This window comes from Perissodus microlepis, chromosome 23 (assembly GCF_051167445.1).
Source record: "Perissodus microlepis isolate ML-2025 ecotype Zambia chromosome 23, ASM5116744v1, whole genome shotgun sequence".
NCBI lineage: Eukaryota > Metazoa > Chordata > Actinopteri > Cichliformes > Cichlidae > Perissodus > Perissodus microlepis.
Window position 1 is genome coordinate 16,107,752 of NC_140482.1, and position 133,721 is coordinate 16,241,472.

At 39.9% G+C, this 133,721-nt stretch overlaps 8 protein-coding genes and 1 non-coding gene across 17 annotated transcripts; 4 read left to right on the plus strand and 5 right to left on the minus strand.

Annotated features, from left to right (window-relative positions):
- Positions 1-30,822: 30,822 nt before the first annotated feature.
- Positions 30,823-35,096, minus strand: ccdc122 (coiled-coil domain containing 122). Of its 2 annotated transcripts, XM_084922621.1 has the most exons (5): positions 34,918-35,096; positions 33,925-34,323; positions 33,729-33,845; positions 33,498-33,571; positions 30,823-33,373 (listed from the first exon to the last, which is right to left on the minus strand). In XM_084922621.1, exons 2-5 carry the CDS (start codon positions 34,273-34,275, stop codon positions 33,295-33,297), a joined length of 621 nt encoding a protein of 206 aa, XP_084778747.1. In that variant the 5' UTR covers positions 34,276-34,323; positions 34,918-35,096; the 3' UTR covers positions 30,823-33,294. The 2 variants fall into 2 exon arrangements, with proteins under 2 accessions (XP_084778747.1, XP_084778748.1); XM_084922622.1 differs by lacking the exon at positions 34,918-35,096 and having other exon boundaries at positions 33,925-34,612.
- Positions 35,097-35,569: 473 nt separating this feature from the next.
- mtrf1 (mitochondrial translational release factor 1) lies at positions 35,570-39,140 on the plus strand. Its single transcript, XM_084922617.1, has 9 exons — positions 35,570-36,247; positions 36,468-36,565; positions 36,650-36,731; positions 36,855-36,962; positions 37,172-37,344; positions 37,436-37,553; positions 38,430-38,566; positions 38,658-38,756; positions 38,837-39,140. Exons 1-9 carry the CDS (start codon positions 35,851-35,853, stop codon positions 38,972-38,974), a joined length of 1,350 nt encoding a protein of 449 aa, XP_084778743.1. The 5' UTR covers positions 35,570-35,850; the 3' UTR covers positions 38,975-39,140.
- A 4,344-nt stretch (positions 39,141-43,484) lies between these two features.
- wbp4 (WW domain binding protein 4) lies at positions 43,485-47,292 on the minus strand. The gene is made up of 10 exons (XM_084922620.1): positions 47,173-47,292; positions 47,003-47,075; positions 46,862-46,924; positions 45,522-45,648; positions 45,262-45,444; positions 45,084-45,154; positions 44,913-44,988; positions 44,606-44,826; positions 44,283-44,515; positions 43,485-44,181 (listed from the first exon to the last, which is right to left on the minus strand). Coding segments are annotated over exons 1-10 (1,251 nt in total). The 5' UTR covers positions 47,175-47,292; the 3' UTR covers positions 43,485-43,979.
- Positions 47,293-47,391: 99 nt separating this feature from the next.
- LOC146361094 (glycerol kinase-like) lies at positions 47,392-67,180 on the plus strand. Of its 6 annotated transcripts, none has more exons than XM_084922612.1 (21): positions 47,392-47,986; positions 49,786-49,859; positions 49,946-50,052; positions 50,142-50,219; positions 51,131-51,210; positions 51,381-51,518; positions 51,621-51,730; positions 51,859-51,925; positions 52,204-52,221; positions 54,385-54,420; positions 54,531-54,598; positions 54,685-54,727; positions 54,821-54,901; positions 55,921-55,999; positions 57,542-57,638; positions 57,716-57,800; positions 57,895-58,015; positions 59,288-59,431; positions 59,533-59,646; positions 60,824-60,910; positions 67,075-67,180. In XM_084922612.1, exons 1-21 carry the CDS (start codon positions 47,894-47,896, stop codon positions 67,077-67,079), a joined length of 1,725 nt encoding a protein of 574 aa, XP_084778738.1. In that variant the 5' UTR covers positions 47,392-47,893; the 3' UTR covers positions 67,080-67,180. The 6 variants fall into 6 exon arrangements, with proteins under 6 accessions (XP_084778738.1, XP_084778739.1, XP_084778737.1 ...); XM_084922611.1 differs by lacking the exon at positions 67,075-67,180 and adding an exon at positions 61,553-63,594 and having other exon boundaries at positions 47,721-47,986; XM_084922615.1 differs by having other exon boundaries at positions 47,745-47,986; positions 59,533-59,619.
- Positions 47,551-47,622, plus strand: trnae-uuc (transfer RNA glutamic acid (anticodon UUC)). The gene has a single exon. It is a non-coding gene; the product is annotated as a tRNA-Glu (tRNA).
- Positions 67,181-67,752: 572 nt separating the features above from the next.
- Positions 67,753-73,827, plus strand: nfkbiz (nuclear factor of kappa light polypeptide gene enhancer in B-cells inhibitor, zeta). 2 transcript variants are annotated; one of them, XM_084922618.1, is made up of 10 exons: positions 67,753-67,843; positions 67,921-68,084; positions 68,489-68,568; positions 68,869-69,215; positions 69,651-69,756; positions 69,837-69,983; positions 71,646-71,709; positions 71,800-71,969; positions 72,123-72,233; positions 72,390-72,614. In XM_084922618.1, exons 2-10 carry the CDS (start codon positions 68,009-68,011, stop codon positions 72,612-72,614), a joined length of 1,326 nt encoding a protein of 441 aa, XP_084778744.1. In that variant the 5' UTR covers positions 67,753-67,843; positions 67,921-68,008. The 2 variants fall into 2 exon arrangements, with proteins under 2 accessions (XP_084778744.1, XP_084778745.1); XM_084922619.1 differs by lacking the exon at positions 67,753-67,843 and adding an exon at positions 72,646-73,827 and having other exon boundaries at positions 67,938-68,084; positions 72,390-72,557.
- On the minus strand, positions 73,644-76,355 carry jagn1b (jagunal homolog 1b). 2 transcript variants are annotated; one of them, XM_084922623.1, is made up of 4 exons: positions 76,222-76,355; positions 75,585-75,682; positions 74,352-74,424; positions 73,644-74,308 (listed from the first exon to the last, which is right to left on the minus strand). In XM_084922623.1, the coding sequence occupies exons 2-4, from the start codon at positions 75,671-75,673 to the stop codon at positions 73,892-73,894; spliced, it is 579 nt and encodes a 192-aa protein (XP_084778749.1). In that variant the 5' UTR covers positions 75,674-75,682; positions 76,222-76,355; the 3' UTR covers positions 73,644-73,891. The 2 variants fall into 2 exon arrangements, with proteins under 2 accessions (XP_084778749.1, XP_084778750.1); XM_084922624.1 differs by having other exon boundaries at positions 73,644-74,281; positions 76,222-76,353.
- Positions 76,356-77,205: 850 nt separating this feature from the next.
- Positions 77,206-97,030, minus strand: LOC146361098 (uncharacterized). Its single transcript, XM_084922610.1, has 3 exons — positions 96,915-97,030; positions 83,524-83,782; positions 77,206-80,616 (listed from the first exon to the last, which is right to left on the minus strand). Exons 2-3 carry the CDS (start codon positions 83,777-83,779, stop codon positions 78,665-78,667), a joined length of 2,208 nt encoding a protein of 735 aa, XP_084778736.1. The 5' UTR covers positions 83,780-83,782; positions 96,915-97,030; the 3' UTR covers positions 77,206-78,664.
- Positions 97,031-123,196: 26,166 nt separating this feature from the next.
- LOC146361099 (uncharacterized) lies at positions 123,197-127,231 on the minus strand. Its single transcript, XM_084922154.1, has 8 exons — positions 126,946-127,231; positions 126,800-126,851; positions 126,490-126,614; positions 126,314-126,412; positions 125,527-125,711; positions 125,293-125,350; positions 123,991-124,053; positions 123,197-123,868 (listed from the first exon to the last, which is right to left on the minus strand). The coding sequence occupies exons 1-8, from the start codon at positions 127,096-127,098 to the stop codon at positions 123,344-123,346; spliced, it is 1,260 nt and encodes a 419-aa protein (XP_084778280.1). The 5' UTR covers positions 127,099-127,231; the 3' UTR covers positions 123,197-123,343.
- Positions 127,232-133,721: the final 6,490 nt, after the last annotated feature.

Here is a 133,721-nt window from a genome sequence, read left to right on the forward strand (position 1 = left end):
TGCCGCTAGTTTCATTTTGCAGGGAAAGTTGAGACTTAAAAAAATGCTTGAACAGTATGAATGTGTAGTTTTGCAGGTAAAGATTAGCTGCCACAGTGCGTGATATTTATTCAGAGCCAGAGATTTTAGAAGTAAGAAATCAGAAAAAGACGAACATAATTTCTCCTGTTCAATCAGGCCAAAGCCACACCCAGAATCATTAACGTGTACAGCTGTGCAGTAAAACTGGTCATTAATATTTATGACAGTGCTTGTCAATGAAAGTCAATAAAATCACCTGTATTATTTATTAAAATAGGAGCATGCTCTGTTGACTTTTACTAATGGTGAGCTGTTTATATGTTAAGGTAAAGGTTTGATGGAAGGACATTAAAGTATAGGAAGTGCAAAACATAAGGTTAAAAGGAGCATCACTGAGAATTATGCGTAACCAAATGTTGCTGTTTAAGTGGGCCTACACAGCATCTTTATTCCTTGTCCCCCTGTCCCACTTCTTGAGACAATGTCCCACATTTTGACTGGGGCTCTGCAGAACATGCACGTCTCTGCAGTCCATCTGTGGCCTTTTTCCTGAAAGGCTATAGATGGACTGTAGAGTGAAATGAAAATTATGCCTATCAATGAAAGTTACAAAGTGTGTGTCATAATTGGATAGAAATTGCTAAAAAATTAGTCAGATATGTCTCAAAAAAGCCAATCTATGGATCCATCCCAACTGAAACCCCAAAACTGTTACTAGACAGAAAAGCATCTGAAATAACAGATAATACAGTATATGAAGACTATTGCATGCTAGCGTAAGAAGAATTTCTTTTTCTTACTACCAAACCTTACTAGCTATGCATGGGATATATGGAACATAAAAACACATGTCTATACTATGATATTCAATTCTATACAATAGCATTCCATTTAGTGCTCATTTGAACCATCACATCTACAAATATATACAATTGTGGGATTTGCATGAAACATTTGTATATGCCATATAGATGCTGGCAATCACGGTGCCCTAGACAATGTTTATGCAAAGCTTCATCAAGATTGGAAAGAAAAGAAAAGTTGCATTTAAATATAAAACATCTGACTACCTCCCAGCATTGTTAACGTGTCACACTTTGTCCCACACAAACACTGTGTTTAGTTTGTTGGGTTCTGGTCACCCTAACGAGAGGTTTACTGGTTGAACTGTAATATTTTAGTTTTACCAGCACTTATATTTAAACTTTTTTAATTATTTGGTTCACTTCACAATCTAAGCAAACACCATCCGTTCATGAAGGACATGAGTTGTGGCAGAAAGCTCGAGAATACCGAGGCTTAACCACGTCGCAGTGACTGACGTTTAATTTCAAAGCCTCATTTGAATCTCACAGTGGAGCAGCTCACTGAGCCTGCACGATATTTTTAGTAGCTTTTTCTAGGCTTCACTCTGCCTCCTGTGCCGGAGCCGACTCAATTTCCTCTGACTGCAGGGAGTCTAAAAGTCAACTTTTAGGTTTTTTTCAGTTATGTAAGTTAAAAACAACCTGCCTTGTGTGATATTCAATCAAATTAAACTGTTGGAGCCCATAATTTTATGGCCTACGTATAAAAAAACCACCTGAGTACGACAAAGTACATCACTTTGGGGAGTCCTGGGTTAAAATGTAATCAGTAGTGGTCTTTGATCTAACATATACGTAACTAAAGGCTTCTGACCTGACCTCCTCTGATCTTAGATCCTGACCTCGTAATGACCATCTCTGGTGGATCAGACACAGAGTGGAGGCAGAGCTTCTGCTCCTGTGTCCAGATGGCACTTTCGCAAATCCCATTTCATTGACAAAAGGTGTTTTCTTCAAGCAGGCCAGACCCTGAGCACAGGATGTACAGCAAGCCTGAGGGATAACATGCAGATTAATCTCCTCATCTAGTCTCCCATCTATTTTTGGTGATGTTCAGAGGTAGATGTGGAGGGCACTTACTCACTTTTTTTGTGGTTGTTGTCATCTCTAGTCAGTGTTTACTGACAGGTACATATAAGCTAAAACTAATTCTCTCTGTATTCATGGCCTACTGTTTTCAGACATGCAAAGACCATTCTGCCCCACAAACGACCCCTGAAATCCTCTTTACACCCCCACGAGTGGACCTCCCTCTGTGTTGTTGATGTATTCCTTATTGCTGAGAAAGCAGGTGTCCTGCTGGTTAAACCCTCAATGTCCAGACTGGCAAGAAGTAGGGCTCCACCTCCTCTAGACTTACCATTAAGACTCTATGTAGGGATTAACTCATCCAGAGTCCAGAATCAGAAATACACCTTGTGTTTGTACACACACAGAGAGAAAACCTGTTAACATGGTGAATGTGAAATCCCAAATATATAAGTTTTAAACCAGATTTTAGCTGAGCTACGATAAAAAATCCAAAGTAAAACATCTAAAAGAGATTAAAACTTTATATTTGTAAAGGGTTTCAGGCAACTTTTAAAGTCATTTACTACAACGTCTTCAGGAATAGTTCTCCAGGCTTCTTGAAGGACATTCAAAGCTCTTCTTTGGATGTCTCTACCTTTTGTTCTGTTCTCTGTCAACATGATTCCACACTGCTTCAATAACGTTAAGGTCAGGCCAATACATGACTGATAGTGCCTCACTTTGTGTTTTTCTATCCAGGTATGATTTTACTCCATTGGCAGTGTATTTTTTTGTGTTCATAATTCATCAGTTTTGAAATGACTAGTTGAAATGTAACCTAAAACTATGACAGAGCCTCCACCATGTTTCACAGATGGCTGTAGACGCCCAATGTTGTACCTATCCTGACCTCTTATGTACATACCTACGATGATTCGAACCAAAAATCAGTCCATCAGACCTGTTACCACTGATTTTTAGTCCAGTTTTTGTGTAATTTTGTATACCTTACCCTTTTCTCACTGTTTCCTTTCCTTTAGTGTTGCTTCTTGATAGTCTCCCTTCCGCTGAGGCCATTTCTATTAAGGCTGTATTGCTATGAGGTTCAGCCTGTCTAAGAAGTTTGGCAAGTGAACTGCTAGAATTTTACTAGTCTGTTGTTTGACATTAATTAGAAGGTATGTGTCTGTCTATAGTGAAATTTACTAGTTTCAGTGGATAAATTAGCAGCCAGCTCTCTCAAAAAACACCAGCATGCCGATGACATTAAACCCCACGTCAAGACAGCAAAGCAGTGGGTGACGTCATGGTGGCAAACACAGACACAGCAGGACACATGTGCCCTCAATCAGCACTCATACTCAATCAGAGTCAGCTGCTGTCACAGGCGACCCATCAGGACATCCCTGCACAGATCTAAACATCAACTCACACAGAAAGTACACACAAAGGGCGAGCCGGTTGATGCACCATGTGATGCCAATAAGAGAAATGCTCCAAACTCGTCCGTAGACGTTCCTGTGGAATGACTGTGACTCTCGCCACAGTTAGTTAGCTGCTGCTGTATGTGGGTCATGTCACTGTGTTTGGGTAGCAGCTGAGGGGAGGTGTGAACACGCTGCTGCTGCTGTGCCTAAATAGAGCGTGACAGACGAGGAAAGAGTCAGCTAGAAGAGAGATTACAAATTATAGGGAGTGCACCTCTGATACCTACAGAATAAAGTATGTCAGATGATGATCAGTGCTCTGGAGGAGGTGTTCTGATTGGTGACAAATGCTGCAAAGGCATCAGTGTGGTTATCTCTGTGACCTCTGAAAAGCATTCCCATGCATGCCTTCATATGGTGATCACACGTGGGCGTCTATCACTTTTTATGTGAACAATCGCGTGCAAAAAACAGGCCTCGTTCCCACTTTTTAGCTTTGTTTACTGCATGGATGCTTTCCACATGCTGCTTATTGAATCAGTGGCTCATAAACAAGATACATCCACAAAAAGCACCGCTAGTAATACTTTGTGTGATTAAATCCAAATGAAAGATTCTGCAGCTATATGCTCTTCAATGTTTAGCAAAAAAGGAGAAGAAATAAATGGAGAGAAGCTACACAAGTTGGGTATTTTAAGCCTCGAGACGCAGTTGGGGATGAGCACATCATTCTGGTTTAAGAAAAGTTATGCCCTAATGTACTCAACATTGGACATTGCAGTAGATGTTCATGGTGGTCAGTATGTGTCCGTGTGTCCTCGTTTGTCCTCCATCCAAAGTCACATGTCTCAGAGGCACGTGCCCCCACCGCTGTGCCATGGGCCTTCTGAAATTTCAAAACAAACAGCAGACGGAAGCGTGGAGAGAGCGGCACGTAGCCTGCGCCCCCACTGGCGAGAGAAGGGTGGATTATGGGGGATTATGGCTCTATGTTATCCTCCACTTTTCCTCCCCTTAGCACCTTCACCGCTCCCCGGAAGATGTCAAAACAGGAAACGCCTCCATCTTAAAAGCGCCCAGTCGCCATAACTGGGCAATTTGGTCATCTTTTCCCTTTTTACTTTCTGCTAAATTTAAAATGATATTTTATTCACACAGTAGACACAGATAATGATTTTTGTCTGTTGTCTGTCTGAAGTTTCTCTCAGCTGTGCTGAACTGGTTTGACTGGTTCTCTGAGCATCTTTAATTTTTTCACCGTGTAACTGTGAAAAAGCATTTCTGGCTTGTGCAGCTGGAAGATTTGCAATGACAATAGAATGTCACAATAGAAACCACACAAGGGCAGGGCTGAGCTTTTAAAATTCATAAAATCTACACAGCCCTTGTGTTATTTAAATGAACACCTAAATTTATCCGCCTTTTTCCCACTAACTCTGGGAATCTTTGTTCGCCTGCTCATATTTTCTCAAGCAGACTGGATCTAAATCAGTGTCGCATGCTTTTCAAAACAAACTTTATTCTCCTGCCTATGTGCAGTAACTTCAAATGACACTTGGATTCTTCTTAAGTGCACTTCACTTTAATTATGTTTGCTTTGGCCGCTGTGCTTTTGCCTAGTGTGAGTGCGTGTGTTGTCTGTGCAACCAGACAGTCATTACACCACTGCTAACCTGACACAGCAGGACAGACAACAACAGGCCCAGCAGAGGTACGTTCACGTAAAGAGCTTTCCTCTTAATCAGGTTGTTTATGGCACAAACTGATCCAGTTTCTGAGAAGGATGCTTAAAAGACTTTCAGTTTATGAGCCATAAAGTGGAGTACAGAGCCGGTGTCTGGTAGGTTAGCCAAATAAAATTAATAAAATGAGAGTGGTTGAAAACTGTAACTAAATATAAGCTACCGTCACACAATAAAACACACGCGCAGACACAAAGAACAAGAGAAACAGAGGCCACATATTGGCGTCACACTTACAAACACAATTCAACAACAGTTTGACCAAAAGAGCCAAAATTTGTGTCAGTACTTTGTCTGACCTACTTAACTCCATAACTCACCAAACTAAATAAGCTATTGGCTGTCCACTCATACTAGTACCCTTCAATATGTCTGTAGATTCCTTTGATAATAGCAAGCACTGGTAACCCACAATCCAAACAAACACAGCTTAACAAGCAAAACTACTATCGAACTGCAAGCCATTAACAATTATTATAACTGTTAGGTACAATTATTATAATTAGCATTTAAAGTTTCTGAGAAGTAAACTTTTCTGAGAAGTATTCATGGATAATAAGATATATAGAATTTTTTTTATTTATTTATTCTTTTCAAAGTTTAAAAAGTGTAAAGTATTGATTAACTGGTGTTTATCTGCACTAATGGATGCTACACATATTAGCATATCCAGCTCACGTTACTCACAGTGCTACTCACAGTGGTATTAACACAACGTGACTTGTAATGAACACATTATTAATTAAATTAGCCTGGAGAATTACAGGTTATGTTAAAAAGCTGTGTTCATGACAAATATTAATACAGTATTACAGGTATTTACCAACGTCATCAAGTCTCTTTCCAATGTGAGAAGACGTTACTATAAAATATGCAGCAATAGTTTATTCTGCACAAGTCCTAAAAAACCTCTTTCCTCTATATTTTACCTCCAAGCAACCTGACTTTCTTGACATTTTTAAAGTGCTTTTGAGCAATATTCTTCAGCCTTTCTGAAGGTTTTTCAATGTTTTTCTTTAGACACTAGCTGCTTTTTCATTTATTTTCAGTCCAGTTTTGTTTTTGTGTTAAACCCCTTAACACTGACCGATAAATTAACAGAAAAAGGCACCTATCTCAAGGGATGAACCGGTGTTGTGCCCACATAACAGACAACTAGGCAAAGAACCGATTTTAAATGATAACTTTAGGCACTTTGTTACAAAAACATATAATTTGTTCCCATTTCTTTAGTTGAATCTATGAAAAAATGCCAACGATAACAAATTTTGACAGACATAAAATAGTTATTTTGCACCAACAAGGCTCTTTCCAAACAGCTATTAGCTGAAAACTTAAAATCTGCATGTGCAGTGTGCCCTTAAAAAATTTGAGGCAACTGGACAAGTGGGCGGCCAAAGAAGTGGCAGGCCTTAAAACTATCCTCACAGATGTGGCAGCCTTTTATCATTTACTTTAACTCAAACTTAAAACTATCTTCAAAGATAACATTTTTCTCAGCTTTAGTGAACTTTGTTCTTTGTATGATTTGCCCTCGTATCATTTGTTCCGCTACTTTCAAATAAGACACTGTGCATCTTCTATCTTGCCAGAGTTTCCAAGTCAGCCTCTCAAGCCTTGGTGGGAAGACTTATTCCAGTTGAAGCCTCACAGTAAGGCTCTAATATCACAAATCTATACTTTAATTATGGCATCGGGCAATTACTCAACCAAGAAAATTACCTCGAGCTGGGAACAGGAACTGGGTCTTCAGTTTGTTGAAGGTTACTGGGACAAAGTAATTGACAGAATTCATTCTTCAGCCTCATGTGCAAGACTCTCCCTTATTCAGTTTAAGACGGTATACAGATTACAGTTCTCAACATCTAGATTATCTAAAATATACCCCAGCATTCCTGACCTGTGAAACAGATGCAACACCTCCCCCTGTGATTTAACTCATATGTTTTTTGCCTGCCCGTCACTTCAATTATACTGGACTTTTTACTCTGAAGTGCTCTCTCATGTTTTGAGCGTTACTCTCAAACCATGTCCACTAGTTGCCATTTTTGGTGTTTCTGAGGACGCCACCCTGAACCTTAGTCGTAAGCAACTGGATATTATCGCTTTCACATCACTGCTGGCACGGCGTCGAATTTTGCTGTCTTGGAAAGCTCCTCACCCTCCAGCCCGATCACGTTGGCTGGAAGATGTTATGTTCTTTTTAAAAATGGAGAAAATAAAATTTAGACTCAGAGGAAATGTTAATAAGTTCTCACAGATGTGGCAGCCTTTTATCATTTACTTTAACTCATTGAAAACACTTACAATAGACTAAACTTTTGTACCACAGGGTTCCCTTTTGTTATGGTTTTGGGAGGGAGTTGATTTTTTAAATTATTTATTTATTTTTTGTTTGTTTGTTTGTTTTTTGTTGTTTTCTGTGCGTGGGTTGTTGTTTTCTTGTTTTTCTTCCTTTTTTTTCTTTTTTTTTTTTTTTTCTCTGTTTTATTGTTATCATCCGAATTTTAATGGCCTAATTTGTTTTGATATATGTCTTTATATCGGTTGGTACTTGCTGTATTGGGCCTGATATGTTAAATTACATGTGCAAAACTTTATAAATAAAGAGGGGAAAAAAAATAAAATAAAATAAAATAAAAACTATCCTTAAGAAAAAGAAAAGAATTCAGCATAGACCTGACACAGGACCTGACAGATGTATCTCGACATTTAGTTGATCAATTTATTGTTATTCCTGGAGAACTATTCCTGAAGACGTAAATTACAACAAAGCTTGTCTAAGAGAATTGAGACTGTTGAAGAATGCTGAAGAATAAAGACAGTCATAACAAATATTAACTTTCAAGCTTGTTGGAATTGTACAAACACATTTCTATAAATCACTGGTCTTATTTCCCATTTGCTAGGCAAAATATAAAGACACGAGGGGGTAGCTTAAGATATTTGCACAATAAAAGTGGGAAATCTACCACTATGAACACTAAACTGCTTAAATGCCATATAACAACAATGATTGTGCAGGTTAGCACAAACATACTTTCTTTGCACAGTAGCATCAATAGCAACTGATTTCCAGCTAAACTCTTTTGCACATTCAAAAGCAGACAGTTCTGAGATGTCTGGCCGACAATGTGCTGAGCAGCAAAAATCAGAGGGCACGCATGGCTGTCACAATGCCACTGTGAGCATTAAATGTGTCCTTCCTCTGCTGCCACACGGAAACTAAGCACTCAGACTTCAGACCACAGGAAACAGAAGTCTTGACCTTGTGTGACACACTAATGTGACCTAAAACCACAGCGATCTCATAAATAGCCATGACCCCCAGCCAGTGTCGCAAATGTTTCTCATTGGCACGGAGGACCAATGTGAATGTGACCTGATTGATATAATCCAGAGCTTTTGCATGTAAATTATTGTTGTTGAGTAAGTTAGACTCTTTCCTTTATGCAAATTCTCCACTGTTTGAGCAGATGTGCACCAAATGGTGGACAAAGCCTGAGGCCTCTCAAGAAAGATCCACTAAAAGCCATGCAAGCCTGACCCTAGATCAGCCCAGATACTGGAACCTTTTTGTAAATGGGTAAATAAGCAGCTGGTTGACATGTGCCTGTCTGGATCGTGCAAAGCTCCTTGCAGAAACTCACAAATCCTCCTTTTTGTTTGTGGAGACGCAGCCTGGGTGTGCACAGTGTGGAGATCATTTGAGAGAGCAAAGTCACTTCACCAGAAAGCATATTTGTTCTGAGTTCATCCTTCAAGCGAGCATTCCTCTGCAGCTCGTATTTCTGTCACAGGACTGCAGGGAGGCATTTTGCTTACGCTCCAAACAGACAGCAATTTAACTGAGATAGATCGAGCTGATGTGGGTCAGTCTAAATATCGTTCTTGGCCTCGCAAAAAGCATTCAACCACACACACATACACACACAGCCTCTATCATTGCAGTGTTTCCTGTTTTTTTCCTGTTCCCCAGACAGAGGAAGAGAAATCAGTGCTCTTCTTTTTTCTTCCTCACGCCGTACTTCGCGTTTCACCTCACACCATTTCCACATTCATCGTCTTTTTCCATCAGCAGCGGAAAGACACGCAAAACCTTATCACCAGATCTATAAAGTTCCTTTCAAGCTGTATTTTTCCTTCCTATGCTGGATTTTTCTCCGTCTATAATCTATCTGCATCTCTGATGATGGCAGCACTTTCTCTACAGTCCCGTTTATAAATAAGACTTGGTGACTTTGACAGTCCTTTTCCTTTTTAATCCTTAAAGTGTGAGAGTGCTTAAAGGCTTTCATGCAAATTTATAGAATAAACACTATATACATATTATATTTTCAAAAAGAAAGCTAAAAGATTTTATACACTTAATCTAAATAGACAATGTTATAGGTTTTTTTAAAAAAAAATTCTTCTCTCCTATGATGTGTGTGTCCTGCTCACGTTTTCAGTGTGGCTCCAGGCAGCAGCCAGTGACACATGGAGCCAGCATCAGCAGGAAGAACCTACAGACGGAGGCAAAACTGCTGACAGATATTACTGCTGTCAGGGTGAAACACATGCTTGATCATCTACATCAGAACTCTGTGTGAAGGTGAGACATGCAACGTCTTATTTTAACGTGAGTTAGAGTCATATACCAGGGGGTTAATCTGTGAAATCCTGCTAGAAAGCACTGATATGCAGGGCAGTGCTGAAAAAGCATTAGGTTTATTATATATGAAAAATCAACCATTTCTGAAAAAAGCTAGCACATGACCCCCTCACTCCCCTACTGATTATTTTTATTGTAAAATAACTTGAACATATTTAAAGAAGGAGTCCAAAATTTTACCTACGCAGTCAGACCGTCAGACCGTGTAATGTATAAAAACCCAAGTACTACATCTCAGACTCAACAGGCCTCAGTTAGCAGGTTAAATATTTAAGAGTACAATTAGAAAAAGACAGAACAGGTTTGGCTTGCTTGGATGGGTTGCCAGGAGAAAACCTCTTTTTTCTAAAAAGGTTTTGTCTCCACTTTGGTCTTCTTGTTCTAGAAGACCAAAGTGGAGATGTTTGACTATAAAACACAGCAGCACATAAGACCTTATACCAACTGTCAAGCACGGTGGTGGAGGAGTGATGGTTTGGGTTAGTTTTACAGCCACAGGACCTGGACACCTTGCAGTTATTGCGTTGACCATGAACTCCTTAAAAGCGAGGACATTTGACTGACAACAAAATTTTGGCCATAATTGTGTCAAGCCCAGCTGTAAATTTACAACAGAATGGCTGAAAAAGAAAAGAATCAAGGTGTTGCAATGGTCCAGTCAAAGTCCAGACCTCAGCCTGACTGAAATGATGTTGCAGGACCTTACGAGAGCTGTGCATGAATGCAAACTCAGTGAATTGAGGCAACACTAAGAAGAGCAGCCCTGAATTTCTCTAAAATTATGTCTGAGAGTCTGAGACTGTTGTTAGTTTTACATGGGACTGCATAGTCCTTCACATTACTGCATATTGTTCTGTTGCATTCTAAGATCCTTTTTAAATACTGAAGTTAACACAACTGGCCAAATGTTGCTATGCAAAAAATGGGGGTATTAATAACAGAAAAGGACAAAATATAAGACTGGGAATGCTGAACAAGTTAAATAATTCTGCTTTTAAAAAGAAATGAAAACATTCCTGCAGTTGCAGTTATTACTTAAAAATGTTTAAATAAGAAAAATAAATGATAAAGCACTAACAAGCTTCATAGTCTGTGGTTCCTCAACTGTTTTCATGAAAACCAAAAAAATTCGAAGAATCTTTTAAAAAATAAATAAATCAATCAATCACACCCACAATATACATAGTCCTGCTCTGTTCAGTCCTGTTCTTCTTTGGTATGATTTTATTGAGCTAATATGAACACAGCTATTATGCTCAAAGTAAACCAACCTTTGAGAGGAAGTGGGAGGAAGTGTTTTGTAGTTTGAATTTTGGCCGACCTCTGACCCACTACGTGGCGTCAGAGCAGCAAGCTACAGCAAAAGTGGATTCTTCTTGATATCTGGAAGATGCTTCTTGACATCTGGAAGAGGAGTAAACACTGTCAGGTGACTCTTAGAGATGCATTTTGGTTTAAATTAATCTGAGGGTAAAATTAACCAAGTCATCCACTGGGTTAGTTTATTTAAATATACAGACATGGAGGGACAAGCAAATCCTGCAGTTGGAAATGGAGGAAATGAGCTACATGTTTGGCAGCAGTCTTCGCAGAAACTTCACAAACTCAAACTTAATGATCTTTTTTTCTTATTAAGCCATTAAAAACTCAACTAAATGTTACACTTGGCACAATGCAGGCAGACAAGTACCGCTGTTCTGCCAACCCCTGAACCCTCACCAGTCCATTGGATTCCCAGACGGAAAAGTGTGACTCCAGAAAGCACTGCTGTCTCCACTGCTCTAGAGTCCAGTGATGGCGTGCTTTACACCTCTGCATCAAACACTTTGCATTGTGCTTGGTGAAGTAAGGCTTGGATACAGCAGCTCAGCCATGGAAACACTTTCCACGAAGCTCTCTATGCACTGTTCTTGAGTTAATCTGAAGGCCACATGGAGGTCTGTAGCAACTCTCTTCGCACTATGTTCCTCAGTATCCGATAACCCCACTCTGTGATTTTACATGACCTACCACTTCATGGGTGAGTTGCTGTCATTCCCTATTGCTTCCACTTTGTTATAACACCACTAACAGCTGACTGTGAAATATATAGTTGTGTGAAATTTCACAAATGGGCTTATTGCACAGGTGGCATCCGATCATGGTACTACACCGGAATTCACTGAGCTCCAGAAAGCAAGCCATTCTTTCACAAATGTTTGTAGAAGCAGTCTGCATGCCTGGCTGCTTAAGTTTCTACACCGGTGGCCATGGAAGTGAGTGAAACAAAAAAAGTTTTATTTCATGAGACCTTCCTGTATTCTCTCTTTCCTGTGCTCTTCTTTGTGCAGCTTACTTTTGACCAATCCCTCCCTTATTTTACATCACCTACATGCATGTATCCATGGAGAAAGAGGGGAACACACAAAAACTCAAGGCCAAGATGGAGAGACACTAATTGCCTTCTCGTGAAATAACACCAGAGATATAACAGATACACACACACGCGGAGGTAATATTTAGGTCAATCCCACTGTGGGCGACACACTGTATAACACCCCCACCCCCATCCACACCACCATCCCTCCTCCCTTAAGCTGAGGGGTTTTAGGCTTTCAGAAGTACAGAGTGTCCCAGCACATGAAGCATACAGTAGACTAGCACGTATTTGCACGCACACTCATAGAGAGTTTTCCCTCCCAGCTCATACGCACATGCAGACAAACTGACATTTGCGTTCTTTGCATTGTTTTAAATATTTCCATCAGCCACACAGAGCGGCACGTCGTCCGCTTACAGGGCAGGTGCAGGGCCACATTTAAATATGCAGCCATGCGAGGGACAAGCAAATCCTGCAGTTGGTTGGAAATTGAGTTTACGGGAATTCATCGTGTGTTAAATAGTAAAATAGGAGTTGAGTCTATGTTTCTGGGAAAAAAAATTAATAGATCTCAATTCAAAAATAACATTATTTAATTTACAAAATGACGTGTATTTTTTTTTAAACTTCATAATAAATTGCAGGACTTTTCCCGGAAAAATAACTGGCAAAATAGACAGTGAATTTGCTTATGGGTATAGATGGAATGTGTCTATTTGTTCTGTTATTATGCAGTACTTTCTGGGAAACTACCAGGGAAATGAGCTGGAAATGTCTTCAAAGTAAAGTGTACCACAGAAGTTTAAAAGGTCACTAATAACAACTGTTATGTCATTCCATGACCAGCACAGTAGGATTTTAAGAACTATAAAAGGTAATGATTTTATTTTCTATCAACTATAATCAAGTTTTCATTACCAACTATAGGCATTATTGAGAGTTTCTCCTAATTATATTCTCAAACAAACAAACAGGTCAGTCCTGAGCTGCATACGTGCACAAATAGTTTCCACCCATTAAGACATTCCTGAATCATCTGTCATGCAACGGTGTGCACTGACATTTGTGGGCATAAATTTTAATGTCTCTTAAAAATGAAGCACAACCTCATGGTTCTAGACTTCATCATGTCTCCTGCATCTTCAAAACATTCTCAGAAATGATTTTATTTCTCTCCCTCCTCCAACTCTCACACAAACGGCATGATTGTAACTTTAGAAATGTGGGAATCGGCACTTGGCACAAGTCACGCAAACTCAGACTGATACTTGTGCACAAAGAGAGAGAGAGAGAGAAAGATAAAGAGACAATAACTAAGCAGGGGTAGGGTCACTGTTCCAGCTGAAGTCACGATACAGCAGAGCGTGGGCAGGATGTGTGAAAAACTCTTGGATCTCGAGCGCTTTAAATAACAAACCCACCGCCTTTTCAGGGTTTTGCACGCCAACGTTTGTCTGTTTGCTTTTGGCAGCTGTGTCAAATTTGTCATTTTTACAATAAGAAGTGTCAAAGCAAACATGACATCAGACGTTGCCCAGGCTCACAAAGACATCCTGAATAACAGGACTTGACAGTTAGGCTTGTAACGGGACATGTTGTGATGGATTATTCCCAGAGAGAGACTCTCTGTACACAGTGGCTGATGTAATGCCACACATGTTACACCTTAGTAGATTGAACTCTCATACTGATACTCTCCTTATGTAACAAAATAACAGCAGGAAAAGGGCAAATATTAGTGTCTGAACACCCCCATACACCTGCTCTATGGTACTAGGCAGTAAACAAGAGATCCTCACAAGCAGCAGATAAAAGGGCTCCTGGGTTTGTTTGCATAATGTGTTTATCTCAGTCTGGAGCCTCTTTTTGAAATGCAAACAGGACAAGTCTGTCTACAGAAGTCTGTTTTGTAGCGAGTGACCCTCCTTTCGAATGTACTGAAAGAGATCCTGTGGATATTTCAGGTGTTTATCTGCCTTTTGTCAAGTATTTTAACATCAGGTACAGCTGATTTTCACTTCTAAATACTGAAGCAAGAAAACTCAGTGTTTATGTAGCATCATGTTTTGCAAATTTCTTCCTTGGTTAGCTTCATTCAGCCCTATAACAACCCCTCAGGTTACTGTTTGATATTTCTGACAGAAAAAAACTGCAAGGGTAAAGTCAGCAGTCTTGACCTCTATCTTAATTTGGCAGATTTGTTCTTTGTGATCACCTCCTTTTCATCCCAGGACCACTTCAAGTACTTTATACATAGGTGGAGATATTTACTAGCAATGAACAGTGAGCTACAAACTAATGGGCTACTTGTACATTATATCATTTGTAGTTTTAAGCTAGAGTACATGCCAGTGTTTTTTACATTGAAGTTTAACTTATATTTAAGTTTTAGTATACCAGTGTGCAAAGCTCAGGTGGGGCAGATGGGGATATCATTATTTCTTTGCAGAATGTGCCAAATATGCTGTGCATAAAATACTTAAAATGTATCCACAGAGGAATAACTTTCTGATAAATTTCATTGTAATCCATAGAAAATCATGTTTGAACAACAGGAAAAGTGCAGGATATAAAATCCCTCTGCTGGGGACATAGTAAGAGAAGTAAAGCCAACACGGAAGCACCTTAAACCCGGATTCTTTTGAATGGCCACCAGGTAGCTACCATTAAATCAACCACTGCCTGTAGTTGAAAAAAGTCTCACCCTTCAGTCACTCATTTTTGTTCAAATGAAGTCCATTTTGTAAGTCTTGGTCATAGTATGCTTCAAAAAGGATATTCTCAAGTATGCTGATTGGCTAACAATTTGTAAATGACACGTTATTAACCAATGAATGTGTAGTTTCATAGCGAGACCTGGCTCTCTTGTTACATCTTGTTTTATAACACCAAAAACACTAACTGATCAGGTCTTCAGAGACCCCAGCGGGTGACCTCTTGAAAGACATGTCAATGGTCAGTGGTCCCCATGTCCCTCAAAGCATCCACCATCATTCCTGTTCCCAAAAAAATCAGTGGTCTCCTGTCTGAATGACTACCGTCCTGTTGCACTGACATCCGTCATCATGAAGTGCCTGGAGCGGCTGGTCAAAGGTCACATCTGCTCCTCCCTCCCTGACACACTGGACCCTCTTCAGTTTGCCTATCGGACAAACAGAGCCACAGAGGATGCCATCGCCCTGGCAACGCACACCACCCTCACTCACCTGGAAAAAGGGAATACATATGCAAGGATGCTCTTCATCGACTACAGCTCGGCATTTAACACCATCATCCCCTCAAAACTTGCCATGAAGCTCGTCGACCTTGGGCTGGGAACACCAATCTGCAGATGGATTCTAAACTTCCTCACAAACAGGCCCCAGGTGGTGAGAGTTGGTAAAGACACCTCCTCACCACTCATCCTAAACACAGGTACGCCACAGGGTTGTGTGCTTAGCCCCCTCCTATATTCCCTGTTCACACACGACTGTGTTGCTAAACACGAGTCCAACATCATCATCAAGTTTGCGGATGACACAACCATCATAGGCCTCATCACAGACAATGATGAGACGGCCTATAGAGAGGAGGTGATGGTGCTGTACGAGTGGTGTCTGGAAAATAACCTGACTCTCAACATCAGCAAAACTAGAGAAATGATAGTGGACTACCGGAAACGACCAGTCAGGGAAAACCAGCCCATCCACATCAACGGTGTCAAGGTCGAAAGGGTCAGCAGCTTCAAATTCCTTGGAGTCAACATCACGAGGACTTCTCCTGGACCCTTCACACAGACACTGCTAACAGGAAAGCTCGCCAGCGGCTTTACTTACTGAGGAGGCTGAGGAAGTTTGGCATGAACGCCAACATCACCTCAAATTTCTACAGGTGTGCAATTGAGAGCTTGCTGACGAGCTGCATTACAGTTTGGTACGGAAGCTGTCCTGCCAGCAGCCGTAAATCACTATAGAGGGTGGTGAAGGCAGCAGAGCACATCACTGGCATGAGGCTTCCTGCCATTCAGGACATTTATCTTCAGCGATGCCTCCGTAAAGCACACAGCATCATCAAGGACCAGAGCCACCCAGCACATCAGCTCTTCTCCTTGTTACCATCTGGCAGACGTTACAGGAGTCTGTCTGCTCGGACTACAAGACTTAAACACAGTTTCTACCATCAAGCCATACAACACCTCAACCACAATTCTTAAACACACCCAGCACAGTCCACAGGACACACTCAGAAGCTACCCTGCAGCTTCACAAGTACTCTGTACAATCTGCACTGGTCACTCCACTTTATTGATATTTATATTTTAAAAAAGTGCAATACTGTAACAGCTGCCACAAAAAAAAAAACAAAAAAAAAACTTCTGTACTGTTCAGTTTGTACTGCTGCTCATTCCTGTGCAATATCCCATCTGCCACCACCCCCAGAAATTTATTTTTTATTATTATTATTTTTCTTCTACTGTATCATTCTGCTGAGTGACTGTCTTCTGCTCGTCAAATACATTTCATTGCGATGTTGACCCTGTGCTAACTTGCATATGACAAATAAAACTGAAAACTGAAAACTGATCTTTTATACATTTATACTGTAGCTCCACAAATGACCACTTGAGGCTGAATCCGCAGGCTCCTTCAACTCCATGGATTTAAATGTTAGGCTCTCTCACACAAGCCTAACATGGAAATCCATTTACGCTCCAAGCTGTTGTGAAGCTTGAACAAGTGAAACTGGGAACTGAAAGTGTTTCCTTCAAAATAAAAGCTGTCCCTTAAGTACTGCAACTAACACATTTCAAAAGGTGCAAGTTCCAGTTTAAAGGCAAATGTGTCATGTTTAACAAAAACTGGATCAAAACTGTGTCCATATGTCAGGTCGGGTATCAGACGCCACCTCTCTGGGGACATCTCGGGCCCTTCAAGGTATGGAGGCCTATCTCCCCCACCACTTCCCCTGCCAGTGGCAGACGCCCTCAGACATCAGTGCGTTGGTGGTTCTTTGTGTCCGGGGATGGGCGTCCAGGTACACACTGGCTCACTCCTTGGTGGCTGCTTGTCGGGGCCTGGAGCCTGGGGCTTGCTCGGGCCACTTCGGGGGTGGGGTGCCCTTGGCCTCTCGGCCTGGGGCTTGGTCACTCTGGCACAGCTGGCTGCCGGCAGAGCTCACGGGCACGTCACTGCAACCCCCCCTGGCTTCTGCTCCGCGGCTGCTGAGTGACCCCTCATCTGGGACTCTCCTCAGCTCTTTCTGGGATAGTGGCGCAGCTGCCCCTCTGTTGGTCTTCCTTGGTCTCTTGTGTTCTGAGGGCCTCTGAATGTCTGGAGTTTTGATCTCCTCCATACCTGCTTCATGCCCTGGAGGACAGAGCAGTGGCTCCCCACACCCTCTAGCAGATCATTACATGAAGGAACCTTTTAAAAACAAGCGCGTTCATGCTCACAGGTGTACACACGGGTGCTCACACACACAAACGACACCCTTTTTGGCTCCTACCTCAAAGCACGCTGTGCGCTGTCGATCTTGCATGCTGCAAAATAATGTTTAATATTTAGTATTTACTTTTTTCTTTCTCAACAGGTGATCCAGGTGATTGATATATGTATTTTTTTGTCTGCTTATTTTGTTGGTTTTTGTTTTTTTGCCCTTTATCCCCGTCCCTCTTCTCTGCTGTTTTTCCTTCCCGCTTTCTTTCTCCCTTTTCTTTTCCTCATTCAAGTCTGTCCCGTATCTAACAAGTGAAAATAAAAAATAAAATAAACAATAAAAGGTGAATCAAATAGATCATTACGGCAAGGCTGGGATGGTCCATTTGGTAAAGTAAATCCGTTGGGCATCTTTCTTCGCCTTTAGACAATAATTCTAATGGCAAAAGAACCAAACGGGACAGGCAAAAAAAAAAAAAAAAAAAAGGATCAAAACGCAAGGCTCAAAAACAACAATGAACAAGAGCAGGTTACTGAGTTGTGTGACTGAGGCTTTAGTTAATTAGTTAATTTAGTTTAGGTTAGTTAATTTCCAGTTGATGACAAGTTGGGCGACCGTGGTTCAGGGGGTTGGGAAGCTCATCTGCAACCGGAAGGTTGCCGGTTTGATCCCCCAGCTCTCTCTGTCCTGGTCGTTGTGTCCTTGGGCAAGACACTTCACCTACCGCCTACTGGTGTTGGCCAGAGGGGCCGATGGCGCGATATGGCAGCCTCGCTTCAGTCAGTCTGCCCCAGGGCAGCTGTGGCTACAACTGTGAGAGTGAATGAATTGTAAAGCGCTATATAAACGCAATCCATTATTAAGTTAGGGTTGCCAACTGTCCCGTTTTAGCTGGGACATGCTGTATAATGAGCAAAATTGGTTTGTCCCTTATTCTACCTTAAATATCCTGTATATTGACCATTACCTGCAATGTCACATAAAGTAAATAATTACATTATATGTCCAGCATGGCTTTGCATTGTGCTTCTAGTACCCCAGAGCGATAGTTAAAAAGTTGGCAACCCTATGACAAGTGCAGTGAGGCCAGTTTTAATAACTTACACACTCAAATTGTATTAAAGAATAAGTTATGCACAATTAAAGGAATAGGTACTTTGAGTATCAGGTAGGTGTCATTTCATCTTGTTTTTTATCCACTTGTCGCTTAGCAAAAGGCATTTTAAGAAGTTGGTTGTTAAGTTTTTTCCAGTATCTTGTTTCAGTCATCATACAGATGACGTGTTCCAAGCTTGGGAAGAGACAAACATGGTCATTTCACATTCACCAGAGACAATCATTCAGGGTAATTGAATGAAGTGAAACATCCAGTGTTATTGAATGTAGCGCAATATTTAGTCTTAAGTCTGTCTGATGTAAATGCTTTGCAAGTCATCCACTGTTCATTGAATCATTTCCATCTCAACCTTTCATCACATATGACGTTAACAATGAATAATTAAATTCGTCTCGCATAACAGTTCTTTGATGCAATAACGTAAGACCAGTATTACAAAATTTATCTCTTAATTCTTTCTTTCATAACGTCTGCCCTAATTTCAAAAGCTGGACAAACCTAAGTTATGAATGAGCCAGGCAAGGTTTGTTTGCTTTTTTTGTTGAGAACACAAAAAGCAGGTACGTTGGTGGGAATGCATTGTTCTTTTTTCTCATTGGCAACTTTCAATACCCTGAAAAAAACAAAAAATCAGTGCTGAGTGATAAAACTGCAGCTGTGGTTTGTGTGTGATGGGGGAAAAATCGGGAACAGTTTGTACAGGAAATGGCAGAGCTTTTCTATCTCTCTATGTGAGAGAAGAAAGGAAACAGCAGAGAAGAAAGACGCCAGAGTTTTAGTTCCTTCTCCTCCAATGCTCCCTTCTGGGTTTCATTCATAATTTACTGCCCCAATGTTCTGTCTGCAATTAGGATACAGAGAGGGAACGAGCACAGGCAAGCCTCTCTCTTCCTGCCAGGACACACACTTGTTCTTATGTGATGTGACTGATGGTCCAGGACTCCCTGTTGCCCTCCACCCCCACCCAACTGTCCTACTTTTTGACAGTGGAGGAATGAAATAAGCCTCCTCATCTCTTGTGCTGCAGTATCAAGAAAGGCCAGAGCTTTTACAGTCCTGGCTGTCTGTGTGGTATGTAAAGCATCCAGTACCCAACAGGACACTGTTTATTTACCACAGTATGAATAGTATGCCATAGGCATACTTCTAACTGGCAAGGACTATTTGAATTTACAAGCTGGTATCTAATTCCAAACACCAGGTTGATACCGTGTTCTCAAATTTTGCCCATTTAGAAAAGGTTGTGCTGTTACACATCAGCGTCAGCCTGTTTCTTTTAATCTGGGTCGCCATGTACTATTTATACAGCCACATCAGATTAAAGCACAAAGAAGATTAGCAGTGTAAAATGAGTTGCATTGTATGTATGTAAGAACAAAATGATAAGTTTTCTTTCATATATATATATATATATATGCGGGCGGTTTATCCTTCAAGCTCGGGTCCTCTACCAGAGGCCTGGGAGCTTGAGGGTCCTGCGCAGTATCTTAGCTGTTCCCAGGACTGCGCTCTTCTGGACAGAGATCTCCGATGTTGTTCCCGGGATCTGCTGGAGCCACTCGCCTAGCTTGGGAGTCACCGCACCTAGTGCTCCGATTACCACGGGGACCACCGTTACCTTCACCCTTCACAGCTCTTCTCTGAGCCCTTGGTATTTCTCCAGGTTCTCGTGTTCCTTCCTTCTGATGTTGCTGTCATTCGGAACCGCTACATTGATCACTATGGCCATCTTCTTCTATTTGTCTACCACCACTATGTCCGGTTGGTTAGCCACCACCATTTTGTCCGTCTGTATCTGGAAGTCCCACAGGATCTTAGCTCGGTCATTCTCCACCACCCTTGGGGGTGTCTCCCATTTTGACCTCGGAATTTCCAGGCCATATTCGGCACAGATGTTTCTGTATACTATGCCGGCCACTTGGTTATGGCGTTCCATGTATGCCCTGTCTGCTAGCATCTTGCACCCTGCTGCTATGTGCTGGATTGTCTCAGGGGCATCTTTACACAGCCTGCACCTGGGGTCTTGCCTGGTGTGATAGACCTCAGCCTCTATGGATCTTGTACTCAGAGCTTGTTCTTGTGCTGCCATGATTAGTGCCTCTGTGCTGTCTTTCAGTCCAGCTTTGTCCAGCCACTGGTAGAATTTCTGGATATCAGCCACCTGCTCTATCTGCCGGTGGTACATACCGTGCAGGGGCCTGTCCTTCCATGATGGTTCCTCGTCTCCCTCCTCTTTCTTGGGTTTCTGCTGCCTGAGGTATTCACTGAGCACTCGGTCAGTTGGGGCCATCTTCCCAATGTATTCTTGGATGTTCGTTGTCTCATCCTGGACTGTGGTGCTGACACTCACCAGTCCCCGGTCCCCTTCCTTCCGCTTAGCGTACAGACTCAGGGTGCTGGACTTTGGGGTGAAACCCTCCATGCATGGTAAGGAGCTTTCTTGTCTTTATGTCAGTGGCTTCTATCTCCTCCTTTGGCCAACTTATTATACCAGCTGGGTACCTGATCACGGGCAGGGCGTAGGTGTTGATAGCCCGGATCTTGTTCTTACCATTCAGCTGACTCCTCAGGACTTGCCTGACCCTCTGTAGGTACTTGGTGGTTGCAGCTTTCCTAGCTGCCTTTTCATGGTTCCCATTCACCTGCGGGATCCCCAGGTACTTGTAACTGTCCTCTATGTCTGCAATGTTGCCTTCTGGTTGCTCGATCCCCTCAGTTCTGACTACCTTCCCTCTCTTTGTTATCATCCGACTACACTTCTCCAGCCCGATGTCATTGCTGTATATCCTGGTAGTGTGGATCAGTGAATCGATGTCTCGTTCACTCTTGGCATGCAGCTTGATGTCATCCATGTACAGGAGGTGGCTGACAACTGCTCCGTTCCGTAGTCAGTATCCGTAGCCAGTCTTGTTAATGATCTCACTGAGGGGGTTCAGGCCTATGCAGAACAGCAGTGGGGACAGAGCATCTCCTTGGTAGATCCCGCACTTGATGGTGACTTGTGCTATGGGCTTGGAGTTGGCCTCTAGTGTTGTACGCCACATCCCCATTGAGCTCTTAGGGTCCTGTTGATCTTGTACAATTCTAGGCATTCCAGTATCCAGCTGTGGGGCATTGAGTCATAGGCCTTCTTGTAATCAATCCAGGCAGTGAACAGGTTGGTTAGCCTGGTCTTGCAGTCTCGGCTGACTGTTCTGTCTACCAGTAGCTGGTGTTTTGCACCTCTGGTATTCTTGCCAATCCCTTTCTGTGTCCCGCTCATGTATTGACCCATGTGCCTGTTCATCTTAGCTGATATGATGCCTGACAGGAGCTTCCATGTAGTACTGAGGCAGGTTATTGGTCGGTAGTTGGATGGGACCGGTCCCTTCTTGGGGTCCTTGGGGATCAGGACCATCTGACCTTCGGTTAGCCATTCCGGGTGTCTCTCGTCAACTAGCAGCTGGTTCATTTGTGCTGCCAGACACTTGTGGAGTGCAGTCAGCTTCTTCAGCCAGTAGGCGTGAACCATGTCGGGGCCTGGTGCTGTCCAACTCTTCATACTAGAGACCCTTGCTTGGATGTCTGCCACCGTGATGGTTACTGGACCCTGTTCAGGGAGGTTGCTATGGTCTGCCCTCAGATCCACTAGCCACTGAGCATTGCCGTTATGGGTTGCGTCCTTCTCCCATATGCTCTTCCAGTATTGCTCCGTCTCCAGCCTTGGTGGTGCTGTTCTCTTATTGTTCCCTTGCCACTGTGGAGAACAGCTCGTTTATTCTCCTGCCTTCTATCTCTCTGGTGTACCTCCTAAGTGGCAGTTTCCAAGGCCTCAGGTATGGACAGCTTGCTGTATTTTTTATGCACCTTCTTTGTCGCGCCTTTCTGCAACTCCGTTAGTTGGCTAACCTCCCTCCATGCTACTTTGATCTTGCCCTCTAGCCTCCTTCTCCATGGAGGGTACTGCTCCTTGTGGCTGTTCAACTTATAGCCAAGCATCTCACTGATCACTGCTGCCGTATTGTAGATCAGCTTGTTAGTCTCGGTAAGCGTGGCTGTAGGTATCATCCGTAGTGCTGCATTAACATCATCAAGCAGACCTTCTGAGGGTACTTCACGTAATCTTGGTAACCGGCTACGGGGGATCCAGGTTTCAAGCTTGGCCATGATCCTATCTTTCAGGTCAGTTCCTCTCGCATCCTTCTCCTATCGCACTTGGGGCTTTGTACCCAATCTCGGGTGGGGGTGATGATATCTCCCCCCTGACCTGGCGTCCTGGCTCCCCCTTGCCGTAGCATTTATGTTGTACCTCGTCAATCTCTAGCTGTGAGAGCAGTCCCTTCTTTCGAATGTTGGAACACTGAGCTACTAGTTGTTTCGCCGTCACTGTGGATGTTAGGTATCGAAGAATCCATAGGTCCCTCATCCTATTCATGTAACCCCTTCCGCCAGGGTTACTTGCGTAGTAGCATTCCAACAACGCCCTGTTTTCGTGTCTTGCCCACCGATGCCTTCTTGTTCCAGTAGCCCACTTCTCGTCAGGGTGCCCTGGTTCCTCAACACCTGACTCGGACCTTGTTGAACCGGGCGACGTCCGAGCCAGCATGCCTTCATATTTATCTGTCTCGCTCATGTCTGCGGTAGGCTCACTTAGCATAGGGGGTCTAGCCTTAGGACCCTTACTGGATACAGACGCCCCAGGCGGACATATGTATGTCCAAAATCCCTGTTTCAGCAGAAACAGTAGTGCTCTATAATTGATGTTATTACAAAACATACTGTGCAACACAATGCCAGTACATGTTAAAACATTTTTTACAGATATTCCCAATCAATTTATTTACTCATATACTGGTTTCTAAAGTCTGTAGAGAAGTGGTTTTTGACAAACTGTCATTTTAAAGTCTTTCTTTTGGGAGAGAACAACAACACTTGGAGACACTTGGGTTGGCAATGCTGTTCTGTTTGTATTTATCTATGGTCTTGTCCAGTGATAACTGTGGTTTCTTGTCTCTCTGTCTGAATTTGGTCATGTCCTTTTTTCTTTTGTAGCCTATTTCCTGTTTTATTGTGAAGGTTAGTTCCTGGTGTGATTTTTGTTTCCTTACTTGTGGCCCAGCTATCTGCTTGCTACACCAGTAGAACTTAAATATTGGTCTTTGGTTCAGAGGCTGAGGGTGGGTTTGTCTCAACAAAATCTACCAAAGTGTTTTCTTGATTTTTATTTTAATATTTTTTGATTGTTTTTATACATGGTATTTTTAATGAAATACAGTGAAGACCCACTGAGTGTCTTGTCCTGTCTTCCTTTGCACTTTTCTCTTTGCCCTCACCCCTCCAACTCACCTCTTCCTTCCCACTGTAACCAAGTGCTTGTTCACTAAACATTACTTGATATTTACAATTTTACTCTCTAATAATGTAGGGTCTTTCAAGACAAAACACCTTGAGGCAACTGATATTGTGAATTAGCACTACAGAAATAAAATTCATTTGAAATGAAGACCCTGTTATATTACCCAAGTGGTGAACTAATGGAAGCTGATTTATTGTGTGCATTGTGTTATTAATGTGGTAGGTTTAATAAATATAAATCATGCAAAATGTATCTTAAATCCACTTTTATAGATTTGCAGTCGAGACGATGAATAAAAATGTTTGCCCTTTGTCACCTACATCATTAAATAGCTGCTTTGATACATGTTTGATAATCCAGGTAAGGAAATCCCTGAAAGTCGATTCAGTTCGTAATGTTTTCACCGGGAGAAACGTTTCATGACTCATCCTTGTGACTTCTTCAGTCTCAGCTAACTTTTGGTTTCCCCAGCCTTATAGTTACATAACAAGTAAAACTAGCATCATTGCCTAACAATAAACTATGAGCTCAGTTTCATGATCGTTACTATGCAAACTGTCACATCTTTTGGTAAATAGCGATGAGGCAATAAACGCCTGTTTTCCTGTTAGCATATATTCAATGAATAACAAAGTATTACTGAGGGAGCTTGAGAATACTTTCATGCTATAACAACACACTTTTACTGAAGTAAGATTTTTAATGCCATAGTTTTATGACTAAAGAAGTTAAATTTGATGTTTACATCTTTTCTATGTTCGGACTGAAGGATTTCAGTTGGCTAAATGCTAAACAGGCTTTACAAAAATGACTCAGTGGTGGGCGGCTGTGTGGCACTGGCTGTACACATCCACATGTCATTTGGCAGCAACCCCAGCTGATACAAAAGGTAAACTGTATACATATACACGTTCATTGGACTCTTGACTCATCTGAGTATCTATTAATCATTCTATGTTACAATTCCTGTCACTAATGTGAGCGGAAATATGGTATGATGTAAGTTTGTTTTTGGACAATGACTGCGTCACGCTGTAGTTTATGAAATGTGCTGTTACCTGCCATGGACACAAGGATATCAAAGTGTGTGTATGAGCTTGTTTGTTTGCGTTGCTGTGGGACGTGGCAGGGTGGAGCTCTGTTAGAGGCTTGCTTGTGAGTTAAAGGTTTCTTTTATAATGTATTTTAAGCTCGGCTACTTCCTAGAGTTGAGTAAGACCTTTGAACCACACCACGCTCTTAAGTTCTCTCATCCCACATTCCTGAGAGTGTGGACCCTGTCGTGTCTGTGCAAATCAAAACATTACTCATGCTAATGCCGAGCCACACCTTGACACAGCATGAAACACCTTTACCTGGTTTCTGTGTGCACTATGATGCAAAAAAAAAAAAGGTAAAGCTCTTAACTTCTGGAAAAAATAAATCTCCAATAAAGCCTTGGTGACCCACCCAGAAGGCTTGTTTTAAGCTGAAAGAGAACATTTTAGTCATCAATGAATCAGCTGCTGACAATTATTACTGTATATGAGAACACAAAAGCAACAAGGATAGGCTGGATGTTTAAACTTGACTTAGAAGTCAGCAGTGTTGTCGGTAAACCGGGAAGCGGCGTCACGCTGTTTAGTCTAACTAGGACCACTGGGAGCAATTAGAGGCCAGCAAAGTCACAGCGGTTTCCCTGTTAGTCCAACACTGGTTTCTGAGGGATATCCCCTCCTCACTTCTTTTTAATTTGCTTATCCATGCACAAACTTTTTCCCAGCAGCATCATGAACAGCTCTGTTACTGTCTCAGCACAGCTCTGGATGGTTTATAGACGGTAAAGACTAGAACAAACAAAAGAAGGTTAAAAACAAAAAGCCTCAGTTCTCAGGAAATGCATCCATACTCAGGTTGACAATAAGCTGTTTCATGCAGGTCTTTGAAGTTGGAAAGCTCTTGAACCCACACTGAAACAATTACTGGCAGCAGGGTGATAGTTTTTTCTTTGAATTGATGCTTCTTAAACTGGAGCAGTTCAAAGCCAAACAATCCTGCAATTACTCTAAACTACTGTGTCACAGGTACGATGCTCATTTTGTGGAGCAATTCAGGTTTATTTCTTGTTCCCGGACACCTTATTCCACACTGACATAAAGTCAAACATACCTACCAGCTGCTGGCTGTATCAAATGTGTATGATTATTGAGTTTTAACAACAAAAAACAGCAGAAAAAGTATTTACAGAGTGAACAGTTAGAAAAATTCAACTTTATTTGGCACTAATGACCCAAACAGTGTCCGGTCTGATAGAACCTGATCTGGAAAAGTTAGTGAAGTATTAAAAAAGGTATTTACAACCCCTCAAATGGGATACAAGGCTTTAATTTTATTAAAGTGCCTGTGCTTTAAGTAGTTGAGCAAACATATTGCGCAGACTCTTAAGGAACTGCAGTCGGGACTGAATAAAAGATTAACAACTTTTGTGTGAAGGTATTTTTTTTAAAATTTCTTTTAAATTGATTTCACGATACTTTGTCTCTTATGGTGGCAACTTGGCATATTTTTATCATCATGAGAAGCCAGCTGAGAAGCCTGATTCCAGCTGATTATGAACACTGTATGAATTTTCTACCAGCTGACAAAGTGTTTGAGTATGCTGCAAAACTTATTGTTTAGATCTCAGCACCCACACTGCAGCCAAAAGCAGTCACAGCCAACTGCCATCTGTCTCTTTGTTTAAATTGTGCCAGACTTTGATGTTTAAGTCTTAAATGTTTAAGTCTGGCACAGGCAGAAATAAATACTAAAGAGAATATTCAACATTTTCAGAGACAGGCTGGTTTCTTGATAAGAGTAGAGTGATACTATTGTTACGTCTGTATTCAATTTGTGTTAACATGATGATAGCATAAAAATAACAATCAGGGTATCACAGCTGAGCTTGTATTGCCTTCAGTTAATAATAATGTTGTGGCTCAACATGGTTTCCAAGAAAGTAGGTGAAAAACAAGCTACTCTACATGCATTTTGGGGTTTATATCCGTCTGTCCAGCAAAATCCTCCGAAATCTTGTTACAGGAGCTTTTAAATAGATAATTATAAGACTTATAATATTTTCCTATTTTTATTTTATTTGTTTTATTTTATATTTTGTTTAAAATTGTTGTTTTCAGATAGTTCATTTTTCTTTTCTTAATTTTTAAAAAGCATTGGGTTTTAGGTCCTTTTTCATTAGTTTAAGTGTTAGTTTTAGATTTTGTTATTAAGATATGTTTGTACTGTTGAACTGTAAAATTGCTGAAATTCAGAACAGTCCAAAACAATGCAGTGACCTGACCAGTCCCGTGACTGATCTCAACCGAAAGGGTACCCCAGATCTGGCACCCCAGATCAGGCGGCATTCATGTAGGTGAAGGAGCCTAACCCTTCCATCCCTTACAGATTAAGGTCTCAAACAGAGAGCTGGAGGCAGTAGAGTAGAGAAAGAGTACCTGGCCATCCAGTGGGTCTTTGACTCTCTTTGTATTTACCTCCTGGGGTGCTCTTCCACCCTCTTCAGATCATGCCCCTAAGTTGGGTGGATGGGGTAATGTGGCGGGTAGTGGTTTGTAGCTCAGCTGTATGGGAGGTTTGGAGCAGTGGGCTCAGGGTGTGGTGTCAGGGTAGGGTGACTCATACAGCTGATCCATCTGATCATGTCTCCCCATTGTAACAATTCTGGGTTTTTTTTTGTTTTTTGAGAAATCCATGGATAGAATTTGTTGTTAAAAGGATGAGACAGCTTTACATTGCAAAAGATATAACAGTAGGTGATGAAAATTTGCAGCAATGACATCTGTCCACTTGATCAGTGAGGACACCTAAAGAAGGAGTAAAGTTTTCATAGGTGGATCAGACTTGTTTTAAAAATAAATTTTGCAGCAGCAGAATTCACGTGCAAACACACAAAACACTGACTGCACCAGTCACTAAATGTGACTCTTGCTAACTAAACAAGACCAGTTGCACATTAAGGAGAACAAACAAGATTTTCATGCATTCAGATTATCTGCACACCCACAAAGCCAACAAAGGATCAGCTGTTGTCTGTACTCTTCTAAACTGTGCAGTAAATACACTTCACCCTACAGTAGCAGAAGTCCAAGAATGTATTACACGCTGCTCAGCACTCGAGGCATGCACATAACTGTTTCTCTGTGTCCATATCAAACATGGGCAGCTGGCCAGACAACGTGCAAATAGCTATAAATGTGCCACTCAGACAGACTTAATCTCATGTGATATGGAGCAGGAGGAGTTTAGACTGTTTAAACAAACTGGAGTACAAAATTATAGGTTAGCTAAATTCTTGCCCCCTGAAGCTAAAAATGATATTAACTGTCAAAGAAACCTGCAGGTGTTTGCATCAGATTGTTATGTAACCCTTCAGTCAGTTAGAGCAAAGGAGAAAACATGCTGTCTAATTTTGTACAGTGGCAATTAGTCTATTTTCTCTTAGGAGAGGATATAATATCTGCTGTCAAGGCCAAAATAAATGTCGCCAATAAACAGTCCAAGGAGGGTAGATGCACTATATTGCCGAAAATATTTGGTACTTGCTTTCACATGAATACCTGAGTGAACTTGAGTGGCAACCCCTTCTTAGCCCATAGGGTTTAATATGAATTCGACCCACCCCTTGCAGCTATAACAGCCTCAACTTTTCTGAGAAGGCTTTCCAAAAGGTTTAGCATGAGAAGGCCTGGCTCGGAGTCTCCACTCCAATTCATCCCAAAGGCGTTCCATTGGGTTGAGGTCAGGACTCAGTGCAGGGGCAATCAAGTTCTTCCACATTAAACTTGCTCATCCATGTCTTTTATGGAACTTGCTTTGTGCACTGGTACGAAGTCATGTTGGAACAGGAAGGGTCCAACCCCCAACTGTTCTCACAAAGCTGGGAGCATGAAACTGTCAGAAATGTCTTGGTTTGCTGAAGCATTAAGAGTTCCTTTCACTGTAACTACGGGGCTGAGCCCAACTCCTGACAAAGAACCCTAAACCATAATCCCCCCTCCACTAAACTTTAGAGTTGGCACAGTGCAGTCAGGCAAGTCCTGTTCTCCTGGCAACCACCAAACCCAGACTCGTCCATCAGAATCCCAGACGGGGAAGTGTGAGAAGGGCTGTCAGTGGTTCCTGAAAGTTTTCTGGATAGGTACAAAAAAATTGTTGCACCACAAACCTCCCAGTGCTTGCTTGCAGATTGCCATGGCTGCCTTCAAACTTTAAAACACGCTAGCAAACTGGAAATGGAGAAGGTTCTCCTTTAAAGTAAAAGGTCTGTCACATGTTTCAAGATGTGCAACTTCTACTTTGAAGGTGAACCTTTTCCATTTCACAGTTTCACTACATCTCAAAGAGTAGTTGGAGAGCGTTTGTAGACAAGTCCGTCACTTTCAATCAAACTAGGACTGCAGAAATATGCTAGGGGTTGCCAGGTGTGTCACTCAATGGTCTGGTCTGCATGACCAGGACTTTAGCAATCATTTACCTTGTAAGTGTCATCAACCTCCAGTAACTACTCAACATATCACATGTCTGTGAAACCTCAATAATTAAGTCTAATATAGTGTAATATTAGCAATGATTGACTAAAATGGTCATTAATGGAAAGGTAGTGTGATGTTGTTTTCTATAAATGTAAATGATTTTGTCTCCTGCGAACAGTATAAATTCTAATATGGAGCATAATTTGATGAGAAGTGAACTCCATTAAACTGACCACAATCTACAAATGAACATCATGCTTTATTCTGCATCACCTGAAAGTAGCAAAATGAAAAAAGCAATCATCAGGAAAGTGTTTACGTTGGACACAGAGCAAAAGAGTCAAGAGCCAACATCTTATAGACTTCTATGAAACATTTTTCAACCAGAGGAGTCGCCCCCTTCTGGCCATTAAAATGAATGCAAGTTTAAGGTGCTTCACTTTTTAAACGCGAAAGGTAAAAGCTAAAACACTAAGGATGAAGCTTTAAAAACAAGACTTTGCAAATTTATTGTGGACTTCGGGTCGGCTACATCTATATGTTATATATTTTATATAGCTGTGGTGTTGCTGTTTTTTTTTAACTTGACACACACATGTAACCCTTTTCTGTGCAATACAATACCACTGTACTATTTTCTGTGTCTTTTACGTTTGTGTGAGCTGGGAACTCAACATAATAAATAAGACCATCTGAACTCATCATTTTTCATGGGCAAAATGCACAAACCCCAAAATATTAACTGGATAGTCAGTGATAATTTTCAAAAACAGTCTTAAATATATTTTGTTGATGCTTGTTAAAGTACTTCTATTGTACTAAATTCCACTTTGAACCAAAATTATTTTATAATAGCCGAACAGGATCTTTAAATCTTTGTTATTGTATTCACTAGATAGTTATTGCTTAATGTGTACCAGTTTCTGTAAGCAGTATCAGCACACAACAGCACACTGCATCCAGAGAAGATGAACGAGAAGAGAGAAACAAATAAGCTCAGTTGTATTGCAGAGATCCTCAGTCGATGTAAGGGGTTGCCAAGTGTGTTTTATTGGCATGCTCATCCATCAAAAGGCCAACACAGGCTGAATCTAAGGTCAAAGGGATGCTTCTTGGAAGGAGATAGACAGCTTTTAATGATTTAAACAAGAGACAGTAATTTTGTTAAACGTCAGCGACCGACAGATTCATGGATCTGTTTTTCTTCTGTCATTTCAAGATCATTTTTACAGGACAAGGATGGTGGAGTATTGTTATTAATGCTAAAATGTCCTTTAAAGGCAATAAAGAGCTGTGAGGAGTGACGTTTTGTGTGTTTAAAAGGGGGAGAAAACCCTCTAAGCTGACTTCTGTTGTTCCATTTTTAAGTCTCCACTGGCTGGTAGATGCCTACACTCCTCTTACATTCATCAGCCAAGAATATATTTGATATAATGGTTGGTGTCAAATTGGAGAAAAAAATGTGTCAAAGCCAAAATAGGTAAATAAATAAATAAAAACAGCATGCAGTAGAAGGCTGGTGTTAATTTCATTCCTTAATTATCCAGGCTTAATTAGCCTGGAGTGGGAGCATATGGCATTTATTTTAAGAGCTTCTGACCAAGTAATGCACCGCTCTTCATGGTGGAAAACCCTTCTTATGTAACAAGAATGTAAAGCATGCTTTGCGGTCGAAACAAACAGTGGAAACAGAGTTTAATTTGAACACTAATCCCACCATGATACACTGGACAATTATTTAAGTTGACATCGTGGGAATAAAGTTTATTTTTAGGTAATAAAATTTATAGAATGAAAACAAAAAAAAAAGAAATGTTTTGTGTATTTTATGTATTCAGGCATGTGCTTGTACTGTATGACGTGAACAAGGGATATAAATTTACTGCAGAAGGCTTCTAAATAAAATGGACTATACTTTCTAAGAGGTTTGAATAGGCTGAGGCTGAGTAGCACAAACAGAAAAAAGCAGAGGGCTGTCCTCTTCAGAATATACAATACTCTGTAAAAGTCTTGATTTACCCTTAGCAAAGAACCAATTATGAATGACACGGGACCTGAGAGATGTCATCTGGGCCTTCAGCTGATCCATCTATCAGTAGCAACAGGTCTTATGGAGTAAATACAAGTTTGAATTTTTGGCTCAAATCATCATCATTATGTACAGAGGATGTCAGGAGAGTGGTACCACAGTGAGTGTCTGCAGTAATGTGTAAAAGACAGTGGAGGCTCTGTCATGTTTGGCAATTTTGTCAAAATTGATGAATTATGAATACAGAAAAGTGCCATCAGATTTTGATCCACCATGCAGTACCATTTGGAAAACTGATCTGATTGGTAACCGCATCATTTTTCAGATTGACAACGACCCCAAACACACTGCTAATGTAGTAAAATCATACCTGGATAGAAAAACACACAGTGCAACACTATCAGTCATCGATTGGCCTCCCCAGAGCCCGGACCTCAACATTATTGAAGCAGTGTGGGATCATGTTGACAGAGAACAGAACAAAACATCCAAAGAAGAGCTTTGAATGTCCTTCAAGAAGCCTGGAGAAATATTCTTGAAGACTACTTAAAGACATGACAAGAAAGCTGTTCAGGCTGTGCTGAAGAATTAAGGTGGTCAAAGCAAATATTGACTTTCAAGCTCATTAGAAGTGTACAAACTCTGTTTTTGCCTTATATGCTGTATTTCTGATAGATTGCTGTGGTGGCTCAAAACTTTTTCTTTTTTTTTTTGCAGCATTGTAATTAACAAAGCCATTCAGATAGAGCAGTACTGCTGAATGAAACTCAGTATGTTGGATGAAACTCAACCTTTAGTTAACCAGACAATGTCCTTGACTTCACGCACACTGAACCAGACCCACACACTTACTTATTACAAGTTAAAGCTGTAGGTGAGACAACACATACCTACCTGCACAAATATTTCATGAAATTATTGTTCTTAAATGTTGCAAACATCTTTGTGGCTAAAACTTCATGGGTTTTTTTTTTAAACTCTGAACAGAATCTTCTATTTAAGCTTTGGGTCTTAATCAAATTTGCTGTAATCTAGTCTTTAGCTCATAAAAATCCACCTCTCAGCAACATCTCTGAGCTTTGTTGAACAGCTGTTCAAATAATGCAAAAGACCCACAAGGACACAACTCAGATGTGAAAAGTGTAGAGTTATAAAGTTATGGGGTTTCTCAGAGGCTGATTCAATTCATTCTGATGTGATTTCATCTTCTGAAAAGGCAGCTTCATTGTTTAATTAGTTTCGCGTTATGGTTGAAGTAGCACAGTCACGCCCTTGTTAACCCGACAGTGGGACTGTCGCCTCAGAACCGTCAAGTGGCCCAGTCAGGCAGAAGCTGGGACAGGGTGTACCAAAGCAGCACTGCCACACTGACAGTTACAGTGGACATTTGGCTTGTGTTTTGCTCGGGTTACTGTTGTGGATGAACTGATTCACTAACACCACCTGACCTAAAATCCCATCCCACGCCCCTGCTGATGCTGAGCCACAAGACACGGTCCTTTCATTTCCATATTTATGCTTTTCATCTGAGAAAAGGGAAAAAACAAGAAAAGAAAACTTGCACATGTCAAGGAACACATTCAGCAATAACTCTTGTATAAATATCTGGCATAAAGCAAGAAAGCCAAACAGATAAAGTCAGGCATTCAGTGGTTACGGCTGCCCCCTGTTGTTTAACTTCAGTAACAAGAATGCTCCTTCCTTGTTAAACTAACACACTCATAATAACAACTGGTGTACATTTATCCCAATAACAGAACAATTAACCCACATTAATCTGACACTACAGTTCGATGACCACTGACTGCTTATGGTTGTGATGACTGCTGCTGACTCCTGAGCTCGGCTAGCTGTCTCCTCATGTGGTAGATATCATCAGACATTTGCCTAAGGGCAAGTAGGCACAACTTAGTAGCCTTTAGTATTTAGAAGCGGGACATCAATCATCTCTTTTCTGGCATTTAGAGCTATTTGTAGCATGTCTACTGTCACATGTTTATAGTATTTCTACCTGTGGTTGGCTTGTGCCCTGCTCAGCTGGCAGCGTAGGCGCTTCATGATGGCTTCATAGCGCCTGTTCTGGATCTGAGGAAGGGGGAAAAGTGATGTTGTTGATGCTTTCTTTCAGACTGAAACATAACTCATGTCTTGATACAAATTCTATCTAGGTGATTTAGCTGTTTTATGAACAAATGTCAGCCTCATAAGATGTCCCTGGTTTCTGTTGGGTAAGTCTGCACACCTCTATGTCTTTCTTTATTTGGGCATGAATCTCAAACTCTTTTTGGAGCCGCTGTCTCTTCTCAGATATGGTCTTCATCTTCAGGGAGACCTCCTCTTTCAGAGCTTTAATCTCTCTCTACACACATGAGCATATAATAGTTATGGATACTGAAGATCTCTGAAAAAGAGCCCTATGATTAAAATGAAGAGACCACCTTTGCCATCTGCACTGTGTTTCCATTTGGATTGTTCAAATCTTCCTTCAGCTCCTCGTTTTGCTTTCTCAGCATCTGTACTAGTTCTTTCTTCTCCTTCAGCTCGTTATGGGCCTTTGTCTGGATCACTGCATGCAAAACAGCTGCCCTGTGGCCTTCTATCTTACTTCGGTAAGTGTTGAACCCTGCAAGCGCAACTTGTGCAACCTCCTCCTCCTCACCTATCAGAATCTGGAGTTCTGTGTTTTCCTTGCTGATGGATACACAGCGATCATGAAGGAGTTTGGTCTGCTGCTCCAGCTGCTCCATCTCACTTTCCAGCACTAGGATTTCTCTCACTTTCGATCTCATGTCCTTGTCTATGCCCTCGTTTTTCCTCTCAAGCTCTGACAGAGTTGCCTGGAAAATAAGGCAAACCAAAAAGTCCAATTAAGTCATACAGAAAGCCACAAACTATGCAAATAAATGTTTACTTCACTTTCTAGACAATTTTCTCCCGTTGTGTTTTTTTAATTATATTTTGTGACTCTTTTTGATCATTTGACACCTCTTTGTGGTGGATTTGAGGCACATTTTGGTTAATTAGGTCTCTTTATGTAACATTTTATGACTTAGTTACTCTGACGGTTATATTTGCATCATTATACATATAGTATAGTTCTGGGACACACAGAACTGTGCTCAGTAGGCTGAGTAATGTGTCCATGGTAAAAAAAAAAAAAAAAAATCTATCTAATATGCCATCATTTTGTATTATGATAGCCACTTTATAGGTTATACTATGTTATTACCATTGTACAAAGCAGGAATGGGCAATTAATTTTTCCGAAGGGCCACATAAGAAAGCGGGACTGTTGTGGAGGAGCAGATCAAAAAGCTTGTAAAAAAGATAAAATAAAAAATTGCTCATTTGGCCCCTTCAGAAAAATAATTGCCCAACATGTTTTGCATTTAGTTAATCAGTGTTGTAGGGGAATAGGGTTAGAGATGAACCTGCAGGGTACTGAGTGTCCTCTGTTTCTCTTTCAGGGCCTCTTTCTGGGTATAGCCATGTTGACTCACATCCTCCACTGCCTTGGTTAACGAAAACCCAGGCGGTCCTGGAAATCATGAGAATCACTTTGTGAAAGTCTATAAAATAACTACCTGGCCGCCAATTTAGCCAAATTTTCATTTTCATTGGCAAAGTTTAAGCCAAGGGGTTATTTATTTCTTTAAAATGGACGCCACTGATCACATAAAACAATAAAATATTAGGCCTTTAAAGGTAGCAAACACCAACTTCTTTACTTACTCTGAGCTAACATTAATTAGCTATGTAGCTTATGCTAGACTAACAAAGCTAACATCAGCTCTATTTATTTATTTATTTGTTACAGTTTAAGTTATGTACAGTTGCTTAAACAATTAAGCAGAGATATATTTACTTTCCTGTATTGCCAAAAACAAACAAAACATCTCACCATCTTCACTGACCCCAAAGTTTGGCATATTGACTTGCTAGCTTATAATTTTCTATACTGTTTATGTCTGATAGTTAGCAATGATAGCATGCCATTTTTATCCTTGGGTTTCAAGTAACCCTAGAAAAATGTGAAATCAACTAACTTAAAAAGATTAAACAAATAAAGCTAATATGGTGTTAAGTTAATATGTTCATTTACAATATAAACGAAAGTATTTATTTAGTTTACTTTTTATTAATTTATTTGCAAGGGAATCAATAAAAGTACAGTTAGAAAAATGAGCAGCGGGATGTAACCTAACCATTGATACAATACGACTACGATTCCCACAGTTCACTTTTTCTCCACGTCAAACTATATCCGGTCTCTCTTACAGCCAGCTGCAGTCTCGCATGTAAACACGAAAATAAAACTAGCGAGCATTATTTTACTTCACTTGTCACCGCCTAAATTTAGTCAAATGCTTGTCAGGCGTTGCCTCAGACTGTGCTCTTTGTGTACCCGTGTAGTTTACAGCAGCGGAGTAAGAAGAGGAGGATGGAGGACACTTGTGGGACACGCCAGTGTGAAACATGCTAACAGGACAGACGTGCCACACTGGGGCAGAGTAATGTTTAAACGCTTCTTTCACAGTGATCTGGGGGAGCTGTACAAGAACAAGTCAGTTCAGGTGTATCTCGAGCAGCTCATGGAGGAGCACAGAGACCTGAGCAAGAAGCTACAGCATGCATACCTCAGTGAGTCAGACAGAAAGGGGCTCACAAAGAAGCACACTGAGCTGCTGCCTCTGGCAAGTGTGTTTAGGAGCATTGAACAAGCTCAGAAAGACCTCGAAGAGGTCAGTTCACTTCTAAAAGGTGAGTAGGATTTTTTTAAGCTTACTATATATACATGTAATGGCTTTATAAACACACCTCTCAAACCACAGAAAACCATCAAACGTGTTTCTCAGGTGTCCAATCTCCAGAGGTCTTCTAACTATTTAAATAACACATGTATTTGCAGCTTTGTGTGAGCACAGTTTTACTTTGCATTCTTAAACACAATAAATCAAATTATTTTCCTTACTCATGGCAGGTTTAGCTGGCACCAAAGATGAAGATGAAGATCTGACCCAGCTGCTAAAAGAGGAGGAAGCACAAATCTCCAGCAAGATTTTGGCTTTAAGAAGAGACGTAAGAACCCAAAAGACACAGCTAATTAATGCAGAAGTGTGTGACGGACCATTGTTTGTTCATGAGGTTTTCTTTTTACCGCAGCTAATCAAAGCTCTTATCCCCACTGATCCTCTTGACTCGAGTAATGTTCTGCTGGAGGTCGTATCAGGGCGGACAACAGGAGGTATGAAGGAAAGCAAAACTCTGAATTTGTTTTTATAAATTCAAAATACAATTCACAGTAAAATACTGCAAATAAGTGTTATTATGGAAAATAAGTGTTATACTTTCTCATGTGTGGTTTCAGGTGACATTTGTCAGCAGTTCACCAAAGAAATGTTTGACATGTACCAGGGTTTTGCATTTTACAAAAACTGGGACTTTGAGGTGTTGAACTACACACCTGCAGAGTATGGTAAGGTAATTTTTGTATTTCTGTATCATTCATAAGTAGTTCCTGCTGTATCCCCCCCCCCCCCAAGTGTCTTTGTTATTAGTTCCAACTCACTCATCATGGGATTGAATGACTATGTGTGGATTAGAGAAGAAATTTAAACTTGTGGTGATCAGTGGACATAAACCTCCTACCAAAACATTTACAGCTGCATGAACGGTGTCTCTCAGGTGGTCTGCACCATGCAGCAGTGAGAATAGCTGGAGAGAACGTGTACAGGCACCTGAAGCACGAAGGAGGAACCCACCGGGTTCAAAGGATCCCTGAGGTGGGGCTCTCCTCCAGGATGCAGCGAATCCACACAGGAACCGTGACTGTCATCATCCTGCCTCAGCCAGTTGAGGTACACTGCGTTTTTTTTCTTTTTATGACTTCTCTTTGTTTACTGGAATGGTTAAACACTACATCTCTGTTTTTATCTTTGGTGCTTGCAGTTTGAAGTCCACATCGATCCAAAGGATCTTCGAATCGACACGTTCAGATCTCGTGGTCCTGGGGGGCAAAGTGTTAACACAACAGACAGCGCAGTGCGCGTAGTTCATCTTCCGACAGGTAAACTGTACCACCATGCCGTTTTGCTTCCTCAAAGATTGTATAAAATATGTAGCCACTGTGATGTACTCTTTCAAACCTCACTCACTCACTATGGGAGGTGCTCTCTGTGGTAACCAATCATGGAAGCTCCTCCACCACCTCTGTCTAAGACAGACCAGTCACTTCGAGGAGGCAGTTGTCCCTTGACACCTTTGAAAGAGAATGATAACTGAGTGAGGTACACTATATTGCCAAAAGTATTCCCTCACCAATCCAAATCATTGAATTCAGGTGTTCCAATCACTTCCATCACCACAGGTGTATAAAATCAAGCACCATGCAGACTGTTTCTACAAACGTGCAGTGGTGTAAATCACTGGACTCTAGAGCGGAAACGTGTTCTCTGGATTGACGAATCGATGGATGAGTCTGGCTTTGGCGGTTGCCTGGAGACCAGTACTTGCATTGTGCCAAGTGTAAAGTTTGGTGGAGGGGGGATTATGGTGTGGGTTTGGTTTTCAGGACCTGAGATCCAGTGAAAGGAAATCTTAATGCTTCAGCATACCAAGACATTTTGGATAACTCCATACTTCCAACTTTATGGAAAGAGTTTGGGATGGCCCCTTCCTGTTCCAACATGCATGTGTGAAGGCAGACAAGCGAATGCTTTTGGCAATATAGTGTACATCACCTGACTGCCCTACTTGTATGGCCACATGATTTGAAGCTTCATTGTTTTGTGTGTTGCCATGTTAGTGTTTTTGGAACCCAAAGGGATCAAATTTTAATGTTGAGTGCTAAGTTGTCATCTAAAGTTTGCCTAATACATTTATGATCCATTTATGCATCACTTAACACATAAAGCAGATACAGCAGGTCTTTTCCTCTTTGCAGGAATAACTGCAGAGTGTCAGCAGACTCGATCTCAGCTGCAAAACAGAGAAACGGCCATGCGCATGTTGAGAGCCAGGCTCTACCAAGGCATGATGGGTAAAGAGACTGAACAGAGGAATACAGCACGGAAGCAGCAGGTGGGTGAAGCAGGAAAACATAACCTGTAACATTCACAGATTTTTGTTCTCTTTTCCAACTTTGTCATTGTTCCTCTGTGTCTAAAAACAGGTGGGTACACGCTCTCAGTCAGAGAGAATTCGTACCTACAACTTCAGTCAGGATCGTGTCACAGACCACCGCACCGGATATACAACAAGGGACATCAAGGTTAGGTTTGAAGCCAGTGTTATCTACTTCAGCTCAAGGGTAAAAATCAATGTTGTGTGTTTTTTCATGTCTGTTTTTAGGAGTTCATGAGAGGTGGGGAGGCTCTCGATGATCTGATCTCTGATATACTTGAACACACAGAGAAGGAGGCTCTTCTCGAGGCGGCGGAGAACAACAGCAGTTTGAAACGAACAGAGTCTGGACCGTCTGCAGACTGAGACCAACAGCATCTTATGGGAGATGTGCTTCCTGACATATCTGACTGCTCTGTGCCTGCAGAACACATGTTATTCTATTATTTGGGCAATTAATTGCAAATGATGTAATGTAAGACAAACCAAAAGTAACAGAGGTTTTTATTTTTGTAATAAAATGTAACTTGTGTGTTTTGTGCCTTTGCAGTTTTCTAAATAACACTAAAGATTAAGGAGGGAGTAACATGGTATTTAAACTTGAACACCTTTAACAGGCCTATCATTACAGTTTTAGCTAATATGGGTTTTAAAACTGCTGCTTTTTAAAAATAATGAACACACTGAATCACACTTACTGGCCATTTTATTAGGCACATGTGTTCAATCAGTGTCACCGGGCAGTTACTAGACAGATTCTCTATAGGGAGATGACAAACACTGTCAATTCAAAATACCATCCCCCAAGTAGAGAACGTTTAACAAATCATTTGGTCCCTGTTTGGTATGAGGTTGAAAAGCGCAATCTGATCTCAGATCTGAAACATGTCACAAAGGCAGTCATCACAGCTGATGGATGGACAAGTTCTACTCAAGACCATTACCTCACTGTAGTGTTGGTACTATGTCAGATGAGGCCAGAATAAGGAAAAAGTCCTCAAAATAAGGCAGTCTATGAATCACAGATGGGGACATCTGTGGCAGAGAAATCCTGGAGGAGTTTGGAGTAAAAGAGAAGGTTGTGGCAAGCATGGATGTAGCTGTGAAAAAGGTGAAATTTATCAAGCTGCCACGTTTTGCACACACACAAAATCTTGGACACCGAAAGCTGTACAGCTGCAATACAGTTTCCAATTGGGCAGGAAGGATTCATTCTGTGATCGTATGGATGAAGAGATCCCACATGGCAAGAGTAATCCTCAAGGAGAAGGAGCAACTTCTTGGTATGAATACTTTTTAAATACTTGAATAAAAGTCAGCCAAAATGTAAATCAACAGATTAGGATCAATATAAAATGATAACATCATGTTTGTGATGATGGAGAGATTCTGTCAGCAGTTTTCAGCCATCCAAACTGCAGCTGTAGACCTCTGCCTAAGAAAGCCCATCAAGAAGGAGAAGTATATAATCTTTGGGTATATAAAAATTGGTTGCTTAAACATATTAACATATTAAAATGTGTTTATTATTTTTTTGTTTATATTGCAGACTTGGCAGAATTGGCAATGAGGACATGCAGAGGAGTTTCTGGTGCTGATGTTGAAGCATTACATGTCCACGCTTGCTGTGTTTAGTGAAAAAAGTCTGACCTGTGGCCAGAGACTGCCCATCCTTCTGCAGCAGAGAGTGGATCAAGAAGTCCAACTGCATAGAAGTCTTTTTCCCATTCCAATCAAGGACAGTGCCACAGTCTGGTGGTGGATGAAGAAGGACTCATTGCCAGTGTTATCAACTTTAGCTGAGAAGTGTCTCTGTGTCCAAGCCTTCTCCACCCCAACTGAGAGATCTTGTATCCTTTCTGAAATAGAAAACATGCAAATTTTTCGCTCAAAAACTGTTAATTTGCAAAAGTTCATAATTGCAGTTGGATTTTATGTTAAAGTGTTCATTTGACAGAGGAACTTTTATTTTTTAAACCAGCTTTAATTTTGTTTGAGTCGAATACAAATTGTTGATGTATACTTGAAATTAAAAAGTTACTGTAACCAAAACCATTTGTACTATATTTTATTCCCTAACCAGCCAGTTAGAGAATCAATGAGGAATCGAATCGTTAAATGATATTGATAATTGGTATCGCTAAATTCTTATCAGTTCCCATCCCTAGTCTTTAGCATTTAATATTCTTTTGAAAATTATTTATTTTCATATTTCTTAAATAGACATTGCAGTGTGTTATTAGTGGATGCCAAGAAAATACTGTTAAACTGAAGAAACTTACTGTTAAATTAGCAGTAATCAATTCAATTGAGGTAATCAGATGCCTTAATTTAAAAAAAGAAAATTGTGACATATTTTTACGTTTTCAATGTCCAGATCTTTGACTTTTGTTTAATTAAAAATAATTTTTAAAAATTAACAATAAATATTTAGTTTTGCTAAACTGAAGAAGTAACTCTGTTGTACTTTTAAGTTATGTCAGCTTTCCATGGGAGACATGATTGAAAGCAATGAGTACCAATTACTAAATATTTTTTAATTTATTTATTAAACATGTTAGTTTTATTGTAGCTGAAGGGTACATGTCAAAGGTAAGTGCCTCTATTCACATAAAAATATTCACACTATTAAAAATTTGTTTTGTGTGTTTCTGTTTGCTAGCTGTACGTATAGGCCATGACTGGCCATGACCTCAGCAGGACCCGGCCGTCCCCTGCGCCGATGCCGGCATCACCTTCAGAAGAGGCGACATCCTGGAGATTGTGAACCAGACGGATGCCCTCTGATGGCAGGCAAAGAAACTGCCCACACGGCATGTGCCAGCCTCATCCCCTCTATCAACCTACTCATGCTCGTCCAATCTTGTACTGCATATAATAGGTGAGCCACAGGTTTTGGACCTCTATTATGAAAGTGAAGACCAGTGGCCATCCCACACAACCAGTGAAGCCAGTTTAAGGGGCAGAGTATAGACTATAACTACTCTAACTCAGCTTTGGTTTATGGAACTGTTTCTCAAACACAGTATTTTGCAGTATACAGACTTCCGAGGATGATGTCATTGCTCAGTTTTTGGGCTTTTCCTCTGAGATGTTCTGACTTTGACACTTGAGATCTTCTGGTTTGGGAACTCAGACTTCTTTTGCTTGTTTTTCTAGAATTGAATCCTTTAGCATCTCTTCTTAAGCCTGACAATATTGCTTGTATGTAAAACAGTGATAGTTAATTTCCATCAATTTTGTATTATTTGAACGATTTTATAGGTTTTATTGTGTTATTACCACTGTATAAAGCAGGAATGGGCAATTAAGTTTCCCTAGGGGCCACATGAGAAACTGGAACTGTTGTGGAGGGCACATCAATTCAGAATTCAGAGTCACCTTTATTGTCATTGCACAGTATGGTAAAAACTACAGCAAAATGAAATTTTCTTGTGCATGCTCCAGATCAGTACCAGCATTCACACACAAACCTATTTACACAAAAGCTTAAATACTTACATTAAATTAAGTTGTTCTTGCCAAGAAGGATAGGTGGAGTCTGTTGAGTTCTGTGATGGTCCTGAGAAAAAACTGTTGCGCAACCTGGTGGTATGGACTTTGAGGACTTTCTAACGCCTGCTGAATGGAAGTACAAAGAAAAGGTTGTACGACGGGTGTGTTTTGTCCTGCAGAATATTGTTTGTTTGGCAGGGGCAGCAGGTCCTATAAAGATCATCTAGGGAGGGCAGAGGCAGTCCAATAATTTTTTAAATCTGTTCTTATTATTTGTTTGAGGGATTTCTTGATCAATAAGCCTATAAAGAGATATAATGAATATTTCTCATGTGGCCCCTTCAGAAAATTAATTGCCCACCTCTGGTATAAAGTGTTTTGCACTTAGTTACTGCAACATTTTTATGTTACGGTTAGAATTTTGTGTAATTAACATCAAATTTCTGTTAGGTTGTTGGTGTTGTAATGGCGTGGGGTGTATTTTATTGACCCCTTAGTAGCAACTGAGTCTCATTTAAACAACACAGCCTACCTGAGTGTTGTTGCTGACCATGTCCATCCCTTCATGACCACAGTGTACCATCTTCTGATAGCTGCTTCCAGTAGGATCCCACACCATGTCAAAAAACTAAGATCATTTCACACTGGTTTCTTGAACATGACAATGAGTTCACTGTACTCAAACAGCCCCCACAGTCATCAGATCTCAATCCAATAGAGCACCTTTGGGATGTGGTGGAACAGGAGATTCTCATCATGGATGTGCAGCCGACAAATCTCTGAGGAATGTTTCCAACACCTTGTTGAAGCTTTGCAAAGAACTGAGATTGCTCTTTAGGTAAAAAAAAAAAAAGGGTCCAACTGGTATTAGCAAAGGGTACCTAATAAAATAACTGTATTGATATAGTTCGGTGTATTGTTGTGACCTTTCCTGAAGTAGGATGACACTCGGAACGTTCATCCTCCACCAAGGTCAATGCCCAACTTTGCAATTTTAAATAAAGTCGTCTTGAACTGCACCAGAAATAATGTTTTTTCTCCTCTCTTACCCTTCTCCACGTCTCCACTGGGTTTCAACAAAGTACTTTATCTCGTTATCTCTTTCATAGAGATACTAACCTCAAGTGAAGAATGTGTGTGAGCTTTGAGATCCTAATATAGATTTATAAACTGAAAGTCAAAGTGTTGTTTATTGTTTGCGTCTTTCATGGTTCTTTGCCAATCAGGGTGCGGCAAAGCCACCTATCAGCTTTATACACACACTCTGACCCATAAAAGCATGTCACACCCAGCATGTGTGCCATGACCAACAACCACTTGAGCTCCTATTTTGAGTAAATGTTTTCTGGCGTGAATAAAAAAGCCAAGCCTTTTTCTAAAGTTGTTTTTTCCCCACTAACTGGAAGGTCATTATTTATTGACATCACATATTTCTCATGTTAATAACTACAATCCACACTGCTTTATAAAAGTATAGCAATTATTCACTTCAGCTAACAAATATTAGACTGATGTTTCCAGTTGGATGCCTTACTTACTTAAACAAAAAAAAAAGATATTGAAGTAGAAAATGTTTCTTTGATTTGCTGAGAAAATTCTTCACATTAATAAACAGGACGCCCAACATCATACCAACCTATCTAAATCACCAGCTATTGTACACAAAGACTGTACCCAGTGGTTAAAACTTAGAAAAACACATTTTAAAGAATTTGTAACTTCTCGAGCCAATTTCTCCTGAAACTGCTGCACATCAAAGATCCAATAGATGCAATAAAATGTCAAAATGTTTTTAGTAGAAGTTCTTTGAGTGTAAAAGTCTCATTCTGCGGCATCCTGACTTAGACGTTATTGTTTTTGTGGCTTTGTTGGGGGGTCAGTCGTCTTTGTCTCTCTGTCGGAGGCTCCTCGATTTGCCATTTTGTGTCTTGTTCCTTCGGAACGATGCCGGACCGCCTTCTTCTCCGAGGGAAGTGATGATGCGTTCTTTGAACTTCGGCTTGGGCTCCGGGGGCAGCTCTGCTGGAGTGCTGGCAGTGCTTCCCTCCACTTCAGGCAGCTGCAAATCCACATTTTCACTGAAATGAGAATAAAAGAGACAAAGAAAAAGCTCTTTAGTAGCTGCCGGCACACATATGTAGGATCTCGCTGTGTAACGACTCAAAGATGTTGCACTTACTACGGATCCTCTTCTTGCAGGATCTGCTCCCAGACTCCGTATGGATTGGCAGCTTTTGGCCTCTTGGCTTTCGTTTCCCTTTGTGTCGCCTGTTCTTCTGTTTTCTCCGGTTCAGCTGTTGTGTTTTGGACCTCCTCAACTTTTGTCGCCTCTTTATCGTCATCTTTAGGACTGTCGTCACTCACTTTACCTTCATCCTCTTTTTCTGATGGCTCCGTCTCTGCTTTCCTTTTCTGCCAACAAAAATCAGGAAACCTGAACTGTAACAAGAAGAAGGTGAAGTTCGTCTATACAGACTCTCGCCTTCTCTTTGAACTACTCACCCTGAAGCTGATCTTTGGCACTTTGGGCTGCTGGCTGGTTTTCTCAGGGGCTTCAGCCTCTTGAGATGATGGGGCCCCGTTGGAACTCTCCTCCTCTCCTGATAGAGGCTCTGGCTGAGGGGTCACGGGATCCTCTGAACTCTCTCCTTCTTGGTTGGACTCAGAGCTGGATCCAGGCACCTCATCAGGGGGGAAGTCAGCAGGCTTCTCCCAGCTGGACTCTGAAGGGTGAGGGAAAAAATGGATGTAATCCCACAGATGACATGAAATAGAAGAAGCCATTAATTTAGAAAGAGAAACACTCCACCTCCGGTTTCTGTGTTGTAGTAGTATGTGTAACCATCAGGACTGACAGCTTCCATCCAAGCAGAGCCTGAAGTACTCTAGGAGAAACAATATTAAGATATATGAGCAACAGAACACCCCATTTGTAATTCAATTAATATATATATATATATTATATAAAACAGATATTAACTCCAGTCTGTTGAGTCTGTTCAGAGGCTGAACTCGCTCCCTGGAGGCCCTCTGGTTTTTCCCACTTAGATTCTGTCATATATAAACAGACAAAGGCAATAATCAAATGAAATATATTTAAAAAAACTAAACAAACTATAAACAGACAGACTTTCACGACATTTTCCATTATTCCTCACCTCCTGTTATTGTGTTGTAGTAATACGTGTGTCCATCATCTGTTAGGCCTTCAACCCAAACCTGCTCTTCTGTTTGCTGTCTAACCTTACCGCTTGCCTTCGCCGCTTTCTTCTGTGGCTTCTTTGGCTGGGGTTTCACTTGAACTTGTGGCCGTGCTGTCGTTTGCTCCGGAGAGCTTAGACCTAAACACAAAGATGCTCCGCTGAAATAAATCCAAGGACTTATACTCACAGGTTAAAGAACATCCCCTGACAATTACCTTGCGCTTCTCTTTCCATCCTCTTCAGATCTTCCTGATAGGCCTTCAACGCAGCTTCCTCCATCGCAGCAAACTCTTTGGACATGCGTTCCTCCTGCTTTGCCTTTTGAATGCTCTTCTTCTTAATCTGCAGGAGAAAGATAGGGTGAGATGAGTGGCAGTGGCTTGTGGCCAATAGGGAGACAGTATTGCAGTCAGCTGTGTTTATGGCTGCACCTTATCTCTCGTGCCAGTCGTGAGAATGGTGCCAAGACAGGCAGGCTGCTCATGCCCGTGTGTGTCACTCGAGCACAAACTGATAATGATAGTGTGCCCTGTGTGACCGTGTACTGGGGGCCATTTTATGCATAATAAAGCTAAAATAAATCAAAAATAGAGCCTGTTCAAGGAAGGAGTCAGGGTAAACAGTATAAAATTTGTGATATTATAGTGACAAATATTTAAGAAAAAAATATGTGTGTATTATGTGGTTCTTCTTTCAGTTGCTCCCTTTAGGGGATCATCTGCCACCATCTCATCCTATCTCTAGCGCCCTCACCTGTCACACCAACCCTCTGCATGTCATCCTTCATTACATCCATGAACCTCCTCTGAGGTCTTCCTCTTTTCCTCCTGCCTGGCAGCTCCATGTTGTCCAATATGTTCACTATCCCTCCTCCACACATGTCTAAACCATCTCAGCCTGCTTCTCTAACTTTCTCTCCAAATCACTTGACCTGGGCTGTCCCTCTAATCCTGTACATGCTGGTCACTTCCAAAGAAATCAGAATCTGCTTTGCTGGCCAAGTGTACCAGTCTGCAAGTTTTTCGCTATTGAAGTAAACAGGATAGACAGACGGTACAGACAATAGCAACAATAACAACTTGTATACCACATACATATGTGTAATGGTACAATGGTGCAGTTTAAAGATGCTGGGATAAATTATGGAATAAAAAAAAGTAATGAATAACTGGTTACTACATATACAGTATATACATTGGAGGCTGTGACAGTTTATAGTTTTGTTAGCAGGTCTCACTACCATCATGTAAATCATCTTACCTCTCTTGTGCACTGTCCATTGCTTTGGATAGTAGATCCCAGGTAATTCAAGACTTTATTGATTTTTACAGACACCTGTGTCTTTGTAAGTAAACAGACTGAAGGCCTCAATGGGAAGCTTTTCATATGAATGTAAATTAATTTAGCACGATGCATGAAGCTCAATTTCTAGACTTGTGGATGCTACAAAATAGATCTTAATTTTATTATTTGCTCAATTATTTTAATAATTTGATAATATTATATAACCTGTTACTTCGTATATTTAAAAAAAAAACAGAATAAAAGTCAGTACCTCTGAAATTTTGGCAGCCACATTTTCTTTGTGATTTTTCCCCCTTTCGTGGAACTCGATGCTCTGCAGAGAAAAACACGAGAAACATTAGCGTGGACGCCGTCCTCGGTAACACAGAGCCACATCTTCCTGTATACTCACGGGCTTATTGTCTGCAATCCAGCACTTGCAGTACTGGCAGAATTTCCTTGGTTGTGACTTCCAGTAGTCAGCCCTACAAATGCAGAAATCAGTCAGACTGGCTGAATAACTGGCCATGCGTGTTATATATTTCAGAGCTTAAATAGCAAGAGTCTTGTCCCGTTACTTACATTTTTAAGTCTCTGTGGTGAAAATACGATGAAGAACTTGTGAAAATGTGAAGATGACCGCTTCACTCATTTCAAGAATGACAACATGGTCCGTTTGTGATGACGTCATCGACAGCCGCCGCTGAACAACACAGACGGAAGTCAAACGGAAGCTCGATGTATGATGTCCCTCTGGTGGATAAAGAAGAAAGCGGCCCGTATTCTTGTCACCCTGCTGAAAGGTTTTTAGAAAACAGCAGCTACGCCATAGACTCTTTCAAACACCCTAGAGGGACGTACTTAAATTCGTTCATAATATGGCACTTTTTTACTACAGCCATACTCACTGAACTGTCAAATGGAGATATAAATATCCGACATCACACCCTTTAATTAACGTCCCATATGGTCTAGCGGTTAGGATTCCTGGTTTTCACCCAGGCGGCCCGGGTTCGACTCCCGGTATGGGAACTACTGTTTTTGTTAGTGAGTCTGCAGAACTTTCCAGAATCGCCTTACACTTCAGCTCAAGCACCTAATGCTCGTTGAAAATGGTAATTTTCTTGGGAACATTGTATTGGTCCGCATGAGACACGATTACAGACAGTTGCGTCATCACTAGTGGCCGCTACGTTTGAAGGCAGCGACTGACCCACCGACTTTGCCTGAGCACGGAACCGCTTCGCCGGTGGGAATAATCGGTTTCCTGTACAGTTCCGTGCCCGTAGCTCCGGGGCTGCCCATGAACGGCACCATGGCCGCGTCTTCCCACCGGATAATGCTGGGGCCACTGGTTGCTGCTATCGACCAGGGCACGAGCTCCACCCGCTTTCTGGTAAGACAAACCGGAGACAGCAGGGGCAGGAGGGTCTCCTCTAGCTAGCGGGTCACATTTAAATGACTGTGGACAGAGCCGCCGGTGTCCTTGGCTGTGCTTTTCATACGGGAACTCACAGTACCGTATCTACAGAGAAAATCTATATATTTATAACAAATGTCTGGTATCGTTTCACTTTACTGCAGTAGCAGTCTATGCTCCCTGTAAAAAAACAAAACATAAGATAAACTACCTTATTCATCAAGTTGGGTGATCGTGCCTGGTTCTTGTTTTCCCAATAAATGTTGATTCTGAGCTTCTATTGGAATCTGTATAAAGGGAAATTTGTACCATGTAGGCCTCAATTCCAGGAATGGTTGACAAAGATTTGCACATGAAGGACATGGAGGCAAAAAAAGAAGAAGAATAAAGCTAGGAAGGATGCGCTAGTTTCAGTTAACAAGTAGTAAACTTTCCTATAAAGCACCGAACTCAAATAGTAATACAAGAAATATAAATTACATAGTATTACCAAAAAAAAAAGACAGAAACGTTAGACCGTATGTATAATTTAATGTATTTAACAAAAGAAAGGAAGACGAGCCACACACCCAAAACAGTCAGCTACTTTTGTTTTAACACGTGTTCTTTTTTTTATTTATGTCCTTGGGTGTGGCTGGTAGTTGAGTGCCAAGAGTTTAATTGCTCTGAGTCACCTCAGCGGTCAGATAAAGACACATGGGTGAAGTGAATGTGTGTTCTGTGGCATTTAAACGTTTCATAACAAGTAAAAGGTAATATTTTTGCTGATTTTATTTATTTACATTTTTTTTATGTAGTTTTGCACATTTTATTTTATTTATTGTTCCAGTGTTCTTGCACCGACTGTATCTTTGCATCTAATACCACAAGACACGTGCAGAGGTATTTTTGAAGGTGATAATTGTCCTGGGGTGACATATGCTGTGCAGAGTTTACACTGCTTATCGCTTTAACACTTGCTTCCTCTAACACTGGTTGCATATTGCTATGTCAGGTCTGTCTAGGGTGTACCCCACCTCTTGCCCTGTGACAGCTTAGATAAACTCCAGCCCCCAGTAGAAGTGGAAATCACCAGAGACCCCATAATAGTGAAATATTGTCACAGTACTTCAGTCACGATACAATATTTTTAACATTTTGGCGATATGCTAAATATTGCTGTAACATGGATTGCAATGTATCATCTTTTTTCAACTGCAAATTATGTCTTTAAAGTAATTTTTTTAAATCAAAAATGATATTATCCTGTAAGATTAAATTATCTCACTTCAGTTATTTTTTTTCTACTGCTAAATCAGAATGTCAAACATACCAACACTGGCACTAAAACCTGCCATTATTGTTGCCATAAGATGGCATTTGTGGATGTAAGGAGGTTTGCTGTCCTATTATTACTTGTGTGATCAAGTCATCGGCCCAATCAAAATTAGCAAGTAGCTTTGTCGAGTTTGTCCAATGTCAATTTAATACAAGTTTGCTTGGCTAACGTCATCTCAAGATAGTGGTGCATGAGATGAGATGTTTGTAATATTCCCAGAGTGTTTTAATTAATTAATTTTAATTTTCTTTTCCTTGATGGCAGCTGCATAGAGTCTAGAAAAGCAGGTTTGGGATTCAACAAATGACAGTTTAAAGCCCACAGCTGCTGGGAAAATGTAAATGATGGCGTGGAAAAGCCTTTCATGTTGTTGTGCTGAAACAGGAAAAAAGCAGGCCTGGGAAGCTTTCCCAGAATCCTATCTGTAAAGGCACTGTGACGTTTTGTCTCTTTTAAGGTGTTTAATTCAAAAACAGCAGAGCTCCTCAGCCATCATCAGGTGGAAATCAAACAGAGCTTCCCAAAAGAAGGGTGAGTGATAAAACTACTGAAAATCCTCCATGTCACACCACACATGTTCATCTGTTTTAAAAATGGATTCTTCTCGTGATGTTAAGCTGGGTGGAGGAGGATCCCAAAGAAATCCTGCAGTCGGTGTACGAGTGCATGGAGCGGACATGTGAAAAGCTGACGCAGCTCAACATTGACATCTCCAACATCAAAGGTATGTGCGCATGGGGTCCATGCTGCCACTTGAGCGCCATTTTCATCCATTTCAAAGCTCTGAAACCTCTGCTGTTTAAATTTGTCCAGCTATTGGAGTGACCAATCAAAGAGAGACCACGCTTGTTTGGGACAAAGAGACGGGGGAGCCTCTCTACAATGCAATCGGTACAGTCTGATATCTCTGTGCGACTTGTTTGATGTGTGTCCTACAGACCTGACATTAGCATTGAAATAAGCACTAACTCCTTAATGCCACCTGATATTTGATATTCTATTTATTCGCTTTTTAAATCTTGCTTTTTTGAATTTATTGAGCTATTTGTATAGATAAAGGCACTTTATAGATCTTTATTATTTTATTAAGCTGTTTACCTGGTGTAACTTGATTATATTCATTTAGATTTTTGTTTATTTTAGCTACTCAATTGAACACCTTCTTTTTGTGTAGTTTTAACCTTTCAATTTTTGCTTTGTCATGTTGTTTTAGTTATAAAGTGGTGCTTTTCACTTTTGTTTGAGCCTCATTCACTCATTCACACACGTACACTCACACTCTAATGAATGCACTGGGGGCATCTTGGGATTCAGTATCTTTGTCCTCGACTTCCAGACTTGAGGAGCGAGGGATCAAACCACCAATCTCACAATAAGTAGATGACTGTGGTGGAACAGCAGATTCACATCATGGATGTGCATGCCGTCATGTTATTATGGACCAAAACCTCTGAGGGATGTTTCCAGCACCCTGCTTGGAAAATGTACCTAATAATTTGGCCAGTGAGTGTATGCAGCCTCTCAGTTCCCTCCAAAAAGCCAACTTTATTTTTATTGGCTCCCCCTCACCTGACTTCCTCCAACAGAATTCCCACCTTTGCATCTTTATGAGGACACAAGAAATCTGGACCCAGCTGGCATCAGCTTGGCACAAGAGCATTTATCGCTTAATGTTTTGGCCTGCAGGGATTTCTGGTTTATACACTGCCATGTTCAACACAAGCAGCCATGACTGTTACTACATCAGGGTGCTGTTGGTCTGATTGTGGATGTTGTGAAATAACTGCCATGCCTCTATTTAGTGTGGCTGGACCTGCGGACTCAGTCAACGGTTGAGCGGCTTATAAATAAAACTCCAGGAAGAAATAAGAACCACTTGAAGGTAACGTTGATCCGTGTTTGAGTTTGCACTTTTGTTCTGTTGAGTGCAGTTTAGGTAGGATGGTGTTGGCTATTTTCATCTATTTGAGTATGTAATGTTTTTTAATCCCTGTGTATTTTGTGTATGGCCTCACATAAGAGATTCACATTCATGTCATTGCCACCCTGCAGCATAAAACGGGGCTCCCGATCAGCACTTACTTCAGCGCCGTCAAACTTCGCTGGTTGATGGACAACGTGGACGAGGTCCACCAAGCTGTGGTCTCGCACCGTGCCATGTTCGGCACAGTCGACTCCTGGCTTATTTGGGTAGTCACAGGCTTCCTTCTTTAAGAGAAGTCATAGACATGTTTTTTGAATAAAGTGGAAAACTATGTTGACTTTATTTGTGTTTCTTTATTTGTGGCGCAGTGTCTGACAGGGGGTAAGTCAGGCGGAGTCCACTGCACGGACGTGACCAACGCCAGCAGAACCATGCTGTTTAACATTCACACGATGGACTGGGATCCAGAACTTTGCAAGTATGAGAGCTGAAAGTCACATCATAGTTATTTATGTATTCTATCATATTGGTGAAGAGGGTGGGGAAATACCACCTATAACACCTCTAAAATTATTCTGCTGAAGTCTCACCTCTCAATGCCATCAGATATTTTGGTATTCCTATGGAGATCTTACCCAGGGTGAGGAGCTCATCAGAAATATACGGCCTTATGGTAAGCATACGCACACTGTCTCTCCTAATCACAAAAATCACTATAATCTGTGGTTATATTAACTTTTTACACTAAATATTTCACTGTTAGAGTGACTCTAGTGTTCAGAGAGTGCATTGCCTCATCCAGCGAGACACTAAAAGATGATAGATAAGAGTTTTGTTTTGTGTTTGTACTTACCTCAGTGTGCTTTCAGACTGTTTAAGTGCATGAAAGTTGATTGAGAAATTCTTTTAGGCATTTTTTGTGTGCCATTGTCTCTCTTCTCTCACTGGTAGAAAATATGTTCTAGCCGGGTAAGTAAGAACTCACCATCCCTATTTTCCCTCACATGCAAAGCCAACCCATCCTGCTTTTAACCCGACACAAACACACCATCACTCAGTGCATTTCCAAGATTCATATGAAGGCTAATGTTTCCATTAGATTAAGCGTCAAGCATTTAGAGTAGAGGTGGGAATAAGAGTAACCTCTGATAAGATGCTATTGTGATATCTGTGTAGCCAAATACGGAAAAACAATGTAAAAAGGTAAAAAGCAAGAATTATGAATAAACTGAAGAAAGATCAGCGTTTTCACTATCTATTTTCACTATGATGTGACTTTAGTAACTAAATATAAAAACATACAGAAAGTGTTTTTACTTTTAGTCTTTGTCACGCTAGGAAAGGTTTATCACTGCAGCCTGCCTGTTGATGCTTTGGGTGGGCATGGGTTTTTTTGTTTTTGGCTGAGCCCAAATGCACATGGTAAAGCAGCTCTTTTTCTTTCATGCACCCATTTTGAGTAGATCCAGAGTGACTGTGCATACACGGAAACTAAATCTTTGCCCTGACTTCAGCCGGGCTCTAAAAAAAAACATAAACAAAACAGGCTGTTTGGTATAAATTGCTAATGCTACTCAGTCGTATGCTAAGTGTTTAGGCAAATGAGTGACCCACCTGCCACTGGGACACAAGGGCCAACTACACTCGCCACATTGGTTGTGCTGCCGCTCAGACAAAACCTCTGAATGACTACAGGTATGGGAGCAGAGAAAAACGAAACTGGAATCAAATTGCTTTTCAAAGTTGAAATTCTTGCAACATCTCTCTCTGTATAATCTGCCAATCTCTGACCTTCCACGCTGATGTCTCATTGAAATGTTGGCAACAACTGACATGATCCCACATGCAGCACTCATGCGAGGTTACAAAAACAGAGAGGTAGATGGACTGGTTCTTTTATAGCGACATGCCTCATTAATACATGCATTCTTTTCTACATGGAAGTGCTTCTAATCTAACATTCACACACATTTACACTCCCATCGATGCATCGGAGAGTTACTTTGGGGTTAACCATCTTGCCCAACCATATTTTGGCTAGGACACTGGAAAGTGGATCGAAGCACCAACCTTCAAATTAGTAGAAGACCTGCTCTGCCTCCTGAGCTACAGCCAGCCAAATAGAAGTTCACTATCAACCAAAATAATATCAAATGCAGCTTGTGCCAACTGGCATCTGTTCGTGAGGTCCACAGCTGTGGGTATAGTGGGCCCTTTAAGACGTCTATGTGACTGTGAGTTAATTGCGTTCACAAAGTGCTGTACTCAAATCTTACCACACGTTAAAAAATCCTCTCCATGTTATAATAACAGTGAAACTAATAAGCATCTAAATAAAAAAAAAAAAAAAGAATTTTCAAACTGTAAACACTAAATAATGTCAGTAATATTTGCTCCAAAGATTTCCCCTCAGTCATTATAAAGCATTGTTCTTATCACAGCTCAATTTGCTGCCCCCAAGTGACCGATTGCAGACATTGCCATCAACAGAGCAGAGAAACTGTAAAGTAGAAAAGACCAGTGAGTGTTTTCACAGCCAGTACACAACCATGTCAGCTCTATTGGAAATGTGCTAGATGGACCCTGTTCACTGTGGTGGCATGCTCCTGGGGTGGTTGTCATTGGTGGACCATCTTCTTCTCCTCCAGCATCCCATCTTCTAAATCTCTTCACTCTTGGGCATGATTTTATTTCACCGACTTTTTATGTGTTCTCTTTTTAAATGTCAAACCGAAGCCACATGTAGGAGTGAAGACATTTTAGTAGATACAGGTTCACACTCACCCGCCTTTGTTTCCCTCACTGTGATTTCACTGTTGCACTAAACTCTGTACAATTCAAATTTCAGCAGTATGTTTTTGTTATTTGGCTTCATACAGTCAAATAATGATGAATTTCCCCCCCCCCCCTTTCTTTTTTGTTTTGTTTTCAGGCTATTGTTCGTAGTGGTTAAAATTGAGGTTTTGTGCTATTGGTTTAAGATTTTAACAACAACAACAACAAAAAAAAAACAAAAAAACAAAAAACAGTTATAATCAGGCATGAGTGTCAACATCTACTTAATACAAGAGACAGTTGATGCCATTTTACTGTTAGGCGCTTATACTTGCTTTCATTTTTTTCTCTTGACAGAAATCAGGGGCTCTTTCAGGTATTCCAATATCAGGGGTAAGTCTGACTTAATTTTTTTTTAATTTTTTAACATTGTTTTAGTGTTTGTCATGCAGTGTGAGAGGTTAATCCAATATGTGTATGTATTTTATTTAAAAAATAAACAGTGTCTTGGGGATCAGTCAGCAGCGCTTGTTGGACAGATGTGCTTTCAGGACGGGCAGGCTAAAAACACGTAGGTGGTATTTATCGGTCTGCTTTTTATTAAAACTTGACCCCTTTGCTAAAAATCCAGCTAAGTATGAGTTTATTATGTTTCAGGTATGGGACTGGCTGCTTTCTCCTGCGAAACACTGGGGTTAAGGTCCTCTACCTAAGACTTGAGTTTAAACAATGTGGTACCATCGTACAGGCATTTACATAGAGTGCTACTTTTCTTGTGTCTGCTGTTTTACAGCCTGTGATGTCAGAGCACGGACTTCTGACCACTGTGGCGTACAAACTTGGTCGGGACAAGCCTGCCTGTTATGCACTGGAGGTACAGCATATATAAATAAAGTGATATTTGACATGAATATCAAAACGATAACGCCCACTTTCATAATATTCTCTCTAATCCTTCAGCTCTTTTCCGAAGTATGGAGGACAAAAACTGCCAAAATCAAAAACACATGATTGACTTTGTAAAAAAAAAAAAAAAAAATAACTTAACAAATTATTATTAAAACGAAGTTAAAACTCTTTCAGGTGTTCCGATATAAGGTTTTCATGATTTTTCATAAAAATCCAATATTTTAATGAATTTCATGTCATAAAACCAAGAAAATGCTAATATTTTAGAAATCTGTCAAAAATGTGTTTAAAGCTAAGTCACGTTTTTATTCTCAAATTTGAGCTGGCACAGTGGGCACTGTATACATTTGAATGACAGACCCCTGTTCAATGTAGTGTAAATGTATAAACAAGGTTTAAAAATAATAAATACAACTGGGGAAAAGTGGGCAGGAACTGCAAAAGCAAGATCAATTTAAAAGAAAAAAAAAAAAAAAGAAGGAATTAAAGCTAAACAAAGAAAATGAAATAAATTATAAAATAGGGGGATTAATACAGATGTGAGTATATGTATGTTGCAGCTAATGTAGTTTAGCATTTTGTAATTGGTTTTATTAATTCTTTTATTGCATTTTGACTTTTTGTTTTTAACTCAGGTTAGTTTCAGAGTCCTCCACAGAATAGGACTCACAATGAACACACACATACAATGAACACACCTATCAGCTGAAATTGATTTTTTTTTTATATTTTTTTTTACTAAAAACCAAGGAAACTTTTAGTTTAGTTAGCTAAAAAATTATTTTTTTTTTTTAGCTAAGTTTAGTTTTTATTTTATATTTACTGTCATGTAGTTTTAATTTTCTTATTTATTAAGTGAGCTATTTATTTATTTAGATTTTGGCCCATTTAGTCTTCCAAAGAGGATACAGAAATGTGAGTATCTGTGAAATGACAGGCAATCTGAATATGTATTGTTTTTGTTTTCCTGCTCTTTGCTGTCAGGGCTCTGTGGCCATCGCTGGAGCTGTGGTCCGCTGGTTGCAGGACAATCTCGGGATCATTGGATCATCTGAAGAACTTGGTAGGTTCTGCTCTTGGTTCGGGGCATGTGGTGTATCCGGATTATCTGTAAAAGGAATAATAAAAGTTGACTTTGTACATGTATAAACTAGAGATGGACCGATCCGATATTACGTATCGGTATCGGTCCGATACTGACATAAATTACTGGATCGGATATCGTAGAAAAATAAAAAAATGTAATCCGATCCATTAAATATCAAAAAAGCACCTCACAAAACTTGCGACATGGCGTAACTCGGCTCATAACCGTAGCACGTTGCAGCAGCGCGCGTCACGTGATAGAGGGCTGTGTGTATTTGTAGCTTCGCTAGCAATCCGGCATTTCATCTCTGAGGAAGTTATCCCAGAGAGAAGTAAAGCAAGTGTGTAAGTTCATCTCTGAATGTGTGTAAAGCATTCCCGCGTTAAGCTTAACAACCGATATATGGAGTGACTGCCTCTTCTCTCTCCCTCTCCTGCTGCTACTTCAATCATGAAACTGATCAATGATCAGCTGATCGGCTTTTCTGTCGCGAGTCCGTCTCTCTTGTTTGTCTATTGCCCACTGCGGGCCAGAATGAGGAAACCAGCGGCTGAACAACAGCAGCACGTTTAAGCTTGATAAGCTGTTTTTAGAATTTATTTACGTTCTACACCAGGATCCTTTTCTGTGTAGCTGACGGCTGTTTAACTGTGCAGGGGCGGCTCTAGCAAAGTTTAGCCAGGGGGGCCGATAGGGCATTAACAGGGAAAAGGGGGGCACAAAGACATACTTTTCTTTCGTATTCTCATTTAAAATGTCTAGCTTTTAATAAATAATTATCTGAATCTTACACCCAAAGTTTTAATCTGATGTAAAATGTATAGAAGTCCATTACTGTATATAGTAACTATTAAGTCTAATATACCCTAGTAAGCTATAGTACTTTTTCCTTTGGGAAGGTACCATCTGTGCAGTCTGCAGTTCTGTTGAAGAAAGATGTTGAATCTATTTAATTATTCTTGGAAAATAATTGATTTCTGTGCATTTTTCATTTTTTTTCACACTGCATCAAATTAAAGTTGATTACGTCGATTAAGCATCATGAGGTGGAGGGTGGGTGGTTCCCTATTTTATTTAATTATTTATTTTTTGCTGGGAGTTTTAGAACCCTATTAGTTAGGTTGCTTACTCTTTAAAATACCAGAATAGGGAGGATGGAGTAGGTTTAAGTTTGTTAGATTGATCAGTATTGCTGAACTATGAAATGTTTTGGGTGCAGTGTATTTTTTGCATACAGGTATAACAGAATAGCTTTAGTGTTTTGTTTTGTTTTTAACTTGAGTATGAACTTATACAAAAAGCAGCAAGATATTAAAAAAATGTTTTTTGTTTAAAAAACACACTATATCGGATTCATATCGGTATCAGCAGATATCCAAATTTATGATATCGGTATCGGTATCGGACATAAAAAAGTGGTATCGTGCCATCTCAAGTATAAACTAGACAGCTGTTTATGACATCAGTGTTCACAGAATTTTTACTTCATTTGCCGTTTTGTGTTTTTTCCCGCTGCAGAGAAGTTGGCTGCTTCTGTTGGCACATCTTACGGCTGCTACTTCGTTCCTGCGTTTTCGGGCCTTTACGCACCTTACTGGGAGCCCAGTGCACGAGGGTACTGAGACTGTGGTGAACATCTTAAAGCGTCTGCTGAAATGCACCTGTTTGAATCAAACTTTCTCCATGTCACAGAATCATTTGCGGGCTAACTCAGTTCACTAATAAGAGCCACCTCGCTTTTTCTGCGCTGGAAGCCGTCTGTTTCCAGACACGAGAGGTTTGCGCTTTCTTCTCTTGAAAACTAGTGTTCAGCAAGTGAAATGTTTGCCTTTGCTTTAAAAAAAACAACATTGATATGATGATGTGCGCAGATACTGGACGCCATGAACCAGGACAGCGGCATCCCGCTGACACAGCTCCAGGTAGATGGAGGAATGACATCCAACGAACTGCTGATGCAGCTGCAGGCGGACATCCTCTGCATCCCTGTTGGTAGGAGTGCCGTTCACTCCGCTCAAGTTTTTAAAAGGATCCATGTCATGCCACAAGGAAGTTGACACGGTTATTTGTTGAGCACTGACCAAACCAGTCATGCAACCACAAGTTATATCTATTTATCTGATGTAAAACTATTGGACAAGAAATGCTACTATAGGCCTCTGACTTTTGCTGTTCTAAGTTGAGCCACTAACATAAGTGTTTTTTCATATGTAGTATGATGTATAATAACATGTATTTGTCATTTTTCTGTTGTTATTATTATGAGTAGGGATGGGTATTGATAAGATTTTCACGATTCCGATTCCATTTTAAATTCTGTTTAACGATTCGATTCTTTATCGATTCTCTTATCGATTCTTTTTAAAAAAGGAGAACACTAAGGTCGATTAGCTTAGAACTTTGTTTTATATCTTCTCTTTGAACAAGATAGAAATTTAGGAGTAACATGGCCTTACAAACCCAACAGTGAGATCTTAAGAGATCCAGCCTATGGCTCTTCAATGGGGTGTAACAGGGTCCCCAGGAAAAAAAATTGTAAATGTAAAATAATAAAATAAATATTCTTCTGTAGCAATAACAAAGTATAACATAAATTATTCTGTAGCAATTACACAAGAATATCCAGTAATGTCCCTGCCTACAATTAAACACATTCACTTACCGAAAATCGGGGGCATCTGCTGTGGCAAATGGGCCTTTTACCACAAACTTAGTCACTGCTTGGTGACATTCGTCTATCCTGGCCTGAAAGGAGACGCTACCGGTAGACTGCAGCGAGAACTGCCAGCATCTGAGCCAGCCAGACTCTGTCTCTCTCATCATGGTCACCTAAATGCACAGTAATGGCAGGTTTTGTAATAAGGCAGATCGCGCTAACATAATATGCACTGTTAGTTGATTATTTACCTGCCGCATTAACGGGAGAGGACGTGCAAACGTTACCGCTGCTGCTGGGTTGAGATTCACGGAGCGGAATTAAAAACATGACATTCATTTAAGGTTATCGCGTGTTATCCACTTTGCAAGTATTGCAAGTTGCCCAGTTGTCAAACTTTTGAGCGTTTGAGCCGCCATGTTTCCTGCCAGGTAAATGACGTTCCGCAACGTGGTGACGTCATTCGGGGCGACTGGAATCGATAAGGGAATCGTTTGCAAAAATGGCAAACAATTCCAAGGAATTGAAACAGTGGGAACTGGTTCTCAACAAGAACTGGTTTTCGATACCCATCCCTAATTATGAGTAAATATAATGTCCATTTCCAGTGAAACCATCCATGCCTGAGACCACAGCTCTCGGTGCAGCGATGGCAGCAGGAGCAGCAGAGGGGGTGAGCGTTTGGAGTCTGAACCCCGAGGACCTGAGCGAAGTGACGTCAGAGAAGTTCGAACCTCAAATCAACCCCGAAGGTACGTTGGGCTGCTGCCAGAGCTCTGGCTGGCTGATGAGATCAGATAATGCTTAAAATATGCGATGCTTAAAAGTAAACACACTTATCTGTGTTCTACAGAGAGCGAGTTTCGATATGCTCGGTGGAAGAAGGCTGTTGAGAAATCCATGAACTGGGAGACGATGGAGCCTGTTTGCAATGGAAACGGTGGGAAGCACTCACAGCTCAGAAAAGGTCTAAACTCTAAGACGAGGCCATAAATCAAAAAAAGTGAATGACACTTAAATGCACCTCAAACAATAAAAGACGCATTCATGTATTTTGACGCCTGTCGTTTAAAAAAAACGTTACTGCCCTGATATTACTGATAGGTGATTTTAGTCAAAACATTATGAAGCTCATGAGTTTATCCAAGGCTCAATCTGTAATCTGGTGTAGTCAAATTAGGTGATTATTATGCTGTATGGGGATGTTCTTCTGTTGTTATCAGAAGAACATCCCCATTTGTGTCACTAACACTATCATGCAACTCTGTGCTTGCAATGAATATTTTTAAAATATTGTTCCTGAAAAACTCATTTATATGTTCAAGAAGCTAAGATAAAATGCAGTACTGTGAAAAACTCTTGTACTATGTTGAGGTCCGGGCTCTGGGGTGGCCAATCCATGACTGCTTGGGTTTTACTGTGCGTTTTTCTATCTAGGTATGCTTTTCCTTTATCAGCAGTGTGTTTGGGATCATTGCCATGCTGATAAATGAAGCTGCTGCCAATCAAAGCTTAAAATTGGTTCTTTGAGTAGACACAACACTGGTTCATCCCCTGAGTTAGCTTTTTTTATGCCGGAATGATTTATAGGTCACAACAAACAAAAATCATTCCTCTGAAAATAGGCAGGTACAAGGACTGGACTGAAAATGAGTGAAAAAGCAACCAATGTCCAAAGAACACCTTTGAAAGACCTTGAAAAATTCTGGAGAACTGTTGCTCAACACTGCTTTAAGAAATGAAAAGAAACTCTGGGTGCATGGAAGCAAAAATCACACTATACTGATTCTAAGAGATCTATGTTTATTCCTAATTAATGTTACAACATATATTTATATTATTTGAATATATTTAATATATTTATATTTATATTGTTCAACTTTGACATCTAACATATGTGTTATATTATTATAGTCAGTTCTGGTAAATTTACCAGTATATGGATCTTTACCTGAAACCCAAGCAGCGCAGGGGTTTGGTAGTATAAGGAAATGACGAGTGGATCAAGACTTTTGCAAAGTAGTGTATATTTTCCTATGTTACTACAGTGTGCAGAGGTAGAGGCCATTTTGACTTGTTTTTAGTTCGCTGCTCAGAATCATCGTCTCTCTTCTTCTCTGTTCCGCGCTCGTTTCGTGGAAAAGGTGAAACCAGTATCTTCAGCAGCGTCCCGCTTGGCTTCTACATCATTGGCAGCATGCTGATGTTAATCGGAGCGAAATACCTCACAGGTCAGTATGTCTACTCTATACTCATACGTGATGCCAGTGTTTACGTGTGTCACAGGTGGAGCAGATGTCTCGGGCGCACAGCTCCAGTTGCGAACACAGAAGCTCCACCTACCTGTTGTTTGCATTCACAGGAATGTTAGCTTAAAGGGAGGGTAATGGCAGCTAAAAAGGCTTGTTTCAGTCAGATCATGAACTGATGAGGTGAAGCAAGTTCCAGGAAATGAAAATTATTTTGAACAATGACTCATTAAAAACTGCTCTGATAGAGTGACAGAATAAAAACAAGTAACTGAGGGTGTTGTAGGTAAACACTGCAGGTTAAACATGATGAACTTTTTTGGAAACAAGTTTCCAAAGTCGCTCAATTAAAGTTCAGATTTCCTAACTTGACAACTATCACTCTACATAATAAAAAGAGCTCGTGTTCCATCCTGTTCATGGTTGTAGTGCCAGCTGTTCAGATTTTTAAAAACAAATTACCAAATTACCTTTGCAAGCATTCATTTGGAACAGTTTGACGTTAGGTGAGCTTTTGTGTTAGTAAGGCTTTTTAACAGTGTAATAAGTACTATTTGACAGCTCTAGTGGAGAGTAAACCTTTCTCAAAATGAAATGTGTGCCCCTTTGTTACTTTTCTTTCAGGCCACAAGTAGACTGTGATTTCTGGAGGCATTAAATTGACGTGGGTGGGGGGGGGAGAGGAAACAGGACCAGCGCTTGTGCTCTTGTTGAAATATTACCCAAAAATCATTCCAGAGAGAGACACAGACCTCCTGCTGAGCCTCACCGCCGAGTACGAAATCAGGACAACTCTGACTAACGGGACATCTTCAATATCATTTTCATGGTTATTTAATTTTTAAAAAAATTTTATTTGTGGCAAAGAACACATCAGTACGGTATCCATTAATTTTAGCAGCATTGCACATGCAGTGTTTCCTTTCCTTTTTTACAGGGTGATGCATTTCTGACTATTTATGTAGATACTTGTTTATGTGTAAGTGCGAGATGCTGTCTAATTTGTTTGTCACTGTTAACCTTGAACTGTCTAACCCTCAGACCCTCTACGGTGAGCTACAGGAACTTTTTTAGAGCACTTTATAATTTTTTTCTTTGTTTTTGTTTAGACGATCTGTCCTAACGAGTCTTTGTATGATGTATATGTATTTTTTCTTGTTTTGAACAGTTGGGATTAAGACACAGAAAGTTTGAGGTAGTCTGTAGTAAAACTGAAGGGACAGGTGGGACGTGGTGCACTGACGGGTCTGCTTTTAGTGAAAGTGAACCTGTACATACTTGATCGGTTGTTTAAAAACAAAAAGTGGGAAAAACGCGATGCAGCGAAGGATGGGGACAACTGGATATCCGTGGGAGTGCAGTGTATGAGGAAAGCCGCACATGCATGTTCTTACACCAGGAAACAAAACGGCAGCAGCAGGTTGTAACTTGTTTACCGTTCAGCCCAAAATGGATTCAATGTGTAAGCCTAGTCATGGCTGACAATGTCGGTTCACCCTGAGATTCATCTGTGATCATCCAGATTAAGCTGGTACGCTCATTTTTGGGCGACACCTGCTTTTTGTTGAATGTACTGGATAAGCAAAAAATAAAAAAATAAGTGAAGCATTTAAAAAAAAAAAAAAAAAAAATCAACAAATTACAGTGGCAGCTGAAATACTTTCGGTATCGCTGCAGTGAAAACAGCCATCTACCCTGATGAAAGGCTCATGCTGGTGGTAACAGAATGTAATCTCTGAAGGCATCCCTCCCCACCCTTTTCCCCCTCTATCTCCCCACATTGATTGAGCTGTGATGTTGGCTAGCTGCCTGCATTGTTTGGCTGGAGGTGTATGCGGCAGAATATCGCTCACAGCAAAGCTTGTGGCTTTTTTTTTTTAATTAACTGTAGCAACCTGTTTATTTCTGAGTCACAATTACAGCTAAACATATTTTGTTTTTAACATGTTGAGCTCCGCTTAAGTTTCACTACACCCAGTGGGAAATCGTCGAAACTGTGCAAGTTGCACCTAAACAGGCCGTGATTACGATGTGTAAACATGATTTCCGTCGCTCTGAGCGACTGGTTGCGTCTCTGTGGGCTTTAAAAAAATTTATTTAAAATGATGGAAGTTAGTTTCCAGGTCATGCAAAACATGCTTCTGATATGCAAATGAATGCTCGTTTGAAACAAACTTTAACTTGCTGCACTAAAACGTAAAGGTTCAGAACATTTCTCCAGTGAAATGATTCAAACCGCCACAAGCTCTTTAAGTGGCTCTCTTTGCTTCGTGGTCGGGGCTTAAGTTTCAGTCGGGCCTGATGAAGTACGAGCGTCCCTGGTTGGGAAGGTTGTAGGCAGTACATGTTTGTTTCTGTGCTTGCTCTCTGTAACCCTGGACTATTAAATTATGCAGCCCTCTTATGATGTGAAAATGCTGAATATTCTGTTGTGATATAAAGAGTTTACAAATGAATATGTGAGAGGAAAGCAATGGAAGAACAAAGTGTAACTGCCAACATTTGCCCCCTGACCTTTAACTGTGAAATGGGAAAATTGCTTTGAATAGTGACATCACCTCCCTGCATGTCCTTACCTGAAACGCACCAACAGTGGAAAGTATTTGTACTTGTCATGTGAACTGGTGTTTTTCTTGCCGTCACATTAAAGAGCTATTTCACCCAAACTCTGCTGCTCCAGGTGTGCTGACCTCTCTGAAGATTGTAGGTCAGATCTGCAGTAAAAGAGAAACTGCAAACTAACCCTCAGACTTGAGAAATGTTTGAAATGAGGAAAAGGATGTGCATGCCATCGCTTTTCAAGTGACAGTTTCCTTGTTGAAGTGACATGTCATTATTAGAGAGATGTGTAATGACACATGACCAACAAATGCAGAGTCAGTACGTTTTTGCTTTCAGTGAAATGAAATCTAACAGCCAGCAAGAAAAGGTATTCGTTTCCTTAGTTACACTGTTGTTGCCCTGCTTAAAAAAAGTAATGTATAACTTCCAACCACTAATGTGGAGTTTGTAGCTGCAAATCATAAATAGGCTAAACAGCTCACATCGAGATGATCATTGATTCACAAGGACAAGGAGGACAACAGCGAGGACTGTGGCTGTGCAGAATGAGCCTGCTGCAGGTTGCAGCTTTCTAGATAACTGTTCACAATACAAGTGCGTGTCTGGAGCAAGCATTCAAAACTTAATTTATGTAACACACAACCCAATCACTTTGCTAGGCAAACCAGTTCAACTGCTCTTTAACACAGATATCTAACCAGTCGGTCTCATGGCAGCAACTCAATGCATTTACACATGTATACATGGTCGAGATGACAAGTTGAAGTTCAAACCAAACATCACAATGGACTAAATTTAAGTGACTGAATGTGGCGCAATCGTCTAGAGTTTACAGAAAATTGTCTGAAAAAAATATTCAGTAAGCAACTAGCAAGTGTTAAACCTTGAAGCAGATGAGCTACAGCAGCAGAAGACCACACCAAAACGGGACACTAGATTAGAAAATACGGCTGGTATGATGAGTCATTTTCTGCTGCAACATTCAGATGGTAGGGTGTAAACCAGCGGTCCCCAACCTTTTTTGCGCCACGGACCGGTTTATGCCCGACAATATTTTCATGGACCGGGCTTTAACGTGTCGCGGATAAATACAACAAAATAAAACTAGTACCGGTACCGAAAAAAAGAAAATTTATTCATAACACACGTGAAAAGACCCAGGAAAACCGAGTTAACGATAAAAACGATAACAAAATAACGCCGAAAACCGATAAAACCCTGAAAACTATACATTTCACACCTGAGCCTCAACTCTCGCGGCCCGGTACCGGTCCGAGGCCCAGGGGTTGGGGACCGCTGGTGTAAACAACATTGATGCATGGATCCATCCATTCCATGTGAAAGCACAATGTGGGTACACAAGGTATAACCTAAATTGAATCAGCAGATGGATGTAAAAACAAAAACAACAGCAACAACAAAAAAAAATAACAGACTAGTAAAAATCATTTTTTAAAAACCAACATTAAAACCAAAAAACATCTTCAGTTGAAGTCAAAAATCAGTCAGTTCATCAAAACATTACTGTTTATTTATCAGTCTACATTCATACACCTTATATATATATGTATATATATGTATATATATATATGTATATATATATATGTATATATGTATATGTATGTATATATGTATGTATGTATATGTATATATATATATATGTATATATATATATATGTATGTATGTATGTATGTATATATATATATATATATATATATATATATATATATATATATATATATATATATATATATATATATATATATATATATACGTATATATATATATATATATATATATACGTATATATATATATGTATATGTATATATATATATATATATATGTATATGTATATATATATATGTATATATATATATATATATATGTATATATATATATATATATATATATATATATGTATATATATATATATGTATATATATATATATGTATATATATATATATATATATATATGTATATATATATATATATATATATATGTATATATATATATATATATGTATATATATATATATGTATATATATATATATGTATATATGTATATATATGTATATATATATATGTATATATATATGTATATATATATATATATGTATATATATATGTATGTATATATATATATGTGTATGTATATATATATATGTGTGTGTGTGTGTGTGTGCACACACACACACACACTGGCCCCCTTGAACTTTCCCACATTTTGTCACATTACAGCCACAAACATGAATCAATTTTATTGCAATTCCACGTGAAAGACCAATACAAAGTGGTGTACACATGAGAAGTGGAACAAAAATTATACATGATTCCAAACATTTTTTACAAATAAATAACTGAAAAGTGGGTTGTGCGTAATTATTCAGCCCCCCGAGTCAATACTTTGTAGAACCACCTTTTGCTGCAATTACAGCTGCCAGTCTTTTAGGGTTTGTCTCTACCAGCTTTGCACATCTAGAGACTGAAATCCTTGCCCATTCTTCTTTGCAAAACAGCTCCAGCTCAGTCAGATTAGATGGACAGCATTTGTGAACAGCAGTTTTCAGATCGTGCCACTTCAATACAACTATAGAAATACATCACAGCATCTTCTTACTCAGCTTACTAATTGTTTTTGGCACAAACGATCCCTTCCTACACCTTTTTGCTAGCTAGAGGCATGCAATCATGTTGTCCTAAGGGCATTAATTAACGGACAGCAACAATAGACCGGGCTTTTCCTTAAGACAGCTTGATGACACAGCTTCATCATTTTTTCCCCTCCAGTTCTTACAACCCTGTTCAGTTTGCCCCTGATTACCACAGTGAGATATTGGATATAAGGACACTTTCAATCAAGCTAACAAACTCTTTCCAAAAACATGTGGCTAACGCCAAAGCCTCTTAACACCCCGATCTCTGATTAGCTTTCTTGTAAATGGAATCAGCATTAACCATAAGATTTATCTTGTCATCAATATATGTTTCCAGATACTTAAAGCTATTAACAACTTGCACAGACTGACCAGGAAGTGAAAGACCTTTTACGGGGCCTGGGTCATTCAAGACATGCTGTTTTGACAACATTAATCAACAAATGAGCCTTACACAATTCTTCCAGCCTGCGTACCTCAGCAACCTAGCCTAGTAAAAACAATAAAACCTACAAGTGCAGACATAGGTCACATTTTTTTGGCAGGCTCTCATTTTTTCCACATTCCTTCAAAGGCATGTTTGAGTTGGTTTCGGGATTAAAGGACTCATTTTGGGTAAGTTCAGTACCTGTCGGTGATGGTTAAACGTAGAGGTGAGGTATACTCTCCACACAGAGTGGAGCAAAGCACAGTCACCACATGGGAAACATTCAAAAACTCAAATGCTATATGTATGACAAATATGACAAATGCTGATCTAAACAAGTCATCTCATCCACTTCAAAGCTGCCAAATTTGAAGTGGATCAGATCAAGTGTAGTTGAAGCAGGCAAAGAACCAACAAAAAGGCAGATTTTAAAAAATATGTATTAAAAAGCTGAGCAGAAATTTGTAGTAAAAATCTGTCTGTCTGTTCTTTGTTTCAGAATAAGGACGTTATCCTTCTGCCATCCCATTCTGCCTTATCACGCATTTCATAACGCCCACGCAAGATCTGTTTTTTTAAAGTCTAGCACAACCTGTATTCCTCTCCCAGAGGGGAAATCCCAACAAACGAGGGCCTTTACAGGGGAGTGGTTTGCTCCAACAGCAAATTAAAGTCATCCAGAGCTTGAGCTTTCAGTTATATGCAGGTGTTCAGTAACAAAACACAGGTCTTCATCCTGCAGATGCGCAGAACTTGACAGGTAAGCTGGAACCTAAGAGGAAGTTTTCTGTTTAATGTAGAAACAGGACATATTTAACAATAATCTGCTTTAATTGAAGAGTACTTAGTTCAAATTTGCACTGCGTTTGGGACTGAGTGGTGTTAAAAGGCAGCATTGTTCATAAGTTTGCTTATGTATTCAAACTGTAAAGTTAATTTGCATATAAACTGATCGCCGCTAATCTTTTATGTTTCTAAATAGGCTTAAATCCAACTGTTTGTAGAGCCTTTTTTCTTACTTTAATGTACTTTATTTGCATATAAATTTGTTTTCAGTGTTTTAATCTCGACTTTCACCTTGAGCTGCAAACATAAACTAGTAGAATTTAGTTGGAATAAATGTTTTGCAGTTATGCATAAAGTAAAACCTTTATTTTGAAATGCTTAACAGACACACCTCAGTAACCCTGTGTAGGAGGAAACCAGTTGCGGGGCATTTTGTGCTGCAGTTGTTCCTTGTTTCTGATCCTACGTTTACGAGCATAAAGGTGAGCCACCTGTACATGTTTCACTATCACACACCTGCTGTTTGTTTGTTTTTCATAAAATTTATAGTGATAGGCAGTTTACTCTCCAGGTTGTGTGTGTGGAGGGAGCAGCAGAGAAAACTGACAGAGAACGCTGGCTGAGAATCAGTGAATGACTCCGTAAACATGCTGGATTCTAGAGGGATTGAAATCTCAGGAGGCCAGACTCTGCTGGCCTCTCACTTCGGCTCGAGTTTCAGAGGTGAGTTTGTGTAATTTTAGTAAACTGATAACACATTCACCGCTCTAAAAAGTCTGAAACTCTAACCTCACACATTGTTTTGCCTCCAAACACCTTATTCCACCTGTTTTATTTTTTGAGATTCATAGAACGAGGAAGTCAGACAGACTTGCGAATGTTAAATTAGTCGCACTGTTGACTTTGTGTGCCAGGCCTAAAGCACACCACATGACTAAATACTTACCTAATCAACCGAGAGCTTTTATTGATAAATTAACTTTACCCCCTTACTGCATGCACTGTTTCCTATTTTTCACTGAAGAATAAATACCTGATGCTTTATGCGGTGGCACATATTTACAGTGTGTGAAAGACACAGTGTGTCTTTCATGTCCAGGCTAGTAAAACTTCTAATTTCCCTACAGGGTGTTCATTCATCGATGTGAAGCCGCCACCAGTGAGAACTGTGAAGCAAATGTTAATGATGAAACGTAAAAATCTACAGGTATGGCCCTGAACGCAAGTAGACCAGTAAAGTACAGAAAATAGAACATATAGAAGGCTTCATCTGAACTCTTTATAAAGGTGCACATGAGCGTGTAAAGTCTTGAGTTATGGCAGTGCTTTGAGTTCCTCCAGTATGAGGAAGAATTGGCAAAATTCAGAGCCAAGTACAAGTTGTTGAGAAAAGTCTGCATGTAAAGGCAGCCCAAATGAGTGTGTTTATTATGAATATAACAACCCATAATAAGCCAATTATTAATATTCCTAGTAAAAGTTGACATTGATCCTCTTGTATTAACAGAACTGCTCACAGGACAACTACAATTTGGAGCACAAACGCATGTCTCCAAAATACGAAACTTCTCCCACTGGCGTGAATCATCATCAGTTAAGCCCTCCAGCGCCTGTCAGTCAAAATACCACCACCCTGTTTCCAACTGCTGCTTCTGAAAATGCTCCAATGAAACAAGAGTTTCTCGTAAATCAACAAATGCAGCACAGCTTCGAGTATCCACCCCTGCACAAACAAAGGACCCCGTCTCCTGAAGGCAGGATGACCTTGTTTCAATGGCAAATACAGCAGGAGGCACGCAAAGTTGAAGGAATTTCCCTAGAGCAGCTGTCCGTGCAGGACTCAGATGGTGACACGTATGTATGCATGAACGAAAGCATTACCCTGACCAGTGGTTACTTGAATAAAGATCAGTGTCATAGAATTAGGTGATTAAATTAAATAGTAAACTAAAAAGTAGAGATACAATTATATGGGCAGACAGAGCTAGGTCAAAGTAAAAAGCTACATGGGTGAAACTACTAAAAGTCAAGGCTGATCAGCTGAAACAGGTTAAAGTAACAGAACAGTGGAAGGCTAAACAATTTAGCAAAAAAAAAAAAAAAAGCAGACAGAGGTGGAAACCATTGAGGAGCAAATGGAAAATAGGTCTAACAGGCCTACTTGGCTAAAAGTGCAGAATAATTATTAGAAATCACACAAAGGTACAGTAAGCCTGACCCAAACACTGACACATGAACAGCATTTCTGTGGATTTCTGCTGCAGCTGACCTTTTTACTCCTTCCACCAGATTCCTTCACATAGCAGTAGCAAAAGGTCTGCGTGCTCTGGCTTACGTTCTCTCTGCAAAAATGGCTGGAACTTGCTTTCTGGACATTAAAGAACACAACGGGCAGGTAAAGACATTCAGTGGCTTGTGATTTATGGTGGTTTCCATACATCAAGACACATTAACCTGTAAGCTGTGTTTCCACAGAGCCCTCTCCAGATCGCGGCTGCCACCAATCAGTACTTAATTCTCCAAGACCTCATGGCTCACGGAGCTCAGGTCAACACGAGAGACTGCTGGGGTCGTGCTCCTTTGCATGTGTGTGCTGAGAAAGGCCACTTTCTCACTCTGGGGGTAAGAAATCACTATCAGTATTTACCTACCTACCTGCATATGTATATATAGATTAAATGCTGTTTAAAAGTTAAAGCATAAACTTAAAGTTGACCTCTTTAGGCTTCAAATATCCACTAATTTAATCTAAATTAAATCATTCCATTGCTAAGCAGCGCAAGATTATACTGTCTAGCAACTTTTCAGAGCATTGCTTTGGATCAACACGAAATTTTTAAGTTAGCTTTAAAAATTCTCAAACTTTAATTGCTGCTATCAAATACAAAGTGGCTATACAGTGTAGACATTTACCTAACAAGCGAAATTCCCTGCACTAATCCCTTTGGGATTGCATCAGAACGGCATCTGGTGTTCTTGTTGACGCAAAATAAGAAAAATATTTGTGGTTGTTTCTATAGCAACAACAGGCTTAAACAGACAAGTTTAAGATGTAAAAAAGGTGATTGTTCAGAGTATAGTATTCCCATGATACAACAGTAGGACAAAGTAACAGCAGCCTTACTGTCGTATCTCCTAGCGAGATGGGAGTGGCACACCTGTCTCACTATTGCCCCAATCCAGGGCGTGAAGCTCTGCTGGCAAATGACACCTTGTGAGTAAATGAGCCACGCCCATGGAAAACGGCATTAGGTGATACCTGGGGATTGAGAAAGGCTGGCTAAACTCCAAACGCAGGATTCATTTCTTTTGTAAAACATAATTCAGCTTTCTTAATAAAGCCTGAAGATTTTCATTGAAACCACAACACCAAGTCGTATAGATGACAACAGTCTTGCCACGTTTAAGCATCACAGGGCCAGAATTGGGACAGCTTTCCTCAATGGAGTGCTTACAAGTAGGGGAAACAGAATTGTCTGATTCTGAGCAGCAAAACCAGAGGGTTTAGTGTCAAAGAACTAATCAAATGTCATAACCTAAACAGGAGACAGATATCGGTGTAGGTCAGTAATCCAGTGGTCATTGTAGGCGCTGAAACTGGCAACTAGACATACTTCAGTTTTCAAAGCTGATCGGAGTCCCATATTTTTAACCCCTAGTATGGTTACTACCGTAGAGTGTGTCCTGAGAGTTGCTGACCCATCCCATTCATTGTTAAGAGTTAACAAGAGTTCTGCCATAAAGACAACATTTGACGTCCTCCCCTGTACCCCTATTGACGAGTTCTGACACTTCAGTATATATCATTAAATTCAAGGGTTACTCCTAGTAAGGTTTCTAGAGGGTAAAGAGTTAAGGCTGCATGATAACAAACCCACTAAAGGTTTAACCGAAGAAGGCTCTTGGATGACAGGTCTTCAAAAACAAGAAATTGAGTAAGTCTTTAAGTCTTGTCTTGAAGACTATTAAAAAAAGAGGCCTTCATCTCAAGCCCTTAAGACAACAGAGATACACAACTCATCTTGTTAATGTATAACATATGCGTATTGCTGAGAGTTAATGTGAAACACGTTGCCTGCTTCCTCAAATGTACCAAAGACCTTTGTCTTATCACATGGCGCCAAAATTAATAATAAACCCGGACTCTGATCCACTTCCCCTGCAACTGTGACAAATGTAGGCCAAATAACGTTTTGTCAGAATAGAATTTAGTGTTGCAGTCATGCTTTTTTTTTTTCTAGTTGTATTAAGAATATTTTCTTAATCTCACTCATATTTCCGCAGGGCATCTGGAAGGCCTTAAAAGGAAATGGGGAACTGATCGATGTAGAAATGTTCAGTTACAATGGTGAGTGTGTTTTTGTGTGACTGAAAACTTTAGGATGCTCAAATGCCTTTTTTGTGATTAAATTCTGTAATTTGTTTCTGTGTCTGGAAGGTTTGACTGCTCTTCATTTGGCCGTCTTGTCTCACAACAATGTTGTGAAGGACCTGAGGAACCTGGAAAATCCCTGCACATTCATGACCGCGGAGCTGGGCCAGCGGAAGCGCTTGTACTTTGAATGTATCAAGATTCTGCTGAACATGGGCGCCTCCTGTGGGACAAAGGTAAGTATTACCACTTCAGGGGAACATTTAGCTGGCTTGGTCCTGCTCCACACCAAACTGCTCGGGTTTTCCCGTCTCTTGTGGTTTGGTTTAAGATACAGTGATCTAAAGTTCCAATCTGGTTTTCATTTGGTTTATTTTTAATCTCTCCAGGATCAGAAAAGTGGGCGGACTTCTCTCCATATGGCTTCTGAGGAGGCAAATGTGGAGCTGCTGAAGATTTTTCTTGACCAGCCAACAATGCTGTCCATTGTAAATGTTAAGGTATGCCTACTGTTTCATGACAAACAATATATTTAGGGTGGATTGCTGCCTTTTACAAGAAACCAGAGAGAAAGTTTCCCAGCTGTCACAGCTCCAAACTGCGCCCATAAAAACTACACAAACAGTAACATATGGTGTCTTGTCCACTCCTTTCAGACGTTCAGTGGAAACACGGCGCTGCACATCGTCAGCTCTCTGACCAATCACAAAACTCAAGCCGAAGCGGTGAAGCTGCTTATGAGAAAGGGAGCCGATCCTGGGATTAGGAACTTAGAAAATGAGCTGCCGTCTCAGCTGGTACCTGAAGGTCCTGCTGGGGAAAAGGTAAGGGTGTCACTTCACATACATGCTGGAGGAATTGCAGATGGCACTATTTGCTGACTGAAATCAAAATCAAATTTTTTTCCTGCAGGTGCGGCAGATCCTGAAAGGAAAACATGTTAATGCTTAAATAAAGCTGAAGAACACTGTCAGTCAGACAGTTGAGTATGATAAATATGATTTGCCAAACAAGGCAGATGGTGGTTGTTTCAGTGAAACATGTCGAGTTGTTCATTACGGTGTAATGCTTACAAAAAAAAGAAAAAAAAATTGTACTTATGTAAAATTTTTGTTGTTGCTTTTATCAAGTAGGGTCAGTGTGATTCTTTACAGGTTTTAAGTGTTTGGAAAGGAATCTTGGGGGTTGTTTTTTTTTTTTTTTTTTTTTAATTTTTGAATATTTTAGCACCAAGTGAAATCCTTTTGTTAATGCAGTGGAAAATATTTACCCATCTCATCAAGAGATAGTACTTTGAAAGGTATCAAATGATTTATTTTTTCCCCCGGCATATTGGGCCAAAATGTAACAACTGGTGCATCCCTCATCAAATCTTTGTAAGAGTTCTGATCTTAAATATCTAGGTAATGTTTTGATAATGATATGCAAAATGTTATGTGGGGAAAAAAAAATCACTGAACCAACTTTTTTCTAACTATGTAATTACACTGTGTTGTTTTTGTCTTCATGACTGTGTGTTATTGTAAAGGTAACTATTGTGATGTGTGAATTGTCTTGTTTTACACTTTTAGTTAAGTTTCAACTTTATGGTTGTAAATAGGAGGGGTGATACACAATTCTGGGACTCTGCCTCATATACATATAAAAAAATCAAACAGGCATGATTTAAATTTGGGCAATCACCTGTTAATGTCTTATGTGCGTCTCCAACACATTGTGGAAAACCTCCAACTCCAATTTTGATTTAATTTTGGAGAAATGGACGAAGTCACCTGGAGGAATATTTGGCTAATATGGTGCCGAATCCCAGAATTTTTACTACAATTTCTAATTTTCTAAACATTTTTTTAATGTTACTGCATGTGATTTGCGTTTTCTCAGTACTTAAAAGTAATGAAGTACACAAAACATTTTAGGATTTGTTGCTGTTAATGATGAAATGTCAGAAATCATGTACAGAGGGGAAGGTGGTGGTTACAATCTGTCCAAGGACTGATTTTCTTCAAACAATGATGTAATCACTGTCAAATATAAATATAGAAAAAAAAAAAACAAGCTGGACAACAATAAAGTCTCTTAGTCTTGGCAATTTGGCTCTAAGATCCTCTTTGTCCTTCAAACTAGTTGACCTTGGAGTTTAAGCATGCTTCAGCTGAATTTATTTCTTCTTCTTCTCCTGTGTGGTGGTGAACCACTGGTCCAGCAGCTTCTTACTATAGTAGATCTGCCAGCCGTGAACCTGCACGGCGATGACGATCACCAGGTACATGACTGACACGGCGCTGAAGCCGAAAATGAAACGGTATGCTTTGCCGTGGCGATAGAGCTGCTGAGCCACGGGGAACATCTCCATGCTGCCGTAGATCAGTGGCGCCACGCAAAAGAGCCCGGCGCTGATCATGGAGATGACCAGGTAGCTGATGTTGTTACGGGGCAGTGCCAAGAAGCTGAAGACTGTGGGTATTATGCTCAGTAAGTAGGGGTACTCCCACTGGTATGGAGAGGCCACCACCTTGTGGGACACCAGGTTCAGCTGGCTTACCGTCACCTGAGAAAGAAATGAAAACACACTCAACTTTTACAGAACGTAAAACATGCTTCTCCACAAGAATGCTTACCTGAGCTGCCATCAACACCCAGATCAGCAGATGGACAATGTTGAGCTTACGGATTTCAGACTTCAAGGAAACACTGAACATAAAAAAAATAAAAGAAAGACCAATCAGATGTTAGATTTTAAACGACTCAAGATTTAGTGGATCAAAGTCTCCTAAACACAAACCTTTGCATAGCAACAAGTCGCAATCACTCACTCAGTAATTTATATCTAAGAGATTCTTCTATGTACTTATTTAAGCAGGCCGATGCTTCTGATGTCTCAGAAACAGTACTTCTCAAAAGGCTGTATTTGCTTTGGCTTGTCCATCCAGAAGGAGGATGAGCTTACGCAACTGCAAGAGGCCTGTGGGTCCATGATTCAAAAGAATCACGACTTCTCCTGCAGCATTACTCAGAATTTATTCAAGCTTACAATGATCACCTTGACCCACATTGTGCTCAAAGTCATATTTGTTGTTTTACAAATAATAACTTGTGAAACGAGATGAGATAATGACCACATCCCGTCCCAGGTCAGACAGGTTGTGCAGCGTAACTTTTCCTTTAAATGTTGATCACTAATACATACAACCACTGCAGAATCATCAGTATCTCTGTACGAGGCATGACCTGGACTTGTCCTGAAAGTTTGACGTGTATGAGCTGAACAGGAATGGAGGCAGCAGAGTCCCCGTTGGAGCTTCTGCACATCATGAAATTAGACGAGGCACCACCCTAATTAGATATACTACCTTACAGACTGGCTGCAGTAAGTAGTCCATGAGATGCTGGACATGTTGACATGTTCCTGTAGCATCTCTCTCAGTAGCTCTTGAGAATAGTCTCTCCAGCTGATAGTTGTGACGCCAAATGAGATACTACTGACATTCTGGTTTTAGAACAGCTGTACTGCTCTTTTTAGCTTTTCAAATTAGTAGTTTAATACTTAAGAACAGCGAAGCTTGTTTTATTATTTGATTTGAATGATCAGGACTGTACACTGATGAAAGAAAGCCTTGAATGAGCTGAGGTATACATTTTTATACTGTCATCTATATCAGTTTAGTTAACAGGGCCCTAGTTAACACTTAGCAGCTTTTAAACTAATTAAAACTAAAGTGATTTCAGATAAACACTACTAATGTTTAATTACTTGGGCACTTAAGTTAAAATATTAAAAAAAATAAAATAAATATAATTCCTTAAGAGTTGAATTTGGGGATTATCGCTCATTTAATGGTAAATAAATGAACCTCATCTGGTAGTGTGAGGCGACCCGCTCCCGGTGCTGGAAGTCACTGCCATCTGTGCCCGCTGCTCTTGGACCAGCCCGAGAAGCCATGATGGATATCTGAAGGCAAAACATGTCAGGTTTAACATCATCTAATGTCTAATTACACATCAGTAAGCCAGTTATTTCCAGCAATGAGCTGACTGCTCAGTCATGCAATACCGTTACTCTTATATTTTACACTTTAAAAGCTTCACGTTTGCGTTTGTAGAAGTGACAAAGCTCTAAAATGAGGGTGGAAGGGGACTTTGCTGTTATTAAATCACGGCATACAGGTGTTTAATTCATTAGTTATCTGCTAATGCTGCTAATGTGGCACGGGGAGCGGTTAAGAGTAAGCTCCTGTTTCCCACTCTGCATGTCAGCTTAAATGTTTCAGAAGATGCTTCGTTTTTACTTCAGCTGCCATGACTTATGTCGATAAGTTGAGTTACAAATTGTTTGGGAATGGCTAGGCTAGCAAGCTAATGCCTGTGAGTGATTCACTGCTACTGTAAGTCAAACAAAAGTAGTGTTAGCGAGAGATAAATACGAGTCAGACCACCGGCAATGGCATTATGTCGTCTGTTGAGATATCTGGTATATACAACGGCACTTACCTTTTATTTTCTGCTACAGAATAAAAGCATTTAACCGTTAAAAACCTGGTTATCAACGGCTACAGAGCAGCTAGCTGGCCAGCTTCATACAAGGAAAGAGGGATGACAGACAGAATGTATGACGTGTCAAACCCTGATTGGTCTCTATCTTCTTGCTCCCTCCCTTTCCTGTGACTGTCATATGTTAACCATTTAATTCCTCTGATAAGCAGATTGCATTTCTCTGGATGATCTGATGGCAACACACTGACACTGCTGCAGTCATAGGCTATTTTATTTTAAACATAAACTAACTGGCCACTTTATTAGGTGCTCCTGTTCTATTGCTCTTTACTGAAACATGTAATCAGGCAAATAATTAATGCATTTAGGCATGTATACACAGATGATAGATGACCTGTTAAAGCTCAAAGCGAGCGTCAGAATAGTGAATAAAAGTGATTTCAGTGTCAGACAAGCTGAACATTTCAGAAACTGATGATTTACTGGGATTTTTCCACAAATGAAAAATTGTGGAGGTCAGAGGAGAATGGTCAGACTGCACTGAGCTAATAGGAGGGCAACAGTAACTCAGACAACCACTCTGAATGCACAAGATGCCAAACCTTGGCCTACAGATAGGCTGCGGCAGCAGACGACCTCACCAGGTGCCGCTCTTCTCAGTGAAAATTAGACAATAGAAAATTGCCTGGTCTGATTTCTGCTGTGACATTTGGACCCCTCAGTGCCAACTGAGGATTGTTTAAATGTCACAGCTTGCCTGAGTATTATTGTTGACCATGTCCAGTCCATCCCACATGACCCCTTATGACCCATCTTCTGATGGGGGCTTCCAGCAGAATAATGTGCAATTTCACAAAGCTCAGATCATATTTAAACTGGTTTCTTGAGCATGTTAATAAGTTCACTGTACTCAATTGACCTCTACAGTCATCAGATCTCAATCCAGTAGAGCATCTTCGAGATGTGGCAGAACATTTTGAGATTGACATTTTGGATGTGCAGTTGACATATCTGCGGCAATTGTGTGATGCTGTCATGTCAATATGGTCCAAAATCTCTGAGAAATGTTTCCAGCACTTTGTTGAATCTATACCACAAAGAATCAAGTCCAGACATGGTCCAGTTCAATTTTGCTGTGTTGATTAAGGTCTTGGCTACATGTTTTTCATTCTTGTTGATTGTTGTTGGTGTAGGAATCTATAGAGCACAATGTTTTTGCTTTGCAAAGCACAAACATCATCTTAAAAATTAGGTCAAGACGAAATTTTATTTATTTTTTAATTTTTTAATTTTTTTTTATTAAACCATCATCTTGCCAAGAAAAAACAACAAAGACCAAAATTCACATACTTACGGCACAGTTTTTGTCTGAAAATAAAGGAATATTAGGAAAAGTACTTTTAAAGAATGTCATACCAAAATGGCTTATCCTCAGTTTGGAAAAACAAAATTTTAAAAATAAAAACAAAAAACAAAACAAACAACCAAAGAAAAAAAGTGGCACAGTCATATGAATGGGTATTTTGGAATGAATTCTCTATTTAGTGTTCAACACACAAGACAAATCCAAGTAATCAGTAGTCAAACAAATAAATTACAGAGAATACTGACAAACTCACACATACCTTTCAGTTTATATTTATTACAAATAAAAAAAAACTAAGGACATCAAAGGGAAAAATCAAACTACTGTGGACAAAACAAACATGTATTTTTTTTTTGCTGTTCTGTTTTGGACTGTGTGGACTGGTGTGAAATTTAATAAAATAGCCAATGGTTATGTTATTGTTAAGTGAATAAGTGTGGTAAAATGCATATGAATATCTTTTCATATTAAAAAGCTCAACAATACAAAAAACAAAAAAAAAGTCTAACAATAATTTAATAATTACATGATGAACCCTAATACATAACCCAACTGTAATTTATAACTAAGAAAAATAAAGTGATAGGTTCTTACATGCCCAGTATGTGGTTTATAATTGTAGAACAGAAACTGCTGTCCTGTCAAGTGAATAAAAAGAAGATATACTGTAAATCTGCACTGTATGAGGAGTTATCAGAAGCCATGATATACTCTCTGTAGATGAATATAAGAATATATGTGTAATTAAGACAATGGAATGGCTAAAAGCCAAGTGATTTATCATAACATTTATATACAAATTTTGGCCATGGTTTTATAACTTCCCTTTCTGATATTTATTTGTAAGTAAATACAGTTGTGGTACATACAGTGTTGTTATAATAATAATAATAATAATAATAATAATAATAATAATAATAATAATAATAATAACTACAGTAAGAACTAAAGAAGATCTTCCCAATTCTCGATGTAACTCGTTTAACTTGACCTACATTGTACCTTGTGACTTAAGTAGTTTTATTAACATTATGGTCAGATCTGTGCTATTATTCTCACCTTTTTTATATTTTATTACATAATGTACAGTAGGTATCCAGAAAACGTGGAGTGGACATACTGACCAGCATAAAGTCCTGCTGCCTGCTCCGATGGTAGCTGTATATGCACAGTGTCTCCTTTTCTTAATGGGAGTACTGCACTCCCTGAAGCCTGATCTAGCAATCCCTTTTTATACTCATCATAAGTGTACATAACTGGCTCATTATTCTTCATCAGTGCCACCCACACATTACCTCCTTTGCAGTGTATGTTGTAAGAAAAGTAGTAGATCCCTGGTATGCTACAGGTAAAAACACCATTCTGAGGACTGTAGTCCTGATTGCCATTGTGCAAGAGTTTGTCAAAGATGACAGGGGAACCCACAGGGGGGAATGGATTTGTGAGTTTAGCTGTGAATGCAGGCAGCTCAGGGCCATTTCCACCAATCTCACCTCCATTTGGGTTCTTGTAACCTTGTTTTTGGCCACTGTATGGGCCAGTCATAGGAAGGATCTGTCCAAGGTCAGGAAATGTAGCAGGTTGTCCAGGAGGTCCAGGGGGTCCAGGTTGTCCCGGTTGCCCTGGAAATCCAGGAGGACCACTGGGACCGGGGTTACCTTGTGGACCAACAAGACCTGGGGGTCCTGGGGCTCCCTCACCAGGATAGCCAGGTTTACCTGGTAAGCCTGCATCGCCTTTTCGTCCAGGAAGCCCAGGGGGTCCAATTGGGCCCCCTGGTCCTGCAAGCCCTGGAATACCTTGTGGCCCCTGGGGGCCTTTCTCTCCAGCCTGTCCTCCTTCTCCTCTTGTTCCTGTTAATCCTGCAGCACCAGGGGCACCAGGTAAACCCCTAACACCAGCTTCTCCTTTTGGGCCAATGGACCCTTGTAAGCCTCTTGGTCCTGGTTGTCCACCCTCTCCTGATCTACCAGGCTGTCCGGGAATCCCTGGAGGACCTGTCTGACCCTTTACTCCTAGATTTCCTCTTGGTCCTATGACACCATCATCTCCTTTTAATCCTGGGAAGCCAAGACTACCAGGAAGGCCTATTGGACCTGGTGGGCCAGGTATTCCACTTGAACCAGTGGGACCAATGACACCTGTGAGACCTGGGTGACCTTTATCACCTTTTGGACCTGGTGCTCCAGGAAGACCAGCATGTCCCTTATGACCCTTAGGTCCTGGAAACCCTGGTGTACTATAACCTGGCAAGCCTGGGTTCCCTGGTAAACCAGGGAGACCTGGTTCCCCCTTCCCTCCAGATACCCCCGGTTGCCCACTGAAACCATCTTTTCCTGGTTTTCCAATTCCTGGTACACCTGGTACACCTGGTTGGCCTCTTTCACCAGGTGCCCCTGCCAGTCCTGGTTCTCCAGGAGAACCAGGCTTTCCTGGTATTCCTGGTTGTCCAGGAAGACCATTCATACCAGGTTTACCAATGCCAGCAATGCCCACCTGTCCAGGTGGACCTGGTGGCCCACCAGGCCCTTTCAAGCCTGGAAAACCAGGTATACCAAGTCCTTTGTCTCCTTTGGGGCCTGGAGGACCAGGAAGCCCAGGCAGACCTTTTTGGCCAGGCTCCCCTAGAGGACCTCGCTGTCCTGGAAGTCCCTGATCTCCTGCTTTTGGAATCCCAGGGAGTCCTGAGGGACCTGGAAGTCCTGGAGGCCCAGGAGGTCCAGTTACGCCTACATCACCATTAGGACCAAGATCACCTTTTGATCCTGGTAATCCAGGTCCTCCAGGTTTTCCTGGCAATCCTGGCATACCAGGTTTTCCAACTCCTGGGTAGCCAGAAGGACCAGGAGGGCCTGGCTTTCCTGGCAAACCTGGCAATCCCTGTCCTGGAAGCCCAGGAGGGCCTTGTGGTCCTGGTGGTCCTGTTGGCCCTGGGGGACCTTGAATTCCTTGCAGTCCCTTTGGGAGACCTTTTACCCCTGGAACAGGAGGGCGTGGACCTTTAGCTCCTCTGGGAAAGGTTTGTCCTGTCAAGGAAAATACTAAAAGAGGTAAGTGTTGACCCACTAAATAATGATCTGACATGATCAGTTATCAGGAGTGTTGGGAAGATTACAGAATACATGCCCCAAAATGTATTTTGTAACGTATTCCGTTACGTTACTCAATGAGAGTAACGTATTCTGAATACTTTGGATTACTTAATATATTATCATGCTTTTTTACAACTACATGAATGTCCTATTGCTGTGCAATTTATTACTATTACTGAAGGTTACTCGCCATACCAATAGTAACTAGATTTTTAAATCTTAATATAAAATGAGTAACAGTAGGGTGGACATTAGGTACGGCTGCACTTTTTGCAGTCATCTCGTATAGAAAACTATTCGGTGTGTATATAAAACAGGTCCGCGGCTCTGAACCATAGTAAAGGGACCTCTGGCTAATACGTCGGGTTCTGTGTCGGGCTCGTAGCCGAAAACTAGCTTTACTTTGTTGTCTGGGTCAGCTTTGCTAGCGAGAGACAGAGAGAGGCGTCGAAAGGCTGCTCCAATGGAACTTATTGTTTCGGAGGAAAACACGAACACAGTGTACAGTGGAGTCTTAATAGAGATTGAAAATGTGACATCATTCAGGGGTAAAACCGCAAAGAATTCTGGGAACTCGTGGCAAGACGTACTAGCGCACGCAGGCTTTCAATTGAAATCAGTTACACAGCGATAAAAAGAAACACAAAAAATGGCAAGAAGCTGTTGTGTCTGTGAAGGTTCTGTTGTATTATTAACTGCAATAGCCGGTCGCATGACAGCCACGGGAAGCCGACGGGTAAAGAGATCAGTTGTTATCGGATTACGTCGTTGAAGAGAAATGGTTCAAGTCATGTTTCCGAAGTAACAAAGAGCCGACGGATGGCCTGGATTGCAGCCATTCAAAGACCAAATATAATGTCCCAGAATACTCCAGCTCACAGGTTAGTCTGCTCCAAGCATTTACACAAAGGTCAGTGTTTTGTAGTAGTTAATACGTCATTTTTCATAACATAATTGGTGATATAGGTTACAAGCAAGTCTGGCGCTGAACAGAAATTGTCGCGCTATGCTCCTTTGTTTATTGTGCATAAATAGTGAATTGTCCTGACACAATATTGCGTTTCGCTTCTGTTATTACCATGGTACATTGGGGGGCAAAGAAAAAGCAAGAATTTATTGGAACCGGAGAATGAACATTTTGCGGTGCTGCAAATGCTTGCATTTGATGCGGTACTTGGATTGTTTTGCCACGAGTTCCCGGCATGCAATGCGTGAAAGTCACGTGGTCTGTCAATCTCTATAGCTTACTTACAACTGAGCTCGTCAGGCACTGTTTTTGGCTGCAGTGGTTATTATTATATTTACATGCTTTGAGCTCCCGTTTCTGCTCTGTGACAACTCGTACTTTTCCACTCACCTTTTTCTCCCTCCATCGCTCACAGACACATAACGGGTATGGCAGTCCATTCTCCCTGCAGCACGGACTACACTGCCCTTGAGGCTACATTCTTTAGGGCTATGCCTTTAATACTCTGGCCTATTGCCTTCATATTAAATCATTTTAAAAAATATTTCTTCACGTCATTATGAGACGCGAGATTGAGACACAGGCATTTGAGCCTCTTAATGTGTGTTTTGTTTGGGTTTCCACCGGTGTGGAATTACCAAAAATAGAGAGGGGATAGCCTAACATATGAAACAGGAAAAGACCGCCGTGTAATCCCTTTATTTCAACAAAGTAACTGTATTCTGAATACCACCTTTTTAAACGGTAACTGTAACGTAATACAGTTACTCATATTTTGTATTTTAAATACGTAACAGCGATACATGTATTCCGTTACTCCCCAACACTGGTTATCAGTAGTTAGTGATCGATGTTAACTAAAAAAAATTTAATACAGTTACTACTCACTACATCTGAAAATGGATGACCCCTTATTAGGTCATTTAATTATAAATAAATGAACTAATAATGAACTAAAACAATTATTTACAGTGCTGTTGAAATAATGAAAACAGACATAATGAATCTACTGTAAAGTAAGTCGCACAAGCACAGGAGGAAAAAAAAACAAGAAAAAAAAGAAAGAAAGAAAATTAAAAACCAGGGAGCGCTCCATGTAAATAATTAATTTATTGTAGCAGTGCACTTAAGTTAATATCTTGTCAGTTTTACGCCATCTCCCCTGTATTTATAATGGAATTTGAAGGCACTTTTTAGTAAAAAGGTGTTAGTTAGTCAATGCAAAAAAGCTAAGAATTTAGTTCATGTCATATGTTAGAATATATAGATAAATATGTCGATGTCGATCTTACGTGCTGCACAATAATTTTTAATATTTAGTATTTACTGTTATATTCCCATAGATCATCGTAATGATGTTGTTTATTATATTGCTCTCCTTTTTTCTGCTTGTTTTCTCTTTTTTCTTTCTCAACAGGTGATCCAGGTGATTGATATATGTATTTTTTGTCTGCTTATTTTGTTGATTTTTGTTTTTTTGCCCTTTATCACCATTCCTCTTCCCTGCTGTTTTTCTTTCCCTCTTTCTTTCTCCCCTTTCTTTTCCCCAGTCAAGTCTGTCCTGTATTTAGCAGGTTAAAATGACATAAACAACAAAAGGCGAATCAAATAGACCAATATGGCAAGGCTGGGTTGGTTGATTTGGTAAAGTAAATCCGTTGGGCATCTTTCTTTGCCTTTAGACAATAATTCTGATGGCAAAAGAGCCAAACGGGACAGGCAAAAAAAAAAAAAAAAGAATATATAGATAAATATGTAAAAAGGACCCATTGACGTATTTGATCTGTTTTACAGCAGGTTGTTAGTTTATTAATTATGGTATTAGACGAGATGCAGGAGCTAAAAGTAATTTTTCACAAACTTATTGAACTCACCTTTGCCATCTGTCAGTGGTCTCTCTTTACCCATGTGCAATGGCGGTTGAGGAAACTCTTGTCCATACTGAGGAAGTATTGGCATCTCATTCTCCAGAAACTGTTGCTGTGGATATGCATCATATTGTGGCAATGGCTGGGGCTGTTGGGGTGGCTGTTTATGTCCATAATACACCCCACCATGAGCAAGGTATAGTAAACATAGCTGTAACACTGTGATGAGAAGATAGAAAGAATGGAGGGGTACAGCCACCATTTTCTGCAATGGAGAAACAAAAAGTGGAACTATAAGACAGATATAAAAATTTCAGTGAAATTAAATGAAAGCATCTACACACATGAAAAATCTTCATATCTATCTTCATATCATATCTATATATCTCGTTAGCGGTATCCTTGAGGGTATCTTGAAGGTATCTTGATTCTTTAGGTGAATATCAATTAGTTTCCAAAACCACTACACATCTTCCCATAAAATACAGAAAATGCTGTTTTGTAAAAGCAAATAAACTTCACAGTTTGTATCACAAGTAAACAGCTTTATTGGTTGACATTGATACATATATTTGTATAATGAATGTATTATTTACTTCTAGGTAATTTGCTTAATTAATGTGAATAGAGTTTGGTCATTTAGGGTGTCTTGTGCTACTCATCAATGGGATAAATGCTGTGCAAACAGCATTTAATTATTTAGAGAAGAAAATAATAATAATTAAGCCTCTTAATGGTTTATGGCCATGCTCTTAAACCATACTGGTACATAGATGAATTCAAATGCCAGCTTTCAAGAGCTTACAAAATTCACTTGTCAAACCAAAGAAAATCGCCAAAACCCTCCACTGCACATATGTGACCTAGCTTAGACATCTTTTCAGAAACACTGTGTAAAAGCCTCCCACATCCTTGAAGTGATTCACACGTACATATTATAATTAAGAGGCCCCACAGGGATGTGGCCAGTTTTGAACATAATCTTTAATTCTTTAAACATGTCTGCGCTAAGGAGATCAGCTAAGCACTGCCAAAAGCACTGTGTGAAAATAAACACTGATGGGTGAATGCATGTTTTCCTCAGCTGCAGTGTTTGTGTGTCCTGAAACCGAACCAAAGAGATCAAACATTTTGGAAAGCTGCAATAACTGAAGGCTTGCTTACATTTTTTTAGAGCAATTATTCTAAAAAGAAAGCTAAATTGTGTTGGCTGGATGTTTCCAGGGGATTATTTTTAGAATGGAAATACTTATGTGTCTAGTTTCTCTGCAAAATCAGCATGTTAGAGATGTTAGGGTTGATTTGAATATGTTGCAGTAGCTATTGCACAGGTTGCCATCTACTGCAGGGTTAACATTGAGATGTGGACACCCATTCAGATATGCACACTTACAGCCAGTTTAGAATCTTTGTACTGTGGGAGGGAACCCACACAGGAACAGGGGGAACAGGCAAGCTCTACACAGAGAGGCCCCAGCTGACTAGTGGACATAAACCCAGGACCCACTTACAGTGAAGTGACTGCACTTCTCATCTAACTATATACATATTTCAATATCAAATAATTAATTGCTAGAGAAAACTACCAGCAGAACCTTTCAGAATCTTCTCTCCACCATTTTCTCAAAGCCTCATAATGTTATTGAACAATATCTACATATTTCAAGGTTATAAGTTTCATCCTGAGATAAGCCAAGAGGCAACATAATAGCTTAGCATGTAAAAAGTCTTCAGTAAAGTCTTTAGAGTTCAAGTTTGAGTCTGTGTGAGTGTCGATCTCCAGTAATTGAAAAAACTACTAAAAAGCACTCAAAGACAGAAAGAGTCTTGGATGTGCTTCAGACGATTTTGACATTGTGCATTCAACATTCAAACTACTGTGCTTACAAAATACCAACACGCTTTTATCTCAGCTGGACTACTGTAATTCAAAGGAGCTTGCAAAGAAAAGCGTCTGGACTTCTTTAAGTTACTTGAAGACGTTTCACCTCTCATCCGAGAAGCTTCTTCAGTTCTAAGGTCAAATGGTGGAGAGTCCCAGATATCTGGGACTCTCCACCATTTCTTTGCCTTTTGTGGCTTAAACCTCAGAAGGAAGCAACAACAAACACACCTAATTTATGAAACTTTTTCAGACTTATGGTTTGTGCTTGAACCCCAAATATTTAACAAGGTAAAATACAGCTATATACGCAAACTGCCCCTAATCTAAGTATTTCTTTGTGTTTAAAGTTCATAGTGGTCACAGGAAGACCAAGGTAATAGGAAAGCCTGTAAGGAAGATTGTTAGAAGACTGGTTGGTGGTTCTATATATTTGGTTCAATTTTTAGATTCAACACCTGAAGTAAAAAATTGAAGAACAACTGAAAGTGCCATATGTGTATAGGTGTTGGAAAGCACTACTATGAAGCTGCTGCTGCTGCTACTACCCTAATGTAACCCATCAACACTGACCGTCTATTACCCATATGGCATAAATAACTGATAACTGATATCGTTAATATTTAAGTAAACTTCCTCAGCATTCAAACTTTGTGTTTCTTTCATGTCAGTGCACTCACATATATTTGTTACCCAAATGCTCTGTTGTTTGGCTAAAACTAACTTGGGCAAACATAAATAGATGGAAATCTATGGGTAAGGTCTATGACAAGTTACAGAGATATCACCCCAATCAGAGAAACCACCTGAGTCAAAACATGGGGAAGCACCCGTTACATTTGTGCAGCTGGTTCATGGAGGAAAGAGACGTAGGTCATAATGTGGAACAAAGTGTTAAATACAGTGAAAGTGGTCCACTGCAGCCATTATGCATGCCTTTTTATATTTGTTCATGTGTCTTCCTTGTCGTGAGCAAATGTTTCTACCAGTGCACTACTGGGCTGTTTTTGGAGGACTGCACACAAGCAGTTCTGTGTTGGTTGCATACCCATAGTCCTTTCCTCTGTGTACTCAAAGACCTATGCAATGGTTCCATAAATCCACCCTTAGGCACAAAATATTTGAAAACTCACTGTTGGAACATTTAATTTAAATAGTCATTAAAATTCCAGAGTTTCAGCTGCTGTTTTACATTTTTAATGAATTTCTTCCAGAGAAAAAAAGAACAGACCGCTTCAATAAAAAACGATTTGCCAACTGACTGAATTTCAGTCATGTCAGCGTTTTAATGTCACATTTTAGGCGAGACAATCTTTTGCTTTTCATGCATCTCCAAACATTCAATCTTGGAGCAAAATCACTTGTTTAATCTTTTTCAGCTATAAAGCCAGCAGGAGACTGATCCTCAAATATTGAGCTTCTAAGCAGAACATGGTTTCACACGTTGGGAATTCGCTTTGCAGACAAAAAAGGAACACATGTTTGGCAAGGAAATAACAAAGAGGACCTCCAAGGATATGCCACTCTTCATGGCTCAGAGACATAAAGCATACAAAAACATACCCAGTTTTAACTGGTAGGTTTGCTGCAAAGCAAACAACCCAAGTACATGTTATGCTCGGCTAAGTTCTTTATTATTATTTTTCTTCCTTGGCATTGCCTCCCACACCATTTTTCATAGTGAGCAAAAATCAGCTGTGAGGCGACTGTTTCGATGCAGTTTTAGTTTAGGTTTTACCGTTTTCAAACAGTTAATTAACAATTTGTTGCAAAAACATCATAAAAATTCCTTCCTATTCTCCCCATTGGGTACACCTGTGGCTAAACACTATTGGGTACACCTAGCAGACCATTTCAGTAAGTACAACTGTCACTGGCCGGCCACTTTTTAGGCACATCTGTGTACACACTACGACTGTTTTGTATAAAGTATACACATGTCTAGCCAAATTTTGAAGAGGTGGCAACAGACAATATTTGGCAGGACATGTTGTGGCAGATGTTTTATATAATATATATAATTTATTTATCCAGATAAAAGGTATTATTGAGATTAAAAATGGCTTTTCCAAGTGGCAAGTATAACAAATTATGGAAATGAACACAACTGACATTCAATACAGGCAAGTGCACACAAACATCCGAATCAAAACGCAAGCACGGTCCACTCTACACCAGTGTTGTGGTGCTGTGATACAGTTGAAGAGTTTATTGAAGCTTATTAACTGATTGTGTCACGCTGTCAGGGTAGCTGCCCTTAATTATACAGCTAGCCTTTATTTACAGACGGTCGATATCATCAGTCATTTTTTGGTTTCCAGACAGTTTAATGGGAAAGCAATTGGAGCGTCTAGACCACAGACTAAATTGCAATAAGTATTGAATTCTAACGACATTGCACTATGTGTTTAGCTTTGATACTTGAGTACCTTGCGTGGCAAACATTATAACACAACAAATAAAGAAACCTGAATCATTTTGTTCTGGGTTATTACATTTTTCCCATCACAACGGCTGCAGTAAAATTCTCATGTATTTGCTTTCCACCTTCGTTTTAAGATTTAAGAGGAACAGCTTCTCCCGGCACAACGAAAGGTTTGCAATTCTTTATCAAGAAGCATGTAGTTATGAGGTGCTTAAAGTAAAAGCACACGCTCTAATAATGACACTTTCACGACACAATCATTGTTTCTGACAAAATTATTGGACAAACTGAAGAGTTTAGTCTAGTCAGGAAACTAGGCATGACCATTATGCATTCACAATTATGTTTCACAGTGAACCTGACAAAAGCTGCAGATGAAAAACAACTACTCTCAAACATCTTTTTTCAACACAATATGGTCTTGCTGTGTCCCTGAACGAATAGCTTGACAATAAATATTTCCTCTCTGCAACAACAACCAAATAGAATCCACTTAGAATCCCTTCTATGATTTAAACTTTCACCTTGTGCATGACCTCAGCTTTGATGAAATCTCTTCAGACACCTCCACACCCGGCACTCGATGACAATCTCATGCAACAAAGACTACTCGGCCCACTGTGGTTGCTGGTTCCTCTCAGCCTCTTTGCCAATACATACAACCGCAGCTGGCTTTGCCTGGTGATGAGCCACCAGTCTTTTATCACCTCTAGATTGGCTTTGGAAATAATCACATTTCCATTTCTCCTCTGTGTTCCTCCCCTGACTTATTCCAGATGTGGGGAATCTATCGCTTGATAAACAAATGGTGAGGAACAGAGGCATGTCATTGCTTATAGACACGGGTGCCAGTCTTAATTGCCTGTGGTCGGGCTTGGCTTTTGTACTTTAAACAGAGGGTCCTTCTTTTCCAATAAGAGTGGGAAACTAACTGTGCTGCAGGATATAAAGCAAACTTTTGAAATTTCAACACCAATGATACATACTGATCATTGACAGAGAAGCCTTTGTGTGCAAGTGTCAAGGCTACAAATTAATGCTGAATGGCTGTGACCATTGTTAGTGAACAAATCCAAATGCAAGAGAAAAACTCCAGAATTCTAAAACAATTTCAAAACAATATCCAGAAGCTAACTGAGCAAGATTTATACTGGCCTAATGGACATATTGTCATTTTGGCTGTAAGATTAAAAAAATAATTGTCATCTTTCAGGAACCATTGGAATTTTTCTCTCGAGCCTAAAATGGTTGAGGAGTACAGTAATGTGAAGCGCACATGGTAACAACTAGGCAGAGCTTTTTTCTGTCCATGTTCAGATATCAGTACCTTGTGAATGCCTTGTACAACCATGGTACTTCAAATATTTATACATTTATAAATAAAGTGTTAAGCTCTATTAATGCTAAACAATATGTACTGAGGTTTTCCAGACATCCTCTGACAGTGTGGTGTTAACTTATCCAACATTTTGGATGCGTTGCAATCATGGTCACAATGTAGGATCAAGTGGATGAAGTGAACAAGGCCCCATTACACAAGCCTAGAGACTGGTCTGCAACCATCTGGCAACCACTAGTCATTAGGAAAACAATAAGTACTCCCTGATTGGTTGTGAGTAGCTGCTAGAACTTGATGTCAATTGCAGGGAAAGTAATGAAGTCCTAGTGTAGGTATGCAAGCTTACAGACAACAGTGACCCCTTGGCAACTTGTTGCTAGAGGAAATTCTCCAACTGGTTGGCAAAAACTTCCTTCTGGTTGCTTTGGTTGCTAGCATATATTGTTGCAGTTGTAGTTTGAATGGAAGTGATGGACATGATGGCAAGCACCATCTGGCTACACTCCGAGCTATAGTAAAACAGTGAAAACCACAAAAGAAACTGGAAATGGAGACTGCTTGCCTTCAAATTAAACGTTGCACCTTTTTAAAAAAGGTGCATCATACTTTTTCAAGCTTTACTGCAAACATGAAAAACTATAGGAAACCGTTACAACCTGCTAGGAATCAAAGCAATCACCATGAGGTTCTTGGTGGTGCACCTTGTTTGCATTCGATTTCCCCTGACAGCCAGCAACCCCTAGAAACCACTGCCAACCATTTGGGAAGTACACTAATAGCAATAGTCCAATATGGTGGACAACGTTCAAGCATTGTGCACATGATGTCATGTGAGAAAATTAGTCCAGACATATTTTTACATTTCTAGGAAGACATTGCTATCTTCAGCAAAACAATGCCAAACTTCACTGTGCATCATTTCCAAGAGCATGACTAAACATAGGTAAAGAAAGTACTATGCAGTAATACTAATGGGTTAGGAAGCTCTTAGTGTCACAAAGGTTCCTCTCTTTTTATCTGGACAGGTCACCATAGAAACTTTGACTAGGTCAAAGTGAATTTAGGATTGTTGAATGTGTCTTTTGTCCTGTCTTCCTCCTTTCATCCCCAACCGGTCACGGCAAATGGCTGACCCTCCCTGAGACTGGCTCTGTCTGGGGTTTCTTCCTGTTAAAAGGGAGTTTTTCCTTCCCACTGTCACCAGGTGCTTGCTCAAAGGAGTCATCTAATTGTTAGGGTATGACTCTATTATTGTAGGGTCTTTACAATGCAATGTAAAACACTTTGAGGCAGGCTACTGTTATTGTGATTTGGTGCTATATAAATAAAATTGAATTGAATTGAAGTTACCACAAAGAAAGCATGAAATGATCTGGCTCATGATTCAGGCTTCAGCATCATGCTTTATTTCATTTCAACAACACTGCCATGGGGATTTCACTACCTGAGCTCCAGCAGACCCAAGAACAATACAGATGTTGTTCTCTTCAACTGGCCATGTTTTTTTTTTTAAATAGACCGAGTCAAAACACACTAAAATATGAACATCGCTTTTGGACGGTCAAAACAAACCCATCTGACCTCGTAAAACACAATATTCTCATACAATAATGTGTGTAACAATTCTGTCAGTGTAATGTGGAAACGCTTTTCAGCTCCTACACACAAACACAAAGGAATGCAACAATCAGCTGACAGGAACACGAGCGCCAAGACGACATCTGGGGAATGTACCTGAGTGTACGTGCGACCCACTGCATGAATTTCTGTGAGCTGATGCTAACCTTTATAAGAAAAACACTCCACCTCTACAGTCTCAGTCTGGAGTCTGTACTCACACTGTGGGTATGCTTGGAGTTTCTGCAGACAAGGACAACAACACACACCTGAAGCCAAAAACAACTAACTCACTGTATCCAGAACCAAGATAGGAAAATAAAGTCAAAACAGCTCTACTAATAATGATATCTATCAGACAGGACCTGTAGTGAGGCAAGTGGCTCAATAGAGGGTGCCAAACTACATTACTACTCAGATTTTCAGTTCATCAATACAGTCTATTTTGTTTACTTGCCTTTTTCATAGGCTGGGTGGATACTTGATTCATTAGTCCGGTGGGGAAAAAAAGATATCCTGGCAAAGGCTGCATTTTTAATAATAAGATTTATTTTTGTTGTTGGCATAATTTATACTAGGTTTTGTGCATCATCATCATCCCCATTTTCCTCCTTGTTATTCTTCAACAACCACAGGTTATATTCTGGATCCTGTGCTGCTTTTCTCTTTTGTTTTCACTCTAAGCAGCTGATTCATCTCAGCTCAATCATCATGTAACTTTTTGATCATTTCTCCCTCTTCCTGCTCATCTTCATAGTGAGAATATTAACTTTTCCCCCTAAGCAGTGAGTTAAAAAATGAAGCAAAATGGGTGTGAACGCTTCCCCAGCTCAGCTTCCTATCTCTCCATCTTTGCTAACTTTGCTTTCTTATATATATATATCTTTCAGCTTTTGCCATTGATGCCACATCTACACATAGCCTCAAATCCCACAATGCATGGATGTAGCACCTGGATGCATTTTTGCATTTTTAATTGCTCACCGCTCACTCTATCCTTTGAAAAGCCTTGCACATACACCCACGCAGTCCACCCGACCTCATCACCCATCTCACTGACATATTTTTCCCTCTCCTGCAGTTGTAGGAACCACAAGTCACCGAGTGCCTGCCCACAATTTTCATTTCAGGGCATAAACTGGAGTGGGAGGAGAATTATTTTCCTATTAGCTTTTGAGTTCTGTCAAAACAGAGTATCTGATGTCAGTGGACAGCAACTAATAGCAACCCAGACCGAAGAGGCACTTTAGGTTGTTTCCATGTTTAAAGAAAAAGAAATTCAATGAGAAGAAAGGATGAGAACGTTTATGTTTGGATCTTATCGAATTTGATTTAAATAGGGAAGATTTATAGGTACAGCAACAAAGAAATGCTTGCATCAGATTTAGAGTTTTCCCTTGAACTTTGTGCGGTCTCTGCCGCAATCTTTCTTGGTCTCCCTCGTATTTAGCCGGTGCTAAAAATGGACCAGTGAAAGAATATTTTTTAAAAGTAATAACAATGTTTGGCTAATAATCAGATCTGATCAGTAATACTGTGCTAAAACCACAGACTCCACTGGAGAATTCTGCAGCTGCATAAATAGATTTCCAGTTATGAGCAAACCAGGGAACAGCACACCCTGTGTTGCCTCCGTTTTTCCAATTGCCAATCGGATACTATATTTACTCAAGCACTAATGTTTGTGCTTTTCTACTTCCTATTTCAGTGGGAAATATCGTCCAGTGTAGAAGAACAGAAGTTCAGCTGTCACATTTCAGATGTGCACAGTAAACTTTCCATCCAGATGTAGTGCATATTTGAAAAAAAAAAAAAAACTGGAGTTTTTCCACTCGCTTTGTTTTTAAAATGCAAATTTTAAACATGCACGAAACAGGTGGTTGGAAAGTTGATAGCACCAAATGGTGATTTCCCCTCGTGTCTTCACACATGTTTTCATTTAAATACTGTGGAAAGCAAATGAGGTCAAATATAACATTTTACAAAAAAACCCCCAACTTAACAATAAAAGTCTTAAGAATAATATAGACATGACATATATATTATTTTAACCCTTTAGATGCATTTTGTTCTGTTTTGTAAAAGCACGGAGAGGCCTGACTCTTAAAAAAATGGATCAAACGGCTACAAAAGCAAAATGTTACTTGCACACTGATTTTATAGCTTGTAGCACCTTTAGTTGCAATAACTAACTAAATAAATGAAGTAATAAAGTAACAGTTTTCTTTTTGACTTAAACAGTCTGTCACATCATTGTGGGCCAATTCTAGACCCCTCTTTTTTTTTTTTACAAAGTTTGTTCAGGATATTGAGATTTGGAAGCATTCATGTATGCACAGCTCTCTTAAGGTCCTACCACAGCATGCCTGCACTTTGACTGACCCATTGTGACACCTTGATAGTTTTTTTTTATCAGCCATTCTGTTATAATTTTGCTGCTGTGCTTGGGATCATTGCCCTTTTTTATGCCTGAATTTGGACTAAGCTTTAGCTGTCCAAAGACAGATGGTCTCACATTTAAGTCTATACAGAGGAGTTCATGGTCGTCTTAATGACTGCAAGGTGCCGAATTCCTGTGGCTGCAAAACAAACCCAAATCATCACTTGGCCACCACTGTGATGCGTTTGATATTAAGTGTTCGTGTTGATATGCTTTGTTTGCTTTTGTGCATTAGGGATTATGCCAAACATCTCCATCCATTAGGTTTGCAACACCAGAAGTGTTTTTTTTTTTTTAGAGAGAAGACACTTTCTCCTGGAAACCCTACCAAACAAGTCACACTTGTTTCATCTTTTTCTAATCGTGTTATCATGAACTTTAACATTTAACATGCTAACTGAGGCCCGTAGAGTCTGTATTTCTTGTGTTTGTTGTAGTTTCTTTAAGAGTTGTGTGGTCTGACCTTAGGGTGAATTTGCTGAGGAGACTGTCTTTGAGTTGACAAAAACGGAATGCTCCAGACCAGCAAACAATTTTTGAGATACTTACCTTTGTAATTCCTACAAAAGCAGTAAGTTTACTGCATAGAGAACTGTAAAAACTCTTTTTCACATGATTGTTAATGTTCAAGTCATGCTTATGGCAAGAACTTCAGACTCTAATTTCTGTCAAGCCTTCATAATGTAAATTCAGAACTTTTACTATGTTTTATTGGTGTTTCTACTTAAATACACCTCTGAAAATGTGCTGGTAAAGACCCAAACATGCCAAGTTCTGTCCTCAAACTGACGTCAAAAACCATGGAAGGTTTCCAACATGTTAAGATGAATGGTTTTGCAATATAAGTACTGAGGATATGAAAATCACGAGCATGAGTCGGTATATGATCCCTTCCAGAGGAGTAGTAATTGCTGTAGTTTGGAGGTTGGGAGCAGTCTAATATTTAAAAATGACTGGGTGGTGATTATATGTTGCTTTGAGAAGGGTTGTTTTTGGGTTTTATCACCAGCAATTTCATTTTGATGGTTTCCTCTACCTCTACAGTTGATCAGTCATTGAATGCACTCATATCAGTTTTACTGCAATCATAAAGTGGGCTGGGGAGCATTTACGGCTTGATGTGACATGCATACATCGCCTGGACTGGTGACATGACAACAGCCAAGGGAAGCTTAATGTGTTATACAGTCACACCATAAAATATGCCACTCAGGGAAAAAATATGTTCCTCCCTTTTCCTACTTCCAGATGTTTTTGCAGCACACTATTTATGAGGGATTATAAGAACTAGGACTCCTTCTACTTAGGAGTTTAGATAAGAGTCACTTTGTAATAAATCTGCAAAATTTAAAGTTGGAACTACAAAGTGGTGTTTTGAAACAGAGCTACCACCTGTGGCTTTGAAAGAAAGTAAAGCTGTCAGGACAGCAGCTAATGTGGAACCATTAACAGTATCTGTATTTGATTAACACTGTAAGATTGCCATAAAGTGAACCTGATTTCATCATTTGAGACATTTCTATGGCTGCAGTACTCTGCACAGTAGCACGAGACCATTTGGACACATGGCCTGAAATCACAGAGGCTGCAGCTGTGGGATCAAGAGGCACATTCCCTCAGAGCTGCATAAACACTTCCTGTTTGGTAGGTGAGAACTGCAAAGGAGTCAGACTCGGAGAGGAGAGCTGTCAAGAGACATTAACAGAGTAATAAATATGTGAAATCACAGCATGCTCACAGATACTCCTAGCAAACAAGATGAAGTATCCCTTAAATAGTGGAATAATTTGACCTAAAATGCAGCCAAATAGCTGATAAATAGCTTGATTTCTGTTCACTGTAAGAAATGGTTACAGAAATATTTCACCATTTTGGGAAATATTGTGATTTTTGATGAAAGTTTGATTGAAACACAGAGTAAAGTAAATATGAAAGCTAGCAAGAGCATTAGCTTAGAACAAAGACAAGAGGGGGCAGCTAGCTTGGTTATGTTCAAAGATTTAAAAAAAAAAGTCTCCATATTTTAAAATCTCTAGCAATTTTTAAAGGAACTTTGTCACATTGCTTACACAATGTTGCTTACAGACTCATATAAAGGGTTTTTTAAATATATGTTTTCAGTCTTTTTTCCAAACTACGCTAATAGCTGCTTCAGATTTAGCATTTAACATAGAGGTGCAACTCTTCATCAAAAAGCCACCAAAATACATTTTCTTTACTATTTGGCAGCATGTTGTAACAGTTTTAAATGGCGAAGCTTTTCTGGGGCCAAAAAACTCAAGTGCTCACTTGAGCAGATACAGCGACATCCTGGCCCTTGGACGCAAACACTAACCCTCCCAAAAAACCCCAAACTGACCACATTTGCGAGGCTTCAAACAGTCTCATTCTCAAAATCCAAACTTTTTAAGTAACTTAAAACTGATCTGCAGATTGAGTTGAACTTTATAACAAATTTCCTCTTCTGACAACAGAAGAGCTGTCTGGACCTCTTTATATCCACAGCTCATTAAATTACCAAAACCCATATTAACAGTTGCAGTTTATTAATATAAATATATAACCCTACATACGGGTGCTACTTTTAAAGAATGGTACATGAATTTAGAGAAAAAACAGATATTTCACATCTCCCACTTACAAAACTTATCGCCTCAGTCATCACACAAGTCTGTATAGCTCATTACATGTGCGGCTCTGCTGGCACCAAATTAATCTGCTTTAATGCCACTTTTGCAGTGTAAAATTGTTTGAATGAACCCAAACAACTTCATCTTTGACATATTTAACATGATCATAACATGGACACATGATTTGTTTACGCTTTACGGACAGGTGCACATTGAGATTTAATGTCCTTAAACTATGCTGGGTCTAGTTTAAACTAGTTTTTAAACTAGTTTTTAGTTTAAGTCTAGTTCTTCTAACTAGTCTGATCGCTTTGCATCGTGTCATTTTGAACCACCACATCAGAAAATTTATTATAAAGTCTGGCTTGCAGTATGGAACTCTGAAAAAACCTTCACTTCTGCATGACAGTGAAGAAGAAGACAACGAAGAAGAAGAAGACAACGAAGAAGCAGAAGAGGTTTTCTAAAAGAAAATTTAATGAAGCATAAAAATTCCGTCTCCAGCCCGCAGCACCAGTGTTCTGCTGAGGAGACTTTTTTCTTAAATCCTGTTTCCTCTTATTTATGCGGGACAGATTACTACTAGAAAGCTCTTAACACCTAAATCTTCTTATCCATAAACACAGGAGGAAAAAGTGCATGTTTTTCCTGTCCTGAAAAACATGCACCTAAACTTTCTAAAATGTCAAGGCATTCCACTAACTGGTGCTAAATCCTGCCGAGACGCTGCACTGTGCATTTATTTTAACAAGCTTAAGCCCGGGTTATTCTTCCCAGGTGTCTCTTTTGGATTTTCTTTTCTTTCTCCCTCTTTCTCTGCATTGGGAAAAATGTCAGATGTGATCTTACGAGACCTCTCAGCCCATTCTTCACAGCTGTGAAGTAGGATGTCTTATGATACATTTACTTGCTTCTCACTTTCCATGTTCCTTTGCATGTGCAATCCCAAAAGGCAAAAAAGGAAAATGATCCAGTCTCTGCCTTGCAATCAGACAACCATGCTAAAGCAAAACCAAATCAAAATGAACACATTTAACTATAAGGCTTGATGATGCATCACTTACCTTTGTGTGTGCTGCTGCTGCTGTGGTATCACTGAGCTTTTAAGGAGTTTGTGACAGACGCTGAACAGCAGCACTGGTGAGGGTTTGGCTTTTATCTACAGGTGGGTGGAGCTGCACAGGCTGAGAGCACAGAGGAGCTGGATCTGTGCACGAGGAGAGACGGGGGGAAGAAAACAGGATCTGTGTGAGAGAGAAACCACTACTGGAACTCCATGTTTGCAGCATTAAGAGGTTATTATACACAGAAACAAAGTGAGGGGAAAGAAGAAACCCAATCAGCTGCACGAGGAGGAAGATTCTCGTTTGACTTGGACCTCTCAGTGCATTCTTTGCATGGAGAAAGATTTAAGGGCAGGGTCTTACTCTGGTTAGCCAATGCTAGCTGAGGTTAGGCTCTAGCTGAGTGGGGAGGTTTTTGTGGCAACCAAAGTGCACACACAGTAGTTGATAAAACAACCTTACCACAAAGGACTATTTAGAAACTGGTCAAATTGTTCACATTTCTACTTTTTAAGGACTTTTGAGACAACATAAGAGAGGATATGAAACTACTTAACATTGGAATTGTGTTTTCTTATTTAAAATAAAAGCAATAATCAAACAGATCTGTTAGTATAAAACTCATACTTTGTAAAACTGAGCAGCGGTACATCACAAATTTGACCTAAATGCTAGCTACTAGCATTCTTTGCTCACAATGAGAGCGGTAACAAGCCTTAAGTTACTGCAAATACCATGCTTATGTGCTCCTGACGTGTATTTCAGGACATTTATACATATAAGTACAGCTAAATAATGACACGGTGAATGATTTTGCATCGTAACTGTGAAAAAGGTGAGTGTGCAAGCCTGAATACTTCTCATCCTCAGTGGTCACCATCTTACTTTTGTACTCAGCCAAATTCCAGCCAGTAGGTGGAGGATTAATGTTGGTGCCAACACCAGTGGCTTAAAAGAGTGAGGTTTTTGTGTTGATGTTCAGTGTTTATCTGTGCTTAAATGTTCTATTAAATGTAAGAGAATTTAATGAGTTCTGCTGTCAAAGTCTCATCAAGCGTCAAAAGTTTGCAAAATACAGCAGTTACAGTGTAAGTCGGTTAAGTGCTTTTTTCTCACAAAGAGAGCTTGTGGTTGTCTAAATTGTATATAACAGATGGATGTAGCTTACATTCTTTCTTACGGGCAGCAGGGGGCAACTCTTATGATTTGAAAAGGAAGATCACTTGTATTGACATTTATAGGAAAACAGCCCTTTGGCTTCCTCAATCTATGACCTCAGTGAACTTTTTCCTGGAGAAGTCAATGTCTTAATCACTAGTTTCATGTCTTACTGAGTACGAATTTGTCTTTTCTTAAAAATGTAAATAATGTTCTAATATTTTCCTCTAATCTTTTTCTCAATCAGTGATCCAAACTCAAACCGCCTTTCTACACAGTTTAATCAGTTCTGATTGGATCTCTCTCCAGAACATTTTCATCTCATTTTTATTTACTGACAAAAGTGCCAATACATTTAACCATAGTTTTTGTGCTAATAGGAGCCAAGCTAAGTTGAGCTAAACTAAGGCTGTGCAGACCTGCATTGGGCGCCAATGCAGCTCCTCTCCACAGCTTTTACATTGAAAAGTTGACAGTGTTTAGCTTTAGTCCAAAGCCCACCAAACAGAGACGGCATGGGGTGATCATGGACCTTCTGAACAGCTGTTTCAAATCTGAGAATTATTCTTTGAGCTTTTGTTTGTGTTACTATTTTAGTTCTTTAGTTCTTGTGTTGTCATGCAGGGGTTGCTTTTAAAGAAAACATTTTGGTTCCCCCCACCTGTCAGCTTTTTTGCGTCTCAGTCTCACAGCAATAATTTGTGCTCATTACAGCAATTTGCAAGTAGCCATGACTTCACTTACTGTTTACTACTAATTAATGTGGACAGAAAAATGAAGTCACAGCCATATTTATGAAAAAAATGTGTATTTTTTGAAAATTTTGATAGATAAACTTAATCTTCATTTTTCACAATTCGTCTTGCAAAGCCAACTCAAAGACCAAACAGCAGAAATCGGTTTTCCCAGCACACCAGAGAACAAGAAGCAGTCAGCTGCATGGAAATACTGACATCATACCTGTCTGCATGCAGAATTCCTGTTCATTAGCCTGCCACTTAGATCCTGAGGCCAAGTCGCTCCAGCAACATGAAAAGCTCAGACAACCCCGACAAAGTTTCTTATTACTTGCTGTTTTTCTGTTCCTCGGTCAACCTCCTTTCATCGTGGTTAGTCAGCTCCTAGTCATGTATAATACTAACAAGTGGAGCTGTGTTTTGTATCTGCTCCATTCTTCTTGTTTCTCTGAAAACTTGGGAAATAGGATTAATGCTTTCCAGTGGACATGACTTTCAAAACCCGAAGCATATCCGTGTCAAACAATCCCACTGTTTCCCTGAAAAGATGCTGAAGGAGCTATAAAAGTGGTTCCATATGATTGACTGAAATGTGATTTATCCAGTCACCATCAGTATAATTTACTGGCTGGCATGTATTTTGCCTACCATTTGGCAAAAGCTTGATATATGATGTGCTCCAAAACTAACAAGACTGAAATGAAGTGTGCGTGTGTGTGTGTGTGTGGGGTGGGGGGGTGTCAACCAGTCACAAGAATCAGCTTTTTTTTGGACTCCCTCTCTGTTGTGATCACTTGAGGGCAAATTGAATGTAGTAACAACACTCCACAGAGTGGATTTTGTGGCCAAGTAATTGTAACTTGCCTTTTGAAAAGATGCCAGCTTGGTCTTTGTGGGTGAGACTGATGGGCACTGAAAAAATGCTAGGGGCTAAGCTGGTGAGACTGACAAAATAACGTGTACGGCATTCAGCAGTGTGATTATTGAAAAAAGGAATTCGTGAGAAAACAGAAATTTGTGGTGCTTTTGTTTCATTATAGCCCACCTGAATACAGGCTGGACACGACTGAAGCTCAAAATATATTTGGGCTGTGTAAAATAAGTCTAACTTTTTCTTATCTAACATAATTTAATAAAAGGAAAAATAGAAGAATGGAAATTACGTTTTTGGGTTTTTTTCTCCTCTTGTTAGAGATTTTACTTTTGCAAATAATGACAATGATATTTCTTGAGGGTATATGACATAACTCTGTACCACACATGACATGTCAAAAATAAAAGTGCTGATCAGGCATGATTGTCTGGTGCTATGCCTGAATATGACTGAACCACCAACACCTCCACCAGTGGCTCGGGGTCTGACCGATGTTCCAAATAAGCATAATATACTTATTGTTATCTTCACAATTTGTTGAAGTTTTCACAATTTTCCTTCATCCACCTGCTGGCTTCCACCACTTGCTAATGTTATTATTCAATAACATTAGCAAGTGGTGGAAGCCAGCAGGTGGATGAAGGAAAAGGGAGGCAAGAGGAGAGACCCGAAGCGGCCGCTGGTCCGAGAGTGTCAGGTGAACTGAACTTCAGGTAAGAAGTTATGACCTGCAGTCCATCTGGGTCAGATATGAACCAAGTTTAGGTGGAGTTTATTTTCGTTATGCTGACTTTTTCGTACTGCGTGCTAGCTAGCATGACGGAGTTTCTATACAGCTGGGTGGGTGCTATGTTACTGATGTTGAACTTTATTTTGTTCATAAGGTTAATTATTAGAGTTGCCAACCGTCCCGTAAAAAACGGAATCGTCTCGTATTCAGAGAAACTATTACGCGTTTCGTATTGAGGTGAAAAGGAACACAGTTTGTCCCGGACTTCAACTACAATGAAAAAGACACAAAGCTGGAGTTATTCTGTGTTTACGCTGCACAGCTGCCTCTTCTTCTCTCATTCTCTCACCCTCCCTCTCCTGTTTCTACTTCAATCATGAAACTGATCAATGATCAGCTGATTGGCTTTTCTCTCTTGTTTATTTATCGCCCACTTTGCGCTAGAAAGAGGAAACCAGCGGATGTCGCGGTAAACAACAGCAGCACGTTTGATCAGCTGTTGTTAGAATTTATTTAATATTAATTTCTAGTATCAGCTGATGTTTGCTGGAGCCACAGCTGTAAAGCTGCTGGTCATGATATCGGTTTGGATATGTGGTGAGAGGGAAACATGCAGATGAAACCAGGAGATGTCCTTACTGAATCATCAGAGCTGTGATGGAGAAAAAGGTTTACCTTTTAGGTGACATGAATGAGTTGAAGGGAAGTTATGAACTGTTTCTGAGAGACAAATAACACCAGGATCCTTTTCTAAGTAGCTGACAGCTGGTAACTGTGCAGGGGCGGGTCTAGTAAAGTGTTGCCAGGGGTCCATGTAGGGCATTAAAAGGGAAAGGGGGGCACAAGGAAATACTTTCTTATTCTCATTTAAAATGTCTCACTTTTAAAAAAAATAATTATCTGAGTCTTACAACAAACAATTGATAGATTGATACATATATACCATCAGTACAGTGTACATCACTGTCACAACAGTGTTTATTTTCATTCAAAGGTCCAGCTCTGTATGCAGCTCATCTTCAGTCCGGTGTTACCTACATCTTCCTATTCAGAAGGCAGAATTTCCGAGTTCTGAGTACAATCGAAAGCACCACGACTGCAGTTTTTGTGTTGGATGTAAAAAGCAGGCTAGGATAGAATCAGGCGTGGGATTTCTCTCGTGGAAATGTGCACATTATTTTTTCCTTTCTATTGGTAGGTGGCACAGTGCACTTGTGGCAAGTAAGCAAGCTAGAAGACTGGCAATCTTGCTGAGTATCCAGTTACGGAAGCAACACATTAACAAGAGAATTCTGAGTAAAACCAAAGTTACTTTCCCTAGTAACTAGTTACTCTGAAAGTAACGAGTAACTTGAAGTAACTGAGTTACTTTTGATAGAAGTAACTAGTAATGTAACTAAGTTACTAATTTAAAGTAACTTACCCAACACTGCTTATAAATTACAAAACACTAACAACTGTAATAGAGGAAGACCTCAGGGGAAGTTCATGGATTAAAACGAAGGAGGAAATGCAGAAGGTTGGTGTAACAGAAGAGGATACTAGAGATATGCTGAGATGGGTCCACTTTAGTGACCTTCAAAGGGATCAACTGAATGAAGAAGATAAAGAAAGTTGTATTGTATAAGACTGTAATACTCAACATACTGTTGAGTTGCCCTGACTCCCCAGTTGTGGCGACGCAACACTGGTTGCAATTTAAGCGCAAGAGTTGACAATACTATCCAGCCTCCACATAAGGAAGTCACGACTTGTCCTGTTTGCCACTCTTCAAAAGCAAAAATTATTCCTAACATTCACTTTTTGTTTGCCCTGTGTTTGCCAAAATGTCAAAGGCAGAAAAAAGGTCCTGTGAGGCAGTCTCGGTTATATCTGAGAAACTCAAAAGAAGAAATATCTAGGTAGACGTATATACTGTACCACTAGCTCTGAGTATATAGCGGGTCAGCTTTCTGTACTTGTAGACTGCACTTTTAAGATTGGGGCTGATGAAAGATTTTAGTTATATGATGTCATTACATGAAACAATGCAATCTAAGTGCCAGTTACAGCTGTGGGATAAGTAGGCTAAAGGTACTAACGTGATGAAGTGGAACTGTGTATACGTTCCCAGTGACAACATACATATGATGTACATAGTATAGGTTATAGATCAGTCAACGCTGCCTGAAGTACTTCCTCACAGTGAAACAAGCAAACCCACTGATTCCTGCTGGAACCAGTTTCTTAATGTGGTGACGAGCTATTTGCTCTCTCATGACCACCTCTGAATTTTTCTGTCTGGCTGTTAATCCCGTCGTCTCAGAGCCTGCTTTGAGTTGGGCCTGCAACTCGAATGTTTTTCTCCATCTTTGGAGGACAGTTTGAGAGTTTGGCAATGAGGCTATGGGCAGAGCAAGGAAAGGAATCTACAAAAGCCTGGAGAAGACATTCTTGACTTTATCCCTTCATTAAAACTAAGAGATGGTGTGAAAGGCAGAAGATCTGGTACAGATTTGTCAAGAAATCATTTAAATTTCCCACTTTGAGGAGTGTGTTTGTAGTTGAATTTAATAGCAAATATGTAAGTTGTTCAATTAACTGTCAAAGTAAAACTTAGTCATTAGACTTGACCTTCTCAGAACAATGCAAGAAAAAAAATTTTTTCAGTTGAAAACTGAATTTGAAGTAAAGTTGTTTTTCTGAAGTAAAACAGTAAGAAAAAAGGAGCCCTCACAAATACCAGAACTACGTTTTCAAAAAAATGTAAATGGCTAAAGAAGTAAAATATTGTAATTAGCACTGTATGCCGCTCAAATAATTTACTGTAGCATGCCATGTGGCACGGCCTGTGAAAAAACAAAAAATACTGGTTGAGCCATTTTTTGGGTTGGAGAAGCATTCGAATACAGTTAAATCATTTTGTCACAGCATGTTTTCTTTTAGTGAAGTCAGACCAATTACCCAGCAACCCCAAGCATGCCAGTTCCACATGATAGCACAGGAAAAAGATCGTTAGCTGCTAACCGCCTTTACCAACATTTGCTGTGGTCATTAAGTCTGTATGGCGAGGAAAGAAACAAGAGCGATTGTATGGGGAGGATAAAAAAGCCTCCAGTTAGTGCTTTAAGCACCCTTTCTTGCGTTGTCTGTTAGTGTAGTGTTAATACATCAGCATGTTGAATGTGAATGGTCAACAGTGGGACCTGAAGCTGACGTGTAGATCTCTCCCTGTTTGAAGTGTGATGCAATCGTCTAGGTTCTCAGACCTATTCATTATTTTTTACCAGACTTAAGTTCAGGACACATTTATGTACTGGTGTGCTGTTAGACACTGATTGAGATGTAAAATGATTCCAGATGTGTTGTTATTATGCACTGGTGCACTCATTCTCCCGAGACCTACATAGGTACTGATTTCCTAGATATCCTTGAATGACAGTCACACAAAGAATTGTTTTGCTTTCAATCAAGCCAGTATAAACCCATGAATAATTAGCCAGCTCTGTGGTGGTGACCTTAATACAACATGCTCTTCTTGCTGCATTCAGCCTTGTCCTTAAATGACCCAGTAAGCACAGCCTCCTAATTATCGTTATTGTGAGTGAAGAAACCCACCATGTTGGTAAACTGGTTAGCCTCAGACTAGTGGTTTCCTGCTTTGGTGCATTGGTGTTGGTTAAAAGGATGATCAACTCGTCACCAAGCAGACAATAAAACAGCTGGGAGGAATTACTTTAGTGGGGCATGAGGACAATCTGATAATCTAGCTCATCTAATCTATAGCCTAACTACTGCAGTTTAACATTCCTCAATAGAGTGAACTTTTTCCCAGCCTTTTGCTTTCTCTGTAGAGACCTAAACAACAAGGTGGACTGCAGTGCATTTATTAATACCAAAAGTATATTAGTATATAAAACTAGCCACCTATTTCAGGATCAGATGCTAAGGCTGGATGCTGCCATACCTTTGTAGTGCTTCTAACACATGAAGTAATAAATAATAATAATGATCTTTTGCCCCATAGTAATTCTAAATCGTATGGAAGGTGCTGTTGCAAAGACACAAGTGTTGCACCATAAAAAACAAACATTGCGATGTAGTGCTTGCGATATATGAATGGCACGATTTTGCTAGGTGGCAAAACAAATCCTATTTTTCCATGCTTTTCCAGCTTTAATACTGGAATATACTCAACTTGGGAGTGCTGGTGGCTAGCCTGTGTTAGCCTAGGCTAGAGGCAGCCACTAATTGCTAATTGCTGTCTAATTCCTACTTCCTTTTAGTCATAAATCAAATCTGATCTAGTGTAGAATTTACCTTTCAGGTGGCGGGCTGGAGGCAGCAATGAAAAAAGATTAAAAGGTAACCAGTTTAAACATGGATGTAGTTATTTTTCTATGAATTTACTAAGATCTCACACACACACACACACACACACACACACACACACACACACACACACACACACACACACACACAATAGATTTCATTATAAAAAGTTAATAAAAACCCAAGATTTTTAGACATACATACTGTAATACTGTTGCAGTGAATGATTTTTATAAGAAAATCTCTCCAGCCTCCACCTCATAAGTTATGAATGAGGGATTTGACCCTCCTGCTCAGTAAAAATTTTCAGCTAAAAATGTAAAGCTGAGATAACCCAGATGACATCATCATAGTTAATTTCTCAGACATGGAAAAAAAACTCCTCCAGAGCCACACAAGACATTAAATGACTGTTTTCACAAGCTGAAAAAAAGTCTATCAATAGAGCTACTGTGAACAGCTTTTCTGCTCAGGAGTATAATGTTACCTTTAACAGTATTGGCGTAATTACATCTATGAAAAATGGTGACTATAATCTATAACTGTTTACTTTTTCTGAATTTCTGCAGTCTGTTAGTCAACTCCTACATGAGGCCTGGCTGAGGTCTGAGGCCTGTATTGCACTTACAAACACCTGAAGATAACTGTGATTGGACTACATTTAAAATATCAGAAAACATGTCAGTATTAGCTTTGCGCATCCTTAAGGTGTTCTAAAATAATTTCATCCATTTGTGCTAGTGTGTTTACTGCACATGATGATATTACAACAATGATGACTTAAATAGTCTATATATGTAATGGGTATATCTAATGTAATGAGTGCTTACAGTTAGGTTCATAGAAGTATTCAAACAATTATATAACTGTTCACACTATCACTTTAAAATAAAAAAAGTCAAGAGTGGACTGAAGTGCAGAGTTTCAGTTTTAATCCAAGGAGTTTAACTAAAGTATTAAGAATTACAGTAATTTTCATACATAGTCTCCCATTTTCAGAGCCTTAAAAGTTATTGGACAGTTGTCTGACAAGCTGTTACAAATAGCAAAAACTGTAGGTGTGTTGATTGCACTGGATAGCCCACCATCACCAAAAGGCCGGAAACATGGAAGAAGATAATAAAAACACATGATGACAAAATTGTTTCCATTTTTAAGAAAAACAATGCCACAACATCTTAACCTAGTCAAGAACACTCCCAAGGTGGTGGGTATATCACTGTCATGCAATCATGACAGATGCAAGTATGCAATCATGAGATGTCTTCATGAACGTAAACAGAGTTTACAACAAGGTAAAAAGCACTGATTTATATTCAAAAACAAGAAGGAGAGATTCGAGTTTTCCTGAAAACATCTAAAACAGCCGGCATGGTTCTGGAAAAAAATCTTTGGACTTATGAAACCAGAATGATGGGGAAAATATGGAGAAGAAAAGAAACAGACCAGGATCCAAAGGATACCACATGATCTGTCAAACATGCTGGAGACAGTGTTATGCATGGTCATGTATAGCTGCCAGGGGAACTGAGCCACTCGTGTTTATTGATGATGTGACCACTGTTAGAAGTAGCAGGTTCACCCAGATGATGAAAAACTAATCAGACGTTGCTTCATGGTGCAAATGAATGATGACACAAAGGATACTGGAAAAGAGCTTCTCAAAGCAAATAACAGAGGTTATTCTTCAGTGGCCACATAAGTCAACCCAATAGAGCAGGTTCTCCATTACTAAATGCCAAACAATAGTTACATTTAACAGTGTTACGTCCCTCTGTAGCCCCTAATCATCTCAGTGTTTTCAGCTGGCGCTAATTGGCCACACCTAGTCAGGTGTGGATAAAAGCATACCTGAGGCAAGCTTCCCAGGAGCTCACTTGTCTTTACCTTGGTGGCATCAGCCATTTCACCCAGCCTGCTATGCCATTTTAAGATAAAACCTCGTCTGACTAACACTCTGGTATCTGTCTCCTTTTTTTTTATGTTGCGGTTTTTGAGTCGGGTCGTAACAAACAGTAACTAGTTTGTCCAGTTATTAGTATCTGAAAATGTGTGCAACAATTCAGAAATATAAAAGAATCCTGAACAGATGATATGAACACTTTTGCCAAACTCTTTGAATTAAAGTTGAAAGTCTGCACTTCAGTTACATGTTGACAGTTTGATTTAAAGTCTGCTGTGGTGCTGTAAAAAGGCTGAATTACAAGAACTGTATCAATATCCAAATATGGACCTAGCTGTGTGTTTAACTCTGTTTTTTATATTTGGAAATAAATGAGGCACTATATTAAATATGTACTCTGATATTAAACTGCTAGAGTTTCCATGGCTTATAGACCCACATACAGTGTTCTCCACTTTTATCCACTTTATCATCTCGCTCACTTTATCAACTTTCAATATAATTGCTGCATATCAAGATTACTACACATGTATGAGAAAAAAAAACAGGACTTTAGGAGAGGCTTCCTATCAAATGTTTTATTTATTTGCCATAAGCTTTGGTTTTCACTTCATTCCTCTGTTGGCCTTGGAACAAGGGCCAAGAAGACTGGAAACCCCTGGAGTTTAATGGTGGGAAGTACATTAAAGAGTTTTAGGTGATCCAGAAGAAAAAGAAAAAAAATGGAGCTTTTTGCTTTCTCGCTGCTGAGTCATTGTCTGTTAATCTAACTTTGTGTCTGGTCAAAGGCAGATCCCATTCTTTTTGTGCCAAACTTTTGAGTTTGCCCTTTAAGCTCAAAGTGTCACAGAACTGTTGAACTGCCATAAATATTAGGGCTGTGGCATGGTTGTTGGTGCCAGACATGCTGGTCTGATTATTTCAGAAACTGCTGATATACTGGGATTTTACCCCACAATCATCTCTTGGGTTTACAGAGAATGGTCCAAAAAACGAGAAAATATCCTGTGAATTGCAGTTCTCTGTGATGTTGATGCCAAAGGTCAGAGGACAAAGACCAGACTGCTTTGAGCTGATCTGAAGGCAACCATAATTCAAATAATCACTTGTCACAACCAGGATATCCAGAAGAGCATCACTGATAAGGTCATAATTTGGTGTCAAAAACATGAAAGCATGGATCCATACTGTCTTATTTCACCAGTTCAGACTAGCGTTGTGATAGTGTGGGGATAGTTTATTGGCCTATAGTCCCCTTAATACCAGCTGAGCACCATTTAAACACCACAGCCTACTTGAGTATTGTTTCTGACCATGTCCATCCCTTTATCATGATAGTGTACCATCATCTGATGGGTTGTTCCAGCAGGATAACACACCATGTCACAAAGCTCAGATTATCTCTGGTTTCTTGAACATGACAATGAGTTCTCTGTAGAAACTTAGTTCACTGTAACAAAATACAGTAAGTTCCAACACAAAAATGTTACTCTTTCATTTGTGAACCTGTAGTTCTTCTGCAGTCGAGCTATAAATGGATCCAGGCTATGAAAAAGAACATAAATGAGTGATAAAATTAAGCAAAGAGCAGTTCATTTGGTAGGAGTAGTATTGCAGCATGGATTCAGGAATCTGGTTGTAACAAGAGGGGACCAAATAAATATTGGCTTTGAACACTGTACAAGTGTTAAATCTCTGTATTCACACATTCAAATGACATTAATATAGCTAAAAATAATATTAACAGCATGCACATTTAAGTATATTTGTACTGCAGCACATGTAGTATATTCTGGACAAGGGTGTATTTCCAAAATTAAGCAGTAAGAACTTTAGTCACTGTAGTCATATCCTGAAAAAAGAGAGCTGAAATGCACTCCTCGGTGTATTTTAGCTCTTTTTTCCCCCCTGCTCTTTCTCTTTTTTAAATATTTTTCTTTGTTATGTTAGATCCAGTGGACAAGTGTCTTAAATCTGAATTCTATCTTAAGGCCACCAGGTGGCGATAGCTGTGGTTCCATGAAGATTTTCCATTCTATAGAAGTCTATGGGAAGATGGCTTCAAGGAAGCGATGTCCATTTTTTATACTGTCCATGATGTGTGTGTGTGTGTGTGTATAGTTGGTCAGTTACCTTAGTATCTGCAAAATGATTTAACCACCTAGTATGATACTCTGGACATAAAATGGCATTTAAGCCAAGAATAAATGATCTATTCTGTGTGCAAATTGTATTAAAAATGCAGCTTTGTTACAGTGTGTCTGATGTCTCATAGATATTGTTATCACAAACTAATAATAATGTAAACACAAAACCATTTTTCTTCCCTTAAAATTTCAAATGATCACATCAGTGGTTAGTGCTAATTAGTTAACTGTAGCTAACTATTATCACGGTGTGCCACTTGTTAATTTCAGGGTTTAAATGTTATACGACTTTAGTCAAACCAAAAATTGTTACCAATATCAGAATAACAGACCAATCACTGAGCTGTGTAAACCAGGGGTAGGCAATTGATTTGCCCAAGGGTCACAGTTAGTGCCTAATTGTAACACTGACTCTTCCCAGTTAAAGTTTATTAAGAGATAAAATCAGCATTAAGGACTAGCTAAATCTGGTACAAAGCCTCTTTCCATTCTTTATGTGTATAATCTATTTTGCGCACGGTCCCTGAAATTCACAAAATTGAAAAATGAGTAGAATTGAGTTCAGGTTATTGGTGCGGCCCTCCATTTTGTTACTGTTAGGACAGGAACAAATCTAGAAGTTTCCGTCTGAATTTGTAGATAGCTACAGATTTACAGTTTATATAGTTAATTGATATATTCTCAGAAATAAATTGCATGTCGTTGCCAGCTTGACCCCATTCAGTCACAAACCTATAGCACACTGATTGCCATTTTATTGTTGTCTTGTTGCACCAAAGTCACTTTGAAGCAACTGACCGTGATTAGTTATGGAACTGGTGGATTTCAAAGGCAACAGGATGGCATGTTCATCCTACACAGTTATAATAATTTTGGTCATGCTGTGGTCTCCAATCACTTTTTTCCGTAGCGTGACTGTAATATTAGTATCTCTGTTTTGAATTTAGGCTAAGCCTTATAAAAATAACTGACAGGCAGGGGAAGAGGAGGCCAAATTTACTCTCCAGGTGGATGTTCCAAAGTAGAAATGTGACTTCATTTATAAACTATGAATAAATAATCCAAATGCCAATTCTTGATATCACAAGCAAGGCTGTGCACAACCAACACGAGCCACTGCAGATATTTTCTTTACATTTTAGGGGTAAAACAAGCATTCATTGTTGTATCTTGCAGTATTTCTAACGCTGAGAAAATGTGGACGTGCACTCATTTTCTAATGTGAATAAGTTCATGTTATTCCAAAGTCAGGAATGGAAGCTGTCTGACATTCATTTGACTGGAAATTGAGCTATTGCCTAAAAAACTAGACAGTGAGTCAAAATCGTGTCTCAGTTCCGTGAAACAAGGCCATCAAAGCCGTCCAGATGAATTAAAGGATGAATTTTTATATGACTGTAACTGACGGATTCCTTTTCTTGCACCTATTCATGCAGGTCAGGTAGCAGTAGGTCAGTGAGAATTTACAGCCACCCCCCTCCCTGGGTAATTTGCAGCTTACATTACACACTTTGAACTATGAAAAGTGCCAAACCATAGGTATTTCAGCCCCATGTTGTGAAATGGTCAAAGGACTTGGTCTTGTAATGTGTTTTCAGGAACGTTTGTCAAACGAGGGAGTGTGATGTTGAACAGAAAAACCATGTGACCACTGCAAAAAGTTGAATTCCTTCCTGCTTGTGCGTTCGATGAAGCCACAAAGCCCTGTTTTATTTCTGTGCTTGGCTTATTATTTGGATTAATATCTTCAAAACAGGCTTGCTTCAACACTTCGCCAACCAGACCAGGATGCTGCATTTGCCAACATCAGAAACTGAATATTGATCCCAGATTCTGTCTATTACTGGTTTAAAAGCACACTCTCAGACATGATACAGGAACAAACACACACCAGCTTTACTCCTATCCAGTGTTTCTCAGAAACTATTAACACAAACAGGCTGCAGCCATAACACCAAAACCCACTGTACTCTTTACAAGGTACAACATAAAACACTGATGCGCACATTTCTTGACAGGCAAGAAAAATGATTTTATGGATGTGTGTTTGTGTGCACATCCAAAAACAGCAAATCTGAGCCAGCCAGAAGTAAAGGCTGTATAAAAGGCCAGAAGCTGAAGCAGACAGTGCAAACAATTCCCAGAAATCCTCTGAGGAGCAGAATAAACTGACCCTGGCCTTCTTCTGCCACACAGGCTGAGACACTGACGCCTCGGCGTTGTTGGGTCTAGCCTGTTATTACCGAGCATGGAGATGTGCCTGAATTTACTCACAGTCTTGCATTAACTTGTCAGTCTTTCACTTAGGTGGTCCAGGCAGAGCATGTGCAGGTTTTTTTTTCTCCTCTACATGCTGTGAGTTTCTACTCCTTATAGTAGAGTCAAATCACAGATACTTCACCCTGAGACATAATTAAAAGCTGAAGTAAATCTGCACAGCTGGCGGTACATACACACTCTTAACCCTGGAGCATCAATTTTTACTGTTTTACTCACAAGGTGCTTTTTAGTGTTTGTGCCACGACACACCAGCTTAAAGTGAAAAGGATTCGACACTCCTACCTCAACAAATAGGGTACTGTTGTGAAGGAGCGTGCTTTAAGTAGTCATTTGTCACCAGAACTAGTACATACAATTTCTCTCAATACTAAAATTCCAAAACTAGGGGCACCGGTGTAGTTCCCTGGATTTAATAGGCCATTGACTTTTGAATCTGCCCCAGGCCATTCACTACATCTCTACCCCCTCCTCTCTCATGCTAAAATGGTTTATTTTATTATCTTTACCCATACAATTGGAACAGAATTGGCTGAACTGAATGAAATCATTGAAAACAATGAAAGCCAAGGTCAAATGGTTAGCCAGCCTAAGTACTCGTGTCCCCCAAGGCATAGTATATTGTTGTCAAGTTTGAAGACAATCCTGCCCTGGTTCTCGGCTTATAGGCTCCAGTCCCTCTGAGACCCTAATAAGGACAAGCAGAAGAGCATGAAAGCTGTACTACTGTACTGGGTATTGAGAAGTGTTTGAGCAAGTTGTTACTCATAGGGTTGCTCTGATTGTTGGGGTTCACTATATTATTGTAGGGTATTTACTTTACAATAATACAGAGAAAGGTACCTTAAATCACCTTGAGGTGAACTGAACTCGTATTGCTATTGGTAGCAACTAAATCTGGAATTGTGATAGCCTAGTTTTAGCGCAACCTATGAACTTTTCCTAAACTAACTTAAACTCTTTCAGTGCCCAAACCTAAAAAAAGAACAAAACAAAAACAAAAACAAAAACAATCCAAACAAAACTAGAACTGAGACATACCATAACTCCTCTGTGTTGTGTGCAGCGATTATGTTTTCTTTTAGGCCCACCTGGAACTGACAGACACAGACAATAGGCTCTGTGGTGAATAAAATATGATGATCTGCTCATCAAGAAAATATCATCCTCAAGTGATGTGACTTAAATGATCTTCAAAGTGTTACCACCATTGAAATCCTGTCACTGTGATGTTGGATGCTTGCAACAATGTCTGTGGTCTCATTTAGCTTCTGCGTACTAAAAAAAAACTTCCCTGTGGAAGATGTAATTGCTTCAGAATTCACAATTAGGGTATTTAATCGCGTATTTCATCTTTTTAACGGAACGTGTAAATGCATATAATTCAATTAGTTTCTATTTTTTAAAGTTACAAGGCTTATGGTCAAATTTCAGCCAATAAATCATTGAGTTAACCATGAAGACCTTGGTGCATGGAAGTCTAATTTTAATGACTTGTAAACATGACCCCAGTCTACGTTTAATCAGAATCTATTCAAAACCTTTCAAGCAATAATATTAACAGATAAATGACACGCACGAATGCAAACGCTCTATTGTAACTGTTGCTTGCCTATTGTGCAAACAGTTGGAACAAGATTTTGCTACTAACCCTAAAGCAACTATGACTAAACACTATTATTTGTGTTGTAACTGATTTTCCAGTTTTTACATTTTGTCACTAACAGGGTGCTATATTTCAACAAGGCGTCACTAGTTGAGGGGCTGTGTTCGTCTGCTGTGTAGTACTGATGCTGTCATTTAACTATCACAATGGACAACTAATGTCCTTTACATACATAAAGACATGTATCAACAAAGGATACGGTGACATTCCAGTGAAATGACTTCCAGAGATAGATGCAGCTGACGTCGACCATCACTTGAACACTTTATTAACTTCACTAGGGCCCACACCTCAGCACATCAGTGTTTTAATAATAATTTCGACTGACCTTCATGTCATACTAAGGTCAAGTTATACTGGCAGCGTCTCAGAGTGTCTGAAAAGCATTTCAGAGACTGGGAGTAGAGATGCGACTGGAGAAAGTGTGAGAGAGTTTAAACAGAGACAGAATAATAAGAAGAACATGGCCAGGCCAGAAAAGGAAAATGAATGGCAAAGAAGGCTACTGTTGGTGCTAGCAGAGGGTCTGTGCCTCCTCAGCAGCTCGGCTCTGTCTGGACCCTGTTTGTCCAGCTTTGGCGGACTCTCTTTTCATGTGCCAGGAGAACAAGTTTTTATTGGCTCACATGCAGAGAGCATGCACACACAAAGTACTGACTGAGAAGTTATTGAAGCCATGATAGAGGCTCGCTGAAGTCTACAGATATTTAATCCAAAGAGCAGCAAGTTCGTCTACCTGCCTTAGCACCTTGAGCCACTGCTTCCTTAGTATACGCACACATATATATTATCTCAAGATAAAGCACAACTTGTTAGTCAGAACATGGAAAGCTATCTAAAGCTTATTTTGGGACCCCTTCCTGACCCCCACTGTAGGAACCACAGTTATAAACACAAAAGGGTATTGCAAAACATATACTTGCTGAAATGTTCAAAAACCTGTATCTGCATATCAGGTTAAAATGGATTCTAAAGCTGCTCCATGCATGGTCAGCTGATTAAAGTTCAGCAAAATTCAGCAGGCAGAGAGACTAACTGGGTGCAGGTGTGTGTGTGGAAGCAGTCTGGCTACTGGCATTTATAGCATTTCTGACATGAACTTTTCAAAAAGAGCTTGCTGGCCAACTGTGGACATGTTAATATCGCTCATGAGACGACCAAAAAGTTATATGTTTACAGATATGCTTTAGCTGATGTGTCATTTGCCAGATATGTTCAGTTAGTGAGAAACTGCTGCATGTAGCATCACAACCAGCAGGGATTAGATCAGATTCCAGGAGCACAAATACTGGTTACCATCATAAATCTTATTTAGATAGCACCCTAGTCTATACATTGCATAGTATCTACAAACAGTGCACCATTACATCTGCATGATTCTGCAATTTGCTCTACATTCTCAAGGGTTTGCACTATGTTAAAAAGAACCTTTGATGGAGCTCTGATATTGCCTTACCTAATGTATTTAAGAGTAAGAAGACAAGTTCTGTTTCAAAGTCGTCATTCTTAGCATTCAACACCATACTTGTCTTTATAAGTTTTTTAAGGGTCAAATGAATAAGGACACAGTTATGGAGACCTAGAGATCAGTCCATAACTACGTGGTAAACAATGCAAACAAAGGAGCAATGTGTATTTCCTGGCAAGTTGACAAAATCCCCTTCTGATTGCCATAGTTGCCCTAAGTTTAATTTCAATTCAATTCAGTTTTGTTTATATAGTGCCAATTCATAACAACAGTTTCCTCAAGGCACTTTGGTAAAGGCCCTAAACTAATACAGAGAAAAACCAACAGTCAAATGATTCCCTATGAGCAAGCACTTGACAACTGTGGGAAAGAAAAGCTCCCTTTGTACAGGAAGAAATCTCTGGCAGAAACAGGCTCAGAGTGGAGCAGCCATCTGCTGCAACTGGTTCCATGACTGGTTCCATGACTGCAAACACCTTTTACTTTAAAAACATCACACTTTTTGAAGTGTTTCTACCAGTGGGCTAGCAGTCAGTAATGTTTTTTTCCTGACGGGTCTGCAACTCATTTCTGGAGGTTGAGGCTGAAGCTAGTGAAAATCGGTCACAAAGAGTATGCTTCACTAAAAACATCCTTACGATTGCTTTAGCAGTTTTCAGCGGTTGTCTGTAGTTTGCACGGAAGACGATGACTTATCTTCAAACATTAACTACTTGCTTGAGTGGTAGGAATACTTGAGAAAGTGATAGGTAAACCAGGAATGCAGGTTGATTGAAAGTAAAAGTTGGGCCTCAGCACTACAGCTAACAGATTTAAAAAGGAGCAACTTTTATTTTGAAGGTGAATGGCCTCCTTTTCCGCTTTGGACTTGTTACGACTGTTGTCGTAATTTTGTGTAATATGTAAATCTGAGTGTGCAGGTGCCTCTCCGTGATTGTTCAATCCAGGGGACGGATCGTAAGGATTGGCTAATGGCCGGGAGACATAAAAGTATTTGGTGCTGCATGGTGTGACTTCCAGTTGTTTCGGACTCTTTAGTTTTCTCTTATATATTATGAAAACTAATATCCTACTTCTGTTAAAAATACTTCCTTTAATGCCATGTGACAAACTAATACAGTTCTTGTCTTTTCAGCCTCGTTCTGGAGATCAGTACAGTGTTCCTGCTGCTGGTGGAGATATGTTATGGGTAGATGATTGATGGACAAAAGTATTTAGGGCCTTTAGAAAGTTCTCCTCAGTGTCCACAGAGCTGCCTGTGCATTTGCAAGCATTGTCCAAATATTTAGTCTAATGAATTGTTATTTTTCATTTTGGATTCTGAACACCTACAAGGCGACACCCTTCCTTCCTGTCTTTTCCTTTCCACGCAACGAGCAAAATAACTCCAGCTCTTTGTGCCTTCTGCATATCAGCTCCCACAGATTGCTCAGATTTACATGTAGTTATAGGTTTCTACTTTTACCAAAGTTCTTTTATACAAAGATGATGTGGTTGAGATTCTTTGCACTAATGATTAAACGAAAGCTTTGTGGTAATCTTAGACATTTCCAAACCCACATTAAATGGGCACATCCTCTTGTGAAGTGCTCTCTCTCACAGTTTGGGATTTCAGTGCAATTGGCGCAAGACCGAAGCCGCAGGATTCACACTTTGCTTCCCCACAGAGATTTGGATACAAATATGTCTTCCTGCCTTGCCAGACTTGGCAAGACCACTCGTACATGTGTCACAGGCCTCACCTCCTCTGGTCTCAGGCATCGTTCTCACCAATATATTTTTACAGTGTTTTTTTTTTTTGGCAGGGGAGAGGGGTCCATCCTGCCTTGGTGTCCAAACTAAACAGAGAAGCATTCGGGATGGCAAAGAGGAATCTAAATAATTTTGTCACACCAAAGATAGTCTCTTCGACACTAGTTAGCTCTCTATTGCCTTTATCACACATCATCCATTTTTGACAGCATCTTCCAATAAAGGACCATTACCCTCATCTATACATGTGCGTAAACTCAGAAACAGTAATGGCAAAAAAGGGCCAGTATGTGGTGGAAGCAAGTAACATGTAGATAGTGTCATGCTTTTAAAAATATACCCAGGATTAGTATTCACTTCTGAGTTCTTACTCACTGTAAACAACAGACATCAATTGGACTCCATTTAGCTTTTAGCTAGTCCTGGTAAAAAAAAATGTACACCTTCTTTCAAAAGTGATGTTTTACATATTAGGATATAATAAAAAATATCTAATCCTTATCAGGTCTTAAAATTATCGGTTGAACAACAACATGTGGCATAATACAGTATATAATACATAATGCAGTATTAGTATTTATTCTGTAAAAAATGCAAAGCAGGGTGTGAAAAACTAAGTACATGACATACCCCATACCTTATAAAATCACCTCTATCATTAGTAACTTGAAGCAGTTAATATCTGTATGACTTAATCATTCTGTCACATTATTGTGTAGGAATGCTGAGGTCTGGACTTGGACTGGACCATTACAACACCTTGATTGTTTTCTTTTTTGCTATTTTGTAGATTTGCTGCTGTGCTTGTGATCATAGTGGCGACCGTGGTTCAGGGGGTTGGGAAGCTCATCTTGTAACCGGAAGGTTGCCGGTTCAGCCCCCTGCTCTGTCTATCTTGGTCGTTGTGGCCTTGGGCAAGACACTTCACCTGCCGCCTACTGGTGTTGGCCAGAGGGGCTGATGGCGCAATATGGCAGCCTCGCTTCTGTCAGTCTGCCCCAGGGCAGCTGTGGCTACCACTGTAGCTTGCCTCCACCAGTGTGTGAATATGAGAGTGAATGAATAGTGGAATTGTAAAGCGCTTTGAGGGTCTCGAAAAGCGCTATATAAATGCAATCCATTATAGTTCTGATCCAATTTCAGCTAAACTTTGGTATACAGAGTTCATGGTCGACTCAGTGACTGCAAGGTGCTCAGGTTCTGTTGTTGCAAAACAAGCCCAAATCATCACGCCTCCACCACCGTGCTGTGTTTGGCTTTCTCCAAACATAATGTTGTTGATTATGGCCAAACATCTTCACATTGATCTTTTCTGTCCAAAGGACATTCGTCCAGTAGTTTTGTGGCTTGTTCAGATGTAAATTTGTGAGAAGAGGCCTTGGGGAACCTTGGAGGAAATTTGCTGGGATTTGCTAGTCTTGAATATCCCCCATTTATAAATAATCTGTCTCAATGAATGTCGAATTGTTTGGAAATAACCTTGTAACCCTTCCCAGATTGATGGGCAGCAACAATTACTTCTCTAAGATAATTGCTGTTGTCTTTTCTAGTTGGCATTGTGTTAACACGCACCTGCATGCTGCAGTCCAGGAAACTGCCAAAACTTAAAAGCACTCACATTTGCTGATGATCAGCTAATTAAGTGCATTTGATTAGCAGCATCTGGCTGCTACTTACTCCGGTGTAATATGTCAGACTTTTTAGTACATTTGAGGTTATATTCATCTTTTAAACTGTGCTGATAGGTGTATCTGATATCCCTGTGTTGGTGTTGTTCCTGCATCATAAAAACATTGGTCTAGGATTAACATTGCAATTGACCAATCACATTCTGGTGATGCCATAGCTTTGAAATGTGGTAGAAAAAAAAATTCCCTTTGTTTATATAAAACTCACTTGTAACTTCCATATCAAATGTTTTCTTCTTCTTCTTTTTTTTTTTTAAATTTACACAGTATAACAGATGTATTATCAAGTTAGGTTAGCTGTTATCCAGATTTAGGTCACTCATGTTGGTTGTTAGTGTATTAGCATTAGCCAAAAAGGTGGTTAACTAAATACACAGATAACATGACTGGCTGATGTTGATCCTGGACTAAAATTGTTATGATGATGTAGGAACATCACCAACACTGGGATATCAGTTTGCGCATCCTGACATGTAAAACCTCAGAATTTAAAGACAGTGTCTGTCTATGAAGGTTCTCAGTCATCCAGGTCATTGTAGTCAAAGGAGCTTGCAAAGAAAAGCGTCTGGACTTCTTTAAGTTGCTTGAAGACATTTCACCTCTCATCCAAGAAGCTTCTTCAGTTCTAAGGTCAAATGGTGGGGAGTCCCAGTCCCATTTGACCTTAGAACTGAAGAAGCTTCTCGGATGAGAGGTGAAATGTCTTCAAGCAACTTAAAGAAGTCCAGACGCTTTTTTTTGCAAGTTCCTTTGACTAAAGACAGTGTCCTTTCTTTTTACTATGTCTGTAATGTTGCTACCCGAAATAAAAGCTAGACGGCTAAACCTAGTTTTCAAAAGTTGTCATTGTGGTATCTAATTGTGTTTTGACACAGGTTTTTGGTTTTGTTGTCCTTATGGGAAGTTTGTATTGGAGTGTTGTACAAGGAGGTGGTTTGCTGTAATAATTGACCAGTGGACTTAAATCGTGAGCTACTATTAACCAGTGTTGCTCACTGTTGATGATGGAAGCCAACCCAGTATCACAGCACGTAATAGACCTGCTGGCTCATTATGTGGATGAGCCACGCTTTACCTCTCCTAGTGAAATGGACACACCTGGTTAAGTTGCATTACTTTGCTGTAATATCGGGTTGTAGAAGTAGAAGAGAGTCACTGATATGTCCTGAGAGAGTCAGGAAGGGTCTCCTTTATTAATTACAGTACATTCACACATTGGCAAAACTCACCCAACACACATTTAAGTAAAAGTCTATCTTAAGAATTTTAAACAAAGTACTTCTTACCAATGCTTTCTTTGCCCATCTAATAGTCCCAAAACATAATTATCAAAAAACAAGGAGAAATTTAACATAGATATTTACAGAAGTGCAGGTATGAGAGTCAAAAATAATAATAAGAGAGTTCTATTCCTGCATGGCACTGGCTGGTAGATAGCACTGCCCTCTACTGGAGGCTAATAGTAAATTCATCCATTTAAAACTATTATTGACAGTCTGCTCCTAATGCAAAAAGATGACTGAAGTAAATGGAAAATAATTGTGCTAGTTTTGTAACACCTTTTAGTCATTATGATACACTTCAAAGCATTAAACTGGAAAAAAACAAACAAACAAACAAAAAAAAAAAACATACAGTGAGGTTGTAGCACCAGTGCTGCATATTTTGTAAATAGAGGTAATTTCATAAGTGCCTAAATACAGAGGGAAGTTTATCCAGCCACAAGGCAAAACACATGAGCAATTTGTATGCAATGCATGACCCACAGCGCCCGAGGCCAGGATCCTGACTGTCTGCTTGGTCTCCGTCCGTAAACAAGATCTGATTTCTAAAATTGACGTATTTGAGGTAACATTCCCATGCCTTAATTCTTAAAAGCAGTTCAGGGTTCCAGGTTTGGCAAACACATGCAAGCAACACAGAGGAACATGAGCAGGAACGTTTAAAAAAAAAAGTTAAAATGTCCACAGTAAAAACTAAACCCATTTTAGGGAAAACTCTTGCTCACAATATACTGGAGGAGGATGAATTTATTGATATTAGAGTATTAAATTTAATAGCAGGATATGGAGCCATTCTTCCCACCCTATACTTGTATTACTTTGGTCTTGGCTGGGTCGCTGCTATTGACCTCTGGATGAAAATTTCACCAGTTGTGCTTGTGTAAGTTTTTGAGTGTGTATGGATAGCTGTTAGAACGAAAAGAAAAAAAAAAAAGGGGGGAAATCCCTCATCACGTTCTGAGGATTACAGTTAGACTGAAAGCAAGCCTCCCAGACAGCTGGGAAAGACAAGGATCAAGACCCAAGGTGGAAAAATAACAGAAGTCTAGTTGGTCAGATAGACGTTACTTCGGCTGTTAAGACCGCAGCAGTTCGTGAAGCGGATTGTGGCAAAGGAGTGAAAGCCAACTGTCAGATCAAACTTTATTTGTAACTCAAGAAGGTGCCATGAAACATTCCTACTGTCAGCACATTCTCCCATGTTAGCGCAGGGTGTTTTTCTTCCATCCTAATGCAAGATTAACGATGGCAGCCTGCGTCCAAATTGAAGTTCAGCCTCCTAAGAGTTATTAGAGAGGAAATTACAGTGAATCCCCAGTGCTTGTGACTCATTTCCAACTGTGACAGTGGAAGAGAGATGAGGTGTGATAAAACATCAGCTCACGCCTACAAAAAAAAAAAAAAAAAAAAAATGGGCTACAGAAACCTCATATTCAAAATATTTGCTACATTAACATGTGCCGATCAGTCCATCTAGGTTTACAGCTCAGTTCTCCCTTAGAGGTTAAACGGTCCGTAAAAATTGCACGGGCATATTCAATTCCTTTATCAAAACAACAAATTAAACATCACTTATAATTTGGTTTGTCATGAGGGTTCGGGCTTAAGGCCCCAGTGCTGGCAAGTATTCACTCTCCTAAAGGTGTTTGAGGGAACATGGAAACCACAAGTCAGCTTTAATGCTCCTGCTCTGCAGCCGACCAGCCTTTAACCTCCCTGAGACTGTTACATTTGACAAATCTCTCAACATTAACTCTCAGGCCAGCGGTTTTCTTATAAGAACAATTCATTTCATGTTTTTCTTTTTTTTGTAATTTTACATACACATTTAGCGGGAACAACTTCATTTCACCCTGCACTGATTAACACAGATATAGTCCAGCTTGTAATCCAGCCATGGGGTGTCCACAGTTCAATTAAATTCAATGTAGTTTTATTTATATAGCACCAAATCATCAACAACAACAACAACAACAACAACAACAGTCACAAGGCACTTCTTATGGTAAAAGCACTACAATGAAACAAAGAAAAAAAGAAAACCCCAACAATGATATGAACCCCTATAAGCAACTGCTTTGGCGACAGTGGGAAGGAAAAACTCCCTTTTAACAGGAAGAAACCTCCAGCAGAACCAGGGTTTAGGGAGGGGCCGTCTGCTGCCACGGGTTGTCGGTGAGGAAGGAAGACAGGACAAAGACATGCTCTGGAAGAGATCCGGAATTTAATAATAACTAGAAAAAATTGCATTTCCTGCGAAAATGCTGTGTGGATGCCTTAACGCTGAAGATGTCTGCTGAAAAGAGCTGAAAAAGTTGAAAAAAAAAAAAAAAAACGTTGCCCTGAGCAGGATTCGAACCTGGTCCTCCTGGTCTATGGGCAGCTATTTAGCGCACTGAGCCAAACTCATTCTCACAAAGAAGAGGTGGAGAGATTGACAATTGTGCTGAAATGAGCAGAAGCTGCTGAGAATTGTGCTGATAAGAGGTGGAAAGGCTGAAAATTTTGCAGAAAAGAGGTGAATCAGCAGAATTTCTGCTGAAAAGAGGTAAAGAAGCAGAAAGTTGCACTGAAAAGAGGTGAATGAGCAGAATTCTGCTTAAAAGAGGTTTTTGCTGAAAACAGCAGAAGAGGCTGAGATTTGTGCTGATAAGAGGTGAAAATGCTGAACCAATCAGAGGTACTGCTTCTGTCTGCTTCATCAGACTGTGTACTTGTATGTATTTCTGCCATTGAGCGTTAACAAGAATCTGAGGTCCATATTAGAAAAGCTGCCAAAATCATAAAACGTTGCCGAATTGTAATAAATTATCAATATGAATTACAGGTCTGTGATAGTGTATCAATTTGTAGTGAAAAAAACATGTGGGCCAAGGTGGAATTGAACTTTGGTCTGAAGAGCCGTTTCATTACCAATTGCGCCACTGGCAAAGAGAGCGAGTGCCTGGAAAACAGGGTGATGAGCAGTCTGAATTAGATCGCGGTGAGAGGCAAAAATCGCCGTTTTTTGGAGTTACAAAACGTCGTGTAACTCAAAAACTAGATGGGATAGAAGCATAATTCTTGCACCGGGTGAATCAGCGGACTTTGGTGTACTTTGACTGCGATTTTCATAGCATAACTTTGTATCTCCATCGCGGAGATATGACGAGAGAAGAAACGGCTTCATTTTCGGAGTTTGAAAACTGAGAGGAGGACAGATTTCCACCCCTCAAACAAGTCTAACTCATCTCAGAACGGTAATAGGTGAGAAAATAATTCTTGAATTGTGAGCGTCAGGAGTGTCTGAAGATATACGGGGGACAAGCCTCATGTCTTAACTTCGCTTCGTTAAGGAGATATGACGATTTGAAAATGCCTTCAGTTTCAGTATTTCAGCTTTGAGTTTCACAACCTCCCCATAGACTTTGAATGGGGAGTTTTTAGACCTTGTGTCACTTCGAGGCAAATTGTGAAAAAACCGTAACTCGCACGATAATTATAGTGACACTGTCTTAAAGCCAGCAAAAATACCTACGTTTTGATGTATAATTTGTGGAAGTTGAGTGGAAATTGAGCGAGTAGCAAGAAGTTGTTCAGACATGAAGAGAAAATTCAGAACGCACCAGTGCTCACTCTGAGTTAATTGCATAGCAACCATAGCAACGCATGTATTTTGTGAAAAATCACAATTTTGCAACTAAAGACTTAAAGAGGGATAAGATTAAAACGGTGGAAGATCTGAAAAAGCTGAATCATACAGGAATAGCCCAATAATTTGAGAACATTTTAAAGTTTGAATGGAGTTTCTAGGTGAAAGTATGAGGAAGTAGTTAAGTTTCAAAAACAAGCAAATTTTAGCAGAATTGCAGAAGTTTCCCATTCATTTCAATGGGACAAATTAAGCTTAATATTTTAAAAAGTATAATAGCAGAAAATACCAAAAGACATAGCAGGAATTAGCAGAAAAAGCAGAATAGTTTAAAATTTGAACGGTGAAAATCGGCTGAAAATTGTGGAAGTAGTTAAGTGCCAAAAAGTGTACGGAAGTCCCAAGAGGAACTCAATAGTGTGGATGCCCTTGAGGGCATCCACACAACTAAATGCAAAGACACACACGAGCAAATGTAGCCCTTAATGCTAGTCCCAAACCTGGATAATGGATTGGGGTGGGTTTCATTGCGAAGGTCCATATGGGTTGGTCAGCAGCTTAGTTAACAACAACTGCTTCCAGTTCTGAAGCCTGTACTATTAAGCGAGAGAGGCCGCTGCATTATTAGAGGAAAAACACAAGTCTACCTTTGAGAAAGTTCCACTTTATTTATTTTTTTAGGAAAAAAGCAAATTTATGATTAAAATGACAAACTGATAAAACAATACATTTTTGAACTTTGAATAAACGTGTTTGTAATTAGGTTATAATGATAATTTGATAAGGCTAAAAATGTGCACCTCCTCACTTCTTGCTGGCGATCCTCTTGGATCTCCTCAGACCTTCGTTTTGTGCCTCCTCTCCAGCATTATCTGCAGTGGTGGCAGCAGCTCTCCTCCTGCCACGAGAGGGCACCTCAGGTTCCCCAGTTTTCACTTTACTTTGACTTTTCTGTTGGGAAACTGTGGTCTGAGCAGTTCCAGCAGGCTTTCTTGGTCCTCTCACAGGTTGTACTGACTCTCGGGAATTGAAGTCCTGCCCTTCAGCTTCCTCATTTTCCCCTCTGCTTGCTTTAACCTTCTTTTTCTGTTGCTCTCCTGGAGCTCCGGACCGGGTTGGCTCTTCGGCTGAGGTTTTCAGAGTGTCCCTGTTTCTACTCCTTGTTGATTTACTTGTGTTTGTCGCGTCTTGCAACATTTCAGTAGATTTAACAGCTTTCTTTTGTCTCTTTCTTGGCAGCTTCATTTGGCTTTTAATGGCATCTAAATCTTCTTTGATTTCTGGTGCTTCTGTGATGTTCACCTGCATTTCCAGAGACTTGCAGGCCTCCTTTGAAACCACATAAATGGAAAAATAGTAGGCCTTTTGTTAATGTGTGGATACAGGCACCAAACCTCAAGTTTAAAAAGATAAATGAAGGGGTGTAAGATAAGATAAAATCAGGTCCTCACCTCTCGCTGTGCAAGTTCAGCTTTCAACTCAGACAACTGCCTCATCAAACCCTGTATCCTCAGCTGAAACGGATACAAATAGTCAATAAATGTAGACTTTCAGGCTGGAGCCTCTCTTTTATGGGAGGCAAAAACAGCCAAATTAACCCCCAACAGCTCAGTTCTATTTCGGTTTTTCTGACAGACTGCCATCTTCTTTACTGCTCTTGAATTTAACTACCACCAAGAAGTTGACTTCATGAAGAACTGAGTGACAGCCCCCTGCTGACTATTCAAAAATTGGAGGGGAGAAAACCAAAACAAAAAAAAAACAGTCAATAGAAAACACTATTTTCCATTACAAGTTATACATATATTGATGGCTTCCTATACTCACTGACCACTTTAATAGGGATACCTTTTCAACCACTTAAAAATACAAATCTCTAGTCAGTCAGTCACATGGAAACAACTCAATGGATTTAGGCATACAGACATGGTCAAGACCACCTGTTGAAGTTCAGCCTGAGAATCAGAATAAAGGGGATTTAAGTGACTTTGATTGTGGTATGGTTGTTACAGAAACCACTGATCTACTGGGATTTTTCCCGACAAAAATCATCTTTAGTATTTACAGAAAATGGTCTGAAAAAGAGAAAATATCTAGTGAGCAACAGTTCTGGGTGGAAATACCTTGCTGAGGTCAAAGATGAATGGCCAGACTACTTCAAGCTGACAGTAGGGTAATACTAACTCAAATAACTGCTTGTTACAGAAACAACCACGGTATACGGAAAAGCATGTGTGAACACACAACATGTTGAACCTTGAAGCAGATGAGCTACAGCAGCAGAAGAGCACACTCCTGTCAGCAAAGAACAGGAAAGTGAAGCTACAATTCGCAACAACTTACCCATATTTGACAACACTGGGTGCCACTTCCTAACAGCTAAGAAGAGGAAACTACAATTAATATTAACATCTCAAACTGGTTTCTTGAACATGGCAATGAATTCTCTGTACTCAAACGGCCTCCAAAGTCACAAGATCTCAGTTAAATGGAGCTTCTTTTTCATGTGTTCATGAGGAGATTCACATCACAGTCATGCAGCCAACAAATCTACAGGAACTGTGTGACACTGTCATGTCAATATGAATCAAAATCTTGAAGGAATGTTTCCAGCACCTTCATGAATCTGCACCACAAAGAATTCAGTCTGTTCTGAAGCTGAAAGGGGTCCAACCCAGTACCAGCAAGGTGCACTTAATGATGCAGCCAGTGAGTGCATATTTTTGCAGTTTTCGGCCTCCATATTCTCTTACCTGTTCATTGGCAATTTGCCTTTCCATCTGTCCTCTCTCTTCAGCCTCCTCCTTCCTCCTGTGATGTCAAACATATGAACAGTAATGGGATTTTTTTTTTTTTTTTTTTCCTTCTCTCTTTCAGAAGCCAAGATGCTGACAGCATTCATCAGTGACGCAAACCATTACTGCAAAACATGAATAGACAGAGCCATAACCCTGGCCCTACATTACTTTATCCAAGGAAGACATTACTTGTTTGCCACCATCTTCTCTATTTGATACAACTCGACCCTCTTCTTATCCATGGCGTCCTGGATGTCTCTCATTTTCATCATGGATAGGAGAGATTTGGCGTCCGCGTCAGTCAAGTCAGCCTGTGGGCATGCCATTCTCAGGACCACCTTTGCCCACTCGGTGACCTCCATACAAGATGGGAACTGACAAAGAACAGGGAGGAGATTTATCATCAGAATACATTAAAAACACATTTCCAGTGAAACTTCAACTGCAAAGAATCTGTACATGTCTCTATTGCAAGGTTTAGTGTTTTTTTTTTTTTGGTAAAGCAAAAAAAACTAAAGTCTGCAGGTTCAGTAGGTTAGCGTTTGATGTTGTGGATTAAATATGCCTCTTAACCTTTGTTAAGAGCTTCCATGATTTTGAGGAATTTCCAGTGAATGTTATCTAACAGGCTGTAAATGCCAGAAGGAATCATTCAAAGGATCCATCTTTTTAAACTTCAAGTCCGTATCATCGCTGCCCTTCAAGTAAAGACATTTTTTGGTGGTGGTGGGGGATAATGCTATTTTGGGGGGGGGAATATAAGAAGCCAGTGAAGATGCCTGTAACACACTGAAGCTTGAACATACACTGAGTTATTACGACAATAAAAAGAGACAGATGCGCCCCAGGAGCAACTGTAGAAGTAAAGAAACATCAAAGAGTTGCTTTTAAAGGATACATTTGGAGGCTCACAGCATAGGAGGTCATGCTTCATGTGTGAAAGTCACCATGTCTATTGCATTTCAGAATAACTCACCCTCTTGAGCTCAGCCTCTGCTTTCTCCTTGGAAGCACATGCCAACTCTAAGGCCACCATTTCCGTTTTTAACAGCTTCTGCACTTCTTCTAGTTTAACCTGAGGACCGCCAGAACATCCAACTGTATCAGCGCACTATAGCTGTTCACGGTGAAATGCCCATATATGAGGCCTACCTGCATTTTTTTGACAAGCTGCTCTTCTTTCATCTTTTTTAAAAATTCCAAGTCAGCAGCAGTGAGCTGGTAACCCTTCATCCCTTTCAGCATGGAGTGAGGGTCATGAGATTCTGGAAGTTCTTCTGAGCAAATAGTAATTAAGACAAAACTTTGTGACAAAAACCTAAGTGTGAAACTTTCTTTACAAAAACTAAAATCTAGATGATTTCAGTTTCTGCTCAATAAATTAGACACCTGTTAAAATCCAAATGGGAATGTTTAATATTTGTATCATTTTCAAAGGATCTAAAACAAAACTGTTGATCACCTGTATCTGTCTGCCTTTTTTGGTTACCTTCGTCTTTATCTCTGACACCATCCTATTTATGAAAGCACAAACGTTGATGGGTCAAGTCAATGAAGTAGTCTGATTTAAAAAAACAAAACAAAAACCAACCCAAAACGTTTATGTACCTCCATGTTCTGCTCTGGTTCCTCAGAGTTGGTGAAATCCAGTTGTCTTGTTACGTTTGGTAAGGGCGGCGTCCTGGGAAGCTGCCGACCTGACGGGATGTAGTTCCCTGAACTGCAGCTCCGTTGCAGAATTTCAAAATACGTGTCAGACATGTCTGAGGATTCCCTTCAACACAACCACAAAAAGCACAAAATGTCTTGAATGATAGCAGCAAGGGCTCAGCTGACAGCTGCGACCAATTGGTGCTGACACATGCTCCCTTCCTCTCTTCCGGCCTTTAGGGCAGGTAGCTCCACCCAGAAGATGAACCACGTGTGGCCTTTATCAGTTAGGAGCTAAACACTCTCAATCAAAACATTTAACGAGATTAAACACGCAGACATTTCTAACAACATGACAGTATTTAATTATTAACCAAATGTGTTTGTGAAATCGTTCTGAGTATTTCTAGAAACCTTTTGGCCAAGCGACCATCAGTCTGGGCCTCCTTTACTGTGGCGCTAGTTGGAATCTCCCACTTTGTTTTGACTGTTTAGACCAGGTGTGTCCAACTCACGGCCTCAAGGGCCTTTAAATGGCTAAATTGCCTCTTAAACATGTCTTAAAGTTCTCCAGAGGCCTGATAATGAACAAATCATTTGATTCAGTTGTGCTGACCCAGGGTGATATCTAAAACCTGCAGGACACCCTTGAGGGCTGGAGTTGGACACACCTGGTTTAGACCCATAATCAGTGCTTTAAACATAGTAAACTAAAATCAAGTGTGTACAATAATCTCTCAGGTTTTGAATAAATGTGTCTGACTGGCTAGTTAGGTATAGCTATGATACTGTCTTAAATAACTGCCACATATAAAAACATACGACTACGACCCAACTCTATATGCCGGCCTCAATGGTGCTGCTTTGTAGAAGTGTGAACACCTGTGAAGGTGTTTTGTCTTTTTCTTTATCTGACAGGCCATCTCCAGACCACTGATTTCATCCACTCCAAAAGTCTACTGATAAAAGTGACGATGGAAACGTTGCACAGCGCTGCGCTGTGACAGGTCCGGCTCTGCAGAGTTGTTCTGTTCTTCTACCCTGCTGTGCTTCACTCATCACTGCATCGTTTTCAGCTGTGGTTCAGAGATGGCTGATTTCTCCTTGTTCACCAGTGGGTGGTGACAGATTCCTTCAGATGTGAAGTGTGTGGAAGGAACGCTTTGATTTCATATCTGCCCAGAAAAGCCATTAACATAACACTTTATTTATTACACTTTATTTTATTATTTCTTTTACATTGTTTATACACCTGAAGAACTTTTATTACTGCAGCTGGAGTGCAACCCTTGTTGTTAATCATAAACAATGTGAAAAGGCACCATTTGATTAGACAATCTTTAAAAAAGGTTTTAAAATACACATGGACAGCAGTGAACACTACATAGGTATATTCACAAAAAGGCTAATTTTATAGTACTGGTCCTTAATAATGCTTGAATTTTCTCATTTGTGTTATTTTATATTTAAATTTTAGAATATTTTTCTAAAAATAAAAACAGATGAAAGATGAAAATATTAAGATTTTCACTGAGACTGAGCCGGACTGACAAGATTTTTGGTTTTGGCTTTAAAATGTAAAAATAATTCTCACCTTTCAGGAAGCATTGGGATTTTTTTCTCCAGCCCAAAACTGTTGAGGAGTAACAGTAATGTGATTTTCCTTTGTGCTACTATTATACACTGAATTTCCCATAATGGCTATCTTCATTGTGAAACTGTTTGAATTTTGCCTCTAGCTCTCACTTAAAGTGCACTGGTAAATGGGCCTACTGCCAGGTCCATGTTCAATAAAGAGGTAAAAGGGAATTACTCCTCTCCACTATCACATACATGCTTATCAACTTTCTATTTACAATATTTTAGGTTCTTTACTTTTTCATTGTAAAGTGGCTTGAGATGACTTCTGTAAACTGCATCCCTTCTGAGTTGATTATCCAAGGCACAATGAATCAAGGAGACTGCCCAGACACATTTGTGAATATAAAAAAGCTTCAGTTTTCTTTCTTAAGCTGACCTTACTTACGTTGCATAACTAGGAAATGTTCAGCCCTGCTTTAACAGACAGACAGGCAGGTGTACAGACAGACAGATGGACCGTGACATAAAATAGGCACAACCAAAACCCAGTCTATCTTTAAACTGAGCTGCCAGATCCACATGTCGAGAGGAGCTCCAGGAACTCAAAAGGAGAGGGCTGAGTCGTAAATACCTCTGTTTTTAAATGGCCCGCTCCCATAATGCCGAGCGAGAGAGGAAGGAGGATGGGGGTCAGAGAGTGTGTGTGTGTAGCTGTATGTGATAAACTAACTTGGCATAACCAAGTGGAAAACATTTGCTTGGTTTTACATGGCAGCTAACAAATCATGCCTCAATAAAAATCAAATTAAAAACTACTTTTCTCGTTTTCCTCATAGCGATAATTCCTCTCTGGTGTAAGTAACTGTGTCTGCTGTGTATCTGTTCTTCATCTGGCAGAAGGTGTTAAGAAGGGGGTTCAGTGCAGCTTTGCTGGTGTTAAATTGTTTTAACTGCAGTTTTTTTTATGATGAATGTAAGAATCCCGCTTGTTTATTTCTGTCTGAAACAAGGACCCACTGTTTCACAAAAGTCCCCCTGGCAGACCTGTGACATGTACCCCACCTTTAACCCTTTGACAGTCTCCAGCTCCACAGAAACCCTGAATTGGATAAGTGGAAGAAATTGGATAGAAAGTTTCCAGAAATTAGTAACCAAAAACAAAGATGAGGCACACTGACATGTTGTATGTAAGAATGAGCCAGTTCTTCACATTTTTCAGCACAAGCAGATTAGTTATATACAAAGTCCCCGAGATGATATTCAGACCCCCCCTCTTTCTAAAAGTATACACAGCACACATTAGTAAAGTAGCTCTTTTGTTGTGTAAAAGCTCTTTAGTGCAATAGCAAATGCCCCAAAAAGGCCATTAACAGCTGCTTTGACATGTACTGTATTGAACTGCTGAGCAGACAGCTCGTAAAGGGAGTGATAAAACAGCACCCATGGTGGCCGTGGATTGGATAGAGGCAGGTGCTCCAACTTACCAAGAGACTAATGGAAAATGGGTTAGAGTCATCACTGTGAGAAAGATGGGACAATGGAGAGTTAGTCTTACCCAGGAGATGGTTAGTTTGTACTGTTGCATGATACAAGCTGATTTAATGACAAGCAAAGTGGGAAAAAAACACACACACTTGGAAAGTTGGAGAAATTCCTGCTGTATATCTTACAAAGTTATTTACCTCAGAGCCCAAACATGGCAGACGGAGGCAAACGTCTGGTTGATGGTAAGAATATTTTGTGATGATTCATTGTTGCTGTCATTTGTTCGAAATAGGGATCAGATTGATTAGTTGCTGCACACTTAGTTTAGTCAGAAATGTTATTTAGTAAAAGGTCAGGAAAGGAAATAATAGACAAGAACTGATTATCGAGATGTTATTTAAATATTTCCTTGTGTCTTTTTTGGTAAACATTACACATTCTGGCTTAACAGCATGTGAATACAACAAAGTTAGGAGAATGGAACATCTGATAAACACACACATGCACAATTAGATTATTTTGTAACTTGGTGTCTTGAGAAAAAAAGGAAAATAGTATTCAAGAAACAATTAGAATGAATCAGCAGATGCACGGTCAGTTTCTAGTCTCAAATCTGTTTGGAAACAGATTTGATTTCTTTTTTTTTAACAAAATGAGCAGCAGTTTTCTGGGAAAAATACCTTGTTGATGCCAGAGCTCGGAGGAGAATGGCCAGAGTGCTTCACGCTAGTAGGAAGGTAAAAGTAACTCAAATAACAACATGATACAACTGAGGTATACTGAACCTCTGAATGCACAACACATCAAGTCTTCAAACAAAAAGATGACAGCAGCAGAAGATCACTAACTCCCTGCAGCTTTGAACAGGAAAGTACAATTAACACAGTTTCACCAAAACTGAACAATAGAAAATTGGGAAAACATTCAGATGGTAGGATCGGAATTTAGTGTCAATAACATGAAAGCATGGATCCATCCTGCTTTGTCCCAACAATGTGGGTTGCCAGTGGGGAAATTGTGTGGGGGAAGATTCACTGTGTGATGCTATCATGTCAATATAGACCCAAATCTTTGAGTGTTTCCAGCACCTTGTTGAATCTACACCATGCAGAATTAAGACGGCTCTGACGGTAAACCCAGTACAAGCATTGTGCAACTAACGAAGTGGATAATGAGTGTATATTCATGTTAGCTAGTTTATGACTTGTGTGGTGGTTGGGCTGATTAAAGTATATTATTCTTTAGACAAAACAATCTTCATCATCAGATGAAAACAACCTGTGTTACATAATCAAAGAGCATTGTGGTGCTTTCGGTTTGTTGCCATTTCCAAGGCAAAGAACTGAAATTCAGTTTATACTAAACAACCCCCCCCCACCCCGTGTCTTCCCTGTAACTTATCATGCTTATCTTGTCGAATCAACATAAACAAACTTGATGACTGAATATGGTAGTGAATGAGAGTAAAGCAACATGACACCTCTGAGCATGTGCACATCCAGATCAGAAAGACACATAGACACACAACCATTTGCGAGTGATGAGAGATGGCTAGTTGGAAACTTCGAGGCCTGCACTTTCTGTCGTGCCACCTTCAGAGCTGTCAGTGAGGTTAATTCTGTGATGTTTGTGATTAGTGACCGGTGTAAGGTTACAGCTTCCCAAGACCAGTCCAGGACTTACGCTGCAAAACGTCTGGACTTGACAAAAGTTTTGAAACGTATGACATTTCATCACATATGTGTAGTGTTTCATTACATAGTTCACATAGTTTTCAAAGGCTTGATAGAGTAGCCACACAAAATTTAATAGTGTTAATGTTTAGCATTGATGAGTGGATTCTCTTGTGCTAAATCACAGACTGACAAACTGAGTGCACTGCACACTCGTACATTAGAGACTTGTTATTCACTTGTTAATCATTTGTTGTCATCTATTTTACTCTAAATTGGTTGCAAATGTGCAAATGAATGCCATGTTCTACTAAATAACACTTGAAACTAATAATCAAGACCATGAAGCTGAGATTATAAATGATTATAAACAGTGTTGGGCAAGTTACTTCGAAAAAGTAATTAATTATAGTTACTAGTTACTTTTTCATAAAAGTAACTGAGTTAGTAACTGAGTTACAATATTCTAAAAGTAATTAATTACTTGAAAAATAACTATTGAGTTACTTAAAAAAAAAAAAAGCCTCATTGTTCTAACACACAACACAAAACTATCCATAACACTACACACTAACTACACAAGACAACACATGAACTACACACTCCAAACACGCTAAACGTTACAAATATCTCACATCTCAAAACTCGCTCTCTCTCTTTTTCTGCTGTCTCTCTCTCTCTCTCTCTCTCTCTCTCGCCATCACTCCTAAAACTTCCCCCTCTTATGTTGCCATATCATTTTTTGATTGGTCGACATGGTGCATTTTCCAACCAATACGAAAAGGACTGTTTTTGTTTTTTTTTGTTTTTTTAATTTTTTGCTCATAAGCAGAGAGTACTTGCTAGCGCTGTCCTTAGACAGTAAACATGACGAAACTATTGAGGAAAAAACGCCGCGTATATATTGTTAATCATGACTCTGGTTTTACGTGGCCTATCAACACAATTTAAAAACTGGTATATATCACCTTGTTGCTTTGTCATCTTGAAGTGATTGGCTTACCACGACTACTTTATTCTTCCTCAGTCAAACAGCAGCACTCATGCAATTGTTTTGCCCCCTTAGCTCCAGGTGTTGTGCCAAAAAGTGATTGTCTGCCAGAAAGTGATTGCCGTCCGTGGGAGCGCGCGCAGCTGCTTAAAGCTGTAGCGCCCGGATTACTTACAGCTACTTCCGTGCAACTGATATAAGATGCGGTAAGCTGAACACAGCTTCAACCGTCTGTACTCGTTACTGAAAAAAGTAGCGCCGGTAGTAACGCTGTTACTTGCAACGCTGTTATTCCCATCATTGATTATAAATGATTATAAATGAGATTATAAATTATAGACTTCTGTCCAATCAGAGTTCTTTTTGCGACCTCCTGCTGGCTGTAGGTGCAGAAATGTATTGAAATGTCTGCAAACATACATGGAAAGTATATATGACAAAAACAGAGGCCATGACTGACAGTGCTCCACTATGTGTTTTTCTATCCAGATTGGCAGTGTCTTTGGGATCATTGTCATGATGATAAATAAAGTTGTGCCAATCAGTTGCTTTCCAGATGGTATTGCATGATGGACAGTGTTGGGAAGGTTACTTTTAAAATGTATTCAATTACAGATTACAGAATACATGCCCCAAAATGTATTCTGTAACGTATTCCGTTACGTTACTCGATGAGAGTAACGTATTCTGAATACTTTGGATTACTTAATATATGCTGTTTACAACTACGTGAATGTACTATTGCTGTGATTTATTACTGTTACTGACGGTCCGTGGCTCCTAACCATAGTAAAGGGACCTCTGGCTAATACGGTGGGTTCCGTGTCGGGCTCATAGCCGAAAACTAGCTTTACTTTGTTGTCTGGGTCAACTTTGTTAGCCAGAGACAGAGAGAGGCGTTGAAAGGCTGCTCCAACGGAACTTATTGTTTCGGAGGAAAACACGAACACAGCGTACAGTCGAGTCTTAATAATTTACTTACAACTGGGCTCGTCAGGCACTCT

Excerpts from the sequence above, each read along its gene's own strand:
- LOC146361098 (XM_084922610.1), bottom strand. The coding sequence starts at position 83,779 with ATGGTGGCTGTACCCCTCCATTCTTTCTATCTTCTCATCACAGTGTTA. Across the intron at positions 80,617-83,523 it reads ACCACTGACAGATGGCAAAG|GACAAACCTTTCCCAGAGGA; the intron begins GTGAGTTCAATA and ends TTTCCTTGACAG.
- wbp4 (XM_084922620.1), bottom strand. Across the intron at positions 45,649-46,861 it reads TGGCTGCCAAAATTTCAGAG|ATTAAGAAGAAGAGCATTCA; the intron begins GTACTGACTTTT and ends TTTCTCCTGCAG. Across the intron at positions 44,182-44,282 it reads CTGCAAGAAGAGGATCCGTA|TGAAAATGTGGATTTGCAGC; the intron begins GTAAGTGCAACA and ends TTCTCATTTCAG.
- ccdc122 (XM_084922621.1), bottom strand. The coding sequence starts at position 34,275 with ATGAGATCGAAAGTGAGAGAAATCCTAGTGCTGGAAAGTGAGATGGAG. Across the intron at positions 33,572-33,728 it reads AAATAAAGAAAGACATAGAG|ATCCAGAACAGGCGCTATGA; the intron begins GTGTGCAGACTT and ends CCCCTTCCTCAG. Across the intron at positions 33,374-33,497 it reads AGGGCACAAGCCAACCACAG|GCAAATGTCTGATGATATCT; the intron begins GTAGAAATACTA and ends ACTTGCCCTTAG.
- nfkbiz (XM_084922618.1), top strand. The coding sequence starts at position 68,009 with ATGCTGGATTCTAGAGGGATTGAAATCTCAGGAGGCCAGACTCTGCTG. Across the intron at positions 69,216-69,650 it reads CAGGACTCAGATGGTGACAC|ATTCCTTCACATAGCAGTAG; the intron begins GTATGTATGCAT and ends TCCTTCCACCAG. Across the intron at positions 72,234-72,389 it reads TGTCCATTGTAAATGTTAAG|ACGTTCAGTGGAAACACGGC; the intron begins GTATGCCTACTG and ends CACTCCTTTCAG.
- LOC146361094 (XM_084922611.1), top strand. The coding sequence starts at position 47,894 with ATGAACGGCACCATGGCCGCGTCTTCCCACCGGATAATGCTGGGGCCA. Across the intron at positions 51,519-51,620 it reads TCGACTCCTGGCTTATTTGG|TGTCTGACAGGGGGTAAGTC; the intron begins GTAGTCACAGGC and ends TTTGTGGCGCAG. Across the intron at positions 54,728-54,820 it reads TGCGAAACACTGGGGTTAAG|CCTGTGATGTCAGAGCACGG; the intron begins GTCCTCTACCTA and ends GCTGTTTTACAG.
- jagn1b (XM_084922623.1), bottom strand. The coding sequence starts at position 75,673 with ATGGCTTCTCGGGCTGGTCCAAGAGCAGCGGGCACAGATGGCAGTGAC. Across the intron at positions 74,425-75,584 it reads GCCTCACACTACCAGATGAG|TGTTTCCTTGAAGTCTGAAA; the intron begins GTTCATTTATTT and ends TTTTATGTTCAG. Across the intron at positions 74,309-74,351 it reads GGGTGTTGATGGCAGCTCAG|TTGAGTGTGTTTTCATTTCT; the intron begins GTAAGCATTCTT and ends GTTCTGTAAAAG.
- mtrf1 (XM_084922617.1), top strand. The coding sequence starts at position 35,851 with ATGCTTGTCAGGCGTTGCCTCAGACTGTGCTCTTTGTGTACCCGTGTA. Across the intron at positions 36,566-36,649 it reads TTTTGGCTTTAAGAAGAGAC|CTAATCAAAGCTCTTATCCC; the intron begins GTAAGAACCCAA and ends TTTTTACCGCAG. Across the intron at positions 38,757-38,836 it reads ATACAACAAGGGACATCAAG|GAGTTCATGAGAGGTGGGGA; the intron begins GTTAGGTTTGAA and ends GTCTGTTTTTAG.
- LOC146361099 (XM_084922154.1), bottom strand. The coding sequence starts at position 127,098 with ATGTCTGACACGTATTTTGAAATTCTGCAACGGAGCTGCAGTTCAGGG. Across the intron at positions 126,852-126,945 it reads AACCAGAGCAGAACATGGAG|GATGGTGTCAGAGATAAAGA; the intron begins GTACATAAACGT and ends TTTCATAAATAG. Across the intron at positions 126,413-126,489 it reads AGCTTGTCAAAAAAATGCAG|GTTAAACTAGAAGAAGTGCA; the intron begins GTAGGCCTCATA and ends GGCGGTCCTCAG.